This window comes from Ammospiza caudacuta, chromosome 1 (assembly GCF_027887145.1).
Source record: "Ammospiza caudacuta isolate bAmmCau1 chromosome 1, bAmmCau1.pri, whole genome shotgun sequence".
In the NCBI taxonomy this organism is placed as follows: Eukaryota; Metazoa; Chordata; class Aves; order Passeriformes; family Passerellidae; genus Ammospiza; species Ammospiza caudacuta.
The window spans coordinates 147,337,972-147,482,150 of NC_080593.1; the positions used below are offsets into that span (position 1 = coordinate 147,337,972).

Below are 144,179 nucleotides of genomic sequence, written 5' to 3' on the forward strand. Positions count from 1 at the left end.
AGGGCAGGAGTAAAGTACTTTGTGGGGAGCTGGGAGGCATTGAGACTGCAGCTGTCTGGGGAAAATCTGGATCCAGAAACAGTGTTGGCAGTGCTGACACAGAGCAATGCTCTCCAGAACCTGGCTAAGTGTTTTTCTCTCTAGCAAACATTTTCGGGCACAATTTACCCTGGAATTACTTATGTATTTTAAAGAAATCACACTGCAGTGTAACAGTGATGTTCCTGACACCAGTTTCCAGCTCAGCTCCTGGTCACAGCTTTGGCAGGGTTTGTCTGGTCAGGGTTTGCCTGAGCTCAGCCCTGCAGCCCTTAAGTGAAGAAACAAAAGGAAGGAAAACACTTAATGACTGATGACCTCCTCAGAAACCAGTTGCTGAAAGAAAAGTTTTATGCCAATATCTGAATTGATATGATTCATCCTGGGCTATACTGAGTTTAGCAGTTCTTCAAGTTGGTGTTTCCATTAGGTGTTTGAGCACTTTTAGAGCAAAGGGAAAGCTTAAGTTTCAGCCAGAACTCCACTGCCTGCTATTCTGCTTTATATTGACATTTTTCAATGGCATTAACATCCACAGTCACTCAGCCAATCTGGTCCCATCCCAACTCACACAAGATCTCTGCTTTTCAGTAAAAAAGATTTTTAGTGCAGGGCAAGTGGTGACAACGTGAGTTTCATCTGGGGGATGTCTGTTTTCCTTTCAGCACACAAAAACACAGAGCTGGGCATGTGAGAACAGACACATCTTCATGATCCATGTCTGGAACGTCAATAATTTGATTATGATTTGTATGGAGATGGAGCATACTCAAACCTTGGAGAAGCCAAAAGAGTATTTTCCTCATACAGGGCATCACAGCTGATCCATCCAAATCTCAGATCCTAAAATCCTAAGATCAAATCTACAGTGTGTAAAAATTCCTCAGGATCTTCATAAATCCTTAATTCCTCTGCCATTCTCAGTCTTCCTGCTGCTAATACAAGTCCCTCCTCTTGGTGATGTCCTGTCAGGAAGCACAGTTTGCAGGGGATTCACATCACCATTATCCTCTTTTTGCTGTTCTGTGAAGATGGTACCAAACAGAACATTTCAGTTTTGCTCTACTGCTTTTCTACCAGGTGATCAACTCTCATTCTTTGTTGTGAACCCGCAGCAGGGATTTGCCATTCAAATCCTGGGCAGGTCCAATCTTAGCTTCTATTAGCAGGAGTGTTCAGACCATTAAATACAAGGTGGGGGTTTGTTTGTTTGGTTTTGTTTGGTTTGGTTTGGTTTTGGGGTTTTTGTTTGTTTTTTATTTGTTTGGTTTTGTAAATGGCAGCAAAAAAGGAGAGGTTTCTGCTATGTCTATGTGTGAAGGGTGATGCTCTTGGCATCTGTACAATCTGTGTGTGACTAAGAGATTATATCCTGGTCCTCACTCATTTCCTTAAGGTCATCACCTCTGTTCTTCTTTGTCATGTTCTTAGACTGATGTTTTTTTTCTTTCCTGACCCCAGGCCTGCAGACTTCAAGGATAGGATTTTCAGAAATGACTTATAAAGAGTTTATATCTTGAATAGTCCTGAATCTCCTAATCTTTTAGCTCTGAGATGGGGCATGCTGTGCTGTTTGAGTATCAGCACATGAGCACCACACAGAACACAGGCATGGCTCTGGAATGAGGAAGCTGATGTGTAAATCAAGATTTTTCATTGTAGCCACCCTTGATGACAAAACAATGTCTCACCTTGCATAGGGGAGCGAGGTGAGTCATCAAATCTGATGACTTCATTCTTCCCACAGACACAAGGCAGGGTGAAGTTCACCTCTTTTCCTTCCTCTCCTTGAGTGCTGGAAGCTATTTTGGAGGCTGAAATGTTTCCCACACAAGCTCAGGGAAATACAGGGTGTTTTAAAACAGAAAAGGCTGCCAAGATTCATGGAAACCACTTAGCAGTAACAGAAAGAGACAGACATTGTTTTATCAAGAAGAATATCAGAGAAGGTGAAAGGCACCTGAGAATATGGAGAGCTGTCATGGAGGACATAACCTGAAGACTCCAAATTTCCATCCTTTGGGTCTTAGTTTTTGGTTTTACTGATACTTGAAGAGAAACAATGAACTCAGAAGCTTCCTGTGAAACTGCAGTGTGCTGTTGTGTGTGCCTGGGTGTGTTTGTGTGTTGCAAACCCCCTTGTACAGCTCCCAGATTGGCAATGGTGGGGAAAGCTACACTGAAGGTGCAGAGCAGTCTGAGAGCTCCTGCCCAGGCACGGGAGCTGTGTAGGTACAGATGCTAAAATTCTGTTTGGCCTTTCCAGGTGTGCCCAGAGTCCAAGGCAAGACCGATGCTGAATTTCCACTGAGAATCCACTTTGGCTTAAAGGGAACTAAATCTTGGTGATGCCTTGGATCTTTTGAGTGTCTCATCGGGGGGAGAGGAAAAAATCTGGACTAAGAAATACCTGCAAGGTGCTTATAAGGACCAGTCACCTCCAGTCTCCTGCTCTTGGACTCCAAATCCTTGCACATGTAAGCACACAGGAAGTTCTGTCTGGCATTGGTCAGAACTGAAATTTTATTGCTTGGTTGGTCACTTTTCCCCATGTCTGGCTTCCACTTTCCAGAAATAAAGCAATGATTAGTAGCACAGGAGAGGAAGCAAGGACAAAACTGCAGACAAAGTTGAAGTTTAGCAGGTTATAAAACTTGCTAGGTTTGGTGAGTTCCAGGCTGGGTTGTGGAGTGTTGGGAAAGTAAAGTAAAATTTTAACTCAGACAAAAATCCCAGTGGTGAATCAGCAACTAATTCTCTAAATCACATCCCTGCAAGCACGTCCCTCACGTCTCAGAGGAGTGAGTGATACCTTTTCCTGGGACATTCACCTTCCATGTGATGTTCCTGAGCTCAGTGCTAAAAGAACAGTGCTGCCTGGCATGTTTTGACCTGTGTGTGCTCTGAGCATGCCATTGCCTCTGATGAGCTATTGTTTTTCATCCTCCCTTTTCCCTTAGTTTGTTTTTTTTTTTTTTTTTGAGAATTAAGATCTGCAGTCATGAAAATGCTTCTGCTCATATCCGTTGACTGCAGGTCTGGGTGTGATTTGTTTCCATGTGAAGATATTGATATAGTTCTGAAAGATAAGGCCTCCTCTTGCAATGCAGATAAAAAGAGTATCTGTCCTGAGGCAAGGCAAACTGCAGAACAGTTTTCCAAACAGAGAAAATTGCCTTTCCTGATTCACAGGTGGTAGGTGCCTATAACACCTGGCTCTGCCATGAACACTCTGCATCAGAAGATTTCAGAAGAGGTTACAGTGTAAGGGCATCTGTGGAACCCTGGATTTTTAAATTTTCTGTGCTGAAAGGCACAGACCCTCAAGAGAACACTATATTTGACTTGGGGTCATGGAGAAGGCTTCTAAAATGGAATGATAGAACTGGGATTATGGGTGGGTAGTTTGAATAGAAGTGTGTGATATCACATGGTGGGAAACTTAAAGTTTAAGGTTTTAGAATATAATAATATCTATAAAGATAAGATGGTTGTTTTAGGCCAGTGTCTAGTCCTTCTTCTTCACCTTCTTCTTCATGGGTTTGGAAGGTATTTTGTAATTGGACAGAAAAGTCTGCATTGTGGGGAATGAATGATTGGTTATTGGGTTAAAAGTAAAAATAATTTCAGCGTCATTTCTTAATTGGATGGTTCATCTTAAAAGACCTTGAAGAGAAAGATAGATAGACAGTAGCTTGTTAGTAGAATGCAGTAGAACTCACCATTTAAGAGATTGTAATATAGATAAGAAATAAAAATAATTTTAACCCAAACACAAAATACCGTCTCAAGCACTTCAGTCCCGACTTTGACAGAGGCAGAGAAAGAAGCAAGGAACTGGCAGGCATCTACTCTAGAAAACTTAGTGGTAAATTATTGGGCAGCTATGGGAATTTTCTGTCCTGCCCCTTATCTGCTGCAGGCACCCAACCCTTTGGTACCTCCAGTCCAGCCTGCAGCCCCTGGGTGCTCCTCTCACCTGCAGGCACTTGGCTGAAGGCACCCACCAGAGATGAGGATGCATCAGCAGCTGAGCAGAAAAGAGAAATTGGTTGCACAAGGAGGAACTGAATGTAGATAGAAATGGAAAATCTTTCTACTTCCTTGCTAACAATCACTGCTATAGGGCAATATGGTGTTCAGCCCCTGAGCAATTCAGGCCTGGATGTCTCAGCTCAGAGAGGTTCCCCCTGGGTTTGTAATTGGCAAACACATTTGAGCTGTGTGAGGAGCCCTGGGGGGCTCTCAATGCCATGTGATATACTGCACTTGAGATAAATGTATACGCACTCACCGTTGTGTCTCAGCACCATAAATTCAGATTTGTAGGTAACTATGTGAAATGGGGGCAGCAAAGATTTTAAGGTTTAACACTTTGAGATCCCATACTGCATCTGACACCTGGACAATGCCTTGGCAGGAAATACAGTAATTTACATTGTAAAGTACTTCACCTTGCACTGTAGAAGGCTGACTCTCTTGATTGTCTGGAGCCTTATGGAAAATGGAAAAATGCTTTGTATCTAGGGATGACTCTGATTTTCATGAGAAGCTTGTGTTTTATAAAACCAAAGCTCTTCAGCCTGACCAATGACTTTGTTTGGAATTTTAGTGCTCAACTAGAGACCTGCTATGGAAAACCAATCGATGCAGCACTATTAGCCTCTCACTGTGGTCACAGGTTCTCTTGGCATGTTCTGAGGAGGCTGATTTCTGTTCATGCTGCAGAGCATGGATGTCTGCTTGCTCTGTGTTGTTCTGTTCTTTGTGACCAAACTACTACTCTACCTCCAGCAATAGGAAAATGGAAAATTACTGGTCCTTTTTTTTTTTGCTGAGATCTCTACCTCTTGCTTACTCCTTTTGCCTCTCTCATTTCGCTGCATATAACTTATTAAAGAGTTAATAAAAAATTGGTAACACAAAAATATTGTTCTCTCTTATCTCTCTAGGGAGCTGGGGCTTTTAAGGCAGCTTAATAAATAGTACTATGAACCTAGGGCTGTTTTTGCAATAGGTGGCTTTAATTAGTGTTTAATGAAGGCTGGAAAGAGAAAAGGGGATTTTAGAATCAATGCTAGGAAGCAAGTAACATCATTGCCAGGTCAAGAGAGTTTCTTCTCTCAAAAGCAGTCATGAAATTTGCCCTGCACAGTTCTGGGTTTGTTGTTTCTGGCTTTCTGTGGTTAGATTTTCCAGTTTACAGGAAGAATGTGTTCATCAACCCTTCGTTTCTCAGTACCACTGCTTTAAAAGCTGCCTGGGCTGTTGGCATCCAGCTGTGAGCTTTCAGGCTCTGTCAACATCACCAGGAGTGCGCACTGCAGAAGCACCGTGCCTTCATTTAATTATACGCCCCACATTTAATTATATGCCCCCAGCTTTATTGTGAGTGAGCTCAGGCCCTGTTTCTCCTATGTTCCCAGCCTGTTTCCCTGCTGGAGGCTGTGTGGGAGAGCAGAGGCTCTGGGACAGAGCCCCACCGGGAGCTGGAGGTGAGTTAAGGGGAGCAGCTGCAGCACCTCTGGTGGGCAAAGAGGAGTTGAACTGGGATTATTGCAGGTTGTTATCAGTAGTGAGAAGAGTGGATTATGAACAAAGCTTTGACACCATGAACAGCTGCTTTAAACAGCTGCTTTCAAAGCTGTATTTTGAAGAAAGAGGGAGAGAAAAACAACCAAACACTGAAGACCTGGGGGGAAATGCAAGGCAAGAAGGAATCAGAGTGATGGAGTGGGAAAGGGGCACAGAGAGATCAGCTCATCCTTTGTGGAGGAAAAATTGCCTTAAAAGTGCATATTAATGCTCAGTGCTGCCTTTCTGTACTTTCACAGATGTGAAACCCCTTCACGCTCAGCTGGTTTAGCAGTGCAGTGCCCATGGAGCACATTGCCTCAGCAGAGCTCTTGGCTGCCCTCATCTGCACAGGCAGCAATGGCAAAGCCATAAAGCACCTAATCCAAAATTCACTGTACAGCAAAAACTTGTTTACCTCCTTGCTCCTCTCCCAGCAAGCACTGGCAGAGAGCAGAGGGAAGATTCATGGGACACAAAACTTCCAGAGATTTCATTCCTCCAAATGTTTCTGTGGTTCTGAGTGAGCAGGTGGAAAGGAAAGGACAACAGAAGATGCTGAGACAGCATATAAGGTGTAAAGTCATACTGGGGTGTGCATGGAGATGCCTGCAGAGCAGCACAGGACTGGGAACATGCCAGACTAGACATGGTGTGTACTGAAAGGGCTGAATTTTTTTTTTAATTTTTTCTTAATTTTATTTTTTTTGCTAGAAGCACTCGAATTATTCCTTCTATGTGTCAATGGCTGTGGGATACAGCTGCATACAGTCAAAATGGCCACCATCAAAACTCATAATATGTTGAGAGAACAGATGTATTTAATCCCCTTCCCAGTAGTTACTCATTAAAGAAGGCATAATAACCCAAACCAGCAGGTATTGAAAGGGAGGGAAAAAATAGTTAAACATGCAGGTGGTAAACATCTGAGTTACTGATTAACTCCTAGCTTTTGTAACCCCCAGAGCCCTTCAGCTGGCTTGCTGGGAGACCAAAACACAGAGTTGTGCCAGTGCAATAATTTATAATGCACTTTATCTCTCCTTGGCACAGGTGTGCCTGGCTGTGAGCGAGGGCAGCACTGCCCTCTCTTGATGGGAAGGGTTCAGATCCCTTTCAACACCTGCAGTGTTGAAAGTGTGTCAAAAGTGTGTGAAACGGCCAAAAACTCCGTGTAGAAGAGGGTGGATTGAAGTATAACCTCTTCTTTGGGGTGTCAGCTGCCAGAAGCTGGGAGCGAAGAGAAGGAATCATTGCCTTGCTGTGTGTGCACATCCTCAGGCAGCTGCTCCAGGATGTCCCTGCAGGAGGGATGCTGGGCCAGCTTTGCTCTGTGACTGGCCAGGCTTATGCTCTGAGCTGGAAAGTGGAATCTTATCCTTTTCAGGAGCAATCACAGTGAAAGCAGAGCAACACACCTGGCAGGATGGAGACCAACCTGATGCTCATCTGTGAGGAAAATAAAAGGTGATTTCAGATGCTTTCTTCCACCTGAAGCACCTTGTTTTCCCTCCTGCCCCCAGCCAGCTGCATTCAGTGTGGAGTGCTGCCTCAGGCAATGCCTCTCCCTGCTGTCAGTGTCGATGTTGTCACTTGTCCCTGCAGCCTGTCACCGGTGTCACTGAGCACACCCTGTTTGCCATCTGGAGGAAGGGCTCAGCTCAGCCTCCTCAGCTGCTGCCTCTCCCTTCTGCTGCCTGACAGAGCATCCCGAGGTCCTGCAGGGATGGGAGGAAACTCCTGGAGATGTGAGTCCCTCAAGAGGGGCAGCTTTGCCGTGTGGTGCAAAGGAAGTGCTTCCAAAATTTAATACCAGCATTTTTAACTAACACAGCTTGTGCTTAAGTAGCTCTGGCAAAGAACTGAGCCTGCGACACCCCAATCCCTGCCTCACTCTGAGGCTGTAAATGTAGAGAAATAAACAGAAGCACCATCAGCAGAGATGGACACAGGCCTGCTGGATGGGCAGGGGCCCATCAGGCTGAAAGTGAATGCCAGACCAGTGAGGGCAGAGCTGTGTCTCTGGGGATAAAGGATGTCCTGTGAATGGAGTCTGAACAGATACAAGACTGGTTTGTGTTCTCTCTTACTTCTGCTCAGTCTCTTTTAAAACTCCTCATCTATAAGCCAAAAACAACAGACATTAAAAAATCCAAACTGTTGTTTCTCACCATTAGCTGTCACAGAAGGCAAAAATGCCCATTTGCTGGACCAGCTCATTCTGCTGCTTGACCTGCCTTTGCAATGCTCAGCTTTAATATTTTTCACTTTAAATTTCACAGTAAGGCTCTCTTTTCCAGGTCCCAAACAAATAGCAGGGTGCACACTGAACAATAGAAAAGGGTTTGGCAGCATGCAGGTTCCTTCTCTGTGCCAGAAAAGCTTTTCTGAGGGCCCTGAGTTCCTCTTTACCCCCCGCTGCCAGGGCCTGACATCAGGGAAAGAGAAAATACAATTGAATGCCATCAAGAGTAATGTTCTGTTTATTTTCCTGCTAACAGAATTATTTTCAGAACATCTCAGAAAGCAGAAGTGGAGCGATGGGAGGGGTGGGAAAAATCAGAACAAGCCCACTTTGGGATTTCATTAGCTGCCAGTAGAGAAGAGACTGGGCTCAGGACTGAAATGCAGACAGAGACACAATAAATGAAGCTGGACATGTCACATGTCCTTGTTTACCCTCCTGTAAAAGATCATAAAGAACTGGGGAGGTTTCTCTGCCAGAAGCAGGATGATGCAATCTGTTAATTGTGTTTATTAGTTATTGCTGGTTCCTATAGCAGTGTGGGGCAGTCCCTCCAGAGCAGCTCATCCATCAGTATGGATTCACCAGGGAAGAAAATAAAAGGAGATCTGGGCTCCTCCCCATGAGCAGGCGCTGCTGCTACTGTTTGCCCTTGTGCCCAGAGATGTGGTTGTGCATCTGCACAGCCCCTTCCTGGTGACACAAAATGGGAGAGCCAGTCTGGCATCTCCTGGCTGCTGGCAGGGACAGGGCTCTGTGACCTTGTTCACAGGGGTCTGAGGATGAGGGAAGAGATGAGGATCTGACTCCATGTTTCAGAAGGCTTGATTTATTATTTTATTATATATGTTATATTAAAAATATACTAAAAGAATAGAAGAAAGGATTTCATCAGAAGGCTAGCTAAGAATAGAAAAGCAAGAATGATGACAAAGACTTGTGGCTCGGACAGAGAGTCTGAGCCAGCTCACTGTGATTGGCCATTAATTAGAAACAACCACATGAGACCAATCACAGATGCACCTGTTGCATTCCACAGCAGCAGATATTCATTGTTTACATTTTGTTCCTGAGAATTCTCAGCTTCTCAGGAGAAAAAATCCTAAGGAAAGGATTTTCCATAAAAGATGTCTGTAACACGTCTCACTCCCTCTTTTTACCTCTCTCCTTTTCTCCTCACAGTTACACCAGTGCAGTCTTGCTCTCTTGCACAAGCTGTAGCTTGGATGGGAAGGGGAAAAAATAAGTATCAGTGGGGCTGGGGCTCTACCAGCTTCTGTAAAACAATTTCTTTTTTTTTGTTTAGTAAGACTACTGTGTTAAATCCTGCTTTGTTAGCTCTAAACAGTTGAGATCCTAGTCTGTTCTTGTTCTGTGAAACTGTTCTGGCTTAAAATCTGCTTAATTCTTCCTTAAAAGGGAGGACCTTAGGATGCTGAGCTCTCTTATCCAGCACAGAGCAGCATGACACATGGACTATGCAGATCATCTCAAGGTAGTGGAAAGTTCTGTATGTCCTGCACAAGGGGGCTCCCCTTGTCCAAATGTTGTGTGCCCATCAGAGATGCTCAGTTCTGCCTTCCAGGATTTTGAACAACCCTCAAGAGTTCCAGTGGCCAGCTTGTCCTCAGGCCAGGAGAAATGAGGTGGATGCACAAGTGATCAGGTCTGGGTAGAGGAACGTGGGCTGGCTTCCCTCCAGGTTTGCAAAGTGGGAACCAGAGACCGAGTGTTCTGCTCCTGACCATGCAGTCTCTGGAGCACCTCTGCCCATCCCTGCATGGGAGATGTTCCTCCTCTGGAAACCCCCACAGCCAACACTGTTTCCACTGCTTTAATTGTTATTCCCATCCCTGCAATTACAACTGCTGTGACATGGATCAATAACAAACTGATGAGCCAGAGCCTTTCCTGAGGCTACAGCATGGAGCAGGGCATGAGGAACGGAGCAGGAGCTGTCAGCTCACTACTCCTGTTCTCACCAAGTCAGAAATAACCCAAAATCAGGCAGAATAGAGGGCTGACAGCAGGACCCCCAATGGGCTTGCTGCCTGCTCCTCTCTGAATTGATTGTGCTGGTGATGATGGGGAAGAAAATGTTTGGGAAGGGCTGATGGACCTGACCCCTCCTGATGGCAGGCTGGTGTCAGCCTGGACTTAATGGGGCTGGGTAGAATAGGGGCACTTGGCCTTTCTCCCTCCATTCCCTGGACCAGGAATGTCATTCCGCAGACAACTGTGCTATGAAATGAGCTTACAGTTTTCCAAGAGAATTAGTTCTTTCCACAGGAAATGAATGAGCCATGAAGTGACATTTCTGTCCTTTCCACAGTATCAGGAACCACAACTCAATTGAGCTTTTAATCAGAACAAGTAACTTTACTGATCTGAGTGCTGTGAACTGCCTTCCCTTGCCCATCCCCATTTTGGTAGGGACTGCATTCGTGGCATCATTTTCTTTGTACAGCTCTTTTCCAGCATAAATCACTTTCCATTGTTCCAGTCCAACCACCGAGTGGAAAAGAAAACATGCATGGGCTTTGATTGCCATCTCTCTTGCTGGTACAGGAGCAGTGCCAAACCCACTCTGAGTCAAAGCTAACAGTGGGTGGCCAACACCTGCTTGGCAGTGGGCAGGGACAGTGAGGAGATGGCAAGGAACACGGGGATGGCTCAGCCTGCCCCTGGCAGAGAGGCATTTCCTCTGCTGCAGAGTGCTCTGCTGGGATCTGGATTTGAGCTGACTCAGGCTGGGCCCACAGTGATCAATAAAACACAGACTGAAACCCTGTCCCACAGCTGTCCTTTCTGCTTGGTTGTTTGCTCACTTGCTGGCCTGGTTTTGGGGACTATTCCCAGGAGGCAGCACCTGGAACATGGATCTGATTGCAGCCAGCTGGGGGGATGAGAGCTGTGCTAAATGTTTGGGACATGGATATCACCTGCAGTTCTCATCCAAACCCACTAAAACAATGGAAAGATCTCCTGGTGGCTTCAGCAGCCTCTGTGCCCTGTCCTAAACTGGATTCAGGCCACGATGGGGTCAGACCAACCTCGGTGCCCAGGCAGCTTTGGGCTGATGTCAGTGGAGTGGTTGGGGTGAATGCTCAGCAGCAGGGCTGGTGTTGGGGGGTGAGAGATTCCTCAGGGATGGATGCTGCTCATCAGGTCCAGGAGTTTATAACTGTGAGCATGACAAGTCCAGTCAGGGTAAAGTTTGGAATAGTGGCCTGGATAATGGTAAATGACTGACCTATGGAATAAACTGTTGTAGATGAAATCTGTTAACCTCATGCTTAAAGCAACCATGACATGAGGTTTTTTTCAAAAACAGATGAGGGTTTTTTCCAAAACAGATGAAGCTTTTTTCAAAACAGAACAGGATTTAATAACTTTTTAAATAATAACTTAAAGTTATTATTTTTTTCCAAGGAAAATTTTCACTTTGTTGCAGAACCTAACGCTACATTGTAAATACAGATCCTTTTTACTCTTTTCTCAGACTTTCAAGATTACTCCACAGCTCTTAAAAATTTGGAGGTGGGAAAAAAAGATTTGGACAACACGTTAAAAAAATTAAAAGTTAGGCTCCAAGGACAGCTAGATTTTTGTTGTGTAAATATATGTATATTTCTATACAACCCACTTTGTAAAAATAAGGTTTAAGATAATTTTAAAAATTATACGGTCATTAATTCCATTTCTTGATTATTCTTTGTAGCACAGTAGCTACATTAAATATTTACATAGCCTGTGTATCTTGGGGGTAGGAATCTTTTTGTCCTCTGTTTGTACATCTGGTAGTGAGGACAGGCACCATTATGAAGACACTGAACACTTTTGCTGCAGCAACAAGGACTCCCCATGTCACTGTCACTTTGGTGACAACCTGCTGATGCCATTAAGTGATAGGATTTCTAGGAACCTGTTGAGGTACAGGAAAAGATTTGACTAATTTTTGCCAGGCTTTCTTTTTCATGGCTGCTGAGCAGATCAAAACTGTCTGGTCAAGGCCCAGATCTTCCTGTGCTGAGCTCCAGGCAATAGTTTGACAAAAGACATGCTGAAAGAGTTGAATGGAATGGATACCAAGTATGGCCTATCTATAAATGCCATGTGGCATTCCCATAAATCCAGATCCAGAAAGTTAAATTCAAGGAGAGGGTGCAGGTGATTACAAAATCGGTGATTTTAAAAAATTCTCTTTTGTTTTTTCTGGGACTAATGGAAAATCATACTGCCTGGTGTAAATTGATGGAGGTTTGACCTCTGGGGGAGATGATCTACATCCATGAGAACATGGCCAAGCATTGCTGTGCTGAAGGACTGCACAGGAGTGGAGGGTCTGAAGGGCATCATAATCAAATGAAACACAAAGAAATAAAGTTGTTCTGTGCCAGTTGTGAGGCCAACATTTGCTGTAAGCACAGTAATCTCTATCCTTCCTGCAAAATAGAGCCTCTCCCCAAACAACCTGGATGACAGAGACTCTTCCCTGATGAGTTTAAAGGAATTCTTTTGTCTTTTGTTCCAAACCCTGCAAGATCAGCTGGTTCACCAGAGCCATTCCCCTCCTGGAGTAGCCCACTGCCATAATCCTGTAACCCCAGCCTTGCACATCAACACAAAAATACTGTTCAATCAGTGTTTTTTCTCCCTGGAAACCTCAGCTGAAAGGACTCTTGGGAGGTGTCTGACCCAAGAGGGAATCCATAGTTCTGTATGGGACCAGCCATGGCTTTATCCAGCCATGCCCTGATGTTCTCCAGGGACAGAGGTCCCATTTCTTCTCCTGGCTGACCTGTTTCCTTCTCACCCTCCTGGTGAGAAAGGGCTCCTGCCCAATGTCCAGCCTGAACCTCCCAAGCTGCAGTGCATGGCCATTGTTGCTTCTCTCCATTTGATCTACAGAAATGAACATGCCTCAGCCATCTTCACCTCCCCTTCACAGAAGGGCAAGGCATCAAAGCCACACAGCATTTCTTGGCCTTTTTATACACTATTAGCTCATATGGTAGAAAAGAAGGCTCAGGGACTAACTAGGCTAGGGACTAACCAGGACCTGATATCATCAATGTTATTTAGTCCATAGTTATTTATTCCATAGTTATTTAGTCCAATATTATTTAGTCCACCAATGCTATTTAGTCCATAGTGTGTTTCCTGGCACTGTTTGAGCTCGTGGCTATTCATCCCTCCACAGACTGTGCCTGGGACACAGCATGAGCCAAGAACTGTTCCCAAAGACAGCAGAGATGAAGCCATCCAGTATTTTTAAGACAGTGAGGTTTAGCTGTGCAGTCATACTCCATGCCCTTGGCCACAAGAATGGAATATGACCTATCTCATTGCATCCTACTTTTATTATGTTTGTATATCTACATATATCAACACATCCCAGAACATGCCTCTTAAGTGCCAGCTGCCAGGTCACCCTTTGCAATGTCCAGCATTCCCTTCCTGCCACCTCTGGGGACACAGTGGAAACATTCAGCTTCACCTCACAGGAATGCCACTCTGATGCTGCTGCTGCAGTGCTCCTACATTATCTCATACACTTTTGTTTACATACATGAGTTTAAGGAATGACATTATTTTAGTACAGGGACAGTCCTTGGGGCTGCAGGAGATGCAGGGTTAGGTGCTGATCAGAACAGACATGGTGAGTCAGCTGGAGAGAACTCGTCCTCAGCACTGTGGGTGAGACCAGCTCTAGAAAATTAACTCTGAGCAGTGCTGATGTAGCCACAGGAATGAATAGTTGGCTGTTCCTGGAAGGATGTCTAGAGCTGGTGGATGAGCCTTTCTGTGCTTCCCATTATCATGAAGAAAGCACTGGATAAAGAACTCACACACTGCTGGCAGCCAGCAGCCAGATAGACCTTCTGTTTTCATTGAACAGATAATTAATTTACAGCATTGATTGTTTTTTACAATATATCTGTGCCTCATTTAATATTTGGTACCACAGCTGAGAACAAATAAATCCAAAACTACACAAGCTGATGGTATTGGTAACATAACATGAAAGCCCCTCTAGAAATAACTGAGTTGCCTTTATGGTTCACAAAAGACATTTTGTCTGCTATAACTAAAGCCTTTTACATCCCCAAATAAAAGTTTTGTACCGCTACAACATAGCCAGGACTCCCAAATATGTGTTCTTATCAGGAATTAGGTTGCAAGGGAAGAATTTTTTTTTTTTCCTCTATGATGAGCATTTCTATAGGGTCAGTAGAAGTAAAAATCCACAACATATCTGGGAGTGCTGTCCCCCTTCAAACCGAAAGCAAAACTGCACAGAAAGCAGCACTGATAGGAACCCTTAGGGTGTGAAGCCTTGCAGAACGTCTCCCATCTTGTTCTCCCTCATCGCCTGTGGGCTCTTGCATTTAGTTATTACCCAGAGGCCAAAATTGATAGATTCAGCAAATAGATCCCAAGCCTTACAGCTGTGGAGATAGAAATGTCAGGAGGGAACACACTCTGAGCCTGTGATGTGACACTGCTCCAGGATCCAGGGATAACTCATGGGAACGGGAAAAGAGCACGCTCTAGTGGGGAAATGATTAAAGTCTGTTAGAAAAATCTATTAGAAAACAAATCAGTGCACTGAATGCTGCATGTGAGAGCAGCTGCTGCTCCCTGTCTCTGTCCAGGGTTTCTTCTCCCACCACTGTGCATCTGCTGTCCCTTGTTGCCCCTGGTACCCCTTGGCCTGGGCAGGGTGTCAGTCCCTCCATGGTGTCCCACTTCTGACACCCAGCTCAGGCCGATTTAGGGAGCCAGAATTGGGGATTCTCCCTTTGCCTGGCTGGGTGCACTTGGCACAGGGCAGGTTTGTCTGTGCCAGGGTGGCAGGGCCAGCAAGGGGGACAGCTGGGTCAGACCATGATGGCAAAGTGCCCCTCAGCACAGTGATTAACCAGCTCCTTCCCTCTTCCTTTCTCTGTCACACAGTGGCAAACTCAGTCTCCATTAGGAAGGAGAACTCATTACTGGCAAACAGACACTAATCAGATATTAGTTGTAACCATTAATGAAAGAGCTAATGAGGTGCTGAGATCCCCAGCGCTGACTAAAATGAGTTAATCACATCTCACTGCTCAAAGGCCCATTAATCTGTGTGCATGCTGATGTTTCCCATCCCTTTGCTTATTATAGGAAATAAAAAACACTGTTCTGGCTTCATTTGTGTGCATCTGCTGCATCTATCTGCTAAGCTGTAAAGCCATGTTGAAAAACCTTCAACTGGTGACAAGCAGTGACATTCCCTTGGCCCACAGGAAGCCACCACAGAGAAGTGGAATGGTACCCACCTTCAGGGAAGGAGCAAACACCATTCCCACAGCCACATAACAGAGATTTCTCACTGCCCCAGGCTTTTGGTCTAAAATGTTATTCCAGCCCCTACAAATAACAAGAAGTGAAGAGCCACCAATGCCCCAGGCGCATTCCCCCTGAAGCAGCTTGTAGTTTCTTCAGCTACTTTCCTGTCTTTACTGCTAGTGGTGAGTATTAATGGTGAGTATTAATCTCACCTGGTTACAGTGGGATATTTCTGGGATGGATGAGTAATGAGAAGCACCCAGCAACTGAGGTAGTTAGGTGCAAATTTGACCTAGATTTATTTCAGGTGTTGTTGTCAATACATGTTTGCAGACTTCCAGAGATCCCCTGGAATCCACAAGATTCCTCCAGTATCTAGTTTATTTTAGTCTGCCTGGAATGGAGTTAGCTTTATTCCTACACCCGTACACTGCTGTGCTTTGGGTTGGTGGCTGTGGGGAGTGACTGAGGGGCTGTGTGGTGCTTGGCTGCTGGCCAGGGTCAAATCACATTTGTGCCCAAAAGCATCACCAGCCTAATTCACTCCTGGCCCAACTACTTTGATGAACCAAACAAATGGGTAAAACTATTTACAATCTACTTTTCATCACCATGTTCTCCAAAAGATCCATTTGCTTTATTTTTATATATCCTGTCTTCACATTTAAACCTGTTTATTTCTATTTCCTTACCTACCTATTAAAATCAAACCCTCAGATGACAGGGCCTGTCAGCTTGCAGAATTTCTCCCTGCAGCCAGCTCTTTGGTGTCCCCAGTGAAGAACCATCAGTCATCAGTTTCTCCCACACCTTTTTTCTGTGATTTTACCTCTTCAGCAGGAGCTCTGTGCCCATCAGCATCTTGGGGAACTTGCTCACACTCACCCACCCTCTGATACCTGAGTCCTTCCACATTTAAAGGAGAAAGAGGAGCTGAAATAGTGCTGGGACAAGGGGGAACAGTTTTAAATTAACAGACAAGAGATTTACATTAGATGTCATTAAGAAATTATTTACAGTGAGGGTGGTGATGCACAGATTGCCCAGAGAAGCTGTGGCTGCCCCATCCCTGGAAGTGTTCAAGCCCAGGTTGGATGGATCTCAGAGCAGCCTGGTCTAGTGGAAGGTGTCCCTGCCCATGGCAGCAGGGTTGGAACTGGATGATCTAGAAGGTCCCTTCCAACCCAACCATTCTATCCAACAATCTCCATGTTTTTTATACAGCAGCAAAAAATTTTCACTTTTCTTTATCCCCCACTTCTCTCTTGGATCTGGTTTTAAAGGCACAAAACTTATTTCTGTGGATGAATGGGGATACAATTCAGCATCATAAAGCTACCCCAGGACACAAAGATTCTGTGATTGGCTCTGTGACTGATGGTATGAAATCACTCTGCTATTTTGGACCATGTGAAACCCTCTGGTCTTTGCACAGGCTGACCATGGGATGTGGCTGCAAACCCAAAAAACCACTGAAAAAAACACTTTATAGAACAGCTCAAGTATGGCCAGTCCATTCACAGCCCAGCCCCAGAGTGTGGGTTTGGGGGAGCAATGTGCAGCTTCCCTGGGGGTGGCAGCTCAAGCAAGGAGAGGAGCACAAAAATGCACATGGGGAGAAAAGGCCATGAGGGGCTCCTTGATGTAACACTCAATTTGGGGCATCCCTGGTGGTGCTGCAGGATGCAGTGTTGGTGGCACAGCCTAGGAGGCTTTCCTCAGTGATCTGGGTGGACAGGGAGGCCAGCTGGCAGTGCCTGTGTAACTCTGGAGTCTCTGATTATGGGGAAACTATTGTGGAAAAAGGCCTGCCTTAATAGGAGTGTTAATATCATGGGGACAGACAAACTCCCACAAGGATATGTTTATATTCTGCCAGCAAAAGGTTACCTTAGAAACTTCAAGCTAAGGAGTAGATCAACATAGTAAATTTCCTATAGGAGAAAATTTAACTGAAAACACAGAGATTTGCCTCTGCATACAAGTACCTGACCATGAAGACCTTTTCACTGTGTGAACCCTATTTTATTTCATATTGCCTGGAGACAATAAATGTAATGAGATCAACTTCCTCAAATTCTATAGAAAAGACAAGGGAAATCAGATTTTTAAGGGTGGCAAGGGACTCCTTTGCCTTTTCATTCATTGGGTTTAATTGCTATTCTGACTGTGAGCCATCAAAGGAACCCACGCCATGGACTGAAGCCATACAGATCCCCTGTGGGTCCTTTTGTTCTTCATTTGATGGTATAAGCAAAGTCCTCTGTCCAAGTCCTGTGGCTGGTCCATCTGTCTGCTGTTGTTGCTGCATGTCTTACTTGTCTCAAGCGGTTTCCAGACTGTAATTTTATGCAAATTACTTTCCTGACAAAATAATTTCAGATCTGGAAGCTGCATTGCATTGCACCTTTTGTGAGTGGACGTGAAGCAAAATACAAAATGAGTTCCAAGAGAGCTGTTCCTTGGTGTTGTTTTGCTTTGCTGAGGATACAGAGGAGCAAATGCTTTGCATCTCCTCTGCACCTGAAGTGATGGAACAGCTCCTCAGGCCTGTGTGTCTCTACTTCCCACCTATTTTCAACAAGTGTGATTCTGGCTGGGCTGTATCCATTAATATCCCACTGATGCAGCATGTCTAGAGTCTGGGCTGAAAAGCAAAGTGTCAAGAGAACCTGATCCTCTGAAGGTCACACTAGACAGCAGCTCCTACAGTGACCAGCTCACCCTGCCTGTGGTGAGCCACAGCTCTGGTGGCTCCCTGAGCTCCTTCCACCAGGATGGTTCCATTTCAAAGGGCACCCTACATCCTTGCCAGACCATCCACCCTGCTCAGTCCCCTAAACAAGGAAAGGACGGATAAGGAAAGGGAGCAGCTGATGAGAAACAGCCAAGGTGGTGTTTGCAGGTGGTCATGCAGATGTGGGTGTCACCTGCTGAGGGGACACCTGACCATGGGGATCCATCTCCTGGAGGGGTTCTTCATGGACAGCTCAGCCAGCCATGACTGCAGTGCCTGTGTGACCCTGAAAACAGGGACCTGGGGTGGGTCCTCAGATCTCAGCCAGCTCACACAAACTGAATTTCTTCTCAAGTCACTGATTTCTGAGCCTGCATTATCTTCCCTTATTTATCCCTTAAACAGAGCATAGATCCATCAGGAGACCACATGCACATTAAGCTCAATTTCTTTTCTCCAGGGAGGCCATGGGAGCAGTGTGATGACCACAAGCAGCCTGAAACATGCCAATGTCCCCCCTGGGATCACAGAATCATAAAGGCTGGAAAAGACCTCTAAGATCATTGAGTATGACTAGATGGGTGTGAGGAAGTGGAATAAGCTTCATTACGCTGTTATGTGACAGAGGAGGTTCTAGGAGTTAATGAAAATACTGTGGAAAAAGAAGTGTGCACAGAAACACTTTGATTCGATTACAATAAAAAATTTATTTTGATTCATATAATACTGAAAAATTAAATAAATAAAATGTCAACAAATGATTGTGTGAGACTCCCACCATTAGAGAAAAAAATCATAATTGATTGTGTAGTCAGAGAAAAGTACAAAGAAAACCTGGACATGGGAGGAAAAAAGTGCTCAAGAGATTTGGCTTTGGTAAAAAACACAACACACACTCAAGGAGTGCTTCAGAGATTTTGCAGTGGTGGCAAATACAGTCCAAGAATTTGAAGCCTTGACATGTTGTTAAATGTTTTCCTTAGTTCTTTTAAACTAAATAAACCCAAGAAGTTTGTAGCAAGAAAACAGTCTTCAACAAGGCCAGAAGGAATTAATTCTTCCCTCAGCATCACCTGTTGGTATCTCCTGATTCTGAAGGCAATTGAAAGAGCAGCAAAATTGTGGAGAAACTGAGACAAGACTCTAACACAACAGTCAGCTGCCTAAAGGACTCTGGAAAAAGTTCCCCTGGAATAGAAACGTGATGGCACAGACTATTCCTCATCCTACACCTGGAGAGATCCACTCTGCTCTCCCTACACTGTGAAAAATGGACATCAGTGGTACACACTTACTGCTTGCTGTTGGCAACAAAATTAAATGGGAATTGCAGCTTGTTCCATGATGAAGACACTAAATCTAGCTGCATGTATGAGCCATGAGGTTTTATATGTGCTGTCAGAGGCAGAATGTTCAGGGGGAAATGGAAATTTTATTAGAACAGAAAAAAGAAACTTTCAAACAACACAGGCTAGAATGTAGCTGGCTTCTTTTTCCACTGTTTTTGATACCAAATTGACCCCTGTGATAAAAAAAGAAAAAAACCCAAAAAACCAACAAAACATCAAGGGGATTTAATCACCATGAGTTTTCTTCCAAGTCTTTCTACAAATGACTGAAAGAGCAGTCAATGTTTCTGAATTACTCATATTTGTCCACGAGGAAAAAAGAAAAGTACTTGAAGCTCCAAAATACAGTCACACTGTGAAGCTCTGACTGGCATTTTACACGTAGTCTTTTACCTCTTAAACTTGCTTTGTTTGTATTACTGCAGCATCTCACAAGAGCCATATTGATTAACAGCAATCTAAACAAGCTGGAATCCTTACAGCAAACAAACATGGTTCAGGCAGTAATGCTTCATTCTCTCACAAAGGACTTGTAGAAAACAGTGAGCCCATCAAATCTGCTGTGCCTGTGACACCCAGGTCAGCTCATGCTGGGAAATGGCTTCTTGACATGAGGACTGTGAACAGGTCTCATCATGAGGATTTGAGGATTTGAAAATCCTGCCCTTTCCATATTGCTGCAATGAAGGGTCACACGAGCTGAGGGAGCTCAGTTCCCACACAGACATTTGGCATTCTTGGCTCTTTATGAGCCACAAGTCCAGTAATACTCACGTGGGAAAAGCAATTCGTGTTGGCGAGGGGTGCTGTGGCCCAAAATTCCAGTGCCCATGCCACTGTGCCCATGCCACTGTGCCATGTGCTGCTGCCTTGGAGGGCACCTCACTGGTACCAGCTGGTGCAGAAAGACAAGGGGATAAATCTTGGATGAAGCTCTTCACTGTTGAAGGGTTTTCACTGGCTCAGAAACTCATCTGCTTGGACACTCTGCCACAACTGGTGCATAGAAGAGAGGACGTTTAGATGATGGTTTCTTTTGCCAGAAATTCCAACCAATGTGATACATTAAAAATTAAATATGCCATTTTCCCCAAGCCTGATCAAAAGTCCTTTGAAGTCTGTGGCAAGAACTCCTCTGGTTTCACCAAGGCTGAAAGTGGATCCATAATCCATAAGTCCTGTTTTCATCATATGGAGAAGAAAAGACCACAGTTTTCTATTCTTCACTGACTGAAGCTGGATTTACACTTTATCTGTCCTTGAAGCTCTAATGCATTGATTCCAGCAAAAATCTGTGAGTATAAAACCCCCCTGTAACTTCCCTCATTTCACTGCCTGGAGGTACTGACATCAATATACTCATTTCTCCAGAGATGTACATGATTTTGAAATCTGTCTCATGCTCTAAGATCAGCTTGGACAGATTGTGTCTTTGTAGGTGCTGCTACAGAGCAAAAGATTCTTAGTGTAGAACTAGTTAATATTCCAAACCATGATTTTTTTTTTCCATTTTGGATAGAGACCTTGTAAAGAGATACTGCATTTTTAAACTTGCAAAAAAAAATTAAGAAGAAATTTTTCCTTGTGACTTTTGAATATTTTCCCATAAAAAAGGTAAAAGCTACCTTCAAAAATTGTCTTGTTTGTGTTTGTTCAAATACAATATAGGAGTTGTTATTATTTGTTTTGACTACAAAAGCATACCAGACAGAAGCTAAACTTTGGTTAATTTTTCCCCCTTTTATAAAAATGTTGAATTTAGGGTTTGTCATATTAAAAAAAAATCACATTTGTTGCACAATTATAAAAGGCACATATAAATGACTTGAAGAAAGTCCACTTTCCAATTTTAAACTGATTAAATAAAAAAATAATAATAATAAAAGAAAAATCTAGAGTATTTTCCACCAAAATACCCCCAAAACCCCCAAAAATTACATATAACCAAATGAGACAAACAAGTGGCTAAAAAGGCCATTTTTTCTCCTGGAGTTTTCAGTATTATTTTCTCCATCATTATGGCTGTGTAGGAAGCAATATTAAATAATACATGAGATGATTTGATTCATATTTTCTAGACACTATCAATGCAAAATGAGGCAATGGTCGAAATATTTACTCCTCCAGGCAACTTCATCATGTTTTTCCTTAATACAGCATGAAAACAGAAGCAATAAGAGAACAGAGAAGAGGTGGTTCAAAAAGATCAACAGCAGAAGTGAATTAATTTCTTTGAGGTAATCCTTACTATGATGTTCACAGCTGCCTTAGCAGATTTCAGGTCCCAGAAGTCATTTTCACTCTTCTTCAAGGATCTGCTGCCTTGCTTGAGGAGAGAACAGACACACAGACAGCAGTTCCTGTGCTCAGGCTTCCTCTAATTGCAACAGGCAGATCTTTCGTCAGTAATTCAAGAATTGAGCCATAGTGCCTAAGCAGAGATTAATTTATTCCAGCTGACTGGCAGCTCCCAGCTATCCCAGGATGGGGAATCATGTGCAGCTTGGAAGCCTTGGCCTCGTCCCTGCGGCGTGAGATGCTCCAAACTCACCAATGCAGATCCACGCATTCAAACCTGGCTGGTGCCCAGATCATCTGCACTGAGCTTTCTTCTGCTGCATGCTGGAAATTGCAGCCCCCACTTGTCCCCATGGCCAGGGTCATCTGCCCTTGAAGAATTTTATTTTTTCAATGGAGGCAAGAGTCAAAGTTATATTGAACTCAAAGTCCCCGTCGTGGACGCCAGTCTTCCGGAAAGCCCCACCTGAAGTGTTGTTCTCCCAGTAATGGTGCCAGTGTCCTTTGCTGTCTGCTCCAAAGCCATACACATTGACCTAGGAGGGAAGGGAGAACTAGAGTTATGGACTGGAAAACAACTGCTTTACATCTGAAGTGCTGAAGAAACTCTTTATTCTCAGTATATTTACAGGCAGCAGCACCTGAGGTACTCAGTGGCATCCTGAGCTCTCCTGCTGCATGACAGGACCACAGAGAAACAGCCCAAGGCCTACCCATGGCATGTGACATCCTAAGCTATGCTGAGACACCACCAGACCTCAGCTCAGAGGGAAAAGGAGATTTCTATACATTAATTCTTCTTTAGCAATATGCAAGTGCATTCCTATCCCTTAAGCATGATTGTCCTCAGGAGATCCATGGCTTGGGATGGGAATCTCCTCTTCAGCTGATTTAAACCACAAAAAGTGAAAAAAAATTTGGTTTGCTCCTGGTCTTCCAAATAATGACCCAAGATGACTACACTTATATGCTTGATTATATGATATTTGCAGTTACTCCAGAGAAAGATGGATTTTATGTTCTTTGCATGTGCACCCAGCTACAGCCTCTCCCCTCCCAAAGGCTTGTTTGCTGATGGCTATGCCTGTTTCATCTGATAGTAACAGTCCAAACATCACCACTGATTTATTTAAACTGAGAGTGGTGAAATGTCTGACTGGATTAGAATGGGTCATAGCCCCAAAGCGGCTCCCTAAATCAACCACACCCAGGTCCATTCAAATATGAGCTATTTTTGAGCTGTTTTGGGTAATGTCAGAGCCCTGTTCATTGCCTGCTCACCAGAAAACAAACTCCAGCCAATCTGCTGTGACTATGACAGAGTTTCTTCCAGTATCTTTAGGAGTATTTCCATCATCTCTCCAAGCAGAACAGGCCTGGGGGACCAAAAGTCAGCAGCAGATGTGTGTCCAGGACAGGGATTTTGCCAGCAAAGTGATTTTGATGCCCCATGCTGACAAGCCCATACTTGCAAGATTTTGTAGAGCTGACCTGGCCTTACTCTAACTAGCTGAGTCTCCAGTCACCTTGGAGCACCTCACATCACTCAAACCAGGGAATTTCCCCAAGTGACTGCTGGAGCAAAGGCACTTACTGCAACCTACATTATAAACCCACAAGCCTGAGTTTGAAAACAGGAGATAAAACATAATTCAAACTTTCACTAGCAAGACGGGCACAGACACCATTCATGTTTAGATGTCTTTTGATACCAGCTGGAATCTCTGTTTCTGTTTAATTATATTCTCCTGGAGTACATAGCAAACCCTACAATTTGCTGACATTAAAAAAATCCATCACTGGCACTGGAGTGTGTCTGCATGCTTCTGAGGAGTTTGCACATGTCTGAAGAGAAGGTGGAGAGGGGGAAACAAAGGCTGAGTGAGTGGCCAGGGGTTGTTCCTGGCTCTCCAGTGTGAAATGTCCTGATTTTTATCAATATATCCACACACAGACAGACTTTACCTCATCGCATACATGGAGAGCAAACATCAAAGACAGAAGGCCTGTGGAGGGGTATCTCCCATGATGCTCCAGCCAGTTTTCATAGATGTATTTCATGAAAGCTGGATTATAAACTAGGATCTAGGCAAAATTGGAGAGAGACTCATTAGTAACATACCCTGGGGAAAAAACAATGGTAGCACATCATTCCTAAAGGACACCGGGGTAGAGGATGGGGTAAGAAAGGAATAATAGTTATTCTTGAAGGCAAATAAAAGGCTAAAATAAGTCCCATATTAAGTGCATCAGGAATATTTCCCATGTGCAATTACATATCAACAGCCCTTCCTTGGTCTTGATATCCCTCCTGCTTACAGTAATGTAAATCCTGGAGATTCCTACTGAAACTAATGGGAATGAAACAGCACAACTGAGATGGAAATTAGGCATTGGCCATTCAGCTCTCCTTGAAGCACCCTGCAGGTGAGCTCTGAGGAGCTGGAGTCCTGAACAAGGCAAACATGAGATGCCATGACATGGTTTCACAAAGCCATGGATTAATTTAGGTTGGAAAAGACCCCTAAGATCATCAGCTCCCATCAGTTTGAGCAGGAACATAAGAACAACTGCCTCTTCTGCACAATGTGCCAGCCATGTCTTGGTATCTCTACAGGTACAGAACTAAGGAAACCAAGGACCTCAGGAAGCCTATCAGGTCATGCATGCTTCTTTTATCCTGTTTTTCAAACATGCCATTTTCTATGCTGTATGTTTTTTTCTTACAAGACATAAAATGCATTTGTTTATCTCACAAAGGTCATCTCCCAGAGACAGAGCACTTAAGATAAGACCTGAGAGTACAGTAAATCCAAGGACTGGTAGGAGCCCTTGATTTGAACCCCCTCCCCTGAATGAGGCAGAGACTTTTCCCTCCACGCTGTGTTTGTAATTGGAGTGACAGCATTTCAGTGCTATGTGGTTAGCTGCAGGGCTTTTCCTTTTAGAGAGTCAGAGGTTAATTGCTGATATTGCATCCGTGTGTAATCTCTTCTCACAGGCTGTTTTGCATTGCACAGTGTGGGAAGAAACACAGGCATCTCCTCTCATGCTCAGGAAGCTGCTGCATATCACTGCACCCTGGGCTCTGCCCCTCAGCTGAGTTGTGAATTTAACAACCTGCCCTGGTGCTTTTCACAGGGGTCTTGCAGAGGTTATCCTGTACCTCAGAATAGGTCAGGATGAGCTAAGGGATTATTTACTGCACCCTAGAGGTCCATGGTTTGAAGCGAACGAAAATAAACTAATATTAGCTCAGGGTCTCACCTGAAGGCTTTGGCAAAACCTGGCCTCTTGAATGAAAGGTATGTGCTTTAATTTGTAATTTTAATGATCTGGAACTAATGTCAGGCTTTAACAGCCCTTGATGGATTAGACACTCTACTTCTTTGGAAAATCAGTCTGTCCAAAGACTAAGAGAATGAGATCTCTATTTTTCTGGAAGCTCCATGGAAGAGGTTCTTCCTCTCCCACACAGCCTGCCTTGATTGTACTCTCAAACCATGCAGCTACAACAGCGGAAGTCTTTGCACAGGGGCTGAAGTTCCTCCATGGGAATTAACCCCATGGCAAATCCTGCCCCCAGCCTGTCCCTGTCTGTGCTCTCATGCAAACTGTGCTTGAGCATTGCCTGTGAGAGCTGTAACACACCTGGAGCAAAACCTTGCTGGGCTTGGCCTGAGCTCAGCCTCCAAGCTTGGTTAATTGGGTAAAGGTAATTACTGCAGCTGTGGGCTAAGAGCCTAGCACCAGGAATTCTCCACTGACCTGGAAACACACAGCTTCATTTGTTCAGAGCTCACTTAGCTCCTTATTACTGACCTGGGAGTCAGGAACACCCTTGGTGTTCAAATGTTAAAATTATTTTGGAAAACCTCTGAAGTCTCTCCTCAGTATCATTACATACAAATGGCTGCAATGGGTAGGAACAGAGCAGTTATTGTGCAGGACAATGCTGCACTTTGAATGTTCCTGAGCAGCACCAGAGGAAGTGATGCAGCCTTTAGAACAGAGCTCGTGCAATGGCATAGCCACAAAAGCAATTTCTTTCCAACCACAGTTATTTAGTGGTCGATCTATGGCCTAAATGGCACTCAGGAGCCAAATCTTTATCTTAGCTGAGCCTTTGAAAGTGTCTGTATTTTGGCTGCAACTTTTTATCAATGTCAAGGGCTTGCTTGGATTCTTGCAGTCTCCCAAACAGGCAAAAGACCTACAAATAAATTAGCAGAACAAATCCACAAACCAGCACTGCTCACCTTTTCTTTTTTGACTTTGATTTTCCTTGGAACTGGAACATATGTGCTGTTAAAGAAAAAAGAAAGACAGCACCATGATAAATAAAAGCCCAACTTATTGGTATTTTCATGTAATTCCAAAGAAAGAATATTCTTCATGTACAGTGATAAATTCAAATTATTCTAAAGTAGTAAATTCAAGAAGTTGTTGTAAAATGAGGCTGCATTTAAGTAACACAGCAGGAAAAAACCTGAGCTGTCACTGAAGCAATTTTATAGGAAACTATTGTGTTCTAAAATATTCAAGTTAATTATTGACAGTAAGACACCAAAGATTTAGTTGAGAATATACTGTAGAGTCAATACTATGTGGAGCTCGAGACTTCTGATTCTTGGATCATTACTGTTGCAGTCTTTGCCTGCTTTGATGATGGGAAAGACTTTCCATTTAATTTCATGGCAGAAAATCCTTCTCCCACCAGGGGGAGACTTTTCCTCTCCTAACACTCGGAGCTACCACATGATTTTCAGAGTTCACCAGTTCTGCGGTTATATGGAACTCAGGCATTCCAGCACACAGCCCCTCTCAGAGAGCTCCTTCCCTCCTCCCCAGGGCGATGCTGAATGTTTCCAGCAGTTTCCAGCATCAAACTTCCAAGTTACACCTTATGACTCGGCTGAAATCATGAGTCATGTCTTGAAAATGAAAAAAACTTTTATTCCCCACATCTCATGCACAGTGTGTGCTGGCATTGCACAGCTCATGACGAGTGCTGGAAGAAAAAAAACATCCTGAGTTTGTTTCAAGTGAAAAAATTCGGGTGAGCTGGCTTTGTAATTGGAGTATATCCCAAAATATATCCTGCACACTTTTTAGATGGGTTGTGGTCAAGCACCAAATCACCTTCCATTAGTTCAGTCTCAATGTTTTCACTTGGGTTTTGGTGACAAGGTTCCTGTCATCAAGGTTTTATTTTCTTTGAACCATGGAACATCATCACTTTTAAAACTTAGTCTAAATCTACCCAAACAGTGGTGACCTGCAATGCTCTCCTGTGCTCAGGGCTGAGGCAGTGAGAGAGGAGATGGTGGTTCCAGTGCTCCTAGGAGGTGATGCTGGCGGGGAAAGGGACACTCATGCAGGGTGAAAGGGACACAGACTTCGCAATCTGGTCTCAGCAAATACTCCCTTGCAGCTGCAGCCCATGCCTGACCTTGATCAGCAAATCAGTAAACACAGTCTTGGTGATCCCATGCCCTTTTTGTGCTCAGGAAGACAAAAATGGCTTCTTTGCTAGAATGGCTTCTTTGGTAGAATCTCCTTAATATCATATAAATAAATAGTTAATATTTTCTTAAAAGGTGATGTGGAAGGAACAAGAGGGCTGTATGTCATGGATAGATACAGTAGAAGACCAAAGAGATGAGTATGCAATGTCATGACAGTACTTGTGGACATCTCTGATTTAACCAGGAGACTGCTGGAGCTTTTGTCAGACGACATATTAGTGATTTTAACCAAGATCTACCTCATTGTTTTTAGAGTACCCAAGTCCTGCTGTCATGTGACTGCACAATTTCATAAAATGACACAGAAAATATTGCACACTGGTTAAGATGTCTGCTCTGATGCTCATGTAAACCCTGGGCTGCAGGGCAGCCAGGGAATGAGTGACCCAGGAGGCACCAAACAGGAGTGGGACAGTGACACCTGTGATGGAGGTTCCAGGCACTGTAACATCACCTGGGAGAGATCTTCCATGAAACACCTTGCAGGGCTCCAATGAAATCTGTCATTGTCCCTGTATAAAACATTCATTTCATTGCCCAAAACATTTATTGAGCCCTTGACCCAAGATGTGTAACATTTTGAGGAATACTGTCACTGTCTTTGCCAAACAAAGTGGAGTTTTTTCACCATACAGATTCCTGAAAGATTTGCAAGTGAAGGCAACCAGGGTAAATATATGGCTCCTGAGGGCCTGAAAGTTTCCCATCCCAGAAAAGGCATTTCTTAGTCTTTTCTGGAACAATGCTTAGTCTTAGAGATATGTTTTTAGATGGAAATACATCAGTCAAATGGGACTAAGAGTGTCTGAGAGAATCACTCAACTGTCAATTGAAGCTCATATTAAGGCAATCTGAAGTTTGGCTTTTGTTTTGAATCATAAAAAATTGCAAGAATTATGGTAATACTAAGAAAAGAATATATTTAACTCACAGGTTTTGAGTTTTAGGAAATTCTTTCATACAGAAAATGAAAGACTGTGTAAAAGTCTAACCAATAGAGGATGCTTATCTTTTTTAGCTATGAGTGCACTTGGGTTCTTGTTAGCCTAGACTCAGCTGACACTGTGCAGGCTGTGCATGTGGAACAATGCCCAAGCAGACCAGGGTAAGCAGATAAGTACTTCTTCCTTTCTAAAATACTGACTTTCAAATGTGTTTTATTTTTATTTCATGCTTTCTCCCCTTTAAAAATGTGCACTCAACAATTTCCTTATACCCATTATCTGACACTGTGTGTTTAATGCATGCTTGTAGGTTAATTCCACAAGGCAAAAATTATGCTATGTACATTGCTATGATTTGTATGCTTATGATTTTCTGCTTTTATTATTCCAGCTTATTAATTATGCAATTTCTCTGTTCTGAGTATGGCAAACATCTTAAAATAGTGGTATTTCTTTCATGTGGTGAAATAATTGCACACTAATTTATACCAGATGCTTACCAAGCCCATATGTACAATCTAATTATAAATATATGATATATCCTGTAATTTATTAAGCAAAGGTGTTTTCCCTTTCCTGTGCTGTGAGTGCATTGTGGTCAGTTATATCTCCCTAATAGGCTAAGGGTTCACTTGAAATCAGTGCTGGGCTCAGAGCTCAGAAGCACCAAGAGCTTTCTCCTGGGGCAGGGATAGGCAGTGGACCTGCCTGAAAAACGTGTGCCCATGTAAATTATAGAACAATAGAATCATTTAGGTGGAAAGACCTCTAAGATCATTGAGTCCAAAAGTTAACCCACCACTGCCAAGTCATCACTAAACCATGTCCCTAAGAGCCACACCTGTACATGTTTTAAATTCTTTCAGGGATGGTGACACCACCACTCCCATGCTCCAGTGCTGGGCAACTCTTCTGGTGAGGAAATTGGTTTTGAAATTCAATCCAAACCTTCCCTGGTGAAACTTGAGGCATTTCCTCTTTTCCTGTCTCTTGTTATTTGAGAGAAGAGACCAACCCCTACCTGGCTGCAGCTCCTGTCAGGCAGTTGGAGAGAATGGTAAGGACCCCCCTGAGCATCCTTTTGTCCAAGTTGAGCACCCCCAGCTCCCTCAGCTGCTCCTTGTCCTGCAGACCCTTCCCCAGTCCCATGACCCTTCTCTGGACAGGCTTCAGCACCTCAATGACTTGTAGTGAGTGGTACACTTTTCTAAGTGTACTGATTTTTCCAAGTTATGAGTGTGTCTTGAAAGTGGATTTTTTTCAAGCCAGTTTGTGATTGCATGTATTAAATGCTGGTGATAAAAAAGGTAAAAGGAAGCCAACACAGATTTTTTACAAGTTAAGGGAATCTTAATAATAAATGAAAAGAATCTAAAATGTATCTACAAAGAGAGAAAAGGAAATGAAGAGGAGAAATAAATCTTCATTTGTTTTTCCATCAAAGAGTCTTAAAATTGTGAAGTGGTTCTGATGCCCCGTCAGCAAGCCCCAGACATACTTTTCCAAGTTTAAATATTCTGAGACTTTGAAACTGGGAAAAAAGTTTAAATGTCTTGAACTATTTCCCTCTGGAGTAAAGCAATCTGATCTGTTCTTGCTGCCTGTGTGTAGCAGAGTGTCACCAAGCAACCCCACAGGGCTGTGGTTTCACATCCAGCAGATAACCTCACACACAGCACAAATGTCACGTATTTCATTCTCTGGATTAGGAAAAGCCAGCTTAGAGGGAGGAAAAGAATCTGCTAGCAGGCTTCCAGAAGAAACATGCATTTTGATCACATTTCTAATTCTGGTGCTGCCATAAATCTAGCAGGAGACAACCTTTACTTCTGACAGCACTCAGGAAAGAACTGGGGAATAAATTCCAGTGTGCCACATTATTGCCAAGTAGAACTCTTGAATTTAAGGCTAAGACATGGAGTTGTCACATAAAACATTGTTTCCTCTGCACAATTCTAAGTCACATTCCACCAGGAAAGCCAGACCAAATTCCTGACCAGCCTGGTCAGGGAAGCTCATCCTCTGGATGGGACAACAAATACTGCAGTCTGCATCTGCTCCCTGCCTCAGGTGAGCAGCCTGCACAGCCCTCTCTGCCTCCTCATCCTCTTCTGCAAGTGTACTGACTCCAAGGTGTTATTCTTGTGCTGAGAATAACACAGGAACAGGCAGGAGGAAGTATTGTAGAAAGAGCAAAGAAGGCTTTATTCAAGAGAACCATGCAGTTTTTATAGTGATATGATAGGTTTTATTTGATTGGCTAACTAACAGAAACATCTTCTTCACACAGTTGTTACATCTTTACAACTCCCTAAAAATTCTCACAAGCCGCTGTGAGAAACGCTTGCTGTTTTTCTTTCTCCATCCCATGGCACCCACACCAAGGACCCAGGGAGGAGGAAGCATGAGCAGAAAAGCCCAAAATGAGGCACTGAACCCCAAAGCTCACAAGCCTTCTGACCAAACTTTTCACTTCCACCAGCAAAAACTCCTCTTTTCATTTCTCAGAGACCTCTGGGGATGTAAGGGATTGGATCTCAATCCTTGCTTCAACAACAATCATAACATTAATCTTTTCCTAGAAATCAAGTGTTTAGGGCTGAACTCTGAATTGAGAGGGTCTGTAAAGGATCCTAGGCCTTACCAGAAGCAGGGATTTGCCCCACACAGGCTACCATCTCCTACAGCAGCATGAAACATGGAGCTCCCACCCCCTGTGCCTGCCCTTACTCACAAGTTGATGGTGCCAGTGGTGAGAGCAGTGACGACCCAGCGCAGATCCAGGGTTTTGAAGGGGATCAGGATCATGCTCACATTTGCTGCCAGCTCTCTGTAGCTCTCAGGATAAACAAAGTGGTGAGTGGTCTTGCTCCCAACATCTGATTCGTAGCCAGCAGTGGGGGCACGGTTCATTCTGCAGCCCAAAAATAACAATTGAGACAGAAAAGGAATTAGGTAAGCACAAGAACATGTGAGTTTTTACCAAGTCATTTGCTTGAGGTCAGGAATATGCTCCCATGGCTAAAAGGAATGCTGTATGCAGGGTTTTCAGACAGCCCTGAGAGGTGTAGGGGTCCTCAGACAAGCTGGAATGATCATAACCCATGTGACTGAACAGTAAATGAAAGCTCAGCTTTAGTGTGGAATTCCTTGGCCTGAACAGGAGTGTACCAAGTGTATCACTGAGCACATTCCTGTGTTCCCTTTACAGTCATCAAAAGAGTGGTGAGTCCATGAGGACACATCTCACTTCATCCTAAAGCTGGTGAGAAAAACATTGCCCTGAAGTAGATCAGCTTGACTTCCTGCAGTTCCATTTCCCCCTTATCCATCCAGGTGTATTTGAATGTCTTAGGGTCAAGGTAATAAACTATGCTATGAGTGATGAGAAGCAGCAAATATTCCTTATGGTTCTCCCACAAAAAGGCACAAAAGTCAGTGCCAAATAGACACAAAGACAGTGACAAATACAGGAGCTGCTGCTGACCCTTCATTTACTCAAACTTTACTTTTACTTTGTGGTACTCCAACAGATACTCAGGGTCACTCTGCACACACGGGGTGCTTTAGGGAACCCTGGGGTCAGTGCATGGAAATCTGCCCAGGGCCTCCAGGGCTCAGTTAAGATGTGTTGGCCAAACAGGGCTGCCCTACCATATGCTGGATGTATCACAGATTCCCAGAATCAGGATTTTCTGAGTTGGAAGGGACCCACAAGGATCACTGACTCTTAAATGAGTGGCCCATACAGGGAACAGAGAGGGGATTTCTGGACTCAGGACTGCAGGAATGCCTCTATGCCTGTGTTCACTTCTGAAAGCCAATCTGGGAACACATCAGCAATTCTCTCCCCGATGCTTTAGCTGCTCAGTGGCAGAGATTTGCATATTTCTGTGGTGCAGCACAGTGCACATTAGAGATCCCTGATGGAGAAACCCCTCAGTTGTCTCTGAGCAAAATGCTTTTTTTCCCTGCAAAAACATTATCTCAGCTCCTGGCAGAAGCACAGGGAGGACAAGGAAGGATGTAGCTGACAAGGTAATGAGGAGCATCATACATTGCCAGACAACATGCTGCCCTGGTTAATGATAACAGGAGAGGCAAAATCTGTTTATCAAGTCTATGCCAGGCTGTGTTATTGCAGCTCTCCCCCAGGTGAATTACTTAAATTTCTTCTAACTCCCTTCAAGGGAGTTATTAGTGTAGTTAGAATATCCTGCCAGCTCATGGATTTGTTAGTGAGTTTCCTTTTACTGCCTTCCCTGCCAGAGACCCACACCATACTGTGCAGAAAACACTGGAAAAGCACAGGACTTTCTGTGTTTTGCCCTGAGATCAGTCAAAGGTATCAAATATGGGTCTTTCTTTCCATCAAGACAAAACCAAGGGTGACATGTTGATTATCTTACAGCCTGCCCTTGGGTCCATGCACCTTTCCTGCCACCATGGTGGGGCTGTTGGTGCCATACAGCAAAAGGCAGAGCTCACACCCAGGCTCAGCAGGAAGGAACAAGCAGGAACTTCCTTCTGTTGGAAAGTAGATAGTTATACCAATAAAAGGAGGCTGTCTGGAAGGAAAGGTGCCTCCTCGGACTCCTGGGCTCTCCCCTGCCCTTGACTGTATTGCTAGAGCACGTGGAAGTGAATTTCAGGTCAGAGATTTTGTGTTTGATGCATAGAGGGGTCACCTTCTCTTCTCACCCATGGTGAATCCTAAAACCTTGTGCAATCCTTTCAGATCTGGCTTAAGATTGCTCAAATATAAATCTGAGACTGCAAGGTTCACTAAGACCCAGAATTTTGCCTTTGCCAGGGATGGCTGGCTATGGCATGGGCAAGGCCTCAGAACAGAAACATGCACCTGGGTATGTTACTCTTTAGTTATTACTACCAACTTTTGAGTCCAGCAAGGTCTTTTCTGCAGGGGTCTGGAAATGTAAGACAGACAATATAAAAATGTCCACACAGGAACAGGGCTGTCTCCATATGGAAGGACACAGAATTAAGTATAATGCACCACAGCTTCCCATATTTGCAGCTGTCCCACATTTACAATCTGTAGGAATAATATAGAGGGCTCTCCCTTTGCCTTCATGGATCTGAAGACCAGGTTGGTGCCTCTGCCATTGGGGAGGTAGTTCTGGCAGGGAGCAAGACAGGCAACTGCAGGAAGCAACTCCTGATGTGATTTGTGAAGATGTGTCACCTGAAGACTCTATGCCATGCTGAAGCCACATCAGAAGCCAAGGTGGCTTAACAGTTCAAACAGTGTTGACCTTTTGTTGATTTGTTCTTGACTTCAGCGCACAGCTTCCTACTAAGACTTTTGTTGCCTTTGAGAGAATATTCCCACATGTGGCATTTCAAGAGCAATCCCTCCCTTCCTGCCCTTTATTGCTCTCCAAATTTGTTCTGTGCTGGCAGCTGTGGTGTGAAAGGAAAAAATCATCCTGAGTTTGTTTCAAGTGAAAGAATTTGGGTGATTTGGCCTTGTAATTGGAGTATATCCCAATTGCAGATGACACGTTGGAGGTGAACTTAGTCCAGATATTTTGGCTGCCCTCTGGCTGATAAGCTCTGCTTACCTAGCTCCTGCTTGCCTTTCAGTAGAACAAAGTAGCCAACCATGTTGCCTCAAAAGGGAGAAAAAAATGCCATTCTTTACAAATCTGCAGCCAAATAGGTGACTCCTGTCCACTGAAAAGTATCTTTGGCTTCTCTTTGGCTTAAGAATGAACTAGTGCAAGAAAGTAAAATCTAATACAGTCAGCTAAATGTCTGAAAGATCACTCATGAGCTCTGGCTGCAGAAATAACTCTTACTTGTGAATGCAAATCTTTTTTTCTCCTATATTTTTTAACACAGGCAATTATGGACTGTGCAGAACAAGCTACACCATCAATACCTATTAATGTTTTTTCATCCAAGCTAAAACACGAGGTCGTATCTCCAACACAGAGTTTATACCCCTGAAACACAGACTTGACTTAAGTACCAGGTTTCACTAGACAGATCCTGAAATCACTTGTCCCCCCTATTAGCAGTGACTTTTAGCCAGCAAAGGCAGCTGTGGCTGAGTGTTCCCTCTCACCTGAGCACGAAGTCGTGGGAGTCGATGTCGTGGCCGTACTGGGACTGCCGCAGGTTGCCCGAGTTGCCCACGACGGCGCAGCGCCGGCAGGAGTCGGAGCCGCGTTCCTGCAGAGGGTCCCCGTCCCCAGGGATCACCCCAAACAGCTCTGCCAGGGTGGCATTCAGGCTCTTTGGAGCTTTCTCTCCCTGCAGCTTCTGTTAGGGAGAAAAAGCACTCCAGGTTACCAACGCAGGCAGCTTTTCTGTGAGATAGAGATGGCTTGGAATGTCTCCTCAAAGATGAATCCTGCAGGTACCCACAGATACTGCCTTCTGCAAGGCTTTGTGTTGGGTGCCAAAGTGGGAAAAAAATCAAGTGGAAAACTCCTTAACTTTTCAGACTTGGCTTCCTTTTTCTCCTCCTCCTCCTCATCAGATTCCCACACTTCCTCTCTCTAGCCATGACAGAACAGATCAAGTATTTTCCCTGAGGCTGGCCTTAGCAGAATAAATGTTCCTCTGGTGTTCTATAAGCCTAAAACCACTCTGGGTCAGGTATTTTCTGTTAGGATATGTGTAAGATTTCTTTTATTTATTTATGTGTAAAATTTCTTTTAACTCTCCTATAAATGACAGAAAAGCCTCAGGGGAGCTGATGGAAGACAGAAGCGGCTGATGTCCCTGCCACAAATTTTGGCATATGCCAGGAGTGGGAGAGGGATATGGGAAGTGAACTGTGGAGGAACCAGCTGCTCATGCAATAGGAAACTCTACTAGAGCTAGCCCTGAGGGCTGGAGATGTATAATCAGCTAAAAAAACCTCCAGGATGAAGAAAACCACCCGGATTTGGTCATTGTGTCTGTTGCCAGGGAGGGGAACTGTTCTGTAGCAGCTCTGTGGTGCATGGTGGAAACAATGGCTGGATTGGGAAAGCACAGGCAGGTGCAGGGCAGGTGATGGTCAGACACTCCCCTTGTGGGCTCAGCTCTCTGAGATTTACTGAAGAGGCTGGCAGTGCTGGCATGGTCACACACAGCATTGCTCACCCTCTGGTGCCACTTCCTTCCCAGCTCACAAAAGGAGAACGGCTCCAGCACAAGGCCAAAAAGGCTCTGTCCTGCTCTACCAACCCAGGGCATGGAAATACAGGGAGGGAGACAAGAGAAACACCTTTTCCCACGACTCCAGGAATGGCCTGGGCTAACCTGGCTTTAGTTTCCAGTGTGTTTCCCTTGACTGCACCAGGAGCTGTTAATTTGTTCTGCTCTCTCCCTCTCTCATACAGATACAAACAGGTGCAGCACTGTAATTTTTGTTTAAATTCTGTGCTTTTTGCAGGACCTTATTTGCACTGAAACAAACAACAGGTCTCTGGAGCTCAGAGCTAGAAGATGACATTGAGAACTTGGAACAAAGAAGACAAAGAAATGCACACACAGACTTAACCTTCCCATTAATCCTCCCTAATCTATATACATGTATATGAACTGCACAAGGTGATTAGGATGTAAAGTAATTTAGGATGACCAGATGAGCACTGTAATTATGACTCTGTATGTCACTATTCAGTGCAAGGCTCAATTATATAAATAAAAAAGGTAATCTAAATTTGTGTGTGATCCAACAAACTCATGGCCACATATCTAAAGTCTTGTGTTTTCTTTATGAATTGAATCTAACCTTGTCTTACTCTGAATATGAGAAAAACAATGGTAGAAAACCTGCAGCCTTCAAAATAATTTGAGACTTCATAGATGTCACATAGATATACACATATACAGTTGTATAATGCAGTAAAATACAATCTTTTTTGAAAAATGAACTTATATTGAATAATTTGAACAGATATTTGCATATACCATATATACTCTCTGATTCTTAAGTGTCTTTAGGAAATGAAAAGGAAACCCACCAAAATCTTATTCTTGAACTGATTTTGCGTGAGAAAATTCAAGAACAGGAAGGCAATTTCCAGAAAATTCCAAGTACCTGAGTGCCCTTTTTAAGTTACACTTTCTTTTCATCCAGATTGACAGCATCAGAAAAGGGAAAGACCTGGAGCAGTGATGCATTTTTGCTGCATTAGGATAGTAAGAAACATCCTGGATAGGCACCTCCATTTACACAGCTCAGGCATCCACCACTCTTTTATGCTTCTGTCCAGAGTAACTCTACTGCACCCAAGCTGAAACATGGGAACCAACACCAACCTGAAAGCAGGACACCACTGTCCTACAATCCCCTTGTTGTACATAAATTTCATGGGAAAGACCGTTACTAATGCTAGAAATTCCCTCAGTGACCTCAAATATGGTGATGACCTTATTGCAGTGTGTGCTGAGCATCCATACAATAACACATCTGTCCTTAACTCATTTCAAGTGCTCTGTTTTGATTTCTCAATGATTATCTGTTTGAAATATATGTTTCAGGCCTAATCTTCTATCAACACTGGTTACTCTTTGACGTTTCAGCAGAACAGAGAAGAGGAAGCAACAAGGCTGATTTAACTCCAAGGCATATTCAGCTTATAAATGTTCTTAACAAGCAGCCAGTTCCTTATTGCACAATGTTTGCTAGGCTTACTGACAAATAGCATTACAATTACAAACCTATTATAGTTTATTTTTCCACACCAAATTTTTGTCCTATTTTTTAAAGTATTGTTGTCTTTTCTTTTTTTTTTTTTTTTTAGTCCTCCTTATCAGGCTCCCACTAGTCTGGCCTTTCCCAAAAGGAAATTAACAAAATCACAGAGTGAAAGTCTGTCCACGCTGTGCAGGGCAGAGCCACAGCAGTGTCATGTAGCTCTGCTAGGACAGCATTCTCCCTCCAGGTGCTGTGGATGTGTGACAGGGACATGAGTATGGATATAGCTGCTATAGGTGGCCTTAACTACACTGAAATACTTGACCCCTGTGTCCTGAGTGAAGTGGCTGCTTTCCTCAGAAGTCTGTGCAAGTAATATGTTTGTCTAAAGAAGCAATTTAACTTTTTGTCCAAGATCATAAAGCATCTTTAACCCATCTTGTTCCACGTATAAAATGTCACTCAGCAGTCCCTCCATGAGATATTTGTGTGTCACTTGAGAGTCAACTCTCCACTTTAGATTGTTAAAAACTTTATTTGGGAGTTCAGACTGAGAATTTTCCTTAATCATTTCTCAGCCTTAGAAACTCCCCATTTCACACACAGAAGTTAACTAGCTGTTTTTGCATCTTCTCATTTTAAAAAAGCAAGCAAAAAAAAAAAAAAAAAAAAAAAGAAAAGAAAAAAGGGAAGAAAAACGAACCCTCAAAGTTCATGCACTCCCTTTACTCACCCATGAATGGCCCTCCAAGGAAGAGCCTGCTGTTCCCTCCTCATCACTGTGCACTGTCCCACTGAGGATAACAAGGGATTTGCTGCTTTTTAAACTTCTCAGGAGGTTTCACTGGGCTCTCAATACCAGCACACTGACAGCACTACCAAGCAGCAATACCCAAAACTTGGCTAAGGGGGTGCAAAGGGAGAGTGTGAATTCAGCCAAGGCTGCTCAGAGCTAATGGCTTGGAGTGGTGAGGACACAGCTACAGCCATGGATCTCAGAATGGTTTGGGATAGAAGAAGCCTTAAAGATCATCTCATTCCAATACCTGTACCTTGGGCAGGGACAGGTCCCACCAGACCAGGTTGCTCCAAGCCCTATCCAACTTGGCCTTGAAAACCACCAGGGATGGGGCATCCACTTCTTTGGGCAACCTGTGCCAGTGCCTCACCATCCTCAAAGGAAAGAATTTCTTCCTAATAATGAATCTTAAACCTGTCCTCTTGCAGCTTAAAGCCATTCCCCCTTGTGCTATCAGTATATGCCCTTGTGCAAAGTCCCTGTCCAGCTCTCCTGTAGCCCCTTTGGATATTGAAAGTCAGCAATGAAGTTTCCCCAGAGCCTTTTCTTCTTCAGGTACAACAACTCCAATTCTCTCAGTCTGTCTTTACAAGAAAGGTGTTCCAGGTATCTTCCTGGCCTCCTCTGGACTTGCTCCATCCATGTCCTTCTTATCTTTGGGCTTCAAAGGAGTCAGGAGAACCTCCAAGGAAAGCTCTCCTGGTGTGCATCCTGCACCCACAGCCAAGTATGGCAGTGTATTAAGCACAGCTTCAGAACACCAAATTATTCTCAGGTGGAATAGATGAGCCTGCAATCATGGGTGTGATGTAGATGCAGACAGAGCATGGTCCAAGGCAGAACCCTTGTGGTGGACAGAGAGGCACAGCTGTGGCTGTGGCAGCAGCCAGCACTGGTGAGGCAGCCCTACCATAGCACAGCCAGGCAGCCTGGGGCAAGCTGGGGTAGCAATGCTGGGCTTTGTGGCTTTTCTAATTTTTTTAAACTGTTTTTCAAAGATAAAAAGCAAATGAGAATGAGAATCTCTTTTGCCCAGCTACTAATGGTCTCACTGCTGCAGTTTGGAGGCATTAACACTCATGCAACACTTTCCAGCTGCAAGATTAATCCTAGCAAGAGTCAAGTGGGACAAATCCAGGTAATCTCTGTTCTACAGACTCAAGGAGAGCCTAAAAGGAAATCATTAATTTTAAAGATGTCTCTTTGGTCTGAAAAATATGGCTTTATTCTTGTTATATTTAATGTCCTTCATTTACTATGCATCCAAGAGTTGAAGGGGAAGAACAGAGGAACTGTCAAGAGTTTGGACTTTGTTTATTGATCTGTGTAGTCAAAAAATTTACATTCTCAAATGTAAATATATACATGCATATATTCTGCAAATATCACACAATAATATGCTGAGTCGTACAATTTCTGACTTCCATGGTTGGGTCACCCCTACACTACTCTGACCCCTGTGCTGAGAGAGACCTGTGAGCTTGGACCACCTCCACATCCATCTGTCCTCACCACAGGAGGAGCAGCTCCAGCCCAGCTGGGCTTATGTGGGGGCTGCCACTGAGGGTGAGAGGTGGCCCAGGGTCAGGTTCTTCCCATATGTCCAAAGCTGCTCTAAATGTCACAACCAAGCAGCTCAACTGCAGGTGGGGCTGGGTGGGACCGGGACCAGAGCCTGGAGCCTGGCCTGGATTTGGGATTTGGTACCCTCTTCTGCAGTGATCTGGTAGCTGCATGCTACCTTCAAAGTGCTGAGCCCTCTGTATTGCTTTCCAAGTGTCACAGACAGCATCCCAGATTCAAAGGAAACTTCTGGTGATCAAAGCATTTGGACACGTTTTCCTCAGAGAGCATTCAAAATGCATGACTCAGGTGCCAAGCAGCTCTGCTGCTGCCTTAAAAATCAATGCAGCTGCCCCAACTTCCCCAGCACGTGTTGGGCGGGGATGCCCCTTTGTTCAACAGCTGAAAGCAAATTTTTAAGCCATGTGTTACATTTTTTCCACAAATATAATGAGTTTACACTAATATTTTCTTTTTGATACACTAATAACAAGGCTACAAGATCTGAGCTTTCTTCCAAAGAAAATGCAAAACCTTGAAACATTGTAGAACTTGAGATAAAATTCTTATAACATGATAGTTTATGAACAATGTGCTACAGAGAAGATTGCCAGGAAACTCTGAGCCTAAATTTACTTATCACAACTTCAATCCATCAACCTCAACATTTGGGCTTAGAACAGCAGGTTCTGATCTCCTGTTTTTTATACTTTCTGACCACCAAGAACAATGTATCCAGCCCTTAGAACAAAACAAGAAAACTATAAATAAATGCTGTGCTTTGTCACAGCATGTAATTCTTGCCATGTTTCCTTATGTATGGGTGAGGAGATTTAGTGAGAACATTTAGTGAAATTTAATGAGAAATTTAGTGGGAACATCCTCAACATTTGTGTCATGGTAAAACAATGGAAAGCTTGCAGGTGAACCAGCTCAGGGAGGTGAGAAAGAAAACATAAACAGAAAGGAATGTATCACGTAACACCAGGTGCCACCTTGCAAAAACACTCTCACAGTCCCTGAGCATCAGAGGAGAGAAGGCAGAGGAGAGAGAGAGAGGGAGGAGGTGGGAGATAGGAAGGGTGAGAGGGAGAAAAGGGAGGGAAGGATTTCTAACAAAATGTTCACAGCCTGAAGTGTTATTAATGCTCAGTTCCTCCCTGAGAGAAGGGGATTCCAATCCAACTTTGAGTCACAAAAAGCACAGAGCAGCTACAGGGGTGTACGTGGGAGAATCTGGGCCATTGTTTGCGACCTGATAATGAAGGGCCAGTTTATCAGCTGTGTATATTTAAGCAAACGAGAAGCAGGGAGCAATCCTGACAACATCCCCCGTGTTTCCATGAACAAAGGAAAGCCAGGAACATTTTCAGGGGCCTTCTCTGGAACAGCCCTGGAGCAGCAGGATGAGCCATTGCAGGGATGGTGGCACTGACCTTCTCCCCCTGCTCCTTCCCACCTGCAAAGGGGCGGCACCAAATCCAGTATACACAAACACTTTTATTCAGAGCAGGCAGGAATATTTCCTTCTAAAAGTCACATCCTACCAGGCTGAAAGCGTTCAAACTACATATTCTCCAAATAAAACATGAAGCCACCTGGCAGCCATGGGAAGGGCTGTAAGCAAGGGAAACCAACCCATTCTTTGGTCCCAAATGTCTCTTTGTCTCCAATATTGGTCATTAACTCTGAAATCCTCCTCACTGTCCTAGGACTGGAGGGATCTAATGCTGCAGGACTATTGGGATGAGCAGCACTTATTCACATCTGCAGCACAGGGTTAAGGGGGAGGGAGGGCAGAGTTTGGGGACAGGCAAGGGCTGTGCCTGCTTTTAGGGCAGCACATCACACAGGTGTCCCCATGGCAGGGAAGTCACAGCCATGCAATAAAGAGCTCCAGTGCATCTCAGAACCTCAATTACAGCTCAACAAAACCACCCCACTGTCTGAAATCAGCTCCTCAGAGTGAACACACAGACATCCCCCCCACCCCCAAAAAGAAGTTGGAGCAATCTCAGGTTTTCTCAAACCTCCTTTTTATGTACAAATATAGCAAAAAGTTACTAATTACTGAGCTGGCAGAGCACACAAGAGTGAAACATGGCCATGAGCAATGTTTTCTTAAAGACTGGCCAAAATCTCAGAGTTGCTTTGAAGATGAGCCTAAAAATGAACAGCAAAAAGGGAGTTGCCCTCAGGATGCACCTGGGAATTATTTACTGAAGAAATGACACACTCTTGGAAAAGCTTACCCAAAGCAACATGTACATAAGGAATCAGCTGCAATGAGGAGGTGAGGCCACATCATGCCTGGGGTTTACCCAAAACCATCTTTCAGAGGAGTCAGGGCACTTTCTTCATCTACTACACATTAGGGCAAAAACTTTCAGGGAGTAAAAACTTCCAATACACAATGCAGTTATGGGGGACAGGAGAATATTTCACACATCCAGGTTGAAGTTTGAAAAAGTCTAGGAATCTTAGAAGATTTATTTTTACCATCTGAAAAAAAAATTGCTTTGATTTTGTATTCTGAAGTGGTGTATTCCCTTTGAACATGATCTGAATAATAAAAGAATGAAAACACTAAAAGATGGTTAGACAGCCCTGAAAATTAATGAGCAGCTTTTGTTAAGGATGGGAAGGGGAGACTTTTGGCTGTTCTGAAAATCTGTTTTTTTTCATTTTGCTGAAAAAGAAACAAAACTCCTCTGAAAGAATCTGTTTCAGGTTGAGCTGAACTTTTAACACACTGGTGAGGGCACACCTGGAGTGCTGTGTCCAGTTCTGGGCCAATCCAAGAAGGACATTGAGGTGCTGGAGCAAGCCCAGGAAAGGCAACAAAGCTTTGAAGGGTCTGGAGCAGAAGTCCTATGAGGTGACTGAGGCTGAGGGAGCTGTGGGTTCTCAGCCTGGAGAAAAGGAGGCTCAGGAGTGACCTTGTCACTCTCTACAACCACCTGAAAGGAAGCTGTGGCCAGGTGGGTCAGTCTCTTCTCCCAGGGAACTGGCAATAGGACGAGAGGACACAGTCTAAAACTATGGTTGGAAGGTTTAAGTTGGACATGCAAAGGAATTTCTTCACAGAGGGAGTGATTAGACATTGGGTGGGCTGCCCAGAGAGGTGGTGGAGTGTGATGGTGTTCACAGGGGTCTTCGGATGAGGGAAGAGACGAGGATCTGACTCCATGTTTCAGAATGCTTGATTTATTATTTTATGATATATATTATATTAAAACTATACTAAAAGAATAGAAGAAAGGATTTCATCAGAAGGCTAGCTGAGAATAGAATAGCAAAGAATGATAAAGGCTTGTGGCTCAGACAGAGCCCAAGCCAGCTCACTGTGATTGGCAATTAATTAGGAACAACTACATGAGACCAATCACAGATGCACCTGTTGCATTCCACAGCAGCAGATAATCATTATTTACATTTTGTTCCTGAGGCCTCTCAGATTCTCGGGAGGAAAAATCCTAAGGAAAGGATTTTTCATAAAAGATGTCTGTGACAGTGAAGTCACCATCCCTGGAGGTGTTTAAGGAAAGACTGGATGTGGCTCTTGGTACCCTGGTCTGGTTGACAAGGGGGTGTTCAGGCACCCCCTGAATGATCTCAGAGGTCATTTCCAACCTGACTGATTCTGTGAATTGAGGAAGCACTGATTTTTTTTCCCTGTTTCACTACAAGAAGGAGCATTACTTAGTCAGACTTCTGTACCGAGTTCCAAACTTTTTCTTCTTTTTATTTTTTTTTCCTAAAAGAGAATGCATCCAAACCTCATGCTTCAATCAGTGAGTTCTGAGTGCAGAATGCAGAGTGGCTTTGCTCATGGTGTCCATGAGTAACCTCATCCTCCCATTACTGAGCTCAATCTGGGCTATGCCCACTCCTTTGAAAACTGCCAGAGGTGAGACCAGCCCAGCTCCCTGGTGAAAGCTCAAGCCAGGGCAAGGACAAGGACCTGAGCTTGCCACCTTCCCTGCCCAATGCCCCAGCAAAGCCCAGACAGTAAACATGGGGACCAGAAGGAAAACCACAATCAATGGGAAATCAAAGTCACGGCCAAGGGCAGTGAAAAGATAGAGCACCTGGAGTACTTGAGACTCACTGCAAAAAGGAGGGCCTCATCATAAAGCAATGATATCATTTACACAACAATTAAAGGTGGCAGAGTTCAGTGGCATTTGTTTATCAGCACTAAATGCAACAGCCAGTGGAGTGAGAAGTGATAAATCTGACACAGCCTCATTCCCACAGCACCTGACATCCCCTCCAAACCCAAATGTCCCCACTGCAATAGTGGGTGCCTGTTGGAGAGGCCCCCTCAGGATGCCAGGGAAGGCCTGGAAGCCCAGAGTTCCACAACAAGGGCTGTGCTTGCTGCAGGACACCAAGCTGCAGGCTGCTGTGGGTTCAAAGAAAGGCACAGGGGACTATTTTCCCAGAAGAGGGGAAAAACAAGTGCAAAGAAACTGTGATTTCACCGGGACTGTTGCAGCAGCACCTGCACTTTAGCACCTCAGCAGCACAGCCAGGAGTAAATCAAACAACTGATGTCTTGTTTCAAGAGAACATAAAAGGGGCTTTTGTTAAGCAAAACAACAGGATGCATCTTTTTCCTTTCTGTGCTTTATGAACAAGACATCCGCTGGCTTTCATGGTGCCTGGATCAGGCTTCAAGGGGTAGCTGAACCACCTTGCTCAAGGATCCACCTGGGGCTGTTCCTTCCCAGTGACCCACAGCCACTCATGAGCTTTCTAGATCTGTTTTACACCATCAGCCACAACAGACAGTGTTCTCATAGGCATGGAATAAATAATTTCCCATTTAATCCTGCTAGTTATTTACACATCTTATGGTAGGGAGAGCCCCTGGGGGAATCACACACTTCACAATTAGCTTGATTATCCACCTTGATGAATGGCAAAAAGCCCATGTGAAGCAGAAACAAGGATTACAAAGCCTGGTCTTTGGAAGAGAAGGGAGAAAATGAGAGAGTTGAGATTTGCAAATTCTGGATCCACCACCTAACTCTGTCAGGGACTTCTCTAGCTTGGAGCAAGTGAACATGCACTCCAAGCCCCTCTGAGCTGAACAGCAGCACAAACTCCTTCCACCTCTGCCTTGTCAGCTGAGACAGCAAATGCCTTGGGCAGAAAACATCTCTTTCTGTGCGCTTGGCACCCCTGGAAGCCTGACACCACCAGTGCCCCCCAAAGCCTGGGCTGTACCCACACCCCCACTTACCAGCCACCACCTGTAGCTGTCTTCTGGGATCAAGGCATTGTGTGAGGTCAGGAAAGGTTGCATAGTTGAGTTGAATCTCTGGTCGAACCAGAGGGAATGTCCCAGCTCGGAAATGCACGTGTGGCAGCTGCAGGGTCTCCTGGGGTACTTGAAGAGCTTCTGGACGTGCTCTGAGAACTGCACCACAAGATGTCGGGGGTCCCAGGTGGTGGAGGTCACCTGGTGAGTGTAGTTGAGCAGGAAGGATGTCACTGTGATCAGCAGGAAGGCGAAGGTGAACACTTTCACATTCCTCCTCCTCACCAAAACCATCTTTGCCCCTGGGGTTCTGGCTGAGAGCAGCACAGGGTTCAACTTAAGGCAAAAAGGACTGCAGCAGGTCCCTGCCAGTCACCACCCCAGCCCCAGGCTGAACTGATGGACTCCACTACTTCCAGCCATAAGGGAGAAGCTTCATCTTCCCCAGATGAGCTTAAAAAAGGACAAGCTGGGTATTTCCTTTCACCTTCTCACAGTGCTTCCAAGCTCCTTCCACCTCTCTGTGTCCTGTGGCTAAACCTCTCCTGGTGAGGGTTTACTGAAGGCAGACCCTTGTCTTTCTGCATACAGAAATTAAAACGCAGGTTTTGTGTGTGAGAGCAAGCCATACATTAAAACAAGCAAATTGTAGAAAGGATTGTATTCTTTCCCTTGGAATTTAATTCTTGAAGAATTGGATCATCTGGGGTTGTACATTCCATCAGAGAGACATGCTCCAATGTCCATTTAAGCCATGGAGAGAAGTTTGCAACCTAGGGACACACAGATAAAAAAAGAAAGAAAAATGGTCAGATTTTTTTTTCATTCCTCCCAACGTGATTTCTCTGCTTTTCCCTCCCCATCCCAGAACTTCTGATCAGGTCAGAACCCTCGAAACAGCAGCCCTGGTTTTAAGCTCTGCTCTGATATTTGCACACCGAGGAGTGTGAGGGTGAAATTTTGGAAAGGGCAGAGCATCGACCTGTGGACAGAGTCTCTTTGTATTGAATCAGCCTCCTGGCTCTGCTCTGGCCTTATTTGTGTTACAGTTTGTAGCTATTTGAATGACAATGAGTCCCCTCCCTCCTTCAGGCTGACCTTGATAGCCACAAGATATGCAGCAAAGTATTCAAAACTCAGACCAGCTGAGCAGCAAGCACCCAGCAAAGGAGGAGGAGCAGGATGGGGAGGAAGATGAATCAGTTCTTTTCTCTTTTTTTCCCCAGCCAGCTTAATTTCTTAAGGATTGGGGTTGGATTTGAGATTAGAGAAAGCCAAGAAAAAACAGCTCATATGTCCTGGGACAAACAGGGGAAATCAAAGTATAAATGGCCTTTGTTTCACATGGAAAATTGCTCTTTTTTCTGTCAAGGAAAGGTAGGTGATAGCAGCTTGACCCCAGCCTAGGCAGAGAGGCATGGATCTGCTTTGGAGGTACAGAGGGACCCAGAGCTGCTCTCCCTTCCCCTCCTGGCAGCAGTGATTTAAACAAGTTTTTAAAAGTCATAAAATGAATCCCTTCATCCCACAGTGTTCTGTGGGAATGCCATTGTGGGACAGGCATCGTTTTGTGGGAAGAAAAACACGTTGTTTATAAAACTTCAGCTGTTTACAAAAAGTCCCAAAAGTGCCATTGCTTAAATAACACTCTTTGTTTTGTTGTTTTGTTTTTTTTTAAAGGGTAGGAAAAAAATCACAGATGCAACCATGTCAGAATATGTGCAACTTATGAACAAATGAAAGCCCAGGGGGAGAAGTCTCATTCACTGCTCAGCTGCAGGCGTCAGCCCAGCAAAGAGCCAGCAAAACTACAACTGTTACCATGAAACCTCAGTATTTTAACCCATTCTGTGCATGCATTGAGGCAGGACCCCCCTCACTGCCTCCTGTTTACCCAGACAGGAGGGAAGTGCAGCTGCAGCATCCCCAGCTTTCCTGCTGCCTCCTCTCCTGGGCATCTGCCAGGAGCTGCCCCAGGCCAAACCACTTCACCACCACCTTGGAAACAGCTTGGATTTTAGAGGTGCTGTGTAAATATTTACAGAGTCCCACACAGCCAGTTCTGAGAACAGGAACCTCAGAGCTCGTTTTTAAGCCTTTGCCCCAGGCTTCTCCTCCCCAGCACATGATGGGCAGCATGTGCCCTTCAATTGGCTGCTGTTTGCCAAATGCCTCGGATTTATTTTAAGTCTGGCCCCTCCACGTGCATTTATAGGAGCTCAAGGGCTGACAAGTGGGTCAGGCAGGATAACAAAGGGCTGTACTAACCCCATCTGCTTGGGCTCTTGCACCAGTACATCAGGGAGCCGTCCTGCATTCACTTTAATGTTAGAGAGGGAAGTTTTTACACTAACCAGAAATCTTCTGAAGTATTCCCAGCTAAAATTCAGGAATCCCTGAAACTTTAGAGATGTGATGGGGACACTGTGCCTTGGAGAGAGCGAAAGGGAGCTCAGAGAGCAGCCCCAGTGCCCAGCCCCATCCACACCAGCTCCTTTCTGTGCTGCAGAACAGCCCCACACACATTTGCTTTCCACCCTGCATGCGGTTGTGAGTCTAAACAAAAACACAGCCTCTAACAACCCCCGAAAACATGCCCAATCCCAGAAGCAAAGTGATTTTCCATTTATGGAGTGGATAATTCAAGAGCTGTAACGCTGGCAGGTCAGCCCCCCACTGCTGCCAGTGCTGGGCTAAATCAGCATCTGCAAACACAGCTCCAGCTCTGCTCTGGGGCTTGGAGAGGAGAAGGGACAGGGATTATCCAGCCTGTCTTGGAAAAGCCTGTAAAGTGGAGTAGAGTTGATAAAACAGTCCTGGCCTCCAAAACAAGCACCCATTTGGCCAGATGTATTTATTTATTTATTGCAGCTGAGCTAAGGTTAAATTTATAACTCCAAGAGGAAGAAACCCAAACCAGTGTTTACCCAATGGGCTACAATGTCTTCAAATTCCTAATCATCCTGTGTTTTTTTAGCATATGATGGGAAGGTAAGAAACCAGAGTTCCCAAGGCCCTTTTTCCTTGTGGATATGAACACTGGATACTCTATTTTAATTTACTACTAACAGTTTCCTCTGGATGTTCATGCTTCCTATAGATACTTATGATAGAAATATATATAAAATATAAACACACACACACACACACACATATATATATATGTGCATATGTTGACAGAAAGGCTCCAGGGACTATACATTTGATTTAGGGTGTGAGGAAAAGGATAACTGAAATGAGGAAAAGGATAACTGAAATGAATGTAAAACATTTTTTTTGAGTTCAGTATCACTTGGAGCTTTTTTTTTCTTGAAACACCTGGAAGATCCAACCCAGATATCATTACTTTTCCTCTCCACAACATCTTCTCAGCCTATCCTTGTGTCTGTCTCCCTCCCTCTGCTCACACAAGATGCATAAATCTTTGCAAAAGTGTTTCCACAGGATTCACCAAGACAGTGGAAAGTGCAAGGTCAGAGACTGGTGTGGGAAAGCATGCAGGGATGCCAACCCCAGCTGCTGGGAATGTTTCACTTTTGGATACTACTTGTGATAGTTAAATTAAGCCATCACAACTAGCATGATACCAGCCACAGTCCTTATCACCATCCCTGGCATGACCTCAGCATTAGCACATCTGTGAACAGGCTGTTTTGGCCTCAGACCCAGAAACAATTTCTGGGGACTTAAGGCAGGGAGATTGAGTGCCCAGCCCTGAGAGATGAACAGAGCTCAGCCCTGCCGGCCTGCAGCTGTGCCTGTGCTCAGAGATCCAGCTCAGCCCAGGCACGCAGCAGGTTAAGCCACCTTAAGTGATTGGGTGCTTAAGGTCTTATTTCTGGGCTGGATTTTGCCTGCTACCTTCCCACTCCCTCCTCTTTAACCATGTCACTGTCCCCATGTGAGGCACCTCTGTGCACCCCAGGGCAGTTTATTTATGCTGATAATACCCAGTGATGGGCAGGGCAGGGAAAATGCAAAGGATCATGTCCCTGGGAGAGCAGAGAGGCAGGGTCAGAAGAAGAGACAAGTTCCTCCAAACTCAGTCCTGAGTGTAGAAGTGGGTCCAGGATGATTAAATGGTTGTGAGAGTTGAGCTTAATCTTCTGTCTACATTTCACATTCTGAAAGATACCAGGATCAATCAATTGTGATTGTCATCGTCTTCTCAAGTTTTAGAAAGAAGACCAGAAGACCTTTTTTTATTCTTTTTCTTTTTTGTTTTTTTTTGTTTTTTTTTTTTTTTTTTTTTGGTTTTTTTACCCTCCTCCAAGACAGACTTTATTTGCATTGTAAACTCACAATTTGCATTGTAAACTCACAATTTGAAGAATGTCCCTGGTCCCCTGCAACTCGGTAATCAACAAAGATAAAACCCCATCGGTTCAATGGACTAATACAAAACAATTCTTAACACCTTAAGGAAATCCTATTTTATACAAATCCACCTACAAATGCAATGTATTCTCAGTGCACTTGTCAGGTTGTTTGACAAAAGGTCATCTGCACACCCACAAAGGAGCACAGAAAAAAAAGGGGAATCTAAATAATGCTCCAGGCCCAGCCCAGGAGCATCAACTGCACCAGCCCAAAGGAGCCTGGGGGCACAGGGACAGGTGGGAACCTGACACAAGGACTCCAAGAAGGGACACCCTGCCTGCACCCCTCCCAGGGCTGACCCTGCACAGCCTCAGCCTCAGGCATGAAATGCACCCAGGTGAGTCAGCTCTGCCTTTGGGACTGAGATATGCTGCTGCCTTGGGCATGGAACAGCTCATGGGGTGCAGGGGAAGGGCATTAGGGCATTACACAACACCTGTGTGGTCAGCCACACAATATTAATGTTAATGGTTAATAATAACCACTCTGTAATGGTTAATTTTTTAAAATTTCTTTTAATGGGTGGGCCTTAGACAAAATGCACGAAGAAAATAATAATGAAAAAAATTGAGAAAAAAAATCACCATACTACTACCACTCATCCCCCCACACTGTAAATGCACCAGTAAATTGGTGTTTGGCCCTTTTTGATGCCCACTTTCCCAGCAAAGAAAAGCTTTGTACCAGCACCACGTTGAAGAGATCTTTGTCAGCCTGTGTTAGATGCTGGTGATTCAGGATCCAGTTTTTCTGTCTGTAACTCACAGTAAGGCCCTGGTGGGAAATGCACTCTCTAGTTTAGTTGCCAGCACTTTCCAGACACTGTGTCAGGCAGAGCAGCACAAAGGAAGCAGCAGGGAACAGCAGCATCCCAGCACAGAGACACTGCCAGTGCTCCATGCAGGGCCTGAACTGCTCAGAGGTCCCAAAATCCTTTAGAGTCAAACCTCACATATCCTCCTGCCCTGCTGGAATCTGGAAATGGACAGTGTGACCTGCTGCAGCTCTCTCATGACTGATGGTGGCCATCACACAACCTCTGGACATCCCACAGTATTTTATAGCTGGAAACTCTACACTTGAAGGAGTAAGTTCAAGACTTGCTGCAATTTTGGCTAGAAAGGCCTCAGCAGCAGAACTGCAAGTGCCCATTTTCAGAAACACAGCTCAGATTCCTGCCCTGTAAAGCCTAAAGAGATTAAGTAATTTCTCAGCTAAGCCACTGACAGCAATAAATTTGACAACACTACAGTATGTCCCTAAGCATCCTTCCTGCCATTTGAGGACTTTTTCCTGTCCACACTTCTTGTGCGCAACTACTTGAGCAACCTTTGGTCTCCAAGCCCTGGCCTGGGAGGTTCAATCTTGCCTTCCTGAACCCACGAGGGCCCAGAGCAGCCATGAAAGATCTCGTTCTAGGAGAACAAAAAGCACATCCCTGGAAAAACACACATAAATTCACACCCCAAGTCTGTGCTAGGCCTGGAGGGAAAAAATGGAGGGAACTGTTTCACTCCAAACCACAGGCATGTCTGCCCTGCCCAGGCTCATCACTGCCTGGCTCCCCTGACCAGAGCTGGCCCACATTTAGAAAGGAACGTTTCCTTGGTCTGACACCTCACAAGAGACCTCTGAGCTCTTGCTCTGTGAGACAGAATGGGAATTACAGGACAGCCTGGCAGGCAATCAGAGCTGAGCACAGGGATTGAGCCTGGATCTTAACCAGATGATGTTGGGACCCTGTCAGACCTCTGCTCCATGTCCTCAGCCCCAGCAGATCAGTTCCACCAAGCTCTGCAGGCCCCAAGGAGACATGAGGGGGTGCTGCCTGTGCCCCAGCACAGCCTCTGCCACTCCAGCCTGTCCCATGCTCTGGCAGGCAAAGCTGAGGCCTGCCCTTATGGGGCACCAAAAGCCACCATGTGACACAATTTTGGAAAAGCACAAGGTGCAACATCCCTTTCCTTCCCTCCCTCCCTCCCTCCCTCCCTCCCTCCCTCCCTTCCGCCACTTTCTTCCGCCACTTCCTTCCCTCCATCCCTCCATCCCTCCATCCCTCCATGACATTATGGATTCCATGTAATTCCTCATCCCTGGCAGTGTTCAAGGCCAGTCTGACTGGGGTCCTGAGCAGACTGCTCTAATGGAAGGTGTCCCTGCCCACAGCAGACGGGGGTTGAAAACAGAAAATCTCTAAATCTCCCCCCAACACAAACCATTCTATGATTAATTAAAATCAGACTGTGTTTTGTCTCCCAGAGCTCACTGGCTCTCTTCTCCTGGCCATCATTACATCCTCACAGAGATGGCCTGTGTGCTGCTCTCCTGGGTGCTCACAGACAGAAAGGCAGACCCAGGTCTCACCTGCCATTTAATCAGGAGAAAATGATCTGTTACTCCTCTGCCCCATCACTGACCATGCTGAGAGGCATAAATCTGTTTGCTTGCCACTGTCAAATGGCATGGCAGCATTGAAATCAGGCAAGGTAGTTGGTATATTGCTCTCAGATTTATTAAAATGTCCACTCCAAGCAACTTCTGCCTGGAAAACAAAAGCATTCAGGAGCATTTAAGCCATGAGAAAAAGTAGTTTCAGAAAAATTTGAATGCAGCAGCTCCTCTGTACTTCTTGAATGTGAAGGCAGTGTTTCATCCATCACAGTGAATAGAAGAAATAGAAAAACTGGAGATGGTTTATGGAGCGTAACCTGAACAGCATTTTAGGCACCAGTGATCTGAAAAAAAATCATTACCCACTTGTGCCTTATCAGTGGGCAGTTTGGCAGCAGGCTGGGGCTGGCCAGGTCCAAAGGAAATCTCCCTATCTCTCTGACACAGCCCATCCTGCACAACAGCTCTGTGGGGTCAGGGTAAGCAGGCACCTCTTTGTGCTAGATATGTATGGGATCAAAAGAAACTTGGGTGGGGAATTTTCATTCTGCTGCCTCAAAATAAGTATTTATCTTGGCAGACTTCATCAGACTTATTGTTGAGTGGTCTGGAAATGAAAACTCCCTTGCAGTGTTTGAAGAGAGAGCTGGAGGATCTGGCTTGGAAAGGTCACGAGTCTGCTCTTATCCTTGGGTGTGGAGAACTGGCATCCCTGCCATCTCCCACCACGTTAAGACATTTCTTCCTCCACCACATTCTCCTTCCTTGCATTCCAAGAGTACACTCCTGCAAAGGCTGGAGAAATCGCCCTGGTAATACCCAGGATTAATTGTGCTGTCCTCCCTGGGCTACACCGGGTACTCATGACCTCAGGCCAAGAAGGAAATTTTGTTTTGAATGGGACTGCAAATGCCAGGAAAGATTATTTGGCTCCAAAATCTCCTTCATGAGGTTCAACAAGGGCAACCCCAGGTATCAATACATGATGAAAAGATTGAGAGCAGATCTGAGGAGAAGGACATCTACTATCAAGAACAGGCTGAGACATGTGGGTTAGTCCAACCTGGAAAAGAGAAGCCTCTGGGGAAATCTCAGAGCAGTTTCCCAGTGCTTAAAGGGGGCTTAAGAAAGGTAGGGAGAGACTCTAGTAGAGCCTGTAGTGATAAGATAAGGCAAAATTATTTTAAACTAAAAGATGGAAGATTTATACTAGATACAAGGTAGACTATTTTACAGTGAGAGTGGTAAAACACTGGAACAGGTTTCCCAGAAAGGTGCCAGATGCCCATCCCCAAAAGTGTAGGAGACCAGGTTGGATGGGACTCTGAAAAAAATGATCAAGTTGAAGCTGTCCCTGCCCTTGGCAGAGGAGCCCTGTTGGACTAGATGATCTTTAAGGGTCCTTTCCAACCCAAACTCCAATTCTATGATTCTGTGAATCTGTGACTCTAAGAATAAAAAATGCTGATGATCCATTTCTTCCTATTTGATAAACATCATGTCCCCTACCACCATCTCTTCTCACAGCACCTGACTTCCAGCCTCGAGGGAGGAGGTGCAAGGAGGGTTTGTGGTGAAGGGAAAGGGTGAAGAGCCCAGCTCCCTCCACTGGAGGCACCAGCTCTGCAAGGATGGCATTCTCCTGGCTACCACTTATCACCCAGAAACACACGAATGTCTGGGGCCATGGAGATAAACTCCTGATCAATTTATTTCCACTGGGAACCATAATGTGAGTAAGTCACTGTTGATATAATGGCCTTTTGTTACTACAGCCAGGCTTGGTATCATGCCAGGCTCAGCGAAGAAAAGCACACTGGTAATGCACCACAGCTTGCCAGTGGGAGCTCAGTCTTAAGTTTTCCAGGTCATTCCCGTGCCAAGGGAGCACTCAGCCTCATCCTCACACCAGGAAACAACCATGAGATAAACTGGGAGAGGCCAGGGAAAGGCCTAAATTTGTTGATGAATTCAAACCTAACAGGCAGCTCCACTGCTGGCCTGTTTATGGTCCATTCCTCTGGCTCAATCCTCTGTTCAAGTATTTTCAGCACAAAATAGGAGCACTGGAATGACAGAACTGTCCAGACAAGTTGTGAGCAGTGGCATTTATGGCCAAGAGGTTGGAGTCTGCCAGGACAACCAGGGATGTGTTGAAAAACAACAGTGGAAAAATAAACTGCTGGTCATAATGTCTTCCACAGCCCCTGTTCTTGCTAGAAAGTGATTTTGGAAAAGCTCTACCTCTTTGCACACACTCCATTAATCAGAAAATGGCACCTCTGCTTCCCTGGGGCTACTTCATTTTCTTTTATATATTCCAAATCCCCTTTCCCACAGACACATTGATGTTTAAAATAGTAAATATATTGTTATAAGTTCTTAAAAATACTCTTTTCCTTCCTTATCCTGTAGTTTGCAATGCTGGACAGACACTCAGATTTAACCTGCTGGATGAGAACTTTTCTGTGGCCAATATTCACCATGGGTTGGGATGGGATTTTTTTGGGCTGCATGCCAAGAGTCCAAAGGTGGGACAATGGAAAGAATAACTCTGTGGTGAAAATCCTAAACTAAAATTCACTCACTCACTCAAATTTATTCACTCTATGTCTGTGAATTGCTCTACTTCAAAGAGTTCTTTAAAAACATCCAAGCAGACAACTGGACACATAAAAATTGCTCTTTGATTCCTATTGACAAACTTTGATAGCAAAGTCCATGGTGGACAGACTGCCCAGGTGCCTCCCCATCCCTCCCATGCCACTCAGTGATTTGTAGGCTGTGATCAAAGCCCTGCTACTCTCTGCTTGGAAAAGACGAGTTATCAAAGGGATTTCCAGGGCACCTATGTGTGTTTGCACCTAGAAGAACTTTTAAGTGGTTCATATGACGAGTCTAGAACTGGAGCTAGTAAGGAGTTTCTCAAGCACAATTTATTTTTACTTCTGTCTTGTTTCAAATCAATTTGTCAAAATTAAATCTATTTTTAATGTTGATTTGCTGTATTAAGAAATTTTCAAAAAGAAGGATCTTTGACATTTTAAATGAAGAAATCTGCTTTTCATTTTACAAAAGTTTTTTTTTTTCTGGAAAATGTGTAACTTTTGGTTATTAAAGGAAAGCAAAACATTTTGAAATTCAAAATGAAACAAAAACACCACCACCACCATCACTGTCCAGATACACAGCACTCCTTTTACTCGTTTGAGAAAGGAAAATAAAATCACCTCCTCTTTTTACTTTTAACTTTATGTTGGGACTACTATGGATTGTTTTTAAAGTCTTACAATTTCACCAAAGACGGTAAGAAAACTACTTTCATTAATTCAAGTACACAGTGACTAATTAACAATAGCAACAGTAGTAGAAACAGATGCAAACTAAAACTACTGAAAAGTGAATCCTGGACCTGCATTGTTTTAATTTTATAGGATTACAGGTGAGGATATAGGATCATTTCAGACTGTAGAATAATCTGAACTAAAGGTGTGCAGTGGGTTGACCCTGTCTGGGTGCCCATGCTGGACATGGGGGCAGCTTCTGGCAGCTTCTCACAGAAGCCAACCCTGTAGCCCCAACCCCAATCCCACTACCAAAACCTGGCCATGCAATCCCAGCACAAAATTGAACCCAATCACAGGTGTTTTGCTACATCATCTGTGAGGATCCAGCTCAAAAATATTCACCAACCTGCTCCTTGGCTAAAGCTGCAGGGAAATGGATGTGGCTATAAATACAGCTGTTTGTGACTTTAGAGAATGTGTTGTGAGAAACATTAATTCTTGATATTAAGAAAGTGATTCACGCATGGTAGGGGATGTCATAGCATTACGATTCTGAATGCCAAGAAAGATTAGATGGTAATGATGATAACATTGATGATATTGTCAATAATCCCACAACTCCAGGAAAATCTAGGAGAAATGTTTCTGTGCCCATGTGAGCGCCTCTGACTCTCCGTGCTGGGATTCCTGCCCGGCAGCAATCCCCAGCAGCTGCTGGCACTGTGGGGCTGTGAGTGGAGCTCAGCTGATGGGATCCTGTTAAACCCAGAGCGTTTCTCTCCCAATCGATGGCTCCATCTGACACAGCACTGCATTAAACATTTATTCATTGGGCACACTGAGCTGCTCTGGGGAAGATTTAATGACACCACAGGGATTTTCTCATTCATTAACCTGGAATTTACATTTAGTCTTTATGGTGCTACAAAGGTGTCAAACTACCCACAATTAAATTCAGAGGTGTTTTAGCATCTGTGCATAGTCTGGACCTGGCATCCACTGCAAACCTTGCAAGAATAAAATAATACTTCCAAGTTTTTTGTCTTGCTGTACACACTATGATAAGTCTGGCAGCCACAGAAAGTTTACAATAAGTCCATAAATAATACAATAAAATATGTTAGAGATATAAGTAACACATTTGATAACTCACATCCTGTGTTACAGGGCAGAATTACAAAGCCATTAGGCAACCACTTTAATTGATTGATCATTTATGTCCCTAATAGGTGTACTTGACCTATGTGGATCCAGCTGCACTGTGTGCTCTTGCCACCAGCCTCTGTGTGTGAGGTTCCCATTCCAGCTTTTTCTCTGCACCTACAACAGAGGTGACAGTCAAGGAAGAAATGAGTGATTCAGGCTGCCTTTCATCACAGGGCTGCCAGATCTCAGGTTGTCTCTGATCCCTGATGGACACAAGGAGCTGCCCAGAGCAGGGCACAGGGATATGGCCCTTCAGCATACCACTGGTGGAAGCTTTGCTCTGAACCATGTGGGAGCCTGGGTACAGAAAAAACACAGGGTTTCAGTGAAGAAGAAATATTGTCTATTTGTCTGGACTTTTTTAAAGTGTTTTTAGAGAAACAAAGATTAGCATACATCCAAGTGGCACACAAAAAGCTTCCCATAATCCTGAATATGAACATATGTCAAGAGCTGCATGCAAAATGGATTTGCATATATCAGAGCTGCACATACAGCACTCAGCTGGGCATCCTGAACTGCATTAAAAATGGTAATACTGAGGTTTTGGATGCTGATAATTGAATGTTGGAGAAACACACACAGACATGCACACAACTATGGCATCTTTTCCACTTGTGTTACTTGGATGGCTAAAACATAAACAGGGAGTCTGCTAAGGTAACCAGCAGCACTGAATATTTAAGGGCTTCCTCATTCAAAGAGAAATTCAAAGTATCACTTAGCCATACAGAAATAATTAGCAGAGGGAGCTTCAATTAATTTAGAACTTAATTTTTCAATTCTGAAATGGTATCACTGATTTTGTAAAAGGAGAAATTTTAGCACAAGAGAGAGGTGACCAATTCAGTATTGCTTTGGTCTTGCTCTCTGCAGTGCTACCAGCATTCTAGCTAGAAATGAAGCTGTAGGAGGCCAGATGCTGTGGAAACATCAGCCTGAATTTATCCTTTTACCTATAACAAAGAGTGGCAGAGACATCTCTGTCCTTAGGGCTCCTGTTTATTGAGGAGTTTCCTTACTTTCCTTCAGGGTGGGGAAGCCTCAGCTGCTGACTTTTTCCCAGTAATACTTTCCAGTCAGTGACACATTAGAAAACCAAGAACTTCCTCTTGTGCATCAACAAAAGACAAACGCCAGTCCTACATGGGCTGGTCAGAAACCTCAGCTTTAGCCTCAGGGTCACTATCCTGAAGTGACCATAAATGTCAGAGCCCTTTGTCAGCACAAAACCCACACCAGGGCAACATCAAAACCTAAATTCTGCCCTTGGGTTTGAGATCACACCTCCCATTCAAACACTGAGAACAGGATCCCACACTCACTGCAATATCCTTCCCCCCCTAAACCATCCCTCCATTTGCAGTGGGACAGGGAAGTTTTCCTTTGGGACTGCAAGGTTTTGTACACATGACTATTGCAATGAATGTGGGATCCTGCTCTCACTCCAATGAAAAATTTCATGGTAACTTTAAAAATGGAGTTTATGAAAATGTCACCACTTGCTGTAGAAATGAAGCTCCTGGAAAGTTTTAATGGGCATATTGTTAAAAACTAACAGTCCCCTGTGACCACAGGCAGCAGAGCCCTGGGATTTTGGGTTTTCTCTTAAATGAGCCACCAATTTGTGTCCAAAAGCTTGCTTTAAAAGTGGCAGCTACAAGATTTTTATTTGTGTTTTGCCTTTATGAAGGAAAGGGAAAAGAAACCTTTAATTAAAATCTCACTAAGATTTGCAAGGAAATGTATACCAAGAAACTCTGGGAAATGCACTGTTCTGCTTGGCTTGGTTTTAAACAGGATAACATGAGTTTTACTCTTTTTATACCACGCCTTTCTTGCTCAAAAATGAAAAGTGAATGCTGAAAAATAATGACAGCATTCAAAGGAAAGTCATTCCAAACAGAACTTAGACATTCCCAGAGGAGAACTGACCTATGACTTACGGAGGAGATGCATCAGCTGAAGGGCACCATTGTTTTCAATTTCCTCTAAAATGAGATGTGACTTCCCAGCCCCAGAAGTGTTGTCACACTCAGCTACAGGGGGATGATCCAGTACTTGGTAATTGCTGTTGCTGGGGAGTTTCCATCCTCAGGAGAAGAGAATGGATAGCAGGGGTTGCTGTCCCATGGTGGATTGCTGGATCTTTGTGTGAAAGATGAAGTTTCCAAGTTTCCAGTTCCCAGCATCACTGATGCCAGGGTGTTTCCAAACTTGCAACTGATGGAAATTGTTCTCATTTTGCAGCCTCCTGTATTTATGGCTCCTGAATTTCATTGCCCCTGCCCTGGTTGATGTGCGCGGCAGATCTGGTGCATCTCTCATCTCCTCAGTGAGGCTCACAGAGCACAGAGGAAGGGCAGTGAGGCTCACAGTGCACCCAGCACATGGAGGCAAAGTGATCTTTCTTTCCTGAGTTTTACAAATATCTGCAGTCATTTCTGCTCATGGAGCTACCAGCCAGAACTGCAGCCAAGGACAAGCCTGCTCACCCGCCAGAGCCCCTCAGAGAGGTGCAGCTCCTGGCTGACACCCGAAACTGAGACAGTTTGGCTTCAATCCTGGACATTTGTTCATAGACTCGTGGGAGGCTCAGCTGGGTGAGGTGCTGAGGTTTCGTCCCATGCAAAGCAGTACCAACCAGTCACACATAACTAACAGAGGACTTTTTAACTCCTTCTCCACAAACAACCAGTACAGGAAGTTCTCTTGCCTCTCTTGATTTATCACTACCAGATCGTAAGACAGCAGCAAAAAATGTGCTTCCCCAAACTCTTATTTATCAGTCTTAAAGGACTGAAAGAAGAAACTGAAAGAAGCCCAGCCTGCAGATGAAAAACTGTGCTGCCATCCTGTCAGTCCTGAATAAAAACCAACTCTTTGGGAACACCTCAGCATCATCCCCCTGCAGTCTATGAGCTGAAGCTGCGCCCTGGCTTGCACAGCAGTGCAGAGGGCAAGAATCACAGAATCACTCAGGCTGGAAAAGACCACTGAGATCACAGAGTCCAACAGCTAACCCAGCACCATCAAATCACTAAACCATGTCCCCAGGTGCCACATCCATGTTGTTTGAGTATTTTCAAGGATGGTGATTTCCTTACTTCTCTGGGCAGCCTGTTCCAATGCTTGACAGCTTTTGTGGTAAAAAATTATTTCTTAATATCCAATCTAAACACACCTGTAAACATGCCCTGGCACAGTGTGAGGCTGTTCTTTCTCATTCCATCTCTTGTTACTTGGGTGAGGAGACTGATCCCCACCAGGTTATCAGAGAGAAAGTCTCCCCTCAGCCTCCTTTTCTCCTGACTAAATGAACCCAGAAGGAAAAGTCCCTGATTTTAGACACAGGCAGCCTGGGAAATAAGCTCAGCCTTATTTACAGGACATGACTCTGTGCTGGGGGAGTCCTGAGATGCCATGGTCCAGGCAGTCCTGGGGCAGGAGCAGGTGGAGGGGGCAGAGTGCACACAGACACCTGCACAGAGCCCACAGAGACAGCAGGGGCCAGGCTGCACTCCAGGGAGGCTCATTTTGCTCTCATGCACCTACCAAAATGGCTAAAGTGTGTTTCCATAACCTTCCTTCTTTTCCTTCATCCTCACCTTTTTATTTCAAGGTGATGGAAGAAACAGGAGAAGGTGGAGGGAAAGAGGATTTGCCTGGATTAGCAGGAGCAGGAAGGGGTGGGAGCAGGTTTACTGACCTGCTGACAGGGCTTACTGTGGAATTAACCCCTATGTGGGTCATGCTGCTGCCTGCAAGGGGGACAGCAGGCACAGAGGGATGTCCAAACTTCTGCTGGTGTGAACCAAACCAACCTCCCACTGAGTAAAACCCTTCTTCTATGGCAAAGGATAAAAAATGAGAGACACATGGCCCCTCTCCCTCCCCACAGCTTTTACTGGAATCATGAAATGGTTTGGGTTCCAAAGGACCTTTAAAGATCATCCAGCTGCACTGCAATGAGCAGGGACATCTTCAACATTTTCATCTTCAACAAGTTCAGCTGCCTCAGAGCCCCATCCAACCCAGCCTTGAATGCTTCCACAGATGGAACATCCACAACCTCTCTCAACAACCTGTGCCAGTGTTTCACCACCCTCCTCACAAACATTTCCTCCTTATAGCCTCCTTAGTCTGAATCTAAACACTTTTAGTTTAAAACCATTACCTCTTCTCCCATTCCTACAGGCCCTTGGATGTGTTTGGTGCCTTCTCCAACTCAAAAAAGTAGGGCTGGATCTGCAATAGCATCCATGGGGTGAAACATGATTCACAGCTCAACTTGTTCAACACAAGCAAAATACAAACAGGGTTTGCTTTCAGAAACAACTTTACAAAACCCATGGAGGTGAGCTGCACATTTGGTAGCCAGGCTCCCCAGCAATAGGGGGAGCAAGAATAAAGCTCCTCCATGCCCAGATGCCTGTCAGCAACATCCCCCTGTGTGAGGTGTGCAGGTGAGGCTCCTGTGGGTGATACCTGCCCCAAGCCCACACAATCCAGCCCTGTGAGAGCTCATTTCTCCTGTCCCCAGGCTGTCTAGCCCTGGTGTGCAAAGCCTTTGGCTTGACAAGTGCTGCATGTTAATTTAATTTGGCCAGACATCTTTGAATGAGTGAAGAAATACCAAGCTAATTAGGAAATGAAAATAGAGCTATCTTCCTGATGAGCAAGCAAAGAAAGAAAAAACCTAATAGTGCTAAAAAAAAAAAAAGCCAGAATTGAAGTCACAGAATTCAGGTGGCATTTGTGGCTGTGCAATGACAAACAAGTAACAGCCAAAGCCCTCCCTGCTTCCATTTGTGGTACTCCACATGAGATGTTTGGGGTATGAGTTTCCAGAGACACTGAGAGCCCACACCTCACTGTTTTCCACAGCTTTTGCCACTCAGTGCCCCCAGGCAGCCAGAGCAGAATCCTTCAGATTGGTTTGCTGCTCCTCAGACTGAATCCCACAGTTCAGCAACATCAGCTTTGCTCTGGCAGCATTTCTGGCCACAGTCATGCAGAGATCACAGCCCTCCCAGCTGACACAGGCTCCCTTACTGTTTATGGAGCTCCTTGGGAAGGTGTCACAGAATGGACTGATCTCTGGTTTTATTTCCTGACCCACTCAGGTTCACTTGCTGTGGGAGCAGAACCCCTCGGAGGGCAAGGTGGCTCAAAACAAGCAGGTTATTCAATCCCCACAACAACCCCTTTTATTTTGGTAATCCCTCCAAATACCACCACACACAAGACCTGCTGGTGCCAGCTCTGTTTTGCAGACGTGGAAAAGCTGAGTGAGCCTGCAGGCATCCCTCTTATTCTCATCATTCCAGAGCTTGAGGCAGAAATGTAACATCCATCCCTGGCTCCCAACTCTGCTCCTAACTCCACTTCTTCCCTGTCCCAGAGCTGTTCAGCATTTTGACAGTAAATCATCATGAATGGGAAGCTGGTGCAGCAGCAGACTCCTTACTTTGCCCTCTGCAGCCCCTTCACCTCTCAACCTGCAGCTTTTTCAGGGCTGTGTTTCAGCCTCTGGACACTTGTTAGGCAGCCATCCCTGCCAGGGGTAAAAATTAGTTTAAGATGGAGCTGGCTGCTGCTCCCATCACTCTTTGCCAAGCCTGATGCCTCCCTCAGCAGATTTCCTGGCACAGCTGGAGAGGCACCAGCTGTGCAAAGGCTACTGATAAGGGCCATTTAGTTTACAAATGCATGGGTAGATCTCTTAGCACCAAGCAGGTAATGGGGGATTCAAGCCATAAAAATGTATTTCAAGGCTTCTTTGGTCTAACTCACATCCCTGTGCATGTGACTGTGGCAAGTGGAGCTGAGTTCCATGGACAACCATTTTATGGAAAGGGCTGATCCCCACGGGCACTGCTGGCAGTGCAAACCTGCAGGCACAGAGCCACTCCTCCATCACAGCAATGGGGGTCCCCCTGAGACCCTGGGGGTGCCCCCAGAGCCCCCTTGCCACTTGCAAAGGCTCTCATTTTGCACTGGTTACAATGGCTCCTGCTGGAGATCTTTCCTATTCCCACACTGACACCAGCAGAGCAGCTAATGTGAATTACTGTCCCCTGCCCCCCACACAATAATTTCCATATATACAAACTCCAGAGTTAAGGGGCTGCATGATGCTTTTTATAACTTTACCACCAACTCAATTTTTAAGAGCCTTTTCTTCCACTGTTGTGAACAAGATTAGCCTCTGCAATTTGATTGTGCTGCTATGGCAGTAATAAGAACAAAAGTAATTTCTTTTTCTTAAAAAAAGAAAAAAAAAATCAATAATTGGCATTCCTGTGTAAGGTCTCTGACATTAATTATAAATAAATGTTAGACCTACTAAAATAAGAAAGTGAATTTATGGCAGCAGGTTGCATGCTGCCTGTGTGGCTGCTGCGATACAGATGCAAAATATAAAGTCTTGAGGACTGCAGTTTGTATTTTATTGCCTCAGAAAATAAATGTGTAAATAGCAATAAAATGCACAATTATTTAGCACAAAGCCAAAAGACTCCACAGCATTTATAGGCTGATGGATGGCTTGCCTGCCTGCTCTAATTTTCCATAAAACACAGAAGACAAGGATGGAGGGAAATAAACAATGGCAGCTGTCACTGTGATTAGCTGCGAGGCGCCAGGTGAGAGCAGCTGGTCCCTGGAGAGGGGAACACGGAGCTGCTTCAGCTGCTTTTTGCTTCAGGAACTGAGCCCAGACTGCAGCACTGCTTGGCAAGGGCAGCTGGGCAGGGAGGCAGCTCCCAGGGTCATGATGTGCCCCATCCCTGGTGCCTCTGGAAGAATGGAGCACCTCCAGGGCTGGGTGAGGAACTGGTGCCTGCAGAGGGAGGAGGGGGCTGTAGGCAGCCCTGCCACAGATTGGCTTCAGGACAAGAAAAAAGACATCTGGCCCTGATAATCTTGGAGGTCTTTTCCAATCTTAAGCCTCTGTGATTCCATGAAAATCTTGCTGGTGCAGAAGTCAGTGGTCAGGTGTCAGGGGCGTCACCCATGACATGATGAAGCAGGGAGAACCTTAAAAAAAACTGTGGGGAAAAAGGTGAAAGCCCTTCAATGTCATCTGTTAAAAAGCAAGGAGCAGGGAGCAGCATTTGGAACTCTTTATGGGATAAAGAAAGCTGCAGGCAGAGAGCTACCAGCTGGTTCCCTGGCTGTGATTCCATGTCCATGGTGATGCCTACAAAGGAGCCACAGGGCTCCTTGCTGGGCCCTGGCAGCAGGAGCTGCTTTGCCTGGCACAGCCACCACACTCACCTGCTGCCTCCACTGCATCTATGCTATTGTCAGCCACCTCCTCAAGAGCATTTCTGAGTGTCACACAGGCATATAGTAACAACTCCTTTCTTATTTGTTTTCTTCTAGCTACGGATGTCCATGTAGGCATACCAGCCCAAATTTCACATACTGCCTTTCTCTGGGTCAGAGAAGCCTCATGCAGCTATTCACATTTGCACAACCCCTTTCAGGCCACTGAGGTTACAAAAACATAAATCTGGGTGATATCTCAGTGTGACATGAACAGCAGGTCGCTTATGCAGGAGCAGTGCTCCTGCAGAGGGTAATGTAAGTATCCCTGTGATGAGGGGGCAGGTGAATGGAGGTGTTCAAGCTCTTGAGTCACTCTCCACGAGCACCCAGGTTAAGAGCCAGGATGTGCAGTTCCAGCCTATCTCTGAGCTCATCTCAGCTTAGCTTTCAATGCACACTTGTAATTTTGGACTTAAATTCTTCCCCTGAGTGATCACAGCACAGAGACTCACTCCTGACACTGGAAATGTGGGGAGCCTCACTGTGCTGGGTCGACCCTGGCTGGATGCCAGGTGCCCATCAAAGCCCCTCTGTCACTGCCTAAGCTGGGCAGGGGAGAAAAATATAGTGAAAAACTGAGATAAGGACAGGGAGAGATCACTCACCAGTTACCATCACAGGCAGAACAGACTCAACTTGGCAGTCAGAACAGGACAATGAGAGATAAAACCAAATCTTAAAACATCTTCCTCTCATTCCTCCCTTATTCTGAGACTCAACTTCACTCCTGATTTCTCTTCCTATTATCCCACCAGCAGTGCAGGGAGACAGGGAATGTGGGCTGTGGTCAGCTCACATTGTGTCTGCTGCTCCTTCCTCCTCAGTGAGCCAAACCCCCACAGACCCCTCCAGTGTGAGACAGGGAATGTGGGCTGTGGTCAGCTCACATTGTCTGTGCTGCTCCTTCCTTTCAGGGAGCCAAACCCCCATAGACTCCTCCAGTGTGAGTCCCTCCATGGGCTGCAGGAGCTGCCCCAGAGTGGGATCCCTCCACAGGTGCATCCTCCAGGACCCAGAGATCTCAGGGTGTGCAGAGCTGCTGCTCTCTCACACTCCCTCCCTCCTCCCTCCTCTGGCTGCTGCTCAGAAGAACTTTTCCCTCTTCTCATGCACATTATCCCAGAGGCACTACCAGCGTTGCAGATGGACATCGTCCCTTTTGGAGCCAGTTGGCATTGGCTCAGCTGGACATGGGGGAAGCTTCCAGAAGCTTCTCACAGAAGCCACCCCTGTAATCCCCCTGCTGCCAAAACTCTGCCATGCAAACCCAACAGACTTGTATTCTCATTTACTGGGCTTCCAATCTAGAGATGAAATTCAGTGCCTAAGGAGAGCCAGTGAGAACAGACCAGAGTGCAGAAGAAGGAGAAACATCAGCTGACAACAGAGATTTTTTTTTCAGTGCTGGACTTGTCAGTGTATTTAGAGCCTGCTCCAACTTCAAGCAAAGCCAGCTGAGTCTTTCAAATTACTTCCATCAGCTGTTTTATCCAAAATCCCTTTTTAAAAACAATTAAGGATGAATTTTAGTATTGCTCCTATTTATAACAGCGGACATTACAAGCAGGACAGCTCCTATATTCAACAGAATCAGGACAAAACCCCCCAAAACAACAGAATAGAGACAAATGCTGTCCATCCACATCAAGTCCATTCACTTCAATGAGAACTCCAGAAGCAGGTCCTGCAAGAAGGGATTGCTCTTGCTAGAGGGAGTGTCCTGTGAAGGACTCTTGATGTAACTTGTCAGACCTAGTTCAGATCACAAAGCCAACAGAAAAGTTTCAAGTAACACATGGAACATCTTTCATCAATTACCAAGCTCCAATGTGGAATCAGAAGAATGTTAAAGACTGAGTTCTGCCTTTCCTCAAACATTTCTCTGTGTAAGAATAAAAAAATAATCAGTAATCATCAGGATGACTGTCTACTTGGATTTGGAAGCAGATAATGAATAGTACATCCGTTTTTCACTTATTAATATAACTAAGCTTGTTGCATAAGATCTGCTTATTTTTGGAAAGCAGCCCTTTCTACCTGTCCCAACAGCACATTACTGTGTTGGCAAGGAGCATGAGCTTTTGAGTGAATGAGAGAATTTCTTCTGTTTGAGCTCACTTGCCAAATATTTTGTCTTGAAAGTCTGGGTCACTCATTACAAAAGTTTTTGAAGGAGAAAGTCCCCTTGGCCAGCTTTGCCATAGCTTCCATTTCATTTGGCTGTGTGTGATGCCTGCAGTTTATTTATCTCACAAATGATTACAAAGAAAATTTTGGTAAAGACTCTTTTGCCAGATTGCTCTCGAGAGTGCTGAGAAGACACATCTCCTTCCACCTATCTTTGCCCAGGACAAAACCTGCTGCTCCAAACCCAGGGTTAGACACAGAAAATGGTCCATGACGGCTTTCATCCCATGCCTGTGATGTCTGTGCTCCATGGGGCTGAAGGATTGGTCCTGAACCCTGCAGAGGATGAACACTTCACAACACCCTGGCTAGGACTGAGCCCTAGGAGATCTCATCCCTGCCCCACCAACAGATCTGCAACAGCTGAGGACTTCTGCAGTGTCCTGATGGCTCCTCTACACTGCTCTGTGCTGGCTCTGAATAACTGGACAGACTGGAGGTACAGCCTGAACAGTCAGCCCTACTGTGGCTGTCACCCAGTTTTTATATTCCTCAGTCCAAGTCTCATAAAAAACCCAGGTGTTGGTCTTGGAAAGATAAATCAGCATTTCAGTATTTACTCTTGCTTCCATGAGGTGCTATCAGTCACATCCAATATATGTTTTATAGAGCTTCTCTTTTCCTTTGCCTTTTCACTGTACAAAGCTCAGAGCTGGGAGAGAGAGCACCAGAATTACAAGGTGTGAGTCCAGGGTGGTGTGGTGGATCTGTATCTCTGAACTGAGTTCTCAGGGGTTTCTGAAGACAACAAAGACCTGGGATGCCTTAGCCCTGCTGTGGTCACAAAGCTGATAAAAAGGAGAAGACCAAAGGCATTTACCTTTCCAACTCGGCTTAGTCTAATTTGGTCCTAGCAAGGGATAGTCAACACTGCACAAATACAGTAGAAAAACCAATAAGGAATTAGTTGGCACTTTAAATGGCTACTAAAGTCCCTCCACAGCCCTGCAATGTGCTGTCATCACTACAAGCTAGGCACCAGATGCCTTTATTTCCTTTATTTTTAATTGCACTGAAAAGATACTGGTCTCAGGGAAGGCTTTGCCCAAAGGCAAGACTGATCACAGCCCCTTCCCAGGCAAGGGCTGCTCTGAGATATCATTTTCCCTTGCACTGAAAAATGCTTCTAGCTCAAAAATTCATGGCATGGGTTCAAATGTCTCCTAGAAGCTCTTTCAAGCACAGCCACAAATATGGTTTCACTCTTCAAATGCTGCATTGGCAGCAGAATCAAAGCTTTGCCACTGCTTGGCCATTCCAGTTTGGAAACAAATTGTTTAGCCAAGATTTCTCCAGTCAACCAAATTCCCACCAGTCATCAATCACAGCAGCCTGCTCAGATGAAGGTGAAACTCTGAATTTGTCTACAGCAAAGCAACCCCTTGGTTTTGGTGCTCTTGTGGCTTTTCCTCAAAGGTAAACTTCTTCACATGAATCATTCCACAGAACCCCTGTGTCTTCCAGGTTGCTATTATTGAACAATCCAGGAGGCAGCATTTAAATGCAAGAAGGTAAAACAACAGTATTGACTGTCCTTTGTCTGGGTTTATTTAATTCTCTAAAGCAAACAGTTTGTGTGAATTGCAGTCCTGGTGATGAAATCGTCCTGCACATTTGCTTATAGAGGGTCACCAGGGAGAGCAAATGCACCTGTACTCAGCAATAAATGTTTGATTCTGTGTTGCACAGCAATTATTCAAAAATGAGAGAGACTATTGGATCCAAGGCTGCTGCCCTTTAGGACTCAGCCTGTCAAGCTGCATAGCTCTGTCCTTTTTATCCAAGTGGATTTCATCTCCACAAACTTATTACTGTGTGATATTCCAGTTTTCAGTCCAAGCTGCACCAAGCTTGCAAAACATTTGAGTACCAGACTGCCTTTTCTTTGCTATAAGGGGCATTGCTTTTTTTAATTATTATCATTTTTTATCAATATTCCATGGCATACGAAAGGAGCAAAATTTAAAATGCATGGGTGGTTTATTCCGAGAGGACAGAGAAAAGCAGAGATTTCAACTGAACCGTGCCTAAAATTGCTTCATCCCTGGCTTTAAAAATGCCACAGCTTTAGTCATCAAGAGGAAGTTATGATGCTGGCATATATTTATTTTCTCATGGATTTTTGTACTTCAAAAATTTATCAGGAATGTGGTATTTTTCTGTCTTAAATTAAACAAGGAGCCATTAATATATTTTACAAATATATCCTTCTGAACATACTTTCTTGACATTTATTACTTATCTAGACTTGCACTTGATGTACTTTCACATATTGCTCAGCAAAGAGAAATGCAGCAAAATTCCACAGAGCTTTAAGTGCTTGCAGAGATGAGAACCAACTTCTCCTCAAAGTAAGATTTAATCAGAGCAGTGCCACCCCAACCCTGACCAGATGATCAGTCACTATGGCTTTGAGCAGTATCTTGGGATGTCTGAGCTTACACACTATTACAGACCACTTAATCACCAAATTTAATCAAGATAATAATTAGGCACTGCATCCTGTTTAATGCACAAGGATGTGAGCCTTCCAGCTCCTGCTGCCTGATCAGACCTAACACAGGAATGGGAGTAAAGAATCAGAAAAATCAACAAACTATATCCATAATTACAGGAGAAAAGCTCAACTCAGCTTGCCAAATCCTTAAGAAATCCAGTTTTTTGTGCCAGTTGAAAACCCAAGCCTACATGATTCTTTCAAGAACCTATTTATTCAGAAGACCAACTTATTATTTTGCATTTGACCAGGCTTGAGAGATAAAGCTGAGGGTCCTGGCACAGTAGGTGTTCAATTGGTGCTTAGTAAGCACTTTCTGCTCAGATAAACCCTGCTCTGCAGAAGGGATGAGGGGGAAAAGGAAAAGCTCCATTAAGGGACTTTTTGAAGGTCAAAAAGCAGAATATAAATCTGTCAGTCATCTCAGCCACTGTACTACACTGCCTCTTGCATGAGCTTTGTAGCTCCAAGAAAACAGTTACAAGACTCTAGAGTTAATATATTTTTGAAGCACCTCATATTAACTGTAAGCTAAGCAAAGTCACTTTCTGGGATAGATTCTATTAAGAAGATTTTTCCCTATTTTCCACCAACTTCAAAGTGCCATGTGAGTCTCCCTGTTAGAGCCCAGTGACATCCACACATCCCTGAGCTGGAGAACAGCTGCAGCAGCAATGCATCTATAAAAATTAAAAAGCCCAGAAACATGAAGGCTTGCAAGAAATAATGGAGGGCTGTAGAAAATTGACTAGATGACCCAGTAGGCCACATCTATTTCTAAATTCTACAAACCCTCTGTGTTAAAAATAGGATGAAAAGTTTTGGGTTTTTTTCTTTTAAACCAGTGGGGATATTGGCTAACATTTTATATTCAAAAAGTGAGTAAGTTTTAATAAGGGCCAGCAGAAAACCAACTCCAGAGAGTGATGGGGAAGTAAAATCCTTTCTTTACATACTTAAAAAATGAGACTTAAAAAAAAAATAAGACTTAAAAAAATAATAAAAGTAGAATTGAATGATGGTTACATTTTAATCTTCAGAGATGCTGTTAGCTGCAATAAATCCCTTTTGTAAAATTGGTGTCTTGAGCAGCAAATTCTTATCAAGAGTGTTATTATCAGCCACTGTGGGACTGTGAACAAGAATTGTCACTGTATTTTAATGGCTGCTGGCCATATCCATCAAAAAGGGGGCTCTAACACACATACAGTTATCATTGTTCAAATTTTAATGGATATATGGTCTTCCCATTCATTATTCAAGTGACATTCAGATGCAGTTTCAGTCAAAGCTGCCTCTTCATAAATGTTATTAGCTACAAATGTGCCTTTAATAAAATAAAGTGCAAAAATAAAGCATTGTACTGATAATCAAAGGAAAATGAATGGCAGGAACTAAAATCCACAGCAATACAGTCTGAACTCCTTAGTCAGTCAAAAACCTCTTTGATTTTAATGACCGGAATCAGCACAGGAATGCAGGATCAGGCCCACTGGGCACACATAGGACACAAAAAACCACCTTCTCCAAACTCTTGTGGCTTCCATGCATTGTGCTACCTGATTATTTGAGTCAGAAGGGGTCTATCTGTGGTCAGCCTGACCACAGCTCAACAATACCACCTGCCAATATACATGGACACCTTTACATTCATTATCCAACTGCTTGGACAGCACACCTTGGAAACGAAACCCTCTGGAAATGAGTGCTGTACATGGTTCAGTGCCATTAAGGCTCTGCTCTTCTTGTGGATGCTCTCTTTTTTATTTTATTAACTTGTGTGCTGAGGTATCTTAAGTGAGGCACTCAGAACTGAAACATCCTAAATTTAATCAGGTTGCACACACTGGCCCCAGACTCAAGCCAGGAAACACCTGTTTGTTTTCTCCACATTAACACCAGCTCAACAAGACACTTAAGCTCACACCTAACTTTGTAACCACAGGATCATTCACCACTCCCTTAAATAGTTCAGATACCAATGCTCTGCTGAGTGAGTTTTATAAAAATCCAACAGCAGTCAGTAATAATAAATCCTGTGCCTGAGCTGTGCAGCCAGGAGGCTGGAGCACCCTGCAGGGATCCCAAACAGTGTCCCCACTAATGCCACAGGGCTGTCCCCAGTAATGCCACAGGGCTGTCCCCACTGCCCTGCATCCCACCCAGCTCCAGGCCCACAGCCACACACTCCTGATCCTCTCTGTCTGGGAATGAGATGTATTTCTACATAGGAGGTATCCATTTTGCAAGATATATCTTGTGTTTCCCTGCCCTGCTTTTCTAAGTGTGCATTTGAGATGGAAACACTGTCAGCAGCAAGGCTGGGTGTCTGAAGCAGGAGGGACTGGAGCAGAGGGGTTTATTAGCCAGAGCAGGAGGCTCTTCTTCTGCAGCAACTTTGCATGAAATTGGATTTATTTCTACCAGGATGAAAGAACAAAAAAACACTTCAGTGGAGTTGGGAACCTGCCCCCCCTGAGTATAGACAGAACATGGAGAACATGAAGGTAAAACCAGATCCTGCTAAACCTGGTCAGCTCAGATGGAACTCTGGACTCTGCTCAGAGAAAGAGTCAAGAGAGACAACAAGAAGAGGATGCCTGACTGCAAACTTGTGCCTCTAAGCCCTCCTGGTCAGTAGCCCTCTTCCCACACTGGTACCTAAACTCTACACAGACTTTGTCATAAAAGAAACAAAACCAAAGCAGTAGTAGTGGTAATGATCTCAGAGAACCTGGTGTGATGTCCCTGCACCTTTACAGAGTGAGCATTTGCCCTGTACCTCATGGCTGCATACAACAGGCACCCAAAAATCCCTCATTTTCCTCTCTCTGCCTGTGCTTCCTCAGAGCTCCCACACTGAACATGTTGTGCCCAACACACATGGATGAGATGGGCTTTTGCAGAAAGCCAGTTTTGTTGAGAAGAAGACTGAAGAACATCCACCCTTCCCACCTCTGAGAGCTCTGCTCAGCCTTACACCTGAAGGATTAATAATCTATGACCTGAAAGAATAGCACTGGCTGTTATTTTTTTGGAGAGGAGGAAGAACTTGGGAGGTACTTTTGGGTGAAGGTTCAGCTGAAGGAGCAGGAGTACAAAACAGGCACTCTCCTCGTAGCCTGAGGAAGGCCTTCAAACAGGTGCGACTCCATGCACATGTGGAGGATCTGGCCTTGACTGATGTACAATACATAAATGATCTTAATGGCTCAAGAAAAAAGACCAGAACAATCTCCTAACATCAGCCAATTCAACAGCTTTAAAAGAAGGATCATCAGCATCAAGAAAGAAAATCAAGAAAGACATGCCCAGGGAGATATGCTCAAGGATAGAGTACAGTTTTATTGGAGTAAAACTGGATTAATACAACTGATTTTGATGCACACTCATCCCAAAGAAGCACATCAGTTTTTCTATACATCAACAATGATTTTTTTCCCCCTACAATTTGGGTAAACCTTTCAGATATCCACCATTTGATTCTGAAGATTCAATTTCATAAAGAAATTTCAATGGGAAGTTGTTATCCCTCCAGCCTGGGTGGAATCTGTCACTGTTGTTATTTTAAAAGGTGAGCATAAAAAGACACCTCATCCAGACTACAAAAACCAGCATTTTAATCTTGGAACTCTTTCTGTAATGCAGGGTTATGGAGGCAGGAGGGAAGAAGTACCCTCTTCACTGCTGCTCCTCACTTAAGAGTTAAAACACTTTCCAAATCCTACATTTTTAAGCAAGGTGATTTCCCAGTGCCTTTGCTAGATTTAAAAATGAAAATTAAAGCATTATTAGGGGCTAAGGGTCAGGCATATATGCAGGCAACTATTTGGCAATGACTCCACCTGGAACAAAGAGATTCTAAAATAAATTTTTTAATGAGAAGGATGGAGAAAAGCCAAGCAGAAGTTGCAGAGGACATCTCATTAAAGAAATTGATAAGCCCAAGTCAGGTCAATCTGTTTAAGTAACTCAATGGCTTCAGTCAGACTGGAATAGATCTGTTTAATTTGCCTTCAGAAAAGCAGCAGCACAGTGGGAGCGGAGGAGGAGACCTCACAGGGAGCCATCAGTGCTCCCTTAAAGTTGGTAATTTTGCAGAAAGTTGCATCTGTGCTTTACTCCCTTGGAAGAGAGACATCTCACATGGAATGAGCTGCAGGAGCTGTAGGCAGTGGGAGCAGCACTCCCAGCACAGCGGGACAGGACTGTGGGACCTCCCCTGCTCAGCCCCAGCCCGCACGGGGCACCACCAAAGAGCCAATCTGGCAAACACAAAACATTCAATTTAAGGCATGAGCCAGAGCCTGGCTGATTTTTACACCTTTGCAGCACTGAGAGAGTTTCAGCAGGAAAGAGGAGCTGATTTTCTGCCGGAACAAAGAGCTCAAAATATGGTTCTCATTTTGAAACTCAAGCTCAGGGGCCCTGAAAAGGAAAATGAGTTCTTGCAGTTCAGTGTAAGGACTGCGCTGTGAACCAAGCAGCACTGTCTGGTCTCTGTCAGGATGTCTGCCCTGATTCTGCTCGTGTGCTGACCAGAGTTATCACTCACTTGAGGATTTCCATGATGCTGAGAGCAGCACCAGCATGCCATGCAGCCTGGCTGGAAACTGCCACAGCCAAAAGCATCTTGGTAATGGATGCTGCTTCCAGGGCACTGCATCAGCTGCACCCACTAAAACTGCTAATAAACCTAAAATTCCTGCTAAGCTCAGGCACCTCATCTGCAGGTACCTGGGTGACCTCACTGGTGAGACTTCGGGGCTTATTTCATCACTGAGCAGAAGAATAATGTCTTTAAGTAACTGCGTGGTTTGATAATAGGTAAATAAGAACCTTGCCTGAAAAAAAAAAAAAAAAAAAAATAAAATAAACCCAGTGCTGCTTTTATTGGGCAGATCTCAGCAGCAATACCATGGGAGGTTTTGTCGTGCTTGGACTTAATCTGCCTTTTAGAGATGATGTAGAAGCAATTATGGTAATGATTAAGAGGCAAACACAGAGCAAATGGAGTCCCTGTCACCCAGTCTGCAAGCAAGCATTAAACTTTATAATGTATGACTGTACACAGTAATGAATAAGTACATCTCTCAGAGGCTTTTGTTCCTTGCAGCTGTATTCTGAGGGGCTTGATGCAGTCCCAAATATTAAATATCCCTCAGTAGGCCCTCAGGAACCATGAGGTTTTGAATTCTTTGAATAGACCTTCTGGTGTCAGCGCTGGGAATCACACTTCAATGCTTATTCTGCTAATAGGAAGGTTAGAAAAAAAATATTAAAACATGAAGGGAGAAGTTCCCACATTGCTACCCAACCTGAAAAGGAGGCATTTTAGTGAAACACCATTAAGATGACCATGACAACATCATTAATCTTATCAACACAGCAATAACGCACAAGACTAAAACCTGCAGCATCAAAGTGAAACCCATTTATCTGGAACTGAGCAGATTATATTTTAGCCTGGGAAAAGGTATTACATCCCCATTGAAGGTTCTCCTGATTTTCCAAAAGGGGACATGTTAGGCACATACTTCACCAGAGATGTGGGGATCCCAGGGGTCCCAGCCATTTTATGCACTACTCATGACAAACAATCAGAGGGGTTTGGGGTGGAAGGACACTTAAAGATCACCCAGTTCCAGCCCCCTGCTGTGAGCAGGGACACTTTCCACTGGACCAGGTTGTTCTAAGCCTCATCCAACCTAGCCTTGAACACACACCAAGGCACAACAAGGAGCCCCTGGCAACCCACCACACACACTAATGGCTCCCCTTTGGGAGGAAAGGAGCTACACAGGTTGGAGAGATGAAGGTTTTAGTCAGGATTTTGGATGGATGATTACTACAGACCATTAAGCTGCTCTCCTCTGGCTGGATTTATTGTTGACTCAACAAAGAAACACGACAGGGGTTGGGTACCTGCCAGGGCTGTGCAAAGTTGAGCCAAATTTATTTTAAAAAAAGGAGAAGCCAGTGTAAAATCGGAAGGAAGCAACACACACTTGTTTCCTCTTGCACCTGCAAAACCAAATCTAACTTCCCTTCAATGGGAAAACTGCAAGTGCAGAAGCCAGAAGCTTGTGAGAAACACACCCCCCACCTCCTTGCCACCAGGAATATTCCCAGTGGATGTTTAAAAATCCCCATCTCCATCACACACTTCGCTTCCCAAAGTTGAGCACATTTTGCTTCACCTCCTCCTAGCAACCTGCAGTTCCTTTTCTAGGGGGTGTGACTGACAAAGCAACGAGAAGGGAAAAAAGCAAACCTGACAAATGCCCCCGTCCCCAGGGCAGCAGCTCGGAGCAAGTGGACACAGCAGAACCACGGGAGCCTCAGGAGCGCTGAGAGATGGATGATCTGGATCTGCAGAGAGCTTAGGTCTGTCAAATGACTTCTGCAGGCTTCGTGCCAGAACGAAGCAGAATGAAACAGAGATAATCCTCTGAAAGAATGCCCCATACAGCAGGGGAACAGCCAGATGCTTCCTGTGTATGATATTTCAGGGTGGCATAAGACACAGATCAGGACAGAGGTTCAGCAAGGTCAGCAGCAGCAGGTCAGAGGGGGAAAAAAAGGTTTAAAAAATTGGAATACAACAAAGCAAAAGCAGAACTACAGGGCAAGTGCTTTGTGCTGGGAACTTGTGACTCCCTGAGCTCTGGCACTGAGAAAGGGCACTCAGAGCACCAGAGAGGCACCTCAGAGCAAAGCTGCACGTGGGTGGATGGTAATCTGGGGGTTTCTGCAAAGTCAAATACTCATAAAAGGTTCAGAAAAAACCTTGCAAACAAGGAAAGCATCATTCCAAAACAGACTTAGTACTCCCCAACCTGAACTGCAACTTTTGATGCAAAAGCTTCCAGAGTTAGAATAAAATAAAATAAAATAAAATAAAATAAAATAAAATAAAATAAAATCATTAACATGCTAAAATTGCATACAGTAGATTTTTCTTTGCTTTTTTTTTCCTGGAAGCATCTGAAAATCTAAGGAAAATCCATAACAGTCATGTTAGACCTCAAAAGTTTTGTTTTGCTTTGTTTCTTTTTAACACACTTCCTTAAGAATCTAAACTTAGGTAATTAAGAAAATAGTGCCTCTAGCAGACATCTGGGCTTTCTGTGGTCAGATTTTCCACCTATATCATGTGCTATTTAGCAACATCCTTCCTTGTCTTCAAGTATTTTGGTGCCTCGGGGGATTTTAGATCACATCATAACTAAGGCTATAGCTGCCCAGCTAGTGACAAATAATATTATGAGTTGAACACACAGAGAGACAGACAGCAGAGTGTTGAGAGGCAGAGGTGTGATGCAGAATTACAAAACAAAATCTTCTCAAAGTGAATCGTGTTTTCACATCCCTCAGCTGCATTTGCAAAGCATTGCTCCTTTTACTCCTCTATGATTGACCAGTATTTTTGGCTTTATTCTCTTACATACTTCGCTGTTAATAGAGAAGAGAAATAATGTTTCTCTACTAAACAAATTTTACTTCTGCAGCCCCTCATCCCTTCCTGAGAAAAGCCAACAAAAAGCACACTTTTGCAATGACAGTGAAGGTGTGTAAGAGCAATGGGCTATCAAATTATAACAAATGTGTTATAATATCAACACTGACTTACATGCACAGCAGAGCTGCCCTGCTGGAAAAGGAGCTAATGAATCCTCTGCTACAAACCATCAGAAAAGTGCATTTGAGCAGTGTGAACAAAGGGAAATTGCCACTGAAATTACAACTGTTCAGATGGTTGTACAGGACAAATTCCATCCTTGGGTTATCACCAGCAGCTGGAGTTCCAAAAGGCCACCAGAACATCCTGAAAGGCTCTTTCAGACAGGAAGAGCCATTTCCTCCTTACCCCTGTGGAGGCAAAAATACAACCCAAACATGAGACACAGCACCTGGTGTATCAGAAACCCTGCCCTCCTGGTTAACTCGAAACTACAGCACAGTGCAAGTGTCAGGGTCAACGAGACTCTGATGGAGCATCACCACTCCACTGGAACTTGAATGTTGCTATTCTTTCATTTGAGAAAAAAAAAGAACACCCTAACATTTGCCCTGTGCAGAGGGCTCAGAGCATCCTTTAAATCAGGGGACATGGCAAAGTAATAAATACTTGAGGAAGCTGTTTCCTCATGGGGATAAAAACCACTTTGAAAAGGGTTCCCTGACTGCATGTGTGGGCATGGGGATGGGGTCAGTCTGGACCACCCATGCATGGCTGTGCACAGGGGGTATAGGCAGCAGGAAGGCACCAACCAGCTTTCAGCTGGGCCCTGGATCTAAGCACAATTGAGTATTTGGTTTTTGACTTTGTTTTATGTATTAAGGTTTTATGGAAAAGAGTCTGGGTCCTCGGTTCTGCAGGACACAGTCAACCAAGGCCAGTGATTTTCTTTCTTTTTCCCTACAGAAAGAGGAACAGATCCTGTTCATTTTGGACCATAAGGAAGCTTCTTCATCTCTTCCACTTTCGTCTAAAAGGAACACCTACATGTTGGATATGTTTCAGAAGATAACATACACACACACACACACACACACACATATATAAATACTTTTTGTTGGTTTGGCTTCTTCTAATGACATTAAAGCAAGGCAGCATGGCCCTCAGTGACTTTCAATAAAGTGCAGACAACTCAGTGCTGTTTGGGCTCTGAAAGTCTCCCCTCAGGTTACTGGATGGGCACTACCTTGGTGCTCCAGTTCTTCACAGAAGGAGGCAACCACAGACCCAGCATCAGCTCCCCCCTTTAGACACCCCAGCCTCTGCCCTCTAGCCCCTCCATTCCCAGCTAAGAGGTTAACAGGATCTCACTCCAGCTGTGCTGGGGCAGGACCCAGCTGATCCCAGTCACACCTCAATGCCCCAGCAAGTCATCAAGGCTTCTTTATCAGTCAGCACAGAGGAAGTCCCACCTCCAGAGCCTCTTTTTCCAATGCCTCCTCTAAACGAGACAAATGACATGTTAAAGTACCTACTTCTCACTGTGACCCATAAAAGGAGGAGAGATTACCAGGTCTGACACTAGCACACGCTTTGCAGATGCTTGTACTCTGCCAGATGTACCAACATCTGCACCCTGGAGTATCTGCACTCCAAGGAAGCTCTAGCACAGGAAAACGCTCATTGTCCCATAAGGAACATGAGCTGTTTTCACCTTCATCCTAGGGTGACATTATGATGCTTGTATCCCCATTCCTGTGTTCTGTTTATGTTGGATATTATGTTCTGTGCCTTCAAGACTGGCTCTGAAAAGTGAAGTTTTGTTTTCTTATCAGCCTGCTCACTCTCCCATGGTCGGTGGGACACAGACTGGGCAGTACACAGTGCTGCTTTTGCTTTTTGCTCTTGCTTTCACTTTTGCTCTTGCTTTTTGCTTCTGGTTGTTGGTTAGTTTAGCTAGGCAGTCTGAACTTCCCTGGACTGTTTTTCTTCCCCTTTCTTGGACCTACTCGAGCCTGCTCCAGACTGGGACCTGGGAACACCGAGAGTTTGCACCTTGTGGCTGCAGCAGCTGCCCCAGTGCTGAAGGGACTGATAACAGAGTGACCACCCCCAAGAGAGACTTTCTGAATTTGTTATCTTTTTCAGAGCAGTGAAAGAGTGGTGTCATCCAGTATTGTTCATTTTGTGTGCTGGGGGGTGCTGTGCCTGTTAAATAAACAGGTTCTTTCCACTTCTCTCTGAGGAATCGTTCCCAAACCAGTGGAAGGGAGGGGTAGTGTGGGTTTGCTTTGTGGAGGGGCCCCCTTTGGAGGTTTTCTCCCAAACTGCCCTAAACTGGGACAACCTTGTACCATGCCTGTCCTCCATGCACTCACTGCTTTTCATTTCATAAGGAGGGCAGTCTTCTGCTGATTGAGAGAAACTGGAGTATTCTTAAAAGAAAATGAAGATCCAGTTCTCTCTGAGACTTGTTCCTGCAAGATTGTTTTTACATTATGGGGTCACAGCAGGGTATTATTCCCAGTACTGATCCTGCCAGTGGCTCTGTCAGCCAGCAGTGAGGAGAAGAGGCAGGAGGAGTGGGAGTCTTGTCCACAAGAGCCACATGTGCCCACATAGCCCTGGAGCAAGATGGAGAAACCAAGCCCTACCCTCAGTGCTGAAAGGCAGGGCTTGTCACCAAACATGAGCATGGGTTTTTTTTGCCTATCTTAGTCATCCCACATGTTTTTTCTCTCCACTTTGCTTCTTAAGGAAATAAGTCCCAGAAGGCAGGTGTTTTTCCTAGCTGTTTGTTTTCCTGGCTTCTCTGATCACTGGCTCCAATTGACAGCTCTCTCTTGTCCCTTTCTGTCCTCACCATGAACCCAGGACACCCAGGAGGACAGTGCTCTCCGCAGCCTTGCCTGAAAAGCCACAGAAATGAAGAATAAAGACACGTCTGGGAACAAAATGTACTGGAGCTGGAATGTTCAGGAAGCCCTGAAAACCTAAAACCACCTTGCCTGGCATGGGTACAATTGCCACATTTCAACCCCCCTTCCCAACACTGGGACCAAGAGGAGAGAGAGATAGAACAGTGACAGGCTCCATCCTGCCAGAGAAGAGGAGTTCCATGGTGGCAGCTCCCTCCACTCTCCATCACTGCATGACAAGCACAGTAGGAGAAGAACATCTCTGAGTGGTCACTGCATACTGGACAGCACCTCAGCTTATGGACCTGCCTGGGCAGCAGAAATTCCTTGTGGATTTTCCATGATTTCCACCAAGGAATTTTCTGCTTAAAAGGGTGACACCTTTGCAGTTGCTTAGGGCCTGGCAGCTCTCCAAACTCCCATCCCATGGGATGCACCTGGGTTGATTCATTCCTGCACCTGATTCCCTCCTGCACCCTTCTCTGCTCAAGGGTCATCGTGGCTGGGTCTCCCCTCTGCTTTCCTGGTAGGCAGGCAGCAGCATCCCACTTGGATAACACCTCCAACAGTGTCCCAGTCTTTGCCATGCTGACAGCAAATCCTGCTGAGGGACATCTACTCTCAGCACACTGTCAATCACTGCTGTAACCACGTCTGCTATGTACCAAGATTAATCACAGAATGGCTTGGGGTGGGAGGGATCTTGGAGATCTTCTTGTTCCAAACCCCTGCCATGGGCAGGGACACCTTCCATTAAAGTGAGTTAGTCACAGCCCCATCCAGCCTGGCCTAGAACTCCTCCAGGAATGTGACATCCACAGCTTCTCTGGGCAGCCTGTTCCAGTGTCTCACTGCCATCACAGCAAATGAGCCACTCATTCTTCTCATCCTGAACATTAAAGGCTACAGGGTTGCAATTTGCAAAACCTAAACCATTTAGATAAAATTCCATCTAAACCTGCCTCTGTTTTTCTTTCCTGTACCTCAGAAGGCAAGACAAGTGCTCTATTTCTCTTGTTGCAGATTGGGACCTCTCAGTGTAGACCTGGCTGGTTTTTATTATTCCCACAAGCAGCAAAGCTCCCCTTCCCATTGTTACCCTCTGACACACTGTCACTGAGGGGAAAAAGGATGGAGAAGAAGGTAATGACACAAAACACAAGGTTTTAACCTGAAGTTTATTCCTCTTTGGCTGTCTGATGCTCCTTGAAGCATGAATCCAGTTCTGCTGTTTAAAACAGGAATTACCCAAGTAACTCAGCTCTTGCTGAGAGAGAGAGCACTGGCTTTTTCATCATGTGCCAGTGCTCAGGGCATGCCACTTGTCCCTGCTTACAGCAAGAACCCAAATCCTGCAATTTATTCCTGGGTCTCCTGTGGATTGTGTGGCTTTGGGGAAATTGCAAAGAAAACTGGAAAACTCAACAATTTTAAACTGATGCTTACATTCTCAGCCTCTTCCTGTACAGATTGTTTAAGCTCCAATGCTGAAGCTGAGATTTCAAACTTGTGCTTATATTGTGAGTTTCATTCACATAGTCATTAGCAGCATTAAATTGGGGGAGAATCTGCTATGAAACTTAATCAGCTGGTGCCATGAAAAAGTGCTGGCATGGCTGTTTGATGCTGTGATAGAGGCTGGTACTCCAAACCAGGAGAGAGAAGAGCTTTTCAAGTTCTGCTCATTATTGCTTTGCAATGACACAGGAAACAGCAAGGGTTTGAATCTCTAAATAATTTTTCATTCAGGGAACAATCTAAAGGATATAGAAGTTGCTTTGTTTTGTTTTCTCCATTAAATGCTTCATTAAAGTACTCATTTAATAACAAGCTTGCGAAGGGAAAAAAAAGGAAATAAATTATGTGTTTTTATGCAAAACCAAGACTGTGACACCTCTTTGCTCTTGTTGTGCTACAAACAAGCTTGCTGGAGTTGCAGGAGACTTGGCTTTGCATAAGAATGTTTCACAGAACAAGTGGGAAAAACAATTTTAAAACACAAGGGAAACATTAAGAGGGAAAACACAAGATAAGATGGCCAGATGAGCAGCTAAAGACTCCAACACCTTGATCTCAGCACATCAAATAGAATGCATCTACTTACATGCAGCCTGTGCCCTCTTCCTAAAAATACACTGCCTCCTTGGTGCAGATATTTGATTTCATCAAAGCATTCTCAAAGGTTGTTTGTTTTTTTTTTTCCTTCCAGCCACTTCCTCCAGTAACCCTCACTGCTCCAAACACCCCTTGATGCACTGAATACAGGGCAGCTCTTGGGACTCAAGTTTCAGGGCTGTACATCACCATGACTGACCAGGTTTCAGCAAAAAGACTGTGCAATGAAAATTTCAGGAAGAGGGAGGATTTACTTTGGTATGACACCACAAATCTGCTTCATTTTGGAGTAATTAAGCCCAGCAGCTACAAGCCTGGCTACAAACCCAGGGCTGCTACAGGTACCCTGCAGCAGTGTGAGCTGCAATATTTGTGACTAACACAGATTTATGGAGGGTCTCTGCCCAGCAATCCCCAGCAGTGAGAGCATTACTGCAACCCAGAGCAGTGGTGGGTGCTCCACACGTGGAAACCTTCAAGGACAGCACAGACAGGGCTCTGATCTAGTGGAAGGTGTCCCTGCACCTTGCAGGGGGTGGGACTAGAAGATTTCTAAAGGTCCTTTCCAACACAACTCATTCTGTGGTTCTAAGATTCTTCTCTGCCAGCCTATCCCCAGGGTCACAGGCAGAGTGTGATGCTTGTGATGCAGAGGAGAAGCAAATACAAGAAGTCACACTGGCCATCCAGGCAAAACGTAGTGAAATCCTGTCCATGGTAAATCTGGTAAAAGCTGCAGGCAGAGGAAGGAAGTCAAGAGCCTGATTTGCTGTGGCTGGGTTATTTTAAGCATAGTAGAAAATGCATCGATGATCCTTGGTTTAATAATTGAGAGCATCAAACTAAAACTTCAGGCCAAATTATGTTCTCATTTTAGTTCATTTAGATCTGTGAAAATGAATTGAATTACTCAAGATCCTCATCGATGTAATAAACCTGGTCATTTTGGCTCTGCAGTCCGTGGGTACTCATTGCAGCAGCTAAACCACAGCCCTGCTCCAGATGGCTTCTCTCTACAACACAGCATTCATCCAAGGCACTCCAAAAACTAATCACCCACTGATCATATCCCTTCAATTAAAAATTACTCAATATTTCCAATTGCTGGCATCCATTTTAGAAATAACAGAAAATTACAAAGTGCTTGGCCAGTAATATGCAGCTTTTCCTACACTGCAGAAATGTCAGCTAAGCAACATTAACCAGTTCAGCAAGGCAGCAGATTTTATATCTGCTTTGTGGTGTATTTTAAAATTTCTCCACCTTTACATCTGCTGTAGCAATAGACTTTGTGGGACCAGCTGAGATCAGAGACAAACAGGGAAAAATGTCTCTTACCCTATAGCAGATATATAGATGGAGAGAATTTTTAGAGAATTTGATTCAATCAAACAGCAAAAGCTTCAAAGGAAGGTCCAGTATCACTCTTTCACTGAAGAGGACCCAGGTTGATGCACACATTGCTGCAGAGACAGGACTGAAGGAAGGGAGAGCTTTGCTGAAGAGTGTGGGATTAACCAGCTCTCATTCCCCCAGTAAATCCCACATTTGCTCCCATGGCACTTCCTCTGGCTTATATCAGGCAAAAATACAGAAAAGTGGAGAGATGTGGACCTGAGATGATGATGACTATTTTATGGAAAACTGAAAAATGCAGAGATCTCACTACAGAGTTTTCTCGCTTGCTCATATAGACACCAAGCCAACTGGGTTTTTCTATTCTAATGCCAACTCCTCAGAGCATTGCTCACCAGCTGTTTCAGCTTGAATCAATGAAGTCTCACCTCCAGGAACTGTCATTAGCTCCTCCAGACTCTGCTGATAGACAGGCAGGGCTTACATCAGCCATGGCTAACAACTTGGAGTGACTAGCAACAAAACTAAATACACCTTTGAGGAAGAAGCAGACTTTCTTACTTATTGCAAGGAAAATTAAGGGTACTTTCCAGACAAATGACTGTGCATGTCAAATTTGGTTCAATATATTTAATGTCATAACCACGCTTTCAGGTTGGAAAGGAAAAAGCAGCTCAGCTCCAGAGCAGGAGCAGATGTTTGCATGGGATCACTGAACCAGGGTGAGCAAAATCTTCCTATACTGAGCCTTTTTGCTAAGTGTGCCAGAGGTTGTGTTTTTTCCATTGTGCTGGGTGAATGATGGGATGTAGGCATCCTACAGTCCATAAAGATAAAACCCTCCACACTCATCTAACTACTGTGGTCTAAAGCTTGGAGCATCTCCAATGGACATGGCAAAGAGACAGCTACTAAGAAATCTGAGCTGACAACAGAATTCAAGAACAAAATCTAAAAGGAAATAGGTGGGCCATTGCATGAGGCTGCCCATCTGGTTCCCACTGTATGGCAGCATTTATTATGTTCAAACACTGTGCAAATGTGTCACCACACCAAAATTGTGCTTTGCAGAATGACAAACATGACCTGTTCACTGGAGAATATGCATAGGTGTATAATAATATACCAGTTTCCTTTAGAGCAGCCCTATGAAAAGGTGTGTTCAACTTTCCCTTAATCTCAATGCAAACACAGTCTTAAAAATGAGCATGTAGACAACCAAAACATGAACAAAAAAATATTCATTTGGGGCCATAAAGAAGTTGGCATGATGACTAAAAGGCAACCTGTGCTTTCCCACCCTAAAACTGTACATTTGCTTTTGGTACCTGTCTCAGTGAACACTAACTGAACCTGTGCTAATAAAAATCAATTTTTCTTCTCAGCAGCTAAGTATGACATAGCCTTTTTTCCAGAAACCCCAGTATTTTCAGCTAACAGCTTCACACTGTTCTAGGTTGCAGACCTCTTCTTACAGATGCCACTCATGACCAGAGACTCAATGTACTAACTTATTTTTGCTTCACTGCTAGCAACCAGAGTCGTGGCAGGTCATTAGAGAGATTTGTCTGGCTGAACAGCTTCCAGAAGTGCACTGAAGTAGTTATTTAATATCCTCAGATGAAAGATGCTATGCAAATGCAGAGCACTGTGTTGCACCAAAGAGGATCCTCAGATTTCCTCCCATTAGTCAAGCAGAGGTAAATGGGTTCTAGCCTGAGGTTTTGCAGAGCCATCTCCCTGTTAAACAAGCTGCAGTCGACTTAGCTTGACAAATTTAAACAGTTAACCCACAGGAACTCAGGTCTCCTTTTCATATTTGCAGGTCAGCTGCCTTGAGACAATGTCTGAAGTACCAACAGGCTTTCAGGGCCAGATTCTGATTTCATTCAGGATGGTGTAAATCAGGAATAATCCCTTCAGAGATTAGTAGGAGTGAGATCAGATTCAGGCTCTTGGAATTAAAAAGTACAAACCATGTGCTTGTGGGCTTATTCTAATTCTGCTAAGTACAACACAATTCTCTTTCATGTCCTTCTCCCATTCTGTCTAAAGCACTCTGAGCTGAAGAGCAAAGAAAGTCCTGCTCTGAACACACTGCAGAAGATTTTTGGCATTGCAAAATATTTTGTCTACAATGTTCTTAAATAAGCCTTGTGCTTTAAAAAGATAAAAACAAACCTCAACCCAAAAACTTCCACTAATTGACACTAAAAAAAGGAGAGAAAAGGCCACCTTCAAATCACACAAGCTGAGTGAAGATATGTTTAAAGATCCTCCTTACCCCCACACTATAAAATGAACTACAGTAACCATTTTTACAAAAAATCAACACATTTAATTACTCCATTTTACAGCATCTGTCTCTGGTTCTGGGCAAATATCAAAGGAAAGAACAAGCAGAGCCTTTGCCAGATGCGTGCAACATCCTTGGGAAGCATCTCAACAGAAATTCCAGCATTGCTACAAATTAATGCAATGTCATCTGAAAGTTACTTGTGTCCTTCCCATGCCACTGTCTCCTTTGATAGGTCAAGCAGTGAAAATATAACCAAGCCAGTCAGCATCTTGTTTATTTTTAGGTAAGCTCAGGAACCACCTTTTCCCCACCTTAAAGAAAAGTTCACCTCTGTTCAGCTAAACCAAAAGGAACTTTTGCCATTCACCCTGGTGAGGTGCACCCTGCTAGCAGAGTGGTTTTCAGTGTGCACCTAGAGAATCCTGGTGAGAGGAGCCAAGTGACAAATCTGCATGCTGTTTAGATGAAGACACAAATCCCACAAGTGATGGGGAACTATGAAGTTACCCATGGGCCTGCACAAGCACTGCTCCATTTGCTGTGGAGTGCTGGCTGATTTGGGCCAGTGTGGGGCTGTGTTTTGGGGAGTCCATGGGAAGCTGGGAGGAGACACAGCCAGGACAGGTGACCCCAAGTTAAAAGAGGGATATTCCAGACCATGTGACATCATGCTCAGTGTATAAGGTGGGGGGGACAAGGAGGAACGGGGGACATTTGGGGTGATGTCCATTGTCTCCATAAGTCACCATTACCCATGACAGGGCCCTGCCCTCCTGGGGATGCTGAACACTTGCCTGGCTGTGGAAAGCAGGAAATCATTTCCTTGTTTTGTTTGTGTGCATGGCTTTTGCTTTTCCTGTTAACCTGTCCTTATCACAGCCCATGAGTTTTCCAGCTTTTACCTTCCAGTCTCTACCCTCCAGTCTCTGGTGGGGGAGTGGGAGAATGGTGTTTAGTTGCTGGCTGGGGTTAAACCACAACAAGTGTTTCAGTCTCTCTGCCATGATGTTTACATCACTTAATGCCTCCTAAAATAGCCGACTGGGCAGGCTGAAGGACATCTTTCATGATAATGCCAGTGCTGTGGCTTTGTTCTGCACCTCCTGAAAAAAATCCAAACCAATTTTAACTCTCTCAATACCCAAGACACTCTCTGGGTGCCTGCTGCATGCCCTAAAGATCACTCATCAGGTTTGAAATATTTCACCATGTACTGCTGACAAGGATCCCTTGTCCTGGGTCCTTTTAGGAATATTTCTTGTTAATCATCCCATGTCCCAGCAATTTTGGACAGGAAGTTGAAATTCAGTAGGAGCTATAAGTAGGCTGGGAAGGGCTGTCACACCAGGGAAAGAATTTCCTTGGGAAGAGAAGAGCAAGAATGAAATTTTTTTTTTTACTCACTTTCACCTAGACTTTCAGACAGTGGTGACTGATGGCTCTAAGGAAAGGGCTCTGCTACACAGATGGGAGAATCCTGTTGGCTTTGAGTAAGGGAACTCTCATTGACAAGCCTGTCCTTACAAATGCCATGTGTTTTATGAGAAGCCACAAGCTTTGTAAACCTCAGTAAGCAGATGTCAGCTTCAGCAATCAATTCAAATGCATGTACTGAACAACATTCCCATGCTCACTCAGAGGGAAGCAATCTGCCCTTGCTGACTTCTCAAATATTTTGGTGCTGCCTTCAGCAGTCCCCAGGTAATGAGCAGATCAAGCTCTAATGAGCTCACCAGAGCTCACAAATCCACACTCAAGGTTACTGAGAACGACCCTGCTCTCTCTTGGACACAGGGAAAGTGTTATGCAGCAATTTCTCCTGGCAGAAGAGAGTATCATAAACAAAACACAGGACTGGATCTGAGATGCAGAAACACCCTCCTTTCCTTGGAAGTCAATACTGTTGGTGCCAGGCACAACAATGCTGACACTTACCTGCCCAGGAGTAGCAATCAGCTCACAAGAGAGCACAGCAGCTGGAGGGGGAGAGCTGAAAGATTGGTTCTGACAGCTATAAACCAAGGCATTTTTAATATTCAGAAAAATCTCAGGGCCCTAATAACAGAATTTCCAGCTCCAAGAACTAGAGTTGTCAACTGAAGTCTGAACAGATACAAAAGTAGCAAAAGCAAATTTGGATGGGTTCCCTTTGTAGAGATGAGGGACAGTGAAAGAGATACTTTTCAAAGCAAGCAAATCTCTCCCAGTTTTGCCCTTAACCTTTGGGCACAGGGGGCAGTGTGCCACATCTCAGTGTTTAATGAGGAGGGGGTCAGCAGCACAGCAGGTGGCACCAGCCCCAATGGCACCAAGCTCCACCCTTGTAAAGCCACCTGGTTTCTTCCAGCAGTGGGAATTGTTAAATGCCACCCTGGTGATCCCACCCTCAGGCTGTGTCCCTGTGTCAAGCAAGCCTGAAACTCCCACAGCAAGTGCATCCAGTTCCCTTGGGGTCTTGCTTTAGCTCCAGTCTCTTCCATAAGAGGATCCTCACTGTTATCTTCTGGATATCAGAGCCACTAAATTTCCAAGCAAGACAGTAAAGGTGAAAAAACTGTACTGGCAGACAACAGCCAGACTCACAATAGTATTTTCCAAATTCAGAGACATGCCAAATGTGAGGTTAGCGGCTCTGAGAGCAAGGCAGGGGAGAGTTACACCTTAATGAAAAGCTATTTTCCAAAATGGAGCTGTGCCTGGTGGGTTTATTTCATACACTACAGAGAACTTCTAAGTTTGTGTGGGGTAAGATTAGTCAGGAAAAAAGACATTTTGAGCAATGCTTCTTTAAAAATTCACAAGCACACACAAAAAAAGAAAAGCTGGGTGTGTCTGACAGCTTGCCTGAGGAGGATCTAAGGACTGCCTCTGCTGCACTAAGATGTAACTCTCGGTCCAGTTTGTTCCCACAAGACAACTGTCCTTTTTCCAAGATAGTAACTTGAAAACGGGGCAAATTTCTTAGGATTGTTTCTCAGTTAATGTGATGACAGTCACCAGACAGGACTTGGGTATTTTAAACCAAAGGGATAAAGGGCTACTGTCACTGGAGTGTGGGAAGCTTTTCGCCAAGAACAGTAGAGACAGTAGCCACACTGAGCACTCCTGTCTTAATCTGGTAGAGTATTAGCTGTATATAGCTGGTGAAGGAGCTGGAATACAAGTCCTATGAGGACCAGTTGAGGGAGATGGAGGTGTTTAACCTGGAGAAAAGGAGGATGGGGGCAGACCTTCCCTCTCTCTACAACTACCTGAAAGGAGGTTGTAGCCAAGTGGAGGTCGGTCTCTTCTCCCAAGTAAAGAGTGACAAGATGAGAGGAAATGGCCTCAGGTTAAATTTAACATCGGGACTTTTTTTTTTTTTTCATGAAATGGGTTGTAAAGCATTGGAACTGGTTGCCCAGGGGAGTGGTGGAGTCACCATCCTTACAACTGTTCAAAAACTTGTGGATGTGGCACTTGAGGACAAGGTTTAATGGTGAACATGATGTTGGCGCTAGTTTGATGGTTGGACTTGATGATCTTAGACATCTTTTCCAACTTAATTGACTCTATGATAGAATTCTTCATCCAGACCACTTACAGGCAAAGGAAAAGTGTGCATCCTCCTAAGACAGCAGGAACGAAGCTCAGCAAATGAGCCACTCTCCTACAGCAGCAGGTCAGGTGGCAACAGAGGAAGATACAAGCAGCCTCTTCTGGTGCTCTGTGAAACGGAGACATTCCCCTCCAAAGGAGTCTGACTGGAAATTCCAACCTATTGATTCTTTTCAATACAGGCCTCTGTCATTTTCCTTTATTACAAACACTCCAAAATGAAGTACAATTCCATAGCAACACCCTCTGCCAATGCTGAACTCAGCATCAACAGGAGACTTTGGCCTTGGGAGAAGCAGCTTATCCTAAACTCCTTTGTTTCACTGCTACTTCTAAGCCTTTTAGCCACTTCTGCACTTACTGTTTGTTTTTCAATAACCTTGTCTTTTTCAACAGCCAGTTTCCATCTCCTGCTCCTCTGCTCTTTGGCCTCACAACCAGTTACGCAGTTGCTTGAGTTAATTTCTGTTTGAAGGACTGGGTGTTCTCTACAACAGAGATACAGAGCTTATGGAGAAACACAAATCAGTGTCTTACACAAATCAGCATTAACACACAACTTTTGTTGGTGCAATTAACTGTCTGAATTGTAAGCATTATGTCAAATTGCTCCTGACAAATCTGGTGGCCTTCTGCAATGGGCATACAAGGATCTCACAATGCTATGGGATGAGAGAAGAGCCATTGGCACCATCTACATGAACTTGTACACAGCATTTTACACACTGTCCCACACAACATCCTTGTCTTTGAACTGGAGAGATATGGATTTAACAGCAGGATGCAGGACAGCTGTGCTCCAGCATCCTCACAGTTCTATCACAAAGTTGTGAAGCTGCTGCTCTTTCCCATATCCTGCTACCACAATACAGGCTTTTTCTCTCTAACTCCAGGTCTGAAGCAGTTTTTATTTTTGCATATCTATTTTTGCTTACTTTTTAACAGAAAATCTCCTGTGACAGCAACAGTGAGCCAAAGACACTATGTTTCTCTGTAAGGTCTTAGGATCCAGGCAAGCAAAAAAAGTTCATGAACAAGATAAGACACCAAACTGCACAATCCTTGCAGCACTATGGTCATAACCCCATTGTAGTAAACAAAACAGAAATGTAGATGATTTATATTGCATCAGCTGTGCTTTTGCACATCTTTGATGACTGCACCACTCAATGGAGTGGCAGAGAGTGAATCCCTCCTCTAAAGCTCTTTTCTCCATGGGGGTTGGATTTCCCTTTACTTTCGTAGTTCAAAAATCAAGCTGTTGGTCAAAAGGGCAGTGTTTACATCTTTACTGGAATCTCCAACCACTTTACAGGCTGAACTGAACCTCCAGGAAACTGAAATACTGTCCTTGGCAGCCAGAAAGGACAGGGAGCTGAGAGGGGGCAGCCCTTGACTCCAAGTTCTCAGCCATAAGTGTGTCCTACAACACCACACACTTGTCCGCAGGGGCAAAGTTGAAGTGTCCCTGGCTCTCCTGCTGCCTTGGTTCACTCTGATCCTGGCACACAGAGAACAAAGCCTGGGAGGGAAGGGGGTTGCTGTAGGAACAGTCTGTTTTCTTCAAGCAAGGACAATTTGAGGAAACGGGGTGGATGAGAGGAAGTATGTGCACAAGTGTCAGACATTTTTTCACGGAAATCCTTTTTTTCAGATTTCTGCATTTTCTGGGAAGCAAGGGCCTCAGAAAGAGAATGTAAACAATTGTTATCAGCTGCTGTGGAATGCAATAGGATGCACCTATTTTGACCTGTGATTGGTTCATGTTCCCATGTTTATAATTAAGGGCCAATCACAGGAACAAGCTGGGGACAGAGTCCCTGGACACAACTTTGTTATAGATTCTTTCTTTCTATTCTTAGCCTAGCAAGCATCTGCAAACTTCTCTCTTTAATTCTATTTAGGATAGTTATAATGTATTATATATCATATATCAATAAATCCAGCCTTCTGATCAAGAAACAAGATTCTCGTCCATCTCTCACCTTCAGCGACCCCATGCAGGGCGCTGTAATACACAAAGACTCTGCTGGTTTTGGCTGAGATAGTTAATTTTCTCCACAGGAGCTGGTATTGGGCCGTGTTTTAGATTTGTGCTGGGTGCACTGTTGATAACACAGGCATATTTTCATTATTGCTGGGCAGAGCCTACACAAAGCCAAAGCCTTTTCTGCTCCTCAGCCCACCCCACCAGCGAGGAGGCTGGGGGTGCACAAAGAACTGAAAGAGGACAGGACAGCTGACCCCAGGTTATCATAGCATACAGCATCATGGGCAGCACAACAAGATGGGAGCAGAAGAAAGGGAGGCACATTGAGTGTGATGGAATTTACCTTCCCATTTACCATTATGTGGGATAATAAAACAAAAAAATCACCCTGCTTTCCTGGGGATGGCTGAACACCTGCCTGCCTGTGGAAGTGATGATTGAGTTCCTTAGCTTGCTTTGCTGGCCATGTGCAGCTTATGCTTTACATATTAAATTTGTCTCAACCCATGAGTTTTTCACTTTTACCCATTGCAGGGAATGTGAGAGAGTGGCTGTGTGGGGTTTAGCTGCTGTCTGAGGGGTTAAAGCATGGCAGGGAAATATCCTGAAGAGCAGGATTAAAGAGCATTTCAGTACCTACTCAGGAAGGAGAGAAAGAGTGATGAAACTAGAAAAAACCTCTCCTGAAGCTCTGAAGAAGCTCTCAGGATCTCACACATACTTGGTACTTCCATGGGCACTTCACATCACCACATGGCAGACATCAGAATAACCTTGGTGGAGCTGACATCTTGTTGCCTATAGCTGCTATCTTGAAGCAAAGCCATATCCTGACCCCACAGCTGTGTGCCCTGCCCAGATCTTCTCCATGAATCCACTGCAGAGTCCCCACTTACACCAGCAAGCCAACCATAGGCATTTCTGGCAGCCCAAGAGAAGGGAGCTCTCTTTTAGCAAACTTATAAAGCATCCTCACATTGCCCTCCCAAATTGTTTTCTTCCTCTTAGCACCAGAAAAGACAAATTTGGTTTCCATATGATATTTTGCAAGAGCCAGTTTACACTTCAATATTGCCTTTCTAAGCAAGACAAGTTTTTGCAAGGGTCTGTTTAACTCCTGACATTTTACAAAGGGTAATGCAGTTTTCCCTTTTATTTCTGTGCTGCCATTACAGCACAGCCTCCAGAGCACAAGAGAGAACTTCATCACAACAGCAATATAACACAAAAAAGATAGAAAAATATTAGGAAGTGTCCAAAGGAGAGCTGTGAAACAGTGAAGGGCCTTGAGGGGTGGCCATGAGGAGCAGCTGAGGTCACTTGGTTTGCTCACTGCAATTACAGCTTCCTCTCAAGGGGAAGAGGAGGGGCAGGCAGTGATCTCTTCTCTCAGGTGATCAGTGACAGGAGCCAAGGGAATGGCCTGAAGCTGCAGCAGAGGAGGTTCAGCTTGGATATCAGGACAAGGTTCTCCCCCAGAGGGTGGCTGGGCACTGGAACAGGCTCCCCAGGGCAGTGATTGCAACACAACCTCACAGAGCTCAAGGAGCATTTGGACCACACTCTCAGGCACAGGGAGGGTTCCTGCGCGGGCCAGCTCCATGATCCCTGTGGGTCCCTTCCAAGCAAGGATGTCCCATGATTCCATGAGAACCTGCACAGTTCCAGTGGCTGTGGCATTCTCAGCTGCTGTCTATGCATCAACGTCCTGCCTGCAAATTTAGTTTGTCCCTGCTTTGTGCTCTCACCAGTGCTGCTGCTTGATCCCCTGGAGATATCCAACAGCCCTGAGTCTGAAGGATGAAGCTGAACATTTGATAGTGGGCAAGCAGAAGTTCATTTTCACTCCTCAGGTTAAAGTTTTAGGCTTGAATCAAGCCAGCTGCTTGAGAGGAACAGCAGATCTGTTTTAGCAGGCAGAGCGAAGCCACAGGAGACCTGATCATAAAGTCAATGCTTCTCCATAAAGGCAGATTTTAACTGAAGGGGGAAAGCAGAGGATATAGCAGCTGAAAAGAGAACAGAGATCAAGAAGGAAGAGCTCTAATTCTTCTAATAAGCACTAGACCGAACAACAGGAGAGATCCTCTTCTTACTTGAAATATATAGAATTGTCCCTGAAGAGAAAAACAGGGTAAACCTTCCAAAGAATAATAACTTCACTACAAAAATAGTTTCAAAGAGAAAAGAAACAAAACCCCAGATTCAGCTATAGCATCAGTATTGCCATTGACTGATAAACTGTGACAATGCAGGTCACATCAAATTCAGAGGAATCATTCTGACATCTCTGAAGGCAAACTTGGTACTTTCAAAATGAGTGATTTTGACTACCTGAGAGGTTTGAAATGGACCTGGAATTAAGACAAAGTATCTAAAAGTAGCAATGCATAACTTTCTCAAAATCATAATTATTTTGACCTGCCTTTGCTTAAATAAAAATTGCTTCAATTCAATGTAAATGAGTATTTTTCTCAGTGTTGTCACCAAAAAAAAAAAAATCTAAGTCAGATAATCTGCACAAACTGATTTAAGTGAAGCTCTAGTAAAAGAAGAATTAGGTGCACAGAGCAACAGCATTTATAGCCAAAGTCTTGCAGTAATGCAGGCTGCAGGTTCCATAGAAGGCATCACCACCTCCCACCAGGTCAAAGGAATTTAAGATACAGGTATGGATGGCCTCATCACATCCTAGAAGCTTTGGATGAACTCCAGAGTGTCAAAAAAACCCCCAAAACTGTCAGGTCAGCTCTGATTCAAGTTGCAGGTAGCCCTACACCATGCCCTTTACACAGGAATTTGCAGAAGTCTCAAAGTGGATAACACAGGTCTCTGCTTCAGGATTATTCCCAAATGACTGTAGGACTCAAACTGCTGTTTCAACCCAAATATTCAGATGACATCTTCCAATTTGATCTGTGGTTTTGCATGCCAGGATGCAAGAAGTACCTTAGAATTATTTTTTTTTAAATCCAAACCTGGCCACATGCACTGTGCTTTGAATTTGAGCTGGCAGTGGGAATCTGATGCCTTCCTAAAAGAACTGGAGGTGATGCCTTATATGCTTCCCTGGCAGGGTCATATTAACTGAGCTGGCAGATTTGATAGAATTATATTTCTTTTTCGATCTGGTACAACACTGTGATGTGTCAGCACACAAAGTATTTCAGATAAGTAAGATTAAGTCCTTGATTGAAGATCCAGCCTCTAGAAATAATGCAGTGTCCTTTAAAAGGCAAAATCTTTGTTTTGTTTTGGAGTACCAAAGCTCTAAAAACAAAAGTAAAAAATACAGAACTCCACGGCTCCTGGAAAAATGTCAGCAGCAATTATAAAGGCCAGAGACATTTTAAAATTGCATCAGACTTAATATCTCAGTGTCACTGTTCTAGTTTTTACTCTGCAGAACAATCCTCCAAAAGGGTGGCTAAGGAGCTCACTGCAGGAGAGTTCTGGGGACACCAGGAGGATGTGTGGTCACCTCCATGCCAGCAGCAGTCCTCTGTCAGGCACCAGCAAGGTGGGAAATGCTGTGCTTGGACCCTGCGGGCTCTAACCTGTCACCCATTTCTCCTTGTCCTCCCCTCAAATCTTTCAGGATGGAAAGCTACAGAGTGCTGAGCCTGCACTGAAAACCTGAAAAGTTACTATAAAAAAAAAAAAACAACAAACAAACCAAAAAAGTTCTATTGAGATGACGTCCTCAGAGAAAGACAGCTACACTTCAAACATTTGTCACCAGGTGCAGGTTTCAATCACTTGTGTCTCTGTTGCATTCTAGGACACCTTGCAATTGCTTGGCAGAAATAGCTGTGGGACTGGCCCAGAGAAACAGATGTGGCTTGATGAGGTTAAGACGTTTCCTGAAATAGCACAACTCCTGTCTGCTCAAAGGTTTGGTCATCTCCTACACAGGGCACAAATCTTCCTCTCCCCAAGGAGGGACATGCACGTCAGTCCAGATGAAGAAACTTAATCACAGCACTTCAAAGTGAAACAAAGCCAGGAAAGAATTGCTTTCCACCCTCCTTTCCCCCAGAATTGCATTTTAACAATTACTACAGTCTCTACAATTGATGACATTCCTAATCTTATCTCATGCTTCAGAGCAAGCTTCTACCAATACTATGGGTGAGTTTCTTTTAAAGAGCACCCTGTCTGTCCAGGCCCCCCATTTTCCACATTCCACAGCTATTTCACAGCTTCAGGGGGTTGTGACTTAAAAGAGCTTTTCAAAGTTTTATGGGACATTTTACACAAAGTGACTGCTACTTACAAACCCGAGCATGGGACACTTGGCACCAGTGGAAGAGGAGGTTGGGTAAGAGTGGGAAAGGTGACCAGAAGGGTGACAGCAGCTCCTCTGTACCTGCTGTTAATTAGTGCCTGGTCAGCCCACAGCAGTTATCAGGACAAGAGGAGTCACAAGAAGTGACAACTTTGAACAACTAACAGACAGACATCCTGAACAGAGACCACTTATGTTGATAAGGTTATCTATTTCCTAAGATAGAAGTTTGTGCCCAGAAAACTCACACAGCTCCCACAGGGTGAATTCAGTTGCCAAACACATTTCAGGGGCCACTGAAGATATCTTGGACACCAAACCCACCCTCCTGAAGTCACAAATACAACACCAGGTGACAGAAGACAAGGACAGCTAGCCCAGGGCAGTTCACACAGCATTGAGAGCCCACAGCTGAGAAGCCAAGGTCCCTGAGGCCTGGTAGAAGATCCCAGCTCCCTGGAGCACACCCATGCTGGGTGATACAGGTGCCTGCTGGGCAGTGAATCCCAGGCTGGCCCAGAGAGGGATGCAGACATGCTCTGGATGGGCTGCAAAGGCAGCTGTCCATCCCACCAGGCCCCCCATTCCTGCAGGAGCAGAGAGGCAGATGGGAGCTGCCACATCCCTAGGCCAGCCATGGCCTCCCCTGCTCTGCTGGCTGCTGCCACAGGCACTGGGGCAAAAAGAGCAACACAAACATTCACAACAGCATTCTGCCTGCAAGGCTGCATGTCCTGCACAGGAAATGTCTGCATGGGTCAAGGAGCTCCCTCCCTGTTGTAAGCAATTCCTCTGAATTGTGAGCTGGCAGATAACCCCAGAGTTTACTTTCAGCTTGCATACCTGTGAGTTAGATTTTCATTTATCAGTTAGTAGGCACACCATAAACATCACAGACAGGCAAGACTGCAGCAGAGGGGGTGAAGTATCTCTGCCATACTTCACCTTAATTCCTGGAACTCATTCCCATGTTTTAATAACCTATATCAGGAATGTCAGATCAGTTCAAAATGTATCTGCCTCTCTGCTCCTTGCAAGCTTGATTGAACACAGGCTGTTTAGCAAATATTTTATAGTAAATAAAAATTTTATAGTAATATTTATATCAAAATGTAAAAATTATTAGTACAAAGCTAACTGGGCTTGCACTGAAAGGTTCCACCAGAGTATCTTGGCAGAGGGGCTGGTTATTAAAAATAATTCTTTCACTTAATAAGTACTGTAGGTGAAAACTTTACCCCCTGCTTCACCAGTTCATCTATCTGCTGCTTCAGATGAGACACCAACAGCCCTATTCAGCCTTCTGCAAAGTATAAATGATACAGAATAATAGAAAATTGATTAAGTCTGCTATGAAAAAGAAAAAAAGTTGAAGAAACTACATGTGACAGTGTTGAAACAAGACAAAAAATGCATCCTTTTCAGAGTTCTCTCAGCCAGAGCCATGAAAAGCTCCACCAGGTGGTAGGATTATCAGCACTTGAAATATGCCGTGGAGCTGAGTTTGCTCTCTCTGCTTTGCTTTTTAAAAGCAGGTTTGTGCTTCACTACGCTTTTGAAAATAGGTGCAAAAGATGTTCCAAGTAAAAATTTATTTCTACTATCATTTAATGGCAGCATTTGCAACTCACTTGAAATAAAAGATGCTTTTATAACCTAGAAGATGGAACTGCCGTCTGCATGACCTTAATTTCCTCTCAAGCTGCTCCCAGTTTTACATAAACAAAAAAGAAAATTGATAAGCACATACCAAGTCTTACATAAAATTATGTTTAGTTTGAAAAGCAACCTTCCTCAATTGAAAGGCCATTACCATTAGCAGGATAATCAAGTTTGGAAGAAAAACTGTAAAGAAGTTCTCAAGTTTGTTTCTGGCAGAGATGTGTGACAAATTCATCCACATAGGGCAGCTCGCTGTCTCCCCTGCAGAATCAGACAGTGCACTAAGTGAGTGAGCCAAAAGAATAAGTAATACAATTTCTCCCTTCTTTTGCACTTTCAGAGACAATGCTTCTACACAATACTAAGCAGAAAGGTAAAATAAATGTGTATTAGCAGAACTGTAGTTTAAAAACTTAGTGGTAACTTAAAAGCTGACTTGGCAGAACCATAGACTGGGACTTTGGTGAGGCACAGGACCGAAACCTCCTGACACAGAAATGTTACTCTACAGCAGCACCAAAACAGAGTAAATGAAGTGAGAAATCAGCAGAGGAACAGAACAACAAGCTCACCACAGACCTGTGCTGGGGCTTTATTTCCAAGATAATCAAGAAAACACATGCTATTCTGTAATAAACAAATTCATTCTTTTTATTCACATCCAACCATTCCCTCCTTCACCCCACTGGACATGTGCTCAAGCTGATTAGAAACTCTCAGGTTCCCAGACAGGTCCAGAAAGGACCTTGGGCACAGCCGTGTCCTGCAGATAACACCCTGCCTCTGCTGAAAGCAGCAAAGGGAGCCCAGGGCCACCCGAGCAGCTCTGTCGAGGCACTGAGCAGAGTGGGCAGAGCATCTCTGGCTCCGGACTGGGACAGAAAAACTGAGGAGGGCTGAACACGCTGTCCTGGGGAAGGTGCTGGCTGGCATGGGGGGCACAGGATGCTGTGGCTGTAACAAGCCAAGTGTTTCCAAGCAGATGCTTCACGCAGAGCCACCCCTCCAGCTGAAGCTGTGTAAATAACATACCGGAGAAGTGTGCTGCTAATTGAGTACCTCCCGAAATGCCAAGAGGCAGGAAGACTCCAGTTAAAGGCAACTCTTCATTTTAACTCGTGTCACTGAAGAGCACTAAAGTAAATGAACTCCTGAGGACAAGATCAAAGCAGAATAAGAGACTCTTTTTTTATATCCTTGAATCTCCTGTCCCTTTTGTACACTGAAATTTAATTTCCTTTTCAAAGAGAGGTTTTGGAGCTTATGAAAATTGACCCAAAAGATTACAAGGGCTTTGTCACCCTTCCAATCTCCCTGAAAGATCCATAATTAGGGAGGTTTTTTCCTTCAACATATGTGCCCAGCAGACAAATATATAATTCAGACTTACAATTGCATGAAAGAGTTATTTTGGTATGTTGGATACATACAAGCCCAACCGCTACAAAGAGTTGGAAAATATTGTGTGCCTCAACTGAGTAAATATACATCAAGGCATTTTCTTTTTTTTTACTGGCTTGTTTTCATTTGTGCCAAGACTACACACAATCACACTAAGGACCTGGGATAGATGTTCGCTGCTGAGATAAATATACCAAGTACAATAAAAGCAAACGAAGAGTAGTTATTTATGCTCCTCTAGAAATTCATTCTGCAAGGAGGAATGTGCGAGCGGATACCTACGACAGCGAGTCTGCTTTTTTGCCCTCTAACGGAGTAACACCGGCTTTGCTCCTCCGGCACAGAGCCTAAAAGCCAGGGGAGAGGGAAATAACCCAGCACAGCCGGGGCGCGGGGCCGGTCCCTCCTGCTGCTCCCTCCCGGCGGCGGCGCCGGGCAGGACCGGCCCCGTAGGGCAGCTGCAGGGGGTTCCCGGCGCAGGACCGGCCCCGTGGGGCAGCACCGCTCCGTGGGGCAGCTGCAGGGGGTTCCCGGCGCTGTCGCCCCCCGAGCATCGCCCGAAGGCGGCCCCTTCCCCCGGAACCCACCCCGGCCCCGCCGCCTCCCCTCTGCCTCCCTCCAGTGGGGAAATCCCGGCTGGGTGGATGGGGAGAAGCCTCCCCGCTCCGGAGCGCCGGGGGATGCTGCGAGCAGCGCCGGGGCCGCCCCTCCTTCCAGAGCACAAAAATAATTTTTTCCAAAACCCAAAAGAACTCAAGAGCCGAGTGAGGAGGCGGGGAGGCTCCCACCGCGCCTTCTGCAGCAGCGGGGATTTGCAGGTGAGCGGCAAGGAAGGACGGGAGAGAGGGACGGGGTCCCGCGGTACTCACGGCGGGCTGAGGGGGGCCGGCGGGCGGCCGAGCCCCATGGCCGGGGGCACGGACGGACGGGCGCTGCTGTGGTGGCTGCTGCTGCTGCCGCCGCGCTGTGTGTCTGTCCGTCTGTCGGCCGGGCAGCCGCTCCGAGCACCCCGTCCCTCCCCTCGCTCCCTCCCCGGCGCTTCCTGCCCGCTCATATAGCGCGCCCTCGGCCACGTGGACGGCGCGGGGCCCCGCCGGCTCCTCCTCGGGGCCGGGCCGGGAGGGGCGGACCCCCCCCCCCCCACCACCCCCACCCCCTCTCATCATCCCCCGTCATCACCCCAGCACCCCTATCTCACCTTCCTCATCAACCCCATCTCTTCCCAGGCACCCCCCCATCAGTGCCCCCATCGGCCCCATCTCATCCCCCCATCAATCTCACTCTCCAAGCACCCCCCCACCCCAATCACAGCCCCCATCGCCCCCATCTCACCTCCCTCATCAACCCCATCTCACTCTCCAAGCATTCCCCCATCATTGCCCCCATCTCACTCCCCTCATCAACCCCCATCAATCTCACTCTCCAAGCACCCCCCCCCCCCCCCCAATCACTGCCCCCAGCGCCCCCATCTCGCCCCCGTTCCCCTCCCATCGCCTCCCCCGGAGCGGGGCTGTGCCCCGGAGAGCTGCGAATCCGAGCCCGGACTCACCCCCGGCGCCCTCGGGATGAGATCCGGCTCTCGTCGGGTCCTCCCTAGAGAGTCACCCTCCGGGAATGTCTGTGTATGTGTGTTCGCCAAACTGCTGTGTCTGGAATTGGGCTGCGTGACCCCAAAGGTGATCGCAGCAGGGAAAGTGGGAAGAAATTTGGCGCTTCTCAGGGCAGAAAATCTGTCTGGCATTGCTAATAAAAATAGTGCATAGTTGATATTCACAGAGTCATGGAATGGTTTAGGTTGGAAGGGACCTTAAAGATAATCTGGTTTGGACCCCCCTACTATGGACAGGACACCTTGTATTAGACCAGGTTGCTCCGAGCTGCATTCAGTCTGGGCTTGAACATTGACGGATGGGTCATCTGCACCTGGTGGTCCTGTATCTCACCAGCCTCACATGAAAGAATGTCTTCCAAATATCTAATTTAACCTACTCTCTTTCATTTTAAAGCCATTCCCCCTTGTCCTATCACTACATTCCCTAGGGAAAACAAACAAACAAACAAAAACACTTGCAATTTTCTTGCAGCCCCTGTAGATACTGAAAGGTGCTATAAGGTCTCCCCTATGACTTCTCTTCTCTGGGCTGAATAATCTTCCACCCTTAGCCTGTTTTCATAGGAGAGGTACTTCAGCCCTCTTCTTTCTGTCCAGCACCAGACATTTTTAAGGTGCCTATAAAAAACTGTAGAATTAAAAAGAAAGCAGCATCATTAAAGAATTCCCCAGGCAGATACATTGAAGTGATAAAGTGTCTGCTAAAACTATTTAACAACATAATGCTGGCTTTTTTAGTGTCGATGTGTAAAGGCTGGAGCCATGAGATGTGTAAAGACTGGGGCCATGACTAGAAGTGGGGGGATTATAGCACCTCCAAAGAAGCAAATGATCTCTGATCTTCTCTCCTCCACCTTCCGTAGGCAGGCAAATATGCACAGTGAACATGCACAGCACATATTAGAGGGGAGAATGCATTCCTGAGCTCTGAAAAACATGTTCTGTAACACTGGACAACCAGTGCATAACTCCCTTTGTGAAGCAGATGAGTTTACAGGTGATTAATCTACTTACCGAAACTGCCCACGTTGTTGGGTTATTAAATCCAGCACCGGGTACTTCCAGGGGAAACTGTAACTTGCTATGTAGGAGCTGTAATTCATCAATCACCACTGAGCTTGTTTCCATAGAGTTGTGTTAGTAAAAGCCTGAGTGTGGATTTGGACCAGTGTCACATCATGTACTGTGCCGTGCAGGCATCTGCATGCAGTGAGAGCACCTGTGACAGCCTGAGCTTTCTGCTCAGGGAGCATAAGCCCAAACAAGCCCTTCCAGGGACTCACCCCATCACTAAATCCTGCCTCTGCATCCTGAAGAGCAGCATAGTGTTATATCCTTCATAAACAGGGTTTGGAAGGGATTTAATCTACAGTAATGAGCATTAAAAAAAAAAAAAAAAAAGTACATTAGTCTTCTTTTATGAGGAATGTATCAATACAAGGAATTACTGTGTGGTGGAAACAGTCTATTAAATAGCTGTTCAGGGCTTTTTCCCAGGAGCTGCTTGACACTTTGCTGGAAGTGGGATGAGGAGTTCCAATTTGATCATCTGTTAGTGTCTCTGTTACCTTTTTGCCTTGATGCTCTCCTACTTTCAGGCAAATTGGTTGAATTTGGTGCTTCATTTGCTTCACGATAATAGTGAGTGACTGGGACTGTTTACAAAAAAGAATCTCTGGGGAACAGCTCACTAGTAATAGGGTTGTGCATCAGGTTTGGGGATTTCTGCCAAGCATTTCTGGGAGGAGGGAGGGAGTGAGAAAGTGATGAGAAAGAAGAGTCTGAGCACTCTGCATTTCACTGCCTGTTGTACCACACCTGGTCTGTCCATGAGTTCAACAGAAAGAAAAGAATGAATCTAGTAAAACAGCTGATTTATCATCATACAACATATAAAGCTTCACTAGTTTGGATCAAGGAAAGCTTAACCCAGCAGCCAAGAATGTCCTAATTATTAATAGTTAATCAAGTTGACACTGGCACAGGCTACCCAGAGAAGCTGTGGATTCCCCATCCCTGGCACTGTTCCAGGCTGGGCTGGATGGGGCTTTGAACAACCTGGGATAGTGGAACCCCCTGACCACGGCAGAGGGGTTGAGATGGGATGATCTTTAATTTCCCTTCCAACCAAACTATTCTACGATTCTGTGACTGAAGAAAGGGACTGAGAGATGCTTTGTTTTGGTTTTTTTCTGATTTTTCAGCCCCATCTCTGCACCATTTCTCTGGAGCACACAGGAGAGGACATGGTCCATCCCTCCAGCCACACCTACCTTGGTCACAAGTTGCCAGGAGGAGATATGAAGAAGAGCTCTGCAGTGGCTGGGTTTGCTCAGAAAGGCTCCTTTCTGTAAAGCAAGGCAGAAGAGGAGTGTGCTTGCCCCAGAGATGCCTCAGGGAGGCATGACACAGTGACAGAGGTGTAGCATGGAGAAGTGCAGAGCATAGAGATAATCTACAGGTCTCTGCCAGCACCTGGCTGAACCAAGAGCAGAGAACAAGACCAAATCCACCTGAAACAGCAACTGTGGAGCCTATTTCTCCTTTTTATATCAGTGTTATACTCACTTAATTCCTTTAGATGCTCTCAACTTCCCTGATGCACCCCAAGGAGTGTGGGGGTAACAAGTGCTCTCTGATAATGCCATGGGAATTACAGCAGGGTCCAGCCCAGCGTGCTGGATCTGATCCCCTCATGCTGTAGCATTTCACTAGAAAGTGTCATTTAGATGGTTTTGGGAAAGAATCCAGGATTTGTTTCACAGACAGTATTTCCTCAACAGCTCAGTGAATAAAAAAATATAAAATAGTTTGAACTAAGCATGCAAATCTTGCTTGTCATCTTATGCAGAGGAACTATATCTATTCTAAAGTCTGGGCCAGGGCTTTCAACTGCTGATGGGGGATAGTTGTGCAGACTTCAAAGGAGCTGTATCAGCTTTTACCAAGTGGGGATCCAGACCTTTATTCATGTTTTAAAATTCAGAAACTGTGCCTAGGTAAAGCATTTTTTCTCTATATTTCTAGGTAGCCAGTTTTTTATTTTATAGCTGTTGCCTCAGTGGCAGGATTGTTTCTCAGTAGTCAATGTTTAAAGGCCCTTCAAGGCTGAAGGAATTAAAAATGAATAATTTAAAGCTGGTCTATGATGCATAATTTTTAACATATACTTTACAGGCCATGTGGAACACTTTTTGACTTGTCAGTAGATATTTTACAAACATGCTGTGCTGTAACCTTTTTTATTTAAGAGTTAGATTTGAGCCCTCCTATGCTTTAACACAGCAGCATGCTGGAGTCTACAAGCCATAACAAGGAAACCATTATCACCAGCACTGATCAGAAGAGAGGAGAAATGAAGCAATTGCAGAAGTTTTTTCCTCTTACACACTCTGCTAAAACAAATGTGGGCAGAACTATGGCCCTTCCATCTTAAGAAGTCTCATCCCAAGGTAGAGGTAGAGGAGCTGCAATTTGTTTGCTCTAAGACTCCAAAAGAGATGGACTAGATGGTGCTGGAGAAGAAGCCATGAAACATGTTGTCTTTGGGGCTTTTTTTTGAAGGATGGCTGGAGGATTTTTTTTGCCAACCTCCTATTAAATATTGTGCTAGGAATGCTATCTGAGTAATTCTTGACAGTTTTAATAGGCAAAGCTAATTGCTGATAAATAACAACCTTTTATGGATTTCATTTCTTGTCCCATCCTGACTGCTTGCAACAAGAAAGGGAGGAGGCATCTACCCTGCAGATGCTCAAAGGCAGACTGGGTTTCAACCTTATTGATTGGTTCCCACATTCTGCCTTGTTTTCCTGGATTGTCCAGCTTTTCATTTCTATTTTAAAGTTAAAAATTATTAAAGTTAAATATTATTAAAAATATTTGTAGCTAAAAATAAATTGGTTTGGTTATTTCAAAAGCTTCTTGAGCCCAAACCCAATTTCAAGTGTTTCACCAAGCTGTAAATTGAGGCAGTGCACTGGGGAAGTGCAAGTTTGGGCTAATGTTTGCTCCCCCCTCATTAGCTCTCCCTTCAGTTCATAATCCATCATCTTTCAAACAAGCCAATTGCCATTGTGTCTAGAAGTTAAAATAGAAAATCAGCATTTGGCATGAACACAGTTGCCAAGAAGCTATTTCTCCTTGCCTATGTAAATAAGTTGTCGTTCAAAAACGGTTGGCTTGCTCTAAAAGATGTGCTAAGCACTGCACTGTGCTTCCAGTGGGAGGAAAGAGGAGAGGATGCAGGAGTGTGGCCAAGTAGTGCCCATCCCCAGCTTCTCCCACTCATTCTGTTGAGTGGGACTGTTTTTTGCTCTGGCCAAAATGCCCTTGGATAGTTCCTGTCTCAGTGAACAGGGCAGGAGTGATTACTGACCTTGCTGGTTATGCCCCCAGGTCAGGACCAAGCTCCACACAGGTGGTTCCCTTTAAAAGTGTTAATCTATATAGTTATATTGGATAATGATTTGTATTTATTTTACACCATACAGAACATACCTGTTGATCAGTATGACTAGGTGTGAAGGAGATTAAATACTTGCAAACTTTACAGATATGAATCTAAGAAGATTGACCATGGATGGACTATGCACAATTTATCAGAAGAGACAGATGGTCTGTGTACCTATTACAGATGAAATATGTATACCTACCTTACCTCCACTGAAGAGGTGCATCCTGTTCTGTATTCAATTGTGTAAGAGTCACTGCCCTCATTTTGTGTAACTTGCAACTGTAGCACTTCATAATAAACTTGATAAGCACTGTGCTAATTAACTTGATAAGGCTATTTGGTGGCTGTAGACTTTGCCATGAGTTACACACAGCTTTTATCATTTTTGGCTTGGTCTTCTTGCTGTTTTTTTATATAATTATATTAGCTAATGATTTGTATTTATTTTACACCATACAGAACACACCTGTTGATCAGTATGACTAGATGTGAAAGAGAATAAATACTTCCAAACTTTACAGATATGAATCTAAGAAGATTAACCATGGATGGACTGTGCACAATTTATTTGTTCTGACTAGCAGAAGAGACAGATGATCTATGAACATTTGACAGGTGAAATATGTATACCTACCTTACCTCCACTGAAGAGGTACATCCTGTTCTGTATTCAATTGTGTAAGAGTCACTGCCCTCATTTTGTCTAACTTGCAATAGTAGCACCTAATAAACTTGATAAGGCTATTTGGTGGCTGTAGACTTTGGCATGAGTGACACACAGCTTTTATCATGTTTGGCTTGGTCTTCTTGCTGTTTTTGTGGGGTTTTTTTTGCAAACTATGCCCGACACTTCTGACAGATGTCACAGGACTGTAACAGCCTTCCCTGTTCCAGAATCTTCTAAAAGCAAGTGGTAAGAATGCAGGCTTAAAGCAGGCTTTTAGATCACATCCTCAGCCTCCACACTTCACACAGCCAGGCTCTGGCACTGAGGTGCATTAAGAGCAAAGAGAAGAGAAACAATAAACAGCATCCCTCCCTGCTTGCTCTTGGAATTCAAATGGTGAGGAGTTGCAAGAGCTCAGTGGTACTGACGCGCAGTCAGTGGTGTCAGCCTCTGCTTTGCAGGACCAGGGTGCAGGCCCACATCAGAGGCAGCTGTGACATCAGAGAAGATTTCTTGTGAGGCCAAACCATTGCACAGAGATGTGTTTTTACCTGCCAGTACTCATTAGTGCTGTATATGGGAGCATTGGCTATGGGTAAAGGTTGTGATTTGGTACAATCTGCTCTCAATAAATGTCTGTGAAAGTCAGAGAAACCTTTCAGTATTGCAACACATAAAAACACACAGTAAACACCAAAAGCTGTTTTTTTAGAAATATTCAGCAAATCTGGAGCTCCCAAAAACTTACATAAAAACCTCTCTGTGCTTTGAAATGCTTCTTCTCTTTTGTACTCTTGGATAAATGCAAGTTTTGCTATAAGGACAGTATAAAGCCTGAGAGGAATAAGAAACACTTATAAAAATTTTTTAAAGGCACTGATGGGATATGAAAATAGAATAAAAAAACATAACTCAGGTAGGGGTGGAATCACCATCTTTGAAAGTGTTCAAGAAACAAGTTAATATGGCACCTCCTGCTATGGCTTAGTGGGCAGGGTCAAAGGTTGGGCTTGATGATCCCAGAGGTTTTTTCCAACCTTCATGATTCTGTGATTCTACCTCTGTCAGGATAAAGGAAGATTAAAACAATATAAAAACAGTTTGCCATAAATATTTTACTGCAGAAAGAAGAAATGGCATAAGCACCTAAAATGAGGACAAAGGTAAGTAACTCCATGGCAAAGAGAGGCAGCCATGTGTACTTTGTGTGCTTCACAGATTGAACATGTAGCACATTCAATCTCTCCAATATAAATGATCCTTCTTTGCAGTTCAGATGTCACCTACAGAACATCACAGAAGTAAAATAAACCTAATTTACCTTTGGCCATCTGGATCTCACAATGCCTTGAGTACCATCTATTCCCAAGCACAGACTTGAAAATATGTGCATTAAGTGATTGGGAAGTTATTAGCATAATGTAATTTTATTTCATTTCACTTGTCCCCAGGACAGTCAGGAATAAACCAGAAGGTGAAATTAGACCCAGAAAATAAATGTTGTTGATTAGGTTGAAATGTTTATTAGGCTTCTGTTTGAGTTTCCAGCCCACAAGAAGAATGGCAAGCAAAGCCTGTTAAAGACTCATTTTGACAAGAACGCAGTTTTCTGTGGCTCCAACAAAATAAATATAGTAACACAGATGAACCTTTTAAAAGTCAGGCTTATGTGCTTGTCTGATCAGCACCAGCTAACAGTTTCATCTCTCCTGAATGTCACAGAAGCACACGAGCTGTGCCACCATGCAGTTCTCAAATTCTTTTCCTCAAAGGACATAACACACATACCAGGGGCTGTACATTCTGCATTCACTTAAACACAAATAACACAAAATGGCAATTGCAGGTGGACTTCATCCCCAGGGAAAATTGTGAATAAAACACTGAGGCACACCTGGCAGATGTTACACAGCTTAATTTAGTATGGATAGGCATTTATTTTGAATGGTAGAAAAGCAATATAGTAACACAGGTAGGATAGAAAAGTTTGTGTGATTTTGCTTTCTTGCCAGATATACAGGTTAAAATAGCTTTTCAGTCCATTCCAGCTACTGAGATAGGCTGGGGAGGGATAAATGGTATAAGCAGAATCCCTCCAAGGAGGGATGGTGAGTGCTTGTGCAAGGATAATTCTGAAATTCTGCTGTTAACCCACAGCTTGGAGCTCAGTGCAGGACAGACCAGCTGAAATGCTGCTAAAGAAAAAAAAATTAAAAATGTTTATAAATCAATTCCCCAGATGTTGCCTAGAAAATACCTATGTCACATTATTTCTGTGTGCAAAAGCTAGTAGAATGCTTCACTAAAGCAGCACCAAGTCAGCTGCAATGCTGTTTTAAATCTGATATTAACAAATCAATGTTTAGAGAAAATCTTGTCATCACAGGTCACTTTGGAGAACACTTTCCTGATGGCAGAAGAGTGAAGTTGTGTAAACTAAGGAATTTAATGTTTAGATACGAGATCTGGACAAAAGATTTCAAAGACTTGAAAATGGTCTTGGTGTAAACCAGAGAGGTGCTGCATCCAGAGTATAGCCTACATCTAAGAAATAGGAAATAAAAAAAGATCTAGAAAACCAGAGAGAAATTAATCTAAGCTGAATACACTGTGATTTCTTAGAGTACATCTAGAGGGAAAAAAAAATCTGGAAATAAATATGAAGTCTGGTAAAATGCCAATCTGTATTTATCAGAGAGACAATAAACCAGATTATCAGGAGAAGATTAATATAATATATTGTGTTTACCTGGACTTAAGCAGAAAAAAAGATACCCAGATAATTTGCTGTTTCCTTGTCAGCTGGTTTATTGGCTGACAATAAACCAGGTTCTCAGGAAAGGATTATTATAATATATTGTGTTTACCTGGATTTAAGCAGAAAAAAGGTACCCGGATAATTGGCTGTTTTCTTGGGGGCAAAGGGTAGAGCCAGACTGGTGGTGTAAAGTCCGTGTGTGCTAAGCATGGTTTGTCCCAAGCACAAACACAGACTGCAGGATGAACAGACTGAAAGCAGCCCTGAGGAGAAGGACTTGGGCTGCTCATGGATGGGAAGCTGGACATGACCCAGCAATGTGCCCTGGATGCAGCCCAGGAACCAAACCTGTCCTGGGCTGCACCCAAAGCCCCGTGGGCAGCAGGTGAGGGAGGGGATCCTGCCCCTCTGCTCTGCTCTGCTCTGCTCTGGTGAGGTCCCACCTGGGGCACTGCATCCAGCTCTGGGGTCCCCAACATGAAAAGGATGTGGACCTACTGGAATTCCAAATGAGCTCTTGAAGATGATCAGAGAATTGGAGCACCACTCCTATGAAGACAGCGTGAGAGAGTTGGGGTTGTTCAGCCCAGATAACAAAAGTCAGTGAGAACTACCAGCACCTCTGAGGACCTCAAGGAGCTACAAGAGAGCTGGAGAGGGACATTTTCTAAAGACAGGACAAGGGAAAATGGCTTTGAAATAAGACAAAGTAGATCTAGATTGTGTATTATAAATAATTTTTTCCTGTGAGGGTGGTGAGGCACTGGAATGTGTTGTCCAGAGAAGTTGTGGATGCCCCATCCCTGGAAATGTTCAAGTCCAGGCTGGAAAGGGATCTGAGCAACCTAAACTAGTGAGAGGTCTCCCTGCTCATGGCAGGTGGGTTGGAATTAGATGATCTTTATGGTCCCTTCCAGCCCAAACCAAACCATGGTTCTATGAAGGTGCTGACAGAGCCTTTGGTGCTTAGAGAAAGTGGATCCAAAAGAGCTTTCTAAGGATACATAGGAACATTTCCCAGTCTCCTACAATCCCACTGGATGTACTGGCATTTTCCTGATGTTGAGGTGCTCACTTCACTGCTGCAGCAGCCCAGGTGATGTACAAGGCTGTGCCTGCAGCCAGGGTGCAGAAACAGCCCCCAAGCAAGGTTCATGGCCAGTGTAGCTCAAATGCTGCACAGCACACCTCCATGAGGCAGGCTGCAGTGCCACCCAAGAGAATGGGCAAGCCCACCACTCAGGAAGAGAAGGTATCCAAATAAAGCACAGAACAGAACCATGGAAACATTCATGTTGGAAACTCTCTCCAAGATTTGTGTAGAAGGAGTTACCTGGCTGAGAGATTAACTGCTGGAAAACATCCAGCACACTTGAGGGAGCTGTCAAGGTGTCCTTTAGGGCAAGGTAACTGAGTGAACCTCACCCTTAGAAATTTAGAAAACAATCTGCCTTGGGGTAAGAGCTCTTTACTTGCTTCCAGTGTAGGAGGGGAAAGATTGTGATGAACATGATGACTTTAAGCTGCTGGCAGGATGCAGCCCTGAAATGGGTGAATGAGATTTGCTCAACCCTGTAAAAGGAAAGCTGAGGTAGGATCCTGTTGCTGTTGATTGATAGGGAAGTAAATGTCAGGGAAGGGAGGATGTATAGCAGATGAAGGAGAAAAGAGTATCATGTGCAGTGAAGGCTGTAAATTAAAATTATGTTGGTAACTATCATATCAAAAGTCAAAAGGATGCAAGGATGAACAAATTCTCTGAAGTTTGCATATGGGACTTGATGCATTCCTGACAAATATATTGTATGGTTTCCTGTTTGAGAAAATAACCTGCCTTAATACATTAGACCCACACTTCCTTAGATAAAAAACAGTAGCTTCATGTTTCCACAAAACTATTTCTTGTTCTACAGCAAGGAAAGCGTGCAAAGAAAGAAACAACACATGTAAAGATATGAGGACATAGCACAGTGCACGCACCACCTCCCAGCTGCCCCTGTGATGCTCTCACGCTGCTGCACAGAGGAGTCAGAGGAGCTGGCAGCAGTGCACGTGAGGCAACAGAACACGTTCTACTGAATTCTCTGAGACCTAAACTGAGCCAGCAATGCAGAGCTCAGGGCAAATATTTCTTGTTATCTCTGAAACCAGGTGGTTATGGACACCAGTACCACCTGGAGGGGGCTGAGCAAACCCAACCCCTCTAACCTACATTTGTCACTTGGAGTAAGTACAAGACTGAAGAACCATTGATTCTGGGGGCAGCAGCTCAGGTGACTTACTCTGTTTGGCTTGCAAAATTGTTCCTGCCTTTGCAGATGAAATCCTTGTGCTCACTGCCCTGACTGCGTAGAATGCAGTTATTTTTGAAAAGGATTATCTCTCTTCTAAAGATGAAAGAACTGACTGTATTTCTATGTGTTTATTTATTTCCCCTGCAGAACAGAGGGAAAGACTGTCAGATGTAGAAAAGTATGCAGGTTTTAAAACAAATTTAAGACAGGGACCAGCCAGACATTCTGAAGTAATCTGATCTGGTCTGTTTTATGGAGCACCACAGTTTTATTCAGGTTAATAGGTTTATTCATTTAACCCACATTAAGTGGAACTGGAGCTCTGATGTTTCATAAAGACATTGGAGGCTCCCAGAGATCAAGAAGTCGCCTTTTCTGCTGCAGAGCAGTGGATTCTTTCATTCATTGTACAAATTCACTTTGTATTTTCCTTGCATGTATCTTGCCTCAGCCTACACCTGTTAAATCCCTTTTCTGTCTGCTGTTAACAATGTCCATTGGAAACAAACCTGTCTTTACATGAAGGTTTCCTTGATATGTTAGCACTGTGATCTGCTTCTGATGAATTAAGGAGATGGAACTTTTCTGTTCTCTCACATGGATGTAACTGGCCAGATGTGCCCTTCTACCCAACAGATGGCTGTACAGCACTAGTCACCATCCCCTTGGAGCCAGCTTGGAGCAATGAGCCCTTTCACAGTGAAGTTCATCTCAGCCCAGAGTGAATCTTTAAAGCAGACTGGATAAATGTCCCTCACAGCATTCCTATTTGTCTCTAGCAGTAGTCAAGGAACCCTGTGCTGGCTACCTCTCCTATCCCAGCCTGCATTATAGACTTCTGCGTTTAGGCAAGATGAGTCTGACTTTTGGACTGAGGCATTTTCCCAGGTTTGAATCATTTCTTTGGCATCCTCCTCTGCACATCACACTGATGAGGCTTTGCAGATCTCCAGCAGATGCTTGGTGTTATTGCCTATGGATGAGAGGACTCACTCTGCAGTGCTGGGGGTGCACACAGGGGCAGCTCACTGAAAAGCTGGTTAGGGAGATAGAGCTGGATTTCAATACTTATGCTGTCCACAGTCTGTGCTTGCTATTGATTGTACCTTTTTAATGAGTTGCATGTGGCTCAAATGAGAAAATGCCTTAATAATTATGGTCCCCTGGAAAAAGAGCAGATTATGTAACTATTGATCTTGATATTTTTGTTCCACAACTATTTCCCCTTTTTCTGATACTAAAAAGCATTGCTGCATCACAGGTTCCAGCTCCTCCCATCCAGCTTGGTTTCCAACATTAGCCATTCAGCTGTATCCACTTGTACCAGGCACAGCCTCTAGCCCTGCCAGACAGTTGCCAGGTGTTTTATTGTTAAATAAATTCTTACATCTGTCAAGTTCTAAAGCAGAAAGCAATTAATCCATTCTTGATAGCTTTTTTTTTTGTCTGTCATTTTAATAAGACATGCTAAGAATGACATACTCTTTCCAACAAATGCCAAAACATTTGTGTATCTCAGCACATTCCCCTTAATTTGTACAAAATGTGTTTAATGTTGGGGTGTTGACCATCAATCCATTGTGGCTTATTAGGTCTGAAGGAAAGAAGTGTAATGAAAGGCCTTTCTCCTGCCCAGCATCTTATTTCTGTGTTAGAAAGGCTGGTTGGAATGTTCTCACATGATAAATATGATTGATATGTTTATATATTGCCCACTTGCATGGGTGGCATGCAGGCCTGAGGGGGACCTTCCAGTCTTTCTGGCTGGGAGAAGGAAGGAGTTTTCCCAAGAGAATCCTGCTGTTCCTTATAGAGCCTTTCCACCACAATCTGCAAGAGCAGTTCAGGTGAGCCCTTTTCCCATCTGTCTCTCTCTCCCCTCTGTTTTGCCCATTCTCTCTCCATCCCTGTGTTCTTCCCCCCAATCACTTACTAGCTCTGATTGCAGATACTTCCAGGAAAATGAACAAATTAACCTTGTCTAAAATGAATTCTGGACAAGTGTTGCCATTTTTACTTAGCTCTGTGTCCCCACAGATGTTCAGGCCATCCTAGAGCCAAGTTTCAGCTGACACTTGCTCTGTCATCTGAACATCAACCTCCTCTTTACCCATAAATTGGTCTGATACAGACAATGAAAGCAAATTCATGATGTCATTTATTACTTTGTCTTATCACTTGCTCTTACTACATTCTTTTGGGACAGGAAGACTGAATTGCAGCAGAGGAGAAATTCCCCCCAAAAAGGATTTTTCTTGTTGAATTTTGCTGTACACTATTGCAGTCAGTGAGCTGAGAGGTGCAGGTGAGATCACACCACTCCCCTGCACCGCCACATTGCTCTAAAAGTGATTTGTATCCATTTAGTTTTAGCTGGTAGGAATCAAGTTCACTTAAATCAATATAATGTGGGCTTGCATTGGTTTGAGAAGGTTGACACAATGCGTTGTGCTGGTTTAAATAATCATTTTCAAGATCTTTGGAAGCTGAAGTTAAAAGACAGCACAGAAGCCAGTTTGAGAGCTCCAGATAAACGGAGTATTTTTAGTGGTGGATCATTGCAGGGGTAGTAAAGTCTAGGCAAAAGTGAAAATCTTGTGGGATAAATGTGAAAGTGTTAAAAACATGAAACAATTCTCTAAGAATTCAAACCATGTCTGGCATTTTGAAACTAATCTTTACTTAGCTAATGTAATCCTGCTTTTTTAAAAAAATAAATGTAGCTTGTTCATTTTTTCACTTATTTTTCTGCTTTTTATATCAGAAAATGTTGATGATTGTCTGTTCACAGACAATTATACAAACAACCCTGTGACAATTGGAATGATGTCTCCTTGAGGATTAAGGGAATTTGTAGAAAGAATCATTGCTTCTCATGGGAACAATCAAGCACTCTTCGGAGGCATCTTTGCTGCTTAATTTCTTTGTGCCAGTACCTTGATTTGTTTCTCAAATTTAACAAAGAAGAGTATGAAGCAACAAAAAAATTTCTAAAATTACAATGCAACCATATGGAAATATTAAGTTAAAGAAGTCTAAGCACTTAAACCAACTGTTCAGGGTATTTTCCTTTTAATGTGCTTACATAAATCACATTAGTTTTTATGAGAGTTATTTTTCAAATTTATAGACTTTTTCAGATGGATCTTCATCTCCCAAGGTAGCATATGCAGAGGCTGAGTGTGTTTCTGCAAGTTAAAGTCTGTGGAATTCAAAGTTTAACTCTGACACTGGATTTGGGGATGTTATTGCATAAGCAAGTTATTCATGGACTTTTGGAAATAGCTTTTACTTTTTAGTGCTCAGTTTTAGAAAGCTGAATTGTCATTTCTGAATACCAGCATTCAAATTATGGATGTAACAAGCAATATTTGTGTGGCAATTCTAAAACTGATCTATGCTAAGGCTTCATCCCAAACAAAATCTGAAGGGGAGAAAAATCACTGTCACTATTTGAGCAAACACAGTGCACAGGAGTGTTGCTGTTTCACTGAAATCCCCCATTTCTGGAAATAGCTTTTTTGAGGGTGTTGTGGTTTAACCCTGATACTCAGCTCATCCCCTTATGTGGGATAGGGGAGAGAAGGGGAAGGGTAAAAGTGAGAACATTCGTGGGTTGAGTTAAAAACAGTTTAACAGGTAAAGCAAAAATTGCATGCCCAAGCAAAGGAATTCATTCCCCACTTGAGGCAGGCAGGTGTTCAGCCATCCCTGGGAAATCTGGGATCCATCTGCCTACCTGGGAAGACAAACACCTGCCTGAATGTATCTTTTTCCTTCTTCTTCGCCAGATTTATACACTGAATGTGACCCCAAATGGTTTGGAACATCCCTTGGGCCAGTTGGGGTCAGCTGTCCCTGCTGTGTCCCCTCCCAGCTCCTTGTTCCCCCCCAGCCTCCTCAGTGGTGGGGTGAGGTGAGGAGCAGAAAAGCCCCAGACTCTGTGTCAGCTCTGCTCAGCAGCAATGAAAACATTGGCTTTCAGAACAAATCCAAAACACAGCAGCGCCATATGAGCTGCTATAAAGAAAATTAACACTATCACAGGAAAAAAATATGCAAGGGAATGTCTTATCATTTAGAAAAATAATATTTCTAAATAATATTTCTAGGTTTGATGAATTATATTAACATTTATATGCTTAAATGTTTATATCGTAATACTTAAATATAATGTAAATGTATTTAAATTGTATTTTAATTTATATATACACTATTTCTAGTTTTGCTAGGAACATCTACTGAATGCGCCGTGAAGGTTCAGAAACCAGAATGCAACTCAAAACATTCCAAAATTTATTACAATATTGAATGCTATTTTCACATTGATTTGGAGATTTGGGAATGATTCTCCTGGTTTGAATTTTGCATTAATGTCAGAAAGAGGATCTCTTGAGTGCGTTTGGGAGCCATGTGGGCTGACTGGTAGCCCTGCAGGGAGTTCCCATGGAGCAGGCAGGGTTCTGTGCCTGCAGATCACAGCATATTGAAGATCTAAGGAGAGGCTTCAGATGCTCAGTTAGAAGTCAAGAAGCAGAAACCAGACAAAGCACAGGGTTTCAAGTGCCTCACACATCTGCGGCCCAAACAGATTTTGCCTTGGAGCTCTTGAATTCACCTATAACCAACCTTTTTGCATGATTCCTTATGCAGGTGTGGGTTATTTTGGAGTTACAACTTGCCTTATACTTCCATGTACAGCTCCAGGTTCACTGTGTCCAATGAGTGTCTGAAAACTGAATCTAAATACATTTGTAGGGAGAAAGTTCATCGCAACAAGGCCAATGAATGAGCAGCACAAAGAGGGAAGGTGTGCTGCCAGCTAAACCTGCCTTTGGCACAGAGGGTGGGTCCTGATTCATATTTCACTCAGTGCTTAAGCATCTTTGAATGCTGCTTTTAACACTGTCTCACCCCCGTGAGACTTGGAGGCTTTTCAGAAGAAGGAGAACAAAGCTTCACCAGAAGGTCAAAGTGAGCACCGAGGAGGTTTTGTCCCACCTTTGATGCTGACAGTGACCCACACAAACACTCAGCTCCTTGCAGCTGTGAGAGGGGGCCATGAGCTGCTGCCCCTCTGCAGTGCTGAGGGATGGAGACCACCTCTGGAACCATGCTGAGGGATGGAGACCACCTCTGGAACAGTGCTGAGAGATGGAGGCCACCTCTGAAACAGGCTCCTCCAGGAGGATTGGCTCCTTGGGGCTGGGGTTTGTGATGTGTGTGGAGCCTAAGAGACATCAACTAACAGCTCAACTTCTGAACAAGCTCAAGGCCCAATTTCTGCCCTCTGAGGCAGCAACCAGGCCAACTTTTGGGCCTAGAGGGTGTTAGTCCTAGGTGGGACATGAGAGCAGTGAGATGAAAGCTCTTCCTCTAACATCTCCTCCTTGAGGGCAGTGGGTTGTTATCCATCCCTTGATACCTTTACCCCAGAATAAGTTCAGGCTGGCTCTGTGCCCTTCTAAAGGATTCATGCTCAGGCAGGAGCCCTGGGCTTGATGTGGGAAACACTGCTGTGCCTCATGCAGGAGTTCAGCAGAGATGACCACAAAGGCTCCTGCTGGCCTTACAGCCACTATTTACCCTCCTGACCTTGATCTTAAACATCTTGTTCTGTGATTCTCTGATAGAAGAGAAATTTTTTAAATTCTGTACAAATGAAGTTATATTACCCTAAGAATAACTTAAGGATCCTATATTCACACTCATAAGCACTGCCTCCAGCTCTGGGGCCCCCAGCAGAGGAAGAACATTGATCTGTTGGAGAAAGTCCAGAGGAGGCACCAAAATGGTTGGAGGGATGAAGCACCTCTCCTATGGCCTACATAATGCCTGCCAGCATCTAAGCCTTCACTGAATCTGGCCTTAGCTTCTCCCGCATCACACCCTTGGAAAGCCTACAACTGGTTTTTAATCACTTTTCTTGCTAGCTGTAGTCTAGTTCCTACACCTTAAAAAAAGAGCATTTCCATTTAATTGCTGGCTGTCATGGCTATGAAGTGGGGTGAGTTGAACTGGCCAGTGAGCACAGAAACCACACCTACCCCACTCAGTGTGTTGGTGATTGTGCACATCACACAAAGACAATGTGGACATACAGAGATAAGGGGAGAGGCATTGAGTGGTTACACAGGAAGTTTTTTATCTTTGAGATCAAGTCTTCTGCTTCTTTTTTTATTTTGGGGAACAGTTTACTGTCTTTTTTTAGCTAAGGAGTCAAACAGAGCTGTAACTCCCAAACTGCAGGGTTGGAAGTACACCCTGAATGGGGCAGTTACCTGGAGTACATTTCAATGAGGCAAAACCCATTGCTGTGTGCTAGAGAAAAGAGCAAATTCCTTTTCCATTTTAATGGCAGCTGACATCTGTACTGCCAAATGGTCTGTTCAATGAGCTTTTTAAAATAATCACCTCAGTGTAGCCCAGATCTCATTCCCTTCTCCTTTTCCTTTGGCTGCTAAGGCAAGGGAAAGGCTGTGCTGTGCCAGAAAGGCAGCAGAATTACAGTGCACAGCAACAGCAACCAGATTCCTTCAGCTTAAATGGCATTAAAATAATTCTTTCCTTGCAAGAAAAAAAAAAACAAGGAAGGCTAAGAGGAAAGCCTGTGTGAGGGAGCATGGCATGTTAACCAGCTGGGTCAGTTCTGTCCTCTGCAAAGGGAAGTTTCATGGGAGACAGTTCTCTTCAAAATGCAGAGGTGTGACAGAGCTGAAAGCTCAGATGCATCAGTGCCTGTCCCAGTGGGCTTGTGGTTGCATGATAGCTGTGCTGCTGTAGACTGGTTAGAACAATCTGCAAATTTATTCTAAAGTTGTTGCCTTGATGTTGCTAGAGAACTTGATATGTTGAAACCTCGCTTTTTGCAGTCTTTCCACTTTCTCATGGTTCTCCCATTTCCAGGAAGGACCTTTGAAACTGATGCCTTAAGTTTCAGCTTTCATATTTTCCAGATTCTGTACTGCATTACTATAGAACTCTGAACTTTATATAAAGTGTTAGCAAGTTCTCTTCACAGTTTTGTCAGACAAAACAATCCTTTTCCAGCCTGAGAACCAAGGACACCATTGCAGCTTCAGGCCCAAAAAGTACAACAGAGAATTGAAGAGAGCAAACGGGGAGGATGGGACTGCATAACCTGAAGTTGTAATTGGACAATTAACCCCATATGTAAATGGACCAAAACTTATAAAAGTGTGAAAACTCATGACCAGTCATCCATCTTGGGTGTAGCCTTGGCTGGGCTGTTGTACTGCCCAAGGTGTATCCTTTGAAGGCCTTTTTAATAAATACCTACTTTGTTCCTTTACTCTGTCTAGCCTCTGTTCTAGGCAGCCTCTCAAGGCATCAAAACAGCTTGAGACACTCATTCTCCTTCTTCACAGTACCCATGGATGAGCATTTTGTCAGCCTCACAGGTTAGAAGAACTATCTCTGCAGCTCACAGCCCCTTCTCTCTCTGCATCAGGTGTTGGAGACCACCTGAAGAGCTTCAGACTCAATGGCAACAGAAAGAACATCCAAAGATATAACCCTCCATAGATAAAGAGCTCAAATACATCCCTGTATCTCAGTTGTGGTTTTTTAAAGTTGCTTAAGAAAATGGGAGCTTTAAGATTCCCAACTTCTTAGTCAAATAAATTCTCTTTATCCCTGAGTCTTCCTTCCCTGACCCTTTTCTTTTTTATTCTTAATTTTACCAAAATTTCTACATCTACAGACAGTGCAAAATCTACCCATAAATATGTTTCCAGCCTGGTAGTCCCTGTTGTTCTGACACTGATTAGTGCTGCAAGCAGCAGGTAAGTCATCTGCCAGGAAGTCTGTGCAATGAGCCCACTTCTCTTTCCTTCCCTGGGCACCTCACAGCTGCAGGCAGGGGGCTTGGGTAATGACAGGGTGCTTCTGCAAACAGCCAGCTGTGAAGTGACACATTCCTGCCAGCAGAAAACTCTGCAGATGTTCTTTAATCTCTCAACAGAGCAAACATTTCTGTGCCACCCTACCAGGGAAACCACCTTTGTTATAGCACATCTGAGCAACTTTGCTCTTTTCCAGAATATGCTACAGCACAACTCTGTGTGCCGTGGGGAGCTGCACCAGGCAGACAAACCTGCTGACTGAGACACCACTGGACACAGATTTATTCCTGAAGAAAAGGTTGAACAAGATAAAATCCTCATGGCAGCACAGAGGTATCTGAGGCTCCAGGGAACATGAACAAGCTGCAGGGTAAACCCAGTCACCATCCACAGCTGAGTGGGTAATTCACAGCAAACCACAGCTTTGATTAAGTGCACCCTTTTCCCAGCCACAGAGAAATTGTTAAAGCTCTTGGAAGTTCCCTGCTTGCTTCTAGTAATTACAAATGAAGCCCTTTATGCAGAAGACCAGTGAAAGATCTGTGCATCTGTGAAATGCCCTGAAGCCCTGGAAACAGAGGATGTCACAGCATTCAAGGTGTTTCAGAGACTTTGAGGACCTTGTCAATGGATGATTTCCACCTACATTTGAAGTCTTGCCTTTTGCAGTCAAGAGAACAAGGCAGAACTATCCCTATCTTCTGTCTCTAAAGGCAGGAGCCTGGTAAAAGGAAAACATCATGCAGAGTATGTGAGCAACAAGGCTGGGAAATACAAATTGTGTCTTTGCTTTCTTCATAAAGATTAAAGGTCAGCTGCATGCCCAAGCAAAGGAATTCATTGTCCCCTCCATGCATGGAGCATGCAGGGACATGGAGACACCCAAACAAAGTCCACAGCTACTGCAGAGCCAATGTCCCTGTGTCATCCACATTCCCTGATCACCCAAGCCTTTCCTACATGTTGGCTTCCAGTCTGGTTGTGCTCCAGAGCCAGCAAACTTCAGGCACTGCAAGAACCAACTCACACATGGGTATGGATTTATCCTGAGATAGTCAGGGAGCCCACATCACCATAGTAACTGCATGCTGTTGCATTAATTTCAGCAAATAAATGATGCTTTAAAGTCAAGGGGTATTTATGCAGAGCAGTGCAGGAGCACACAAAGAAACTGCAACAGTCCTGAATGAGGCAGCCAGGCTTCCCTGGCTTCTTTGTCCTGATTTTCAGGAGGGCTTATGGCCTGGTTGGAAGATTCCATCAATATGATCAACCTGCTTTCTGTATTTGATGTGGTGTTTTCAGACATGGCTTGGGTATATCTACACAGAACAACACTGAACCATGTAGGACCAACCAGAAGTATGAAAAAGCTTCTGCAGTAATGTACACATTTTCAAAAACTGAGGTTGCTATAGAAAAAAATAACAGGTTTGAGTATTCCCCTTCTGACTGGTAATGTTTGTTTAGGAGCTTTTACATACTGATAAAGATGGAATTAATTGTTCTTTATGAGGAAAGCAAGAACTTATGGCTAGGATCCTCATTTTGTTGCCAAAAAACCCCCACCCATTATTCTTTAAAAAATGAAACAAAAAATACTCACCAGGGGCAAGCACAGGTACAAAGTTCTGGTTCATCCAAGCTGACTTAAAGACAGCCTGGCTGGGAGGGGAGCAGCCAAGCACTCTGCTTGTTGGCCACTCTGACTGCCTAATCTCATCTGTATCTGCAGGGTGTTGACTTCCCCTTTAGTCACATATTTGCAGAAGTGTTATAAAAAAGGAGAATCTGACTAATCCAGGAACTCTGGAGTCAGAAGGAAGAAAAGCATTTTTTATTGGGTCTGTCTGAGATTGAGTTCATTTCCCCCTGGCAGCCCTCACGGTGCTCTGCTGGGCATTGTTAGCTGGAAAGGTGTTGGTAGCACAGCAGAGTTTGATTCCTGCAGAGCAGAGCTGGCACAGCATCAGCACTGTCTCCCCAGAATCCCCCCACCAATGGGCTAGCAGTGTCCCAGGAAGGGACACAAGCAGGCCAGTTGACCCAAATTGACTACAGGAATATTCAATACCATACAAAATCAGCTCTGATGTAAAAGCTAAGAAAAGGAGGACAAATAGGGTGCTTTTGTTATTTACAATATTTGCTGTCTGGAAAAACTGCCACCCATGCAGAAGTCTGGCTTCCTGGGAAGTGCCTGAACATCACTTGCTGGTGGGAAGTAGAGAATACAATAATTTTTTTTCTCTTTGCTTCAGTGCATGTAAACTTTTGCTTTTGCTTTAGTAAATTGCCTTATCTCAACCTCTAAGTTATTTTCCATCTTATTTTCCCTCTGCTGAGAAGGGGGAGTGATAGAGTGGGCACCTGGTGTTCAGCCAAAGTCAACCCACCACAACATTGAAAAGAATGAAGATGAGCAGAAGTATTGCCATAAATAATAAATATTCTGAAGATGGCAGAGGTTCCAGAGATGGGGCATCCACAACTTCTCTGGACAACTTGTTCCAGTGCCTTACCATCCTCACAGGGAAGAATTTCTTCATAATATCTAATTTAACCTACTTTAATTTAAAGACATTGCTACTTGTCCTATCTCCATCTATCCATGGAAAAAGTCCCTCTCCAGCTCTCTTGTAGACCTCCTTTAATTACTGGAAGGTGTTTTAATGTCCCTTGAGAGCCTTCTCATTTCCAGGCTGAACAGCCCCAACTAGTCAGCCTTTATCCATAGCAGAAGTGCTTCAGCCCCTGCTCTTCGCCCTCAGGACTCATTCTAGGAAGTCCACACCCTTCTTCTGCTGGGGACCCAGAGCTGGATGCAGCACTGCAGGTGGGGTCTCACCAGAGCAGAGCAGAAGGAGAAAATCATCTCATGCAGAGCAGGGCACAGCTGCTTTTCTGGGCTGCCAGAGCACACTGCCAGGTCACCAAGCTTTCCAACAACCAACACATCCAAACCCTTCTCCTCAGGGCTGCTCTCAATCCATGCTTCTCCCAGCCTGTGTTTGTGCTTGGGATTGCCTTGACTCATGTGCAGGACCTTGCACTTTGCCTTGCTGGCCACCCTGTGTTGTCTTGTTTTTGTGTTTGAGTTTGTCCAGGAGCTTACACAAGTCTGTCCTTCAGACCACCAAAAAGATTGTATATCTGAGCCTGTTCATTGTCCTCCTGGCAGTGCATTCATCCAGAGGTGGGGCAGGATACACCTGTCATGCCCACAGCTGCCCAAGAGGTTCCTCCACCCCTGATTTTGGCAGTGACTTGGGAACATATATGAGTGAGGGCTCCAGACTGCCAGAAGCCTTAAACCTCTGCTAGCTGCAGAACTCTGCTGGAATGATGTTCATACAAAATGGGAGAGGGTGTGAGGACAGCCCTCAGCCATGACATTCCTTTGAATGTTGTTTTTTTCCAGGTTACTGGAAACTCGAGCAGCATCTAAATAACTACAGGTTGGAGACTGCATTTTGGGGGACTTTGGCTGCAGAGGGCATGAAGGTAGTTTGGAACATCCCTGACCTGTGATTCACATGGACCAGATGAACTCTGCAGCCTGATTCATCATCAGGAGTATTCTGATCATGTCCTCTTTGCTTATATGTAATGTAAAGAAGTGGGATTTTTTCCTTTTATTTAGAAAAATTTCATGTGCACCGGCCTGATTTCTTTTCCCTGCAAAGCTATCCATTTTCCAATAAACCCTCCAGCAGCACAGGCAGTGATAATTCAGGTCACAGGTTTTGACAGAGAAACCACATCGTCAGCAAGTCACCGCTAATGAAAATGGTTTTTTCTTCCTCCTTGTGCATTTCTTCTTATGTCCAGACCTCTACTGCTTGGAGTGGGAGTAAAAGATTTGTTGCAGCTGTATCTTAGGAACCCTCTAAATCTTTTCATGGGGCTGCCCTTTTGCTGAACTTTTAAATCCACAAAGTGGGGGTGAGTTCAGGACATGAACAGGGTGAGCAGCAAAGTCACACCCCATGCTGGGAAGTCTGGAGGAGGCATCATGCAAGAGAGGGAATTTCTGAGGGCATCTCCAGGATCTCTGCAGGGGCTGGATGAGGATGTGAGATGGTGGGAGCAGAACAGCACAGGGCAAGTCCACATTTCTAGGTTTCCACATAGAAATCTGGGGATGTTTTGGCTGCCCCTCAGCTGATGTGGCAGGAGGAGGAAACTTTCTTCCTGCTGCTCCTGCTTGCACAGGGATTGGCAAACATATGAAAATGAATTTACAGCAAAAATTTTTCAATCACATCTTGATGTTCCACCCCAGAATCAGTGCACCCAATGTCTGTTTTTTCAGAAAATTAAACCAAAAGAGCTCAAAGGAGAGTCAGAAGATAACTAGACAGCAGGTCCTCTAGTGCATTGACTTCAGCACCTGTGTGAGCATCCTGAGAGCTCAGGGCTGAGCTGAGGCCAAAGACAGGTTCTTGGAGGCAGTCAATTGCTACTGCCAATGCCATCTCTATAAATCAGCTATATCTCAATTGATTTCAGTGACATTCTGCTGGATTTATACCTGAGAGCAGACACTGACCTTAAGCACATGGTCTGAACAGGGCCATTCCCACTCAGCTGAAAACATTTGGAGGTTTTCCAATGCCATTTGATTGGCATTAAGGCTCGATCCATAATGGGAGAGTATATAATAGCCTGAGAATAGAATCAAATAAATCTAACCTGGGTCAGATCCTCAGACAGGGATGTTGATGGATCATAAGCCAGTTTAGTGCAGGTTTTCACTAAAAATAAGGACATGGCTCTTTAAATGTCACTGTGAAAGGCCCATATTTGATTGCATAATAATAATATTTTAATTTGAGCTTGTTCCTCAACAGCACACATCTTCCTTGCTCATTAAAATTAATAAGCTACTTTCTCTGGGAAAGACAATGCCCACACCTGTGTTTCAGGAAGAAGGTGACAAGAAAACAAGGACGACATGACAGTTCAGGAATGCTCAAAGACCTTCCTCGCCTTAATGCAATGCAGAGTACAATTTTGCATAGCTCCTTAGCTGGAGCAGTTCTCTCCCCTGGGCTCTCCAGTCTCTAATTTCTATGACCCTGTGAATTTAGTGTACACACAATGCGTGACTGATGCTTCTACACGGAAAAAAACCACATTAATTTTTTATTCTCACCAACCACAAAAACTAGAAAACTGCTCCCAGGATTGTGTGAAAGTTCATCCCTGGAAAGACATTTGACTTTGGTGGGTGGATTTGATCACAGGTTAGGTTTGAGAAGGCAGGAAGGAGGGAGGCAGCAAAACATTGGCTAGATTTGAGGAGTAATTACACATTCTCCCTTCAGAAGAGAGGAGATTGTTGGGATGCAAATGGAGGAGAGAGAAAGGGAAGAGGGACTATGGAATCCACAGATCAGACAGACTCAGGATGGATACAGCTGCTACAGCATCCTGGTGTTTATAGCTGTGCTCTCCTTTTCCTGCTTTCTGTGGCCTTTTCTGCCAAGGCAGCAATGTTGGGCTGACAGAGTTGGAAATCATTTCCCATCTGTGCCTGGAGGTGTCAAGGCAGTGGTAGTGGCAGCTGCTGGGGGAGGCTGGCTCCAGCAGTCAGGGGGAGGAGAGTTAGGTGATTTATTAAAAAATTATGGATATTGATCTAGCACCCATATGCAGCTGTGACGGACAAAGACTCTCTAACATTTTAAAGTTAGAAAGTGTGTGTTTATTGTGGGATAGCTCCCAAATACACACCACAATTTACAGGTGATTACAGAACCCTTTTATCTATACAAGTATTGAAAACCCAAAATACAAATATGTATTCATAACTTTGGTACATCCCATTCCCAGCTTCATAAGGTAATTAGTTCAAAAGCTATTAAGCGTGAACAGTTTGTTCCTTGAAATGGGTTGGTGGTCCTTTTCATGGAGAGGGGTCCAAAAATGAGGAAGTAAATGAAGTCTTCCTTGTTCTGACCTTTTCAATGCAAATATGACAAATGAACCCTTGGTAGAACTCCCATTCCCTGTCTTCAATTGATTTCAGAACAGAGGAGGCCTACAATTGTCTTATGTTCCTAAAATCTGTTTATCAGTTTCTATATTCTTCATTATAAACCCAGCTAACCAAACACTATGTTTACAAGCAATCAATTATTAGTTAACTACTAACTCTTAACTTCATCAAGGCCTACCCATTTATTTTAATTAACTCAAATAAAGCTTATCTCTAACTAAAATCTTAGCTCCTTTAAAATCTCTAAATTCTTTAAAAGTTTATGTCTCACTGGCACAGCTCCGTGCCCCAGGTCCCAGCAGCATCCCTGGGCATGCACTCCCTGCAGGCACACACACACAGGGCTCACCTACACACCACATATTTACACATGTACATAAATCTTGGACAGCCAGCTTACAGACACAGCACACATGACACAGTGTGATCATGTTCACAGGGGTCTTAGGATGAGTGAAAAAACAAGGATCTAACTCCATGTTTCAGAAGGCTTGATTTATTATTTAATTATATATATTATATTAAAACTATACTAAAAGAATAGAAGAAAGGACTTTATCAGAAGGCTAGCTAAGAATAGAAAAAGAAGGAATGATGACAAAGGCTTGTGGCTCAGACTCTCTGTCCGAGCCAGCTGACTGTGATTGGCCATTAATTAGAAACAACCAACATGGACCAATCACAGATCCACCTGTTGCATTCCACAGCAGCAGATAACCATTGTTTACATTTTGTTCCTGAGGCCTCTCAGGCTTCTAAGGAGGAAAAATCCTAAAAAAAATGATTTTTCATAAAAGATGTCTGTGACATCACAGTAAGCACCAGTGCTGGCACTTGGAGACGACAGTCCCTGGGATCACAGCCCCAGTTCCATTGCTATCACAAGTGGCTCATACAGAAAGCTCTCTGGTACTCCTCTGGTCTCTCTAGCCTCCTTTGGTCTTTACCTCAGAGGCTTTCTGACCCCCTTGCTCCCAGGCCATGTCACTGCTCCCTGGCTGGTCCAGCTCCAGTTTCCCTGGTGACCACAGACTCCGACCCCTGCACCACCAACATGGGGATCCCATGGCTCCTGGACCTGTTCCACTTGGAGCTGTCCCCACGTACAAGCAGAGAGTCTCTCACACAGAAAAAGGGGGTTTCAATGAGGTTGGAAATGGAGAAGACAGGACAGATAGCATTCATGAGGCACAGAGCACAGCCAGGCAAGCATTGTGTCCAGCAGCCTGTTTACACTTGACCAACCACTTTATCCCATATCAATCTATTTTCCAATGCTTGTTCCTCCCTAATCCTTGCTAATGCTTTCTTTTCCCTGCCTTGGTTACTCCCCTCAGCACCCCTTAACAAGCCTTGCACAATCCAAAGATGTTGTTCCCATGCATGGGATCCTCCTCAATCAATGAGGAGACCCAGAGAGGTGCTGCCCACAGCAGGGGTGCCAATCTATGGAGCCAAAGCCCTGGCTGGTGTTTGTGCCTCTGGCTGGGGCACTGGGACTCCCCCACATCCCTTGTGCCTCCTGTGGGTGTGGAGATGAGCTTTTTGTGATGAACAGTTGCAAGGAGGGGATGGAAGAAGGCAAGAATAGGATGTCCTAGCATGGGGGTTCTGCACTGCTCATGAGTCACCAAAATGGCAAATCCAAGATGAAGAACAAAGAACCAAAACCTCTAAAAAACAACCAAACAAAACCAGCATCAACAACAACAATACCAAAAACATGCTTGCACACTTCTAAATTTTTTCATTCATCATAAGGACTTTAGGGAAGGATCTGACTGTCCCAACCCACTGAGCCTCCACACTCCTGCTTGGTCTCAAATGACAAGGGCTGTCATCCTTCAGTGCTGTGCAGCCTTTGCGCAAATGTGCTTCCTCCCAACACCTGACAATGCTGCTGCTGTGAGGTAGGTGGAGAAAATTATTCATGAAAGTGGGCAGAATGGGAATGCCAGGAGTAAAGAGGACACTGTGAGCAAAGCCAAAGTTTGGGGACTCCTGTATCATTTTGTTTAAAACTGGAGCCTATAACTATTCCCTTGTATGCTGCAGCAAGCCAAAGTTAACACTTGGGTTGACTAAGGCTCATTTTTTTACACTAGCTTAGAACTAATTTTCAGGATGTTTAAATATTAAACTTTCACTGGAAAAAATGACTTTAAAGAGCTGTCTCTGAGTCTTCCTCACTGCATAAGAGATTTGGCCACCAGTAAAATTCTGCCTCATTCCATCCATGTGGGATTTCTTTACTGGGCTGTAAGACATGGGCAAGATAACAAGGAGTGGAAAAAGGGATCAGCAACCTGCTGGGTCACATCTGTTGGTTTTCAATCCATAACCAAACATCTTCTGTCCTGCCAGCATCTTCCTTAAAGTGGCACTAGAAAAATTGTGAAGATATGCTTACTGAATTCTAATTAAAATTAACTGTTTTGAATAACTCCTATCTGTGCATAGGATGGATTTAGCAATGCAGGGTCCAGCAATGTTATGCCTCATAAAAAATGTAAATATTAGGGTAATACTCAAGTTAATCAACTTCAGCCTGATTGGATTTTGCTGCTGATCTTTCCCATTGGAATATTGTCTCTTTGTTTCCAGATTCCTCCATCCACCTCAGATAACACAGAAGGTCTGAAAATCAGCCTGGGGTGCTCATGATTTCCAAACTTTTATAATAGAACTGGGAGTGGTACCAAAATCCAGGATGAAGTTTTTAAGGATTTGGGACTACTTGGGAACTGATACTTGGTTACAGACCCTAATACCTAATAGTGGAGGGGAGAGCCTTGGGACCCCCTATGGCTTCCAAATTCAAAGGTACCATGCAAGTTTAGAGTTTAATGGAAGATTGCTGCAATGAATACATTCCCATGGATATTTCAAATCAGCATTTTCTAACAAAACTCAGTTATACAAACAGCATAATCTTTATTTTCTTCTGGTTGTACTCAATTTAAAACACTAAACCATATTCTTCTTCTGTTATGGTATGGAAAGACCAAAGTGACCAACAACTACGGAAATTAGAAAATCTTCCAGGGTATTGTGAATCCCCTAGGAACAGAAGTGTCTTCAGTAATATGAGATGTACCAGACCTCTTTTCAATCTAAACCTATCAGGAAATCTGAGATTTCTCTTCTGGGGCAACTTTTATTTCCATTGCCCTATAAAGACTACATTAGACTCAAAGCCTGTTTTCACAGTGATGTTTGTTCATCATCTCATGACTGCTAACAAGGCACAGAAATACCAAGATTTTCCCTCCCTCATAGTGGTACCCGTTCTTGGGACTTCTTATCTTCGTCTTCCATTCCTTTTATTTTCCTCGTTTATGCATGTTTATGGCATGGAAAACAGGAAATATAAAGGAGAACCAGACTGATTATCAAAAGTTAAAGAGGAACTACTGAGAGGAAATAACCCAAATAATTTATTAAAATAGAGATCTGGGGCTTTGGGTTATTTTTTCTTTTTCTTTGTCTTTTTTTTTTTTTTTTTTTTTTTGGTTTTTCTTTTCCTGAAGAGGTTTCTGCTCTAGTGTCTGGCTTCATGTAGGGCAGAGGATCCTACTGAGCCAGGAGAAAGATGCAGCTGCTGTGCCCTTTGGCAAGGACCTGATGGGCTGCCTTTTCTTGACAGCTGAACAACAGAGTAAATGGACACAGGGAAGTTTATAGATTTGCTGTCATATAAATGTAGTTTGCACGAAGTGATGAATTCAGCAAATGTAGTAGTGCTTTACCTTGGCCTCAAGAGAGAAGAAGAAACAAGCATCAATACCTGCATTTAATGCCCCAAATGAGGGAGATGGACGGACTACAGCCCTCTATGCTGGCATTGGAAGTTGTGCAGTATGGGATGAAGGATGTGTGATAGCCCAAGGTAGCACAGGTCCAGAGTTCTGGTTTTCTCCTGTCCCATGTCCCCAAGGAGGCTTATTCCCTGATGCAGAGAGTGCAGATCACTTCCATACAGCCAAGATTTTCCAGTGCTCTTTAAATGAATACAGATGTCCCAAGTGCCCACAAAGTATCCTTCTCTCAGAACAGTCGTGTTTCTCTTCTCCCTTTTTGTTTCTAACATAGTCCAGATGAAGCACAGCCCTCTGTGTTCCCTTCTTTAAACCCTTTCTCAACCAAGTCTTTGGCAGGTTCTCACAACCATTAACAAAGTGCTCAACATATCACCCTCCTCCACTTCACCCAGTGTGTTATGTCCTGTGGTACAGACCAAGTGTTTTATTCAAAGCCATGCAGAATACCTGCACCTACAGATGCAGAGCCAGAGGGTTGTCCTCAGGATCTTCTTTGATCTGAGGTGATGTATTTTGGAAGAACTCTGTTGTGTTGTGTGATTGAAGGCTCATCTCCACACACACAGGCAGAAGGACAAGCCATGGAACCACAACATCCCAATCAGAGACACAAGGCTCTAAACTGGGCAGGGGCTGTTCCAGGAGAGCCTCAGCTTCATGGGCAGGAGGTAACACCCTTCCCAAGGGAAACAGCTGCCCAGCTCACCTCACAGCTGGGAGAGGCATCCTGCCTGGGAGTGGGACACGTGGGAGGATGGGGAGGAGGAGCAGCTGGGGATTCCACAAGATCTGGTATGGGATAGGCTGGGGGAGAAACCAAAGACAGGGAAAGGGAAGGATATGACTGGTGTAGAGAGGAACAAAGGTGGGAAAACAGGGGGAAAAGGGGATTGAATGGTCAGTGCCAAGTAAATAGGTTGCCAGCTGGTGTGCTTGTATGCAGGAAATACTCCTGAGCAATGAGACCAAGGGAAGAGATTTTTGGGGAGCTGTTAGCAAGGGGATGGAATGACCCTATTTTACAAGAAGATCTTTCTTTTGGTCATTGCTTCATGCCTTGCTCTGGCACAGCACAAGTGAGGTGCTATTCTCACCCCAAAGCAGCACTAATGAGTGATGAAGACAGGAATGCATCTTAATTTTCCATTCTACATTCCTTTTGTGTGTTTGTGGGGACACTGTTAACAGAACAGAATGAGGAGTTCACCCTCTGAATTCCTTAGACTCTGTTGTGATTCTGGCACTAAAAGTCTCACTGAGAGCAAAATCCAAAGGGAGTCATTTGTATTAAAGTCAGACAGATACAGACCCTAAAACAATTTGACCATAAGGAACCTTCAGTCTTGAATTAACTTAAATTCAGTTCTGAATTTGCTAGTTAGAAGTCTAAGAGCCTATAAAATGCTTATCATGAAATGCAAGTCCCCATAATCAGCAAAACATATAAATCCTGTCTGTGCTAATTATTTGGAAGATGACAGCTAGAGTTGTTACATACACACAAGGGTTTGGGTTATGACCCTGAGGAACTGATAGATATAGCCAAAGGATGATTGGAATTTCCTGTTGGCTATAATTTCTTTGGGCCTGCTTTTACTGTGTTTGGCTCATGGCAGGATGAAAACCATGATTTCTGAATCTGGAAGCCTTCCAATCTCTTGCTTGCCACCAGACTGATGTCCTTGTGAGGCTCACAGCAAAGATCAGATGCAGTGAAAGGGAGCTTTGTGTGTTCAGACTCACAGGGACATAGAGAAGACCCACTGGGCTCATCCCCTGCCTTGGATTACTGCAGGTTTCTTCTCAGTTGCCAATGCTTTCATGTAAATCTACATTTCACTGAATGCCTGGGCTCTCTACAGAAAGACCTGCAATAAAATGGTTATGCAGCAAACCCACTCACCAGTGTAATTTTTTTTCCTTTATATAGTTTCTAAGTATTTGCAATTGCTTTAAGGAGCCATCTTTTCTGTTGCCCAGATCTCAAGCATAGTTTCACATCAGACTTGCTCCTGAAGCAGCCTGATTTATACCACTCTGTTTTCACGCATGGTGAAGTGACTCCTTGAATTGAATAGTTCTAGACAAATTATAATGCCATGAAAAAGAAGTATATTTGAGGCCTGTAGGCAGTTTTATGCCACTCAAAATATCACCCTTCTTCCCACAGTGATGTGTGCAAGTCCCACTGAAAGGCAGCACTTGCCAGTTTATCTCACTGGCATTTGCTTTCTGGGTTTCAAATCATGATCAGGGTAAATCCTACTTGAATAGCAAAAGTCCCTCTGCTTCTGAGAAACAAAATTCAGTTTTGAGCACATGTCCATCCTCACACTGGCAACCTTCCCCTGCATGCACACTAAGGAAATTGAGGCCCTCAGCTCTCACTGGAGGGCACAGGGAATGGAAATGGTTTGGTGTTTACTTGGAGTATTATAGGATGAAGCCTCATTTCATGCTTGTATATTAAAAGGCCTTAAGAGTATTTATTTTTGCATTAAGCTATTCTTTCCTCAAACAACTGGTAACAATATGCCTCCCTTAGGGTGGAAGTCTGTTCTGATGATATAATATATCTAAGGTTTCTCTGTAGCAGCTGGTCTTCTCAAAATATCACATTGGATTGATAACCTTCAAGGAAGGCTTGTACTGTGTGTGAAGACTGCTTTGTATTTTACCATGACAGTAAGAATTGCTTTAAGCTCTCCTCCTTTTTCATTACCTACAGGACCTACAAGGAGGTAGGTAGCTCAGGCAACTCTCCCACCAAATCTTGTGTCATTGGTGCCTTTGGTAATCATCTTGGGGCTCAGAAGGAGGCAAGCAAGATTAGTAGGCATGAGAAATAGAGATATCCATACTATCACTCAATGCATGCATGGCTTAAAAGGTGCAGAAACTTGGTAATATTTCTGTTTGGAAAAAGAGCTGGTTTAATTTTGTGAGCTCTGAGATTTTTCATGGTGGTGATTGATAGAGACACGGACTCCATGGTTTGGATGCATGAAGCCGGTTTTATTGATTCTAAAAGCTCAATATATACCTTTTCAGCTATAGCTAAAATTAGCAACAATCACATTTCTTCAAAGCATACCAAGCACACATTTTGCTTCCTCATTCAGGGTTCTGCCTTGACTTGCCAGGGCTTGTGGCTCACTAGACTTAGCACATCCACCTCAGTCACGAGCTGAGCAGTGCTCTGAGTCTGCTCTCCAGCTGTATTCCCACCCTTTCATGGTCATTATCCATTACAGAGAAATCAGTGTTCCTGAGCCAGGTTTTCAGAAGGGCTTGCCTTTCCTGGTAACACTAATTGAAACTGATATGGGGTCATACATTATCCTTTGGGGGTGGAAGACTGAGTTTCTTCATTATCCCAAATTTTATCTATCATGGAATTTAATTAGGGAAAAAAAATCATACACAAGCTGAAAAGGGTTTTTCCTAAGCCCTTTGAAGTCAGTGGATGAGGTCCTACAACCCTTCCCAGTCTCAGTGATTGGATCACATGCACTCACTGCTCAAAGGTTACAAACATTGCTGCTGATCTGGTGCTGAGAGGTCTCAAATCAGGGGCAGTGAAATAATTTTCTTAGTTTACAGGTGAACATGGGACAGCAATGTGGTTTCCATCTTGCAGACTTACAGTGCTCATGCCCATGATTTTAGTCACTATGCAAATTCCCTGTTCCTCTCATTAGGCACATCTGTCCCACATGGCTCATACATAAGCATTTCAAAACACACAAAATGCCTCTAGTCATAAGTCCAATTTTATTACATTCTTAAAAGTTTATTTTTAGAGTTAGCAGGATGGACAAATTCCACTGCTGCCTAAGTAGTGCATGACCTTTAGCTTTCCTTTAAATCAGGCTTCTCCATCTGTGTGATCTTTACAAATCAAAATGTCATTCAATTAAATCTAATCTTCTGCTTGAAACTCTTGCCAGGGTTTCCTCCACTGCTGCTTTGGGACCAGCTGACTCTGTGTGGACCAGGTTCCTCTATGAAAAGGAAAAGGCACATGGAGTGAGGAGGAAGTTTCTCACTTTTTATTTAAGTTGGTGTGCCACACTGCTCATACACACCAACACTGGGTCAGGACAGGGTTAAGTTACTCCAACTCCAGTGTAATTTTACTAATATAAAATGCAAACTATATAGGTTCATTATTAAGATGATGCTTCTCATGCTCCTTCCTGTGAGAAGTAGGTGACTGTTACCAGCTCTCTCCATGTCCTCCAGCAATGGAGTTTCTCAAATCTCCTCTTCCCTGCTTCCTTCAAAGCTCTTGCAGGTCTTTGAATTGCTGCTAAGCAAATGCATGCTTTGATACTGAAGTAATGAGCATTATGGAAGACAAATACCAGTATGTGTACATATGTGCAGCTCATATCTCTGTATATCTGTTCATGATTCAGTCTATATCTCCAGCCATCCTGTCTAGAACTTATGGGTTGTTTCAATAATAAAAAATTTCATAGTAGGTAGCATCAGAGCCCAGACCAAGCTTATGAGTCATTCCCTTCCTTCAAAGGACATAGATTAACTGTTTTAAAATAACACAGTTACTTTCTGATCAACAGATGAGTCTTGGTGCAAGAATCTGAACAACTGTGTGACAGACTTTCATGCCAAAGCTCCCCAAACCAAGTTCAATGTTTTATGCTCCCATTTAATCAAAGTTTAGTGAACTTTCTTGCACTCATGTTGTTATACACAACACAAAGGAAAAGTATGGTATGGATTTCAGAACCATGGTATACATCCAGATAACTAGAGGGAATGCCTGATCTAGCCTAGATGTAGTTCTCGCAGGACACCTTTAAGCACACTCCACAAATGTGTCCATGTTTTTTTCCAAAAAGAAAACTGTGGTGCAGCACCTTGTCTTAATTGCTGTAGCAATTGCAGCAAAGCCTCTTGGAGACAGTTCTTTGAAGTTGCAAAACCATTGTCACTCTGTGAAGGGGAAAGTCCTAGATCACTCCCCACACCCCAGTGATTTATCCTGTTCTGCAAAAGGAGGGCAGGAGTGCCTCTGTTTTATTCTAAGCAGTCTCTGATGCACAGTACAAATTCTATACCACAGCAGTAGATAAACTCTAGGACACACAGCAATCTGGTCTTCTTTTTGTCTGCACCTTGAGAACGGCAGGTGGATAAAATGATCTTGTTAGTTGTGAGCACTGACTCACTCCATCCTTAACCTCAGACATCCGGGGGGGGTTCTGAGCTTCTTAGCCAATATGTAAACAAAATTCTGCCAGTTGTCTTGAGCAAAACTAGATAAAACAACATCCTGACCTCTGCTGAGTGAGGAGCCAGAATCTACTTTAGGGGGTTGTGATCAAGTTTCTTTCTTGACAATAAGATTAAAAGGGAGTCTGGTAAATACGTGACAGTGACATCACAGTGGAGCAGGAATACAGATATGCATTAAAGGACAGGAGCAGTGACAGAGAGTCATTCTCTGTTAGCAGCCAACAGCTAGAGCCACATGTGGACATGGGCTTTTTTAGGGACCAACAGGTTGTTTCATTCAGTAGAGTGATGATCTGCTTCATTCTTTCACCCTTGATGGATGAAATGATTGTCTGAAGGTAAAGTGGATTATTCTGTGTGTGGAAATTGGATTATGGCTGAAGGAAGTGGAGCACTCTGCTGTTTCACAGCACTCAGCTCATTAGACAGAGGATTAAGCTCCACCTTCCTGCAGATCAGCTTGGTCCAGGTGCTGCAGGCACACTGAGTGATGCCCACTGATGTGGTTCAGGGCACAGGTCAGAGCAGCTGGCAATTCCTTTGCTGCTGTGGATGTGAAAGAGGATCAGGATTTGACAACTGTCCAGAAAAAGCCCCTCTTCTTTCTGTTTGACTAAACTTTCAGGGTTTGTTTTCTTTACATTCTACTTAAGCGAGATGCATGTTATCTTCTTCCTGTGCCCTCTTTTGACCAAGTATTGGAGGTGGCTTAGATTTTGTTTGAAGAAGTCAAACAGCTGCTGCACAACGTGATCACTGGAGCTGGCTTAGGCCCTTGTGAGCCTTTGCCACTGCTAATGTTCATACCTATGACAACAAGGCTCTCTTGTTACCAGCTCAGAAATAGGTCTCTGAGACTGTCTCTGGGCTGAAGATAAATCCTGTCAGGACCTTTCTGTCTCATCTCCAACTCACCTCCAAATGTATTGCAAAGTTGCACTACAAGGAATAGTATGAGAGTCTTTTAATGGGAGCCTTCTGCACTTCCTCCTTTCCTCTTCATTGGCACTGGTGTGATTGAAGGCTGTCTTTCAGCCCTATTCACACTGAAGTGACAGATGACATTTCAATCATTTCAGTTATATATGGGAAACAAATTCAAAATATGTATTTCTAGGACCAAAGGAAAAGCAGCATTTGATACTGAAGGAGAGTTTGTGACTGCTGCCATATGTCACCTCTAAACATGAATGGGCAAAGGAGACTAAGGGACCCCACACAGCTGGCAATGAGAGAGGACATGTCCTTCATAATACCCCAAGAAGGTCTCACAGGTTTTATTTGGAGAGACTACTTCCCTAATATACCTTCTGCAAAGATGAAATTTCTGCTGATTCCCTTCCCTTCCCTTTTTCCCAGATGTCCCCAGCAGCACAGGAAGCTGATGATTATTTTTCCCTTTCCAACACAAGTGAAACAAAAGACTCACTAGTTAAAGAGCACTACTGGCAGCCATAAATTAGATTCTGAAAAGTCAAATTCCTGCTGTTTTATCAGTGAGTATGGTTCCTGTTGCACAAAGGGCTGTTTGGAGAAAGAGAGCTGCAGGGAACAATGTCAAGGCAGTGAGATCCTTTTCCTAGGCTGGGTGGCAGTGATAGATGTGCAGTGGTAGGGTTTTATCATCCATTTATTTTCCAATGTTTAAAGGCTGTAACTCACCATAACAATCCAGTTTTTGCCTGCCCTGTCATATATTCTTATAAAATATAAGTGATCTTCCAGTCTAAATTTGGCAAGGGCATGCTATAGACATAAAAGGTTACAAATAAGAAGTGATTTGGTAACTGACAATAATCAAAACCTCTGTGGAATCAGCTTTCAGGAAAACATTCTTGAAGGTAACCTTAGAATTCATTGCACCTTCTTTTTTAAACCAACCCTAAAGTAAATCCTTTTTTGAGTAAAGGATTTCCTTGTCATCTAATTGTGTTCTGCTCACGTCTGATCCCCAAGGGGATTCCCTGCTGATGTAATGATGGTGATGAAGCACAGCATTCTTCACCTGGAAATTACCTGTGATTGCTACGGTTTTGTTCTGTGATTGTGGCTCTCTAACCCTTACAGAGAGAGCAGCCAGAGAATGACCTGTGTGCTCTTCGTCCCACCTGCTCATGTGAACATCACTGTTTGTTCTCCTGGGGTTCAGAATGTCTTTGGGAGGGGACAGGTGTGTTTGGACACTCTATTAGTGTCTGGGAGACACCAAGGTGATAAGAGACTTGTGGGATGGACTCACCTTGCCACAGTTCATGGAGAGCTGTTGTTCGTGAGATGGACTTGATTGGAGAAGTTCATGCAGACCAAATGGTAGAACAGATATAGGGGCGCAAAAATGGGACTTGTTTTACAGACCTACTTTGCTAGGCAGTAGAAATACTAGCAAATCAGAAAAACAAGCCATTTCTCCTACAGGTGGATGTTTCCAGCACTGCCTACTCATGTGCCTTCCCAAAATAAGAAACACCCGATCCTTTGCATTACCATGTGTACAGACCACGGCACAGCAGAAATGTGCAGAGATGCAGGACTTCTCCTGACTCCCCCAGCAACTATTTTCTGGCCTCAGCATGAGATATTACCCTTTTCATACCTAGGTTTGCAGGGTTACTGATTCCCCAACTATCCAACACACAAACCTTGGACTTCCATCACCACAACACACAGGGGAGGCACTAAAGGCACTGCAAAGTATATCAGCAGAACTTATTAACAAATAACCAAGCAGAAGGATTTATTGCACATAAATTCTGAAACCAATTATATCTCCTTTGGGGCCTTGGTAATTAAAAGTCTCCTGTGTGTGCTTTCAAAGCACTATAAATTTATGTATTCTTCAGTGCCCACACACAGAAAATGGGTCTAGTCCTGTAGGCTGTGGAAAGCTGGATGCACTGGTTATTGCCACCCAGCTACTCTGAACTGGCAGACAAACAAAGAATTCTGTTTAGGATTTGCAAAATTTTTAGTAGTTTGTTTGATTTTTTTGTTGTTATTGTATTTTGATTTTTGATGTAGTTGTTGTTGACTTGCCTTTGGTGGGGCAGTGATGTTTGTCTGTTTAAAATTAAATAATGGCCACTTCCTGAATGACATATTTTGAGATGTATGTAATTTAATTTCTATTGTTGCACATTCCAGGATGCATGTGGATGACTTTCCATCAGTAAACAGTCCTCATAATTGTAGTTGTAGAGAGATGGAAAGACGGAATTTTCAATGTGCTTAAGATTTTTCATCTTAAAGCATCTGAATCTAAACTGATTGTAAATTTAAATTTCAAAAAGTTCCATATGTCAATACATTTGCAGAAAAAAAAAATAGGAATAGTGAAGAGAATATGTTTAAATATTTAATAATTGCCAGACTAGGTACATCTACACCACATGCACCTAGTAGCCTGAATAATTATACAAATGGAGAGGGCAAACATGGCTGAGAAATTGTCAGTGTCTGAAACTACATCCAGCAAATAAGAGAGGCGGTTGAAAAGCTAAACCTAATTTCTAGGGTGTTTGTGCAGGTAGGCATTTCTGCTTGGTTTTAACTGACTTGGGGGAATGAGCAAGAAAGCAGTAGCTCACTGTAGTTCCATTCTTCATCCTGAAATTCCCTCCTTCTTTGTAGTCTCACTATTCTGCCATCTTTCTTGATAGTAGCATTTGGGACTAAAAGCTTTATTGCTCTGCAATATGTTCATACATCCTAAATTTGCTGAGATGAACCACACAACTCCTAGGGCATGCTCTAGCTCAGCCTTGTTTGCAGGTGCAGTTTTGAGCAGTGCTCTTTGCTACTTGCAGCTGTCATCCACATTTTAATTGATTCCTCAACTAGACTGAAATGCCAGATTGACATTTTTTCTATAGGATCTACTCTGTTGGGTGATATCTCTGGAGAGACAGACAGCAAGGTGGATTTCTGGACTACAATGATGCAGTATGAAAGAGGATAATAGAGCTGAGGAATTGCTTTTTCTGGGAAATGATGTGGTGCTGAGCTCATGTGTGTCTCAAACTGTTACTGCAGTGTTGGGGTGAAGGGAATGAACTCAGAAAATGGAAAACATCACATAATTAGATAGCCTGAAAAAAGAATTAGTATGGGACACTCTGAACTAAGAAGTGAGTAGCCATCACTGTTCTACTTCTTGAAACTGGGTAGTTCTAACCAGATAATCAACAGTGGAGGATGTTTCTTGACTTGTGCTGCAGTGATGTGCTCTGCCTCAAGCCACAGAGCTGGGTACCACAGGGAAGAAGACAGATCTGCCAAGCTTTGGGCTCCAAGGTGCTCCAGTCATGACTTTGTTCCTGTACCTGGCAGCAAAGTTCAAAGGGAAGAGGAGCAAAAGGGCACAAAACCAACAGGAAATGGAGATGGGAGGTTGGCACACCTGACTGATGTGTGAGATTTGTTAGATAGAGAGAAACAAGCTTTGGGATGCTGTGTCTTTTGACAGGAGCAAGGAAGGATTGGAGAAATGCAACCAGAGCCAGAGAGGGAGGTTTTTACTTCAACTTTCTGACCAGGACTACAAAGAATGGGGAGAGGTAAGAAGATGGCAAGGGTTTGCTCACAAGAAACAAGAACAGAAATAGCATCTGTCATAAGGAAAAGAAGTTCTTACTAAAACTCAAACTGCTGAAGCTATCAAGGAATCCCACTCTGGAGTAATTCACCTCCTAACTGTGCTGAGTAAAATGATTGCAAGACCTTAAACCATCTCTGACATAGAATGGCAATGGGTTCAATCAACTGTAATCATCCTGCTGCCACTATGATGCCATCTGAGTGTAGGAGCTAGAAGGAAACTAAGTCCCTACAGGAAAAATTGTCTGTTAGCTCCTGCTGAGGGCAGAAGGGGCTTTAATTTCATTCTGTCCTTCCTTCTTGAATGCTTAGAAATATGAGGCTGAAACGTGTTCTCAAGTCTCAAAGAGGCTGCTTTGACTGTTTTGTTCCCAGGAGAGGCAGTGCCTCTCCTGCAGCACAAGAGAACAAGAGAAGCATTTATGATGGTTTGGTCTGAGATATCTTTTTGCTGCTGATGGACTGTTGCTGGGGAGGGCATATCCTTCTATTAATTCAACTTGGGGAGAAGTAAGGGTCCATACCCCTCTCCAATTACATCTTATTTCCATGGAAACATTTGCTGTTCTGAAGTATTGTTTGTTTTCTTCTCTGGTTCATTGTGTTCTGCTTCTTTCTCCATCTCCTTTTTCAGGCAGCACTTTTTCATACTATTTTCAATTAATTTCCCTACCCCTCTCTCTTGCCCCAGTTTCTATCTTCTTTCAGTCTCCTCCCATTTTCTCCCAATCTGCCTCTTTGTCTCTTGCCCTGGTTTGCTGTCCTCCTCCCTCTGTCCTCTCACTTTGATTTTCCATCTCTCTTTATCAACTTTGTCTTCTGCACAATCCCCTTCTCTGCTTCTTTCCTTGTTCACTGTTCCCAGCCTCCCCTGGTGCAGATCTCTGTCTGCTGCTGCAGCTTCTCTAGTGGCTTGAAACACAGCTGACCTCTCCACAGAGGAACCAGAGATCCAAGTTTGATGCAAGAGACATCTTCAGACTGAGATGTTTCACTTGTGACAGCAGGCACTTCAATTGCCTCTGGAGACCTGTCTCTCTGGGTCACTTAAGATGTCACCAGAGGTATCCAGTTAACTACTGCAGTTCTCCTTGTCTGATCTATAGCTTCAGATTTTTCAGCCTGTTCTCTCTTGCCCAGTGAGTTGTGGGTGGGAGCAGCCTACTTCCTTCAACACCTGGATCATCATGAGGAAAAGGAGACATCTGAAGGGAGTTTTAGTTGGCCTGGCTCTCCATGAAGACACATGTGAGAGGGGCATGTGCAGAAGAATACCTGGGCATGGCAAAGAGCTTTCCTACCTAAGCAGCAGGTGTCCTGGAAAAATCAACATTTTCACAGTGTGGCCTTACATGAAGGGCATGCGCAGGCAGAGAGCTCTGGGGAAAAGTCTCTGCAGGAGACCAAGGGGTACAACATTTACAGAAAGACACTGAGGCAGTGCATTTATTGGATTGGAGCAAAACTGATGAAATTATGACTGCTTTGTGTCTCTCAGGCATCCCTCTGCCTCTCCAGGTGAGCCTCATCTGCCTGCTCAGCTACAATCATAGAATGGTTTGGGTTGGAAGGAAACTTAAAGATCAGCTACTTCCAACCTCTTTGCCAAGGGCAAGGACATCACACCAGGCTGCTCAGAGCCCCATCCAACCTGGTCTTAAATGCTTCCAGGGATGCCCACTGCTCTGGGCAACATGATCCAGTGTCTCATCAGCCTCACAGTAAACAATTTTTTCCTAACATCTAATCTAATCTCTCCTTTTTAAGTCTAATATTATTTCCCCTTGTCATGTCTCTATCTGCTCATGTAAAGAGTTTCCCTCCATCGTTTTTAGTACCTTCCTTTAGGTACTGGAAAGCTACCATAAGGTCTCCCTTGATCCTTCTCTTTTCCAGGCTGAATAACCCCAACTTTCTCAGCCTGGCTTCACAGGGGAGGTGCTGCAGCTCTCCTCTGGATGTGCTCTAACAGGTCTATGTCTGTGCTGAGGAGCTGTAAGAGCAGGTCCAAAGGAAGGTCTCACAAGAGCAGAGGAGAGGGACAGAATCCATACCCTTGGTGCTTTGGATGCAGCCCAGGATGTGGTTGGCTTTCTGGACTGCCAGCACATGTCCAGCTTTTCACCCAAAAGGAACCCCAAAAACTCTCTGCAGGACTGCTTTCAATAGGCTCTCCTCTGTTGTATTTATATTGCTATTATCATATTTCTGGAGTCCCAAACCTTCTGGGTGGTTTTCTCACAGGCAGCTCTTGACAGGAGTGTTGTTCCTGCTTCTTCATCAGGGCTCCTCCAAGGCTCTCCCTGACTGCCCCACCCCCTTTTATCCCAGCTACCTCCACGGGCTACAGCTGCCACCCAATTAAGGGCATCACAGCTGCAGCCCTTTTACAATAACTAGAATCAGGGCAGGGTCACTTTACAATACAGAGATCTTTTACTGCAATACATATGTTTACTCAGGCCCCTATATTCCCTCCTTTTCTTTTAACACATTTTTCAATTACACAGTTACAATACGCATATCTGTCCCAGCTCTCAGACTGCCACAGCTCTCGGCTGTCCTATCTTCTATCACATCGGGGTTACCAATTGTTGTAATCATATTGTTGTTATCATATTTCTGGAGTCCCATACCTTGTGGGTGGATTTCTCACAGGCAACTCTTCACAGCAGTGTTGTTCCTGCTTCTTTATGAGGGCTCCTCCAAGGCTCTCCCTGACTGCCCCACCCCCTTTTATCCCAGCTACCTCCACGGGCTACAGCTGCCACCCAATTAAAGACATCACAGCTGCAGCCCTTTTACAATAACTAGAATTGGGGCAGGGTCACTTATACAATACAGAGATCTTTTACTGCAATACATATATTTACTCAGGCCCCTATACTCCTCCCAGTCTGAACTTGAGTCTGGGATTCCTCCAACAAAGTTCCAGCACTTTGCACTTGGACTTGCTGAACGTCATGAGGTTCTTGTGGGCCCACATCCCAGGTTTGTCCAGGTGCCTCTGGATGTTCACCCCATCCTTCTGTTGTGCCAACTTCCCTGCTCAGCTTGGTGTCACCTGCAAATCTGCTGAAGGTACACATTATTTCCCTTTCCATGTCACTAATGAAGATGTGGAAGAGTCCCAAGGCACACCCTGAGGGACACCACTCCTCACCAGACTCTACCAGGACACAGGAGCCATTGACCACAACTCTCTGGCTGCCTCCATCCAGACACTTCCTTGTCCACATCAAATCCATGTCTCTCCATTTGGAGATAACCATGTCATGCTGTGTCAAAGGCCCTACAGAGCTCTTGGCAGTTGGCATCAATCAGTCTTCCCTTGTTGCCTGCTGAAGTTACTCCACCATATAATGTCACTAGAGAGGTCAGGCAAAATTTTCCCCCGTAATGATGAAATTTAGATATTTTTAGCCCTTCAGATCTATGAACCAAGGCACAGTGTTGTCTCCCTAAGCCTTGTTAGTCTTCAGCTTTCAACTTCTTTATAGCATAGCTTGACTCTGAAAGCTCTTATCCTCAATTTTGAGTGCACCTCTGCAGATGAAGGAAAAAGTGGTAGTAGGGTCTCTGGGGATGCTCTGCTATTGGAAAGCAAGAGGAACCCTCATTCTTCTCAAAGGTTATGTCAAGGCAGCAGGTAATTAAGCATAGTTATAAGTGAATTTCTATTAGTCTTAATAAAAGCAGAGGAACTCCCTGCAGAAGACTCCTGAGTTCCTCTTACTGACAATATATGTGCCCAATATAAACCACACCAGACTAAGAAGACATCATTTATTGCGTAAAAGTTCGCAGTTAAAGAAAAAAGAATGTCCTATATTTATGACTGGGTCTGTGCTCTTTTCCCTCTCTCTCCCTTGACTCCATTTAACATTCCCAGAGGATGGACTAAGACTAATGGGAAATGTTCTGGACTGGTCTAAAATGACAGTTCTACTTCCAAAGATGTAGGACATTAAATAAGATAAAGCAAAGGGTTTATAGCCCAGATTACTGCAATATTGCTCTAACACATACACAGCACAATAAAATACGATATAAACTCATCTAATCTGCCAACACAGGATGACTAAGTACTGGAAAGTTGAAAGTTGTTTCTATTTTTCTCACATTAAAAATGTCTTCAAAATTGGTAATGTGGTAAACTGATGACCACTTGTGAAATATTTTATTGGAAAAGCAAGACCTTTTCTTCCAGGGAAGTTGTACTGTCCCAACTCCTCCAGAGTCAGCTCCAAGGGGGACTGTTCTAGGCAGAAATAGCCCTGACAGTATTCATGGATCTCCCTGGATTTTTCCATCTGGCTGCATGCCTGGTGGCAGCTCTCCCCCTGCAAATCCCAGCAAGGAGTGGAAGGATGCTCAACAACTTTCACTACATTCAAGTTTTCTGTCCTGGAGCAAACCTCATGTCATTTCTTGTGAGGGTGTGGCCTGGCTGCAGCCTTAACAGAGCAACGAAAGGAGCCAGGCAGGGCAGGGAAAGGGACACAGCCCCTCTTCCTCTGTGCTCCTCACTCTCTGTTCCCCAGCAGGGATGCCCTTGGTGATGCTCCATTTATTCCCGTAATTTGGCATGTATTTCTGCCTCTTGTTGAGTTTCTTCTCTGTTTTAAGGTTACTTAAAGGACTAATTTCTGAAAGATGAGATCAGTTATTCTAAAAAAAGGAAGGAAAAATTCCTGTACCTGGGAAGGAACAACCTCATGCACCAAAGCATGGTGGAAAACAGTATGGAAACCACAGATGGAAATCCCCTGTGCACTACAGGGGGGTCCTGGTGGGCACCAAGTTGAACATGAGCCAGCAAAGTGTGCTTGCAACAGAGAGGACAGTGGTGTCCTGGGCCTGATCAGGCAGAGCACTGCCAGCAGAATCAGGAATGTGACCCTTCTTTTACACTGAGCACTGGTTGAGACACATCTGCAATGTTGTATCCAGAGCTGAGATGCCAAACATGGACATAATGAGAGAGTCCAACAAAAGGCCATGAAGATGACTAAAACAATGCAGCATTTTTGATAGGCAGAAATGTGGCATTCACATTCTCTGAAAAAAATCCCTTTACCCAGGATTTTTTTCCTGGGAAGCTGAGAGGCCTGAGAGGAAAGGAAAACAATTCTTATCTCATTTGCTTCTCCTCTGTTTTGCTCATGTGGGAATGTGTTTGGAGATTGTTTACCCACAGGTGATTGTTTCATTGGATTCTGGTGTGAGGAGTTTTTACTCATTGGCCAATCAGGGCCAGGCTGTGTTGAGACTCTTGAAAGAGTCACAAGTTTTCATTATTATCCTTTTAGCATTCAGTAAGTATCCTTTCTGTATTCTTCACTATAGTATAATTTAACCCTATTCTTTAATACATAATTATTTAATATATAGTATTGTATAATCTATACTATTCTTTAATATATAATTCTATAATATGTACTATTCTTTAATATATAGTATCATAAAATAATAAATTAGCCTTCTGAGAACATGCAGTCAGATGCATCATTCCTGCCTTTGTCAGGACACTCCCTACAAATACAATACAGAAAGGCTGAGAGAACTGGGACTATTCAGCCTGAAGAAGAGAAGGCTTGAAAGGATCTTATAAATACAGATAAAATACCTGAAGGTAGGGTACAAATTAGATGGAGCCAGATTCTTTTCCATGGTGCCCAGGGCTAGGACCAGAGGCAATGGGCAAAGACTGAAACAGAGGAGGCTCCCTGTGAATACCAGGAAACATTTCCTTACTGCAAGGCTGCCTGAATGCTGACACAGATCACCCTGATCTGGCAGTTTTCGTTACTGGAGATATTCAAGAGTCATCTGGAGATGGTCCTCAGGAGCTGGCTGTAGGTGTCCCTGCCTGAGCAAGGGGTTTGTGCTGGATGACCTCCCAAAGTCCCCTGCAGCCTCAGTTTTTTTGTGGTTCTGCGATTTATACTGTAGAAATGCAAATGCTGCCCTGTACTTTTTCCTTTTCAGAAGAAAAATGAAAAAAGATTCCTTATGAATAGGCAGCAGCCAGAGATTCCCAGAAGCAGAGACCTTCTTCCCCACACCACGCCTTTGAGAGAGCTTTCCATACTTCAGGCATGATGAAACAATTCAATTTTCATGGCCAGCCAGGCCTTGGCTCCTCTCTGACTTTGCAGCTCTGCTTCTGTGGGGTGGCAGGCTCTGCTCAGCAGCACTGGGCTGGCACTGGGAGCTGCCTGCTGGAAACAGAAGAATGAGAACTGACTGCACATGTAGTGAAGGGAGCAGCAAGTTTCTTCAGCAGGAATTTTTGAAGCAAAGCACCCTCTCAGCCTGTCCCGGAGGTTGCTGTCAGCTCAAATCGAGCCTCACTCTGTCCTATCTGGTGAGTCCCTTTTGGTGAGCTGCAGACAGCAGTGCTGGATGCTGGTGGCAGCAGCTGCAGCACAGCTGTGGTGGCAACAGGCACAGATTTGGGACCCTCACATCTGCCCAGAGCAGAGATCATGTGCTGCTCTTTCTCAAGTGGTTCTCCCCACAGTAACCCAGGGCAGCTGGTTACAACAAGGGAGGCTTTTAGAGCTCAGTTCTCCAGGAAGGGATAACACAAAGTAAAAATGTCATGAAGACCACATGATGTGTGAACAAAAGCTTGAGGATCAGTAGTGCTGTGAGAGAGCATTATGAACATCTGCTCTGAACAAGTCAGCACCCCCAGCAGCTTTGCATTCAGCCCAGCTTCCCTTGAGAGGGGGTCCTCAGCCCCTGTCCCTGCCTTGGGCAGGAAACTGCCATAAATCACCTGAATTTCTCAGTTAGTGCTCAAGCTGAAGCAACAGAGCAGTGCAGGATTGCCAGGATTTACAGCCCAGAGCCAATCAATCACCTGTGTCAAGTCCTGTTCTCTTGGGAAGTGATTTCCCTGCTCCCACAGCAGCTGGGGTGAAGGAGAAGCTATGAGGGTTTCACCATAGACTCTCAGGTGACATCTTTTTGGGAGTGTCCTCTGCCACCACCACACTTCCCTCGGTGCCTGGACTGGTGCTCACTGTCCTCCCACCTGCTCAGCAGGGCCAGGCTTTGCCAGCATCCTTTGTTGCACAGCCCACCCCATTCCACACACAGAGATTTTTGCTTTTTCATCTCAGAAATGACATTTGTTTACCAGCAAAGCAACAAGCATTCATTCATTGTCCTGTTCAGGTAGCATAAACAATGTATTTGTCTAATACCTGATTCTAGGAAGTGACCTTCTGAGATAATTAAATTTTGTCTGTCAATTTGCACTGAATTTTCCACAATTATTAATCTGCTATCACTTGGTAGGCTGATGGAACCTTCAAGAAATAAAAGAGTGCATTCAATTTCTTTTCCCCAAGCAATTAATGAAAAATATAAAAAAAAAAAATCACAGCAGCTGTTTTCAGGTGCCAGGATTTTAAACAAATTCCTTTATTTTAACTACTGTCTGAGATATTTGTGGAAAGTATTAGTAAGCCTGAGTGACCACAGACATTTGTGGTTTGTGAAAATTGACTTTTGTTTCAGTAAAAAAAGAATAACCCTTAAAAGAAATATTTTAAACCCATGGCATGTTTTCAAAACCCACAGATAAAGGAAATGGCTTTTAAAACGCCATATTTCAACAGGAGGAGGGGGATTTCCAGAAGTCACAAACTTGACTATTTCTGGATCAGGAAGCTATGGAGAAATGATCTCCAGCAGGAATAAACACACAGCACAGCCAGCTGAGATCTTTGGAGTTTTAATGGCCCCTGCTTGCCATGGGGCAGGCTCAGCTCTGCCTGGGACTCAGCGTGAGGTGGGAGGGAAGGTCCAGATCCCTGGGGGGAGCAGAGACAGAGTCTCAGACCAGGTGTGCTGGGCTTTGCTCGTGCCCTGCCAGGGCTGAGAAGTTGCTTCACATTCTGTAGGAGGCCCAAAACAGCAGCTCTGCCTTCTTGGAGATGGTTCTTTAATCTCCTTGCAGAAAAAGCCGAGTCTTGCTCTTTTGACTCAATATGGAAGATTTAGGGTGATTTTTTAATGTTGTTATTCAAAACAAATGTTAAAAATTGTTACTTCCAGAGATATGGGAATTGTATTTCTGTTTTCTTTTCTCCCCTTTCCTTACCTCTCCCTTCTGCCTGGA

General features: G+C 44.2%; 1 protein-coding gene and 1 long non-coding RNA gene across 3 annotated transcripts; one reads left to right on the forward strand and one right to left on the reverse strand.

Annotated features, from left to right (window-relative positions):
* Positions 1-18,611: 18,611 nt before the first annotated feature.
* On the reverse strand, positions 18,612-97,726 carry ST3GAL1 (ST3 beta-galactoside alpha-2,3-sialyltransferase 1). Of its 2 annotated transcripts, XM_058805971.1 has the most exons (7): positions 97,577-97,726; positions 44,319-45,109; positions 34,135-34,331; positions 30,778-30,957; positions 25,831-25,876; positions 23,537-23,656; positions 18,612-22,107 (listed from the first exon to the last, which is right to left on the reverse strand). In XM_058805971.1, the coding sequence occupies exons 2-7, from the start codon at positions 44,628-44,630 to the stop codon at positions 21,934-21,936; spliced, it is 1,029 nt and encodes a 342-aa protein (XP_058661954.1). In that variant the 5' UTR covers positions 44,631-45,109; positions 97,577-97,726; the 3' UTR covers positions 18,612-21,933. The 2 variants fall into 2 exon arrangements, with proteins under 2 accessions (XP_058661954.1, XP_058661962.1); XM_058805979.1 differs by lacking the exon at positions 97,577-97,726 and having other exon boundaries at positions 44,319-45,353.
* On the forward strand, positions 97,309-103,519 carry LOC131558336 (uncharacterized). Its single transcript, XR_009274796.1, has 2 exons — positions 97,309-97,525; positions 100,524-103,519. It is a non-coding gene; the product is annotated as an uncharacterized LOC131558336 (long non-coding RNA).
* The last annotated feature ends 40,660 nt before the right edge of the window (positions 103,520-144,179 follow it).

Coding starts and splice junctions, on each gene's coding strand:
- ST3GAL1 (XM_058805971.1), bottom strand. CDS start 44,630: ATGGTTTTGGTGAGGAGGAGGAATGTGAAAGTGTTCACCTTCGCCTTC. Junction 34,332..44,318: donor ACAGCTACAGGTGGTGGCTG/GTAAGTGGGGGT, acceptor TCTCCCTAACAG/AAGCTGCAGGGAGAGAAAGC. Junction 25,877..30,777: donor ACCACTGGCACCATCAACTT/GTGAGTAAGGGC, acceptor TTTCTTTAACAG/CACATATGTTCCAGTTCCAA.